The 144,179-nt window shown below is 45.0% G+C and overlaps 1 protein-coding gene across 4 annotated transcripts; it reads left to right on the forward strand.

Moving 5' to 3' along the window:
• Nucleotides 1-27,877: 27,877 nt before the first annotated feature.
• Lpgat1 (lysophosphatidylglycerol acyltransferase 1) lies at nt 27,878-92,137 on the forward strand. 4 transcript variants are annotated; one of them, XM_057769692.1, is made up of 9 exons: nt 28,083-28,213; nt 28,443-28,597; nt 29,368-29,632; nt 59,271-59,389; nt 63,136-63,231; nt 66,307-66,580; nt 70,119-70,245; nt 84,460-84,566; nt 86,571-92,137. In XM_057769692.1, exons 2-9 carry the CDS (start codon nt 28,514-28,516, stop codon nt 86,720-86,722), a joined length of 1,224 nt encoding a protein of 407 aa, XP_057625675.1. In that variant the 5' UTR covers nt 28,083-28,213; nt 28,443-28,513; the 3' UTR covers nt 86,723-92,137. The 4 variants fall into 4 exon arrangements, with proteins under 4 accessions (XP_057625679.1, XP_057625675.1, XP_057625678.1 ...); XM_057769696.1 differs by lacking the exon at nt 28,443-28,597 and having other exon boundaries at nt 27,878-28,213; XM_057769695.1 differs by lacking the exon at nt 28,443-28,597 and having other exon boundaries at nt 28,101-28,213; nt 29,372-29,632.
• Nucleotides 92,138-144,179: the final 52,042 nt, after the last annotated feature.

Below are 144,179 nucleotides of genomic sequence, written 5' to 3' on the forward strand. Positions count from 1 at the left end.
CTATTTCTCACACTCCAGTTCCTAAAATAAGACTATACTAGCTAGCAGAAATATCTAAGTATATTATTTATATCCAAATATGCAATAATTATGTTTTTATAGCCCAGAGTTTGATGCCCCCCTGCCCTATTTGTTTTTGTTCTTGCTTTACAGACAGGAACTTAATTTTTAGGTCAAGCTGACCTTGAATTTGTGGTCCCTCTGCCTCAGCCTCCTGAGTACTGGGATTATAAGTATGCACCATTATGCCCAGTTTAGTTAAGTTTTCAGAAGTTATATTTTGCTTCAAATATGCCAGAAGAGAAACCTGCTTCGCATAGTGAATCCCTTTGAAAAGAATTCTTGGTCCTAGTTTATGCCGATGCATAGAAGCGTGAGAACGTTGATGGACCTGATTTACAGCCAGGAAGAGTTTATGAGGATCAGAACCACAGACTCAAAAGTAGAGAGAAATGAAAGAGCTTCCAGATTTCAGGTCTGCTGGTCGTAGCTTTCAAGATGGCAATGTAGGGGTTCTGGGCAGAGAGTAAGTAGAAGAGTGCTTGCCTATGTGTAGGGGTTCTGGGCAGAGAGTAAGTAGAAGAGTGCTTGCCTATGTGTAGGGTTCTGGGCGGAGAGTAAGTAGAAGAGCGCTCGCCTATGTGTAGGGTTCTGGGCAGAGAGTAAGTAGAAGAGCGCTTGCCTATGTGTAGGGTTCTGGGCAGAGAGTAAGTAGAAGAGTGCTCGCCTATGTGTGGAGTCCTAGGTTTGATCTCAGGCACCATACACCACACCACACACTGTAAAATGCAGAGGGAAAAATATAGGTGACCTTGGCTTCGGTAAAGAAGTGTTAGGCACAATGTCAAAGCCATAATTTATGAAATAAATGATTGACAAGATGAGCTTTACTAAAATTAAAAATGTCTGCTTTCATATAGATGTTATAAAATGAGAAGACATTTGCAGAAAACATCTGAAAATATCTGTAAAATGACTAATGTGTTCTCTAGTTAGCTGTTCAAAGCATAGAAGACTCTTCCAATAGGAAAGTAACAGCCTGGGGAGCAACAGGGCAGAAGACTTCTGTGAATGTGAAGGGCGCAGTCCCTACTCGCGAGGAGAGTAAGGACAGTCAGCCCTGCTACAGGCACTCCGCGGCTACCATGGGAAGCACCACACCCAAGCACATACACTCTGGATTTACTGGGCATCACAACGATGTAACACTTACCTTTAGTGGGTGACAGTTAACGCCTCTCTCCAAGTTTTCTTTGAAGCTATTGATAGTAAGTACAAAAGATCATACCTTAATTTGGTTAGTTATTTATACACAGTATCATCTTGTAAAAAAGGTTATTAAATAGTAATTATTAAATAGTAATTATCAAATAAATAATTAAGCCGGGCAGTGGTGGCGCACGCCTTTAATCCCAGCACTCGGGAGGCAGAGGCAGGCGGATCTCTGGGAGTTGGAGGCCAGCCTGGTCTACAAGAGCTAGTTCCGGGACAGGCACCAAAGCTACAGAGAAACCCTGTCTCGGAAAAAAAAATTAAGTAATAAAGAGAAATAGAGCAGAAGACCTGGTGCCAACCTGATCTGACAGGGCGTACGTACAGAAAGTATGCATACACAATTTTTATTAGATAGTCAGAAACTCACACTCTGTCAATCTAGTTTCAGAACAGCCATCAACCCAAACACTGAAAACACCAAATGCACGGGGATAGGTAATGACAAGAACTTCTCAGTGGAGGGAGTGCAAAGAAATACCCCTAATAGAATATAGCATGGCCATTTCTTTCTTTTTTTCTTTTTATTATTGATTTTTATTGAGCTCTACATTTTTTTCTGCTCCCCTCCCAACCTTTCCCCTCCCCACTTCAACCCTCTCCCAAGGTCCCCATGCTTCCAATTTACTCAGGAGATCTTGTCTTTTTCTACTTTCTACTTCCCATGTAGATTAGATCTATGTAAGTCTTAGTGTCCTCATTGTTGTCTAACTTCTCTAGGATTATGATTTGTAGGATGGTTTTCTTTGCTTTATGTTTAAAAACCACCTCTGAGTGAGTACATGTGATAATTGTCTTTCTGTGTCTGGGTTACCTCACTCAAAATAATGCTTTCTAGCTCCATCCATTTTCCTGCAAAATTCAAACTGTTGTTATTTTTTTCTGCTGTGTAGTACTCCATTGTGTAAATGTACCACATTTTCCTTATCCATTCTTCAGTCAAGGGGCATTTAGGTTGTTTCCAGGTTCTGGCTATGACAAACAATGCTGCTATGAACATAGTTGAGCACATGTACTTGTGGCACAATTGAGCATCCTTTGGATATAGATCCAAAACTGGTATTACTGGGTCTTGAGGAAGGTTGTTTCCTAATTTTCTGAGAAATTGCCACACTACCATCCAAAAGGGCTGTACCAGTTTGAATTCCCACCAGCAATGCAGGAGTGTTCCCTTTCCCCACAACCTCTCCAGCATAAGTTGTCATCAGTGTTTTTGATCTTGGCCATTCTTACAGGTGTAAGATGGAATCTCAGAGTTGTTTTGATTTGCATTTCTCTGATGACTAAGGATGTTGAACATTTCCTTAAGCGTCTTTCAGCCATTTTAGCTTCCTCTGTTGAGAGTTCTTTGTTTAGGTCTGTAATCAATATTTTTTAAATTGAATTATGTGTTCTTTTGGTGACCAATTTCTTGAGTTCTTTGTATATTTTGGAGATCAAACCTCTGTCTGATGTGGGGTTAGTGAAGATCTTTTCCCATTCTGTAGGCTGTTATTTTGTCTTGTTGACGGTGTCTTTTGCTTTACAGAAGCTTTACAGTTTCAGGAGGTTTCATTTATTAATTGTTTCAGTGTCTGTGCTGCTGGGGTTATATTTAGGAAGTGTTCTCCTGTGCCAATGTGTTCAAGTGTATTTCCCACTTTCTCTTCTATAAGGTTCAGTGTGGCTGGCTTTATGTTGAGGTTTTTGATTCATGTGGACTTGAGTTTTATGCATGATGATAGATATGGGTCTATTTTCATTCTTCTACATGTTGATATCCAGTTATGCCAGCACCACTTGTTAAATATGCTTTCTTTTTTCCATTTGATTTTTTTTTTTGCTTCTTTGTCAAAAATTAGGTGTTTGAAGATGTGTAGATTGATATCTGGGTCTTCTATTCGGTTCCATTGGTCCTTCTGTCTGTTCTTATGAGCATGGCCATTTCTTATGAAACAAAACATAACCTTACCATAAAATCCAGAAAATAAGCTCCTTGGTATTAACTAAAGTAATTCAAAGTTGATGCCTCCACAAGAAACTTCCCCGTAGATATTAATAGCAGCCTTATTTATAATTGCCAAAACTTGGAATCAACCAAGGTGTTCTTCAATGGGTGAATAAATAAATTGTGGTATATTTACACAAGGAAATATCATTCATCACTGAAAAGAAATGTGCTATTGTAGAGAGGGAGTAGAATTTTAAGGTATATTACTATGTTTTAGAAAGAAAATACGTACGGGTTACACACTTTATGGGTCTTTCTGCAACATTTTGGAAAAGGCAAAACTATAAAGATAGAAAATAAGTCTGTGGACTCCAGGACTGGATGGGAAGGAAGCATGGCAGGGACAGTGCAGAGAGATTGTAGTAAAGCTACTGAATGACATTATCAAGAGGGCCACGCGTCATCACACATGAGTCTAATGTCAGCTAAGGATTTGGGTGATAATGATGTGCTGGTGTAGGATCACCATGGTAACAAACGTGTCACTCCAGCGTGCACACTGGGAGAGTCTATTATTTCTAGGCACAGGGAGCCTCTAATTCACCCTTATTTGCTGGGCCTTACAATGCTCGTGAAGAACTAGAGAGGTGGTGCAGTGGTTAGGAGCGCTTTCTGTTCTTGTGAAGTCATGGAACCCATGTTAGGTGTTCCAGGGGATCCAATGGTATCTTCTAGCCTATCTGAGCACTAGAACACATGTAAACTCACATGTGCGTGCACACACACACAAATAAATATTTTTTAACCTAATCTTAATAGTAATTAGCTTTAGGAATTGGAATAGTGGCTGTGGTGGTTCGAATAAGACTGGCCCCCTTAGGCTTGTATATTTACATACTTAGTCCCCAGTTCCCCAGTTGAAGAGCTGTCAGGGGAGGATTAGGAGGTGTGGCATTGTTGCGGGAGGTGTGGCCTTACTGGAAGCAATGTGTCATTAGCGGTAGGCTTTAAAGTTTCAAGTCTATACCAGGCCCAGTCTGTCTCTCTCTACCCCGCCCACCCACACATATATAGTGGATCAGGATGTGAGGCTCTCAGCTACTGCCCCAGCACCATGTCTTCCTGCTGCTGCCATGCTCTTCTCCATGGTGACAATGGACCAATCCTTTACTGTGAGTCCCCAAATAAATGTTTCCTTTATAAGAGCTGTCTTGATCATGGTGTCTCTTCAGAACAATAGAACAGTGACTAAGATAATGGCATGATGTGGGATTCCCTCTGTATGCAGTGAATACCATTGGTTAATAAAGGAACTGTCTTGGGGCTTGGGCAGAATAGAGGTGTGGGAGCCAGCCATGATAAGCTAAGTATGGGCAGGTCACCCAAAGGAAGTTCATTACTTCCAACCATTATCACCTGCCAGAGTAGAACTCAGCCATCAATAAATTTAATAAAAGGCCTGAGTCTCCATAGTTTACCCTGAAGCAATGCCTGGCTGCAGGAAGAACCACAAGCTGAGATGACCCAACCACCATCCAAGAACAGACCATTCAAAGGAAATGCCTAACATTCCAACCACTGTAGGTAGGATCACCTGCTAACACACACTCACCAGGACACCCTAGAAAAAGGTCAGCCAATCAGGGGTCCTAAACCTCAAAAAACTCTCACCCATACCTTTACTACTATAAAAAAACCAATTCTAACTGAGCTCGGGGCTCTCTGTTTATTCCAATACATTGAACATGCTGAGAGACCAGGTTTGCAAACTTGCTTAAAATAAAGGCTCTTTGTTTTTACATATGGGACTTGGTCTCCTTGTTAGCTTTTGCGGGAACTTTGTGGATTTGGGCATAACAGAGGAAGGCAGGAAAAACTAAACTGAATGCTGGGAGAGAGAAGGCAGAGTCAAGGAGACGTCATATAGCCACTGCCTGGAACAGACGTGTCAGAACCTTGCCAGTAAGCCACAGCCATGTGGCGATACACAAATTAATAGAATTGGGTTAAATTAAGATGTAAGAGTTAGCCAGTAAGAAGCTAGAGCGAATGGGCCAAGCAGTGATTTATTTAATACAGTACCTGTGTGGTTATTTCAGGGCTGAGCAGCTGGGAACAAACAAGCGCTCTCATACAACAATGGTGTATGCCTTTAAGGCCTGAACTTGAGAGGCAGAGGCAGGAGACTAATCTAAGCTACAAAGTGAATTCCAGGTCAGCCTAGGTTACACAGTAAGTCTGTCAAAAAACAACTGAAACCCCCAAACCAGTAAAACAATTAAGTTTAGGACTGGAGATGTAGTTGAAAGGTAGAACATTTGCCTAGCATGAGTGAGTCTCCAAGTTCAATCCATAGCATCACAAAAGCAAACCAAAGAAAGAATATAAGTTTAAGTAAAGATAACGTATATATGAGTGTATATATATAAACTAAATTTAAATATACCACCTGCTTTGAAATAGTAATAATCTCTCTTTCCTACCATACAGTTGTTAAAAGTTTAAAATGTTTAAAAAGCAATAGGGTCTAACTTCAGACCCATTATGATTATGATGAGATCCTAAGGATCAAGTCTTAGTGCAAACTCCAGGCCCCTTGACATGTTTGGTTTGAGTGAGGTTTTTTCACAATGCTTATCTCAAAAGTTGGAGGTGTTTCCCATGCAATCCTACTTTTCCTAAGAACACATCATAAACCAAATGGTTTCATTCAGGAAGCACATAGTAGAAATTTATACCACCTAATACATTACTATGTATGAAATAGTATATGGCTACCATATGCTATTTGTCATGACAAATATTCATGAAAAGGATGGATTTAGAGATGTATTTGGACATTCTACATCAGACCAAAGCTTCTTAAACATATAATGGGATCATGTAACTATAGTGGGGACCACGCAAAATACTGCAACAGTGAAAGGCTCTTGACTCTGCAATGCCCCAAACGCCTTCAAAATCAAACCCATAACGAATGTGAGGCCCTTGGTTCCATGGCATCGTGGGGCTTTATGGCAGCCTTCATTTTGAATGCAGCGTGTACACTGTGCACTGAGCACACAGTCGGCCATTTAACACCGTGGCTCCTGAATGACTTAACAGTAGTAGAGAGATTATCCTGATTCTTAGGAAACACTGAAGGTTTTAAGGCATGGAATATGATGTACAATATATTCTCAAAAGTTATCTATTTTCTATTATATAGAAAAATTACTTTGAGAGAGAAAAAGAGACTGACAAAGTAATGATTAATAGCCCTAATTTGTACTCCTTTTGCAATTTTTATCAAAATGTGAAATTATATATAAAAAACCTGAAAGCACTCACTATTAAATAAGAAATTCTATGAGAAGAACCTGGGGCAGGTAATTCAGTGGTGGAGTGCCTGTCTAGCATACACAAGGCCCTGGGTTCAATATCCAGCACAGCAAAAACCTGGAAAAAAGTCTGGGAACTTTCATTAAAAATATATCCTTGGCCAGGTGGCACATGCCATTAATCCCAGGAGGCAGAGGCAGGCAGATCTCTGTGAGTTCAAAGCCAGAGTTACAGGACAGCCAGGGCTACACAGAGTCACTGTCTCTAAAAACAAAAACAAATAAACAACAACACACACATAGATGCAGGCACACACACACACTACACACATACACACATGCACGCGTGTGCGCACGCGCACACACACACACAGTGGAATGGACTTCAAACTACGCTTCCATTTTATTTTAGTGGTTCATACGTTTTCTTAATTAAATGACAGCTTTGAAAGTCTACCATGACAAATTAAAATGTATCTTGTAGTCAATGACATTATATATTCAATTTTCACAGTAATTCATAAAATTACGTACTCTGTACAGATGAAGAGAAATGGGGACAGAAAGACTTATAAAACAGTCAGTTCCCAGTGTATAGGGAACAGAGCGAGGATGGGAATTCAAGGGCAGTGTGACTCTAGGGCCACACTCTGGGCATGACGGCACTGAACCTCTCTAGGAAACTGTATGCTGATATGATTGGCTGTGGTTATCACAAACTGCCATGCTGCTTAGCTCATAAACTCCATCTTGAGCTACAATGTTAAGGAAGGGGGTAGTGGGGCAGCTGGTCCAATGTGCATGTGATAAAGGGGTGGAGTCCCCTGCCAGTTCTCATCCTGGTGACAGAGCCCTGGCTCTGGGATGAAGATAAGGCCACTATCTTTCCCTCCTGAGCTCTACTGTGATCTTGTCTGTTTTTACATTTATTTTCATTTTATGTGATGAGTGTTTATCTTGCATGTATGTCTGTGTTCCATGTACATGCCTGGTGCCTGTAGAAACCAGAACAGGGCAATGGATCCCTGGCACTGGGGTTCTAGATGGCTGTAAGCCTCCATGTGGATGCTTGATAGAGCCCTGGATCCTCTGCAAGAGCAACCGGTGGCCCCAGCTGCAGAGCCATCTCTCCAGCCCCTCAACTATGATTTTCCCCATCACAGACCACTTGAGCCTCTTCAGCCTGCAGGACCAAGCTGGGTGACGTATCACCCAAGACAGTCCTACCCTGGGCACCAGAAGGTCGCTTCTCAGAAGTGGACTGCCAAAGTGTTAAATGAGGAAAAGAACTGTCTCTGATAAAAACAAGATTACTCAACTGCAGTTAGGGCATCGCCCTGAGGTCCAACTCAGCCAGTCCTGCTGGAAAGCCACTCTTCTGAGGCTTCTGCAGAGACAGCCAGTCCAGGCAGGCAGCCTGCAGCAGCAGCTCTGGAGTGATATTGTATTTTAATAAATAAAGCTTGTCTGAAGATCAGAGGGAGCTAAGCCACTAGAGGCCAGAGAGTGGTGGCACATACCTTTAATCCCAGGATTTGGGAGACAGAGGAAAGGGATCTCTGTTAGTTCAAAGTCAACTTGGACTACACAAGATTGAATCTGTCTAAGAGAGAAAGAGAACTCACACAAAGGGGATCCCAGCACTTGGGATCTAATCCCAGCACTAGGGGGTGGAGACAGGAGTGATAATGATTGGGCACAGGTTTGATCCCTAGCAAAACAGAAAGCACAGGCAGGTGGTTTCCTTTCAAGGAAAATCATTGCTAATTTTTTATATTACCTCTCAACCAGATACCAATGAAAAAATATTTTTACTTTTGACTTCAAGTTTGCACTCAGCCATCAGTGTAGATGCAGATTACGATTCTAACAATTCTACAGTTCTAACAGTCAGTATTGGTGCGCTTCACTCAGGAGGCAGCCACTTAAGCCAAAGATATTGACCTTGGAAACTGGAAGAAATTAGCCCAGCTCTGTCCCAGCTCACAACCTTCTATCAGGCCAGTTGCAGGGATGCCCTCTTTTAGTTTCTGCAGGCACCAGGCATGTACACGGTGCACAGACATACGTGCAAGACAAACGCTCATGCACATAAAAATAAATGTCAACATGGGTGGGTTATACAGAAAGAGAAGCTGGGGAAAGGGGGTGAAGCTCAGGGGCTGGAAAAGTTTGAAGTGGGACAGGGCACGGAGAAGAGCCAGGCTCTCTAGCAGGTGCTACAACACCCAGTGTCACGCTGATATGGTCACAGGCACCTCAGCTAGCATTTGTCCCGAGTTCCTTTGGAACCAATCAACAAATTATTGCTTTTTTTTTTCCTGAGGAATAGGCTTTCTTTCTTTCTTTCTTTCTTTCTTTCTTTCTTTCTTTCTTTCTTTCTTTCTTCTTTTCTCTCCTTCCTTCCTTCCTTCCTTCCTTCCTTCCTTCCTTCCTTCCTTCCTTCCTTCCTTCCTTCCTTCCTTTCTTCTGAGACAGGGTTTCTCTTTGAAGCTTTGGAGTCTATCCTGGAACTTGAACTCACAGAAATCCGCCTGCCTCTGCCTCCCAAGTGCTGAGATTAAAGGCATGTGCCACCACCACCAGGCTCTAGAGTAGGCTTTCTTAGATGTGGTAACAAAAGCATAAGTAACAACAGAAAAATAAATAAATAAGTTGGATATAAAAATAGTTTTGTGGTCTACTAACAAAAAATGAAAAATGGGAAACTATTTGTAATATGTGGGTGATAAAAGGGTTGCAGTTAGACTATATAAAATATTATAATTCAACCATGAAAAGAACCTAAAGTCTAAAGACAGAAAAAAAATCTGAATGGACATTTCTCCAAAGAAAGTATGAAAAATGTTAATGGGTGCACGAAAAGATACTGACCCTTAACTGTGAGAGGAATACAAATCAGAACAGGGCTCTAAGATCTCACACCCATGAGGAAGGTGGGCATCACCTTTGCATCACCGTGACAAAAGCTAACAGAAACAGCTTAAAAGGAGCAAGACTTGCCTTCTGTCTATGGAGCAAGACTTGCCTTCTGTCTATGGAGCAAGACTTGCCTTCTGTCTATGGAGCAAGACTTGCCTTCTGTCTATGGAGCAAGACTTGCCTTCTGTCTATGGCGTCAGAGCTGCCATCCATCAAGGCAGGGAGGCACAGAGGAACACCTTACACCTCAGTGAACAGAAAGGGTGACGAAAGAAGGGTCCCTGAGAAGATAAAGTCCAAGGACACTTCCCTAAGTGATCTACTTCCTGCAACTTAGCCCTGCCTCCTACTGTAACCACCTCCCTGAAATGCCAGTCTATTCTGAAATTCTCCATGGGTTAACTCATTGGTTAGTTTAGTGCCCTTGTGATATAACTGTCTTCGGAAATGCCCACCTGATGAGGTGGGCTGTACTAGTTAGTCCCTTCGGCTTGTCTTAATCCAACCAAGTTGACAATAAAAAGTCACCACCCCAGACGCCTTGGACAAGAGAAAGGACATAAAAGTGGAGAATCCAAGTCCCCACACTTTGCTGGGGGTCATGGAGTCTAGCACGCCATCTGAAAAATACTGATAATAGGTTAAACACAGAGTTACCATGTGACCCACGACTTCACACCTAGGTACACGTTTAAAAGTATTGAAGACATGGCCCACGACAAACAGGTTCACTGATGTCCAGAGGAATGTTTTCGTAACAGCTGCAAGGTAGAGATAATTCAAACACGCAGCAGTTGATGAACTGACTGGCGTAATGGCATAGCAGACAAGGGACTATTTAACAATCCAAAGTGAAAGAAGCCGGACACAAAAGGCTGTAAGCTCCAGGGATCGATTTATTTGACACATCTAGAATAGATAACTCTTTAGAGACAAAAAATAGCAACTTTCCTACAGCCATGGAATTCAAAGAAAGTAAGTGGTTACTAATGGACTCAGGTCTTGTTGGGTTGATAAAAATACTTTTAAAACTGATTGTGGTCATATTTGCATAACTCTCGAATGTACTAAGAAAAGCATGTTTTATATACTTTAAATGAGGGAGTCATGTGCTATGTGAATCACATCTCAATAATCCTGAAATATATGTTGTATACACTTCTATGTATATTTGGTTTTTATATAATATACTTAATTATATCACAATATATATTTACTGGTAGAGCTGCATGATGACATATATATATATATATTTCTCTCAGCTGATCAATAGCTATTCTTTACTACTTAGAAATTTGATAGTGTATCTATTCTTTTTCTCTCCACTCCTCCTTCTTTTTCTTCGAGACAGAGTCTTGCTTCTATTATTTGCTAGATTGGAATTCACTATGTAGCCCAAGCTAGCCTTCACCTTCGTATAAGTCTCCTGCCTCACCCCACCATCAGAGTGCTAGAATTAGACTCATGTGCTACCATACCCAGATATCGAATGGGTTTTATATAGAAACAAAAATTTTTTAATGTATCTTGAGAAACATGAACTATAACCTCTCTAGTTGATGAGAAGCATATGAAGATGGATGCACAGAGAATCTACTTGGAATGAGGAAGACTGGGTTTAAAGAACAGATGCTGATCAGGTCATACATTGAAACTATCATCTAGCCGGGCGGTGGTGGCGCACGTCTTTAATCCCAGCACTCGGGAGGCAGAGGCAGGCGGATCTCTGTGAGTTCGAGACCAGCCTGGTCTACAAGAGCTAGTTCCAGGACAGGCTCCAAAACCACAGAGAAACCCTGTCTCGAAAAAAAACGAAAAAAAAAAAAAAAAAAGAAGAAGAAACTATCATCTGAGTAAAAAGTACACAAATTACACTTTGCCTGTAGAATATTGAAGTTTCAGCGATATAATAATCTGTGGTTGGCCAGGGGTGTGCTGACTGCCCAACATCGAGAGCATCACACTGTGTTTCACTAACCTAGGGAGAACCGGACTCAGAACTGGAAGCAGTTTCCACCTACCAACACCCTCTGTCGCAGATAGGAAGTCGCTTTCCTCAGCCTTCCAGTGAAGCATCCCCGAGGTAATGGTTTTGTGCTCCAGACAGAATTCACACCTGGACACAAGCAGAGTGAGCAAGTACTGAAGAAGCATTCCAAGTGGTCAAGTCAGCCAAACCTAAGTCATCCACCAGGGAAGAGGGCAGGTCAAGTCAGACAATGGCTTGGTCTGCCTCTAGCGTCTACCTTACAAGGCTCGCTCTACCACGTCTCTTCCTGCTGTCTACCTTCAGGCAGTCTATGGTGGTCTCCTTCCTGGGGCAGGCACAGACTTTCTTAGAAAATGTCCTTACACACAATTCAGCCTGTGACAATTAGATGCATTAGATGCGATGTATAAATGTGTAATTGCCCATAAAGTTGAGAAGTTTACTAGGGGAAAGGTCAGCTGTACCTTGCAGGTGCTCTTTGGGAGAAGAGGGGGTGATGGCAGTTGTCCTGAGCCTATCCAACCTGGTTTATTTCTCCTAGAGTCTTGTCCCTCCTCTTAACTGATTATCATGGCTATATCTTCATACCCAGCCACAAACCTTTTAATTTATTTTCTTCAGCATTCCTGCCATTTTAATCCTAATATTTATTTTAGCCATAGGAACTTCTGCAACACTGTAAATGTCTAAGCGAAATCCTCCTAAGTTGGGGATGTCAAGAAGACATTAAATTTGACAGAGATGCATGGAACACAAAGCTTGACAGAGCTAGGAACGGATTCTCAAGTGAGTCAGAGAGCCGGCTGAGCCTGGAGGCCATGTGTACTGTGTAATACCTCTCTGTCACATTGTGAGACTTCCTCAGTGTGACTGATAATTCTGCTGTCGCGATACAATGTAAGAAGCAAGAAGAGGGCACTAGTGGCAGGAGGGGCGAGAGCAGCCCAGGGGAAATGAAGGTAGAAGGGAAGGAAGCAAGGGTTCAAAGCAGCAGATGCAAGGAAGTGAGGTGGGAGAGAAGGAGGCTGTGGTCAGAGGCTGGTAACAGCTGGACCTCATAATCAAAGCAGTCATGGTAGCAACCAGCTCCAAGATGACTCTGAGTCGGTTGTTGGTGTGTGGGTACTACACACCCTAAATCTGCTTCCTTGGAGCTTCTAGACATTGATGTAGTTTTAGGGTGTTTTGTTGTTTGTTTTTTATCATGTCCTGCCCAATTCCACCTCCTAAATTTCTATCAAGTCCATCTCAGCTCCACTGTCTCCATCCCAGCATGAGTTACCGTGTTCTCTGATCCTCATGACTGGACGCTCCTAGAAAACTTCAACAGTCTATGAGTCTTATGTCTTTTGGGGGGGGGGGTTCTAGACAGGCTTTCTCTGTGTAACAGTCTTAGCTATTCTGGAACTTGCTTTTGTAGATCAGGCTGGCCTCGAACTCACAGAGATCCTCCTGCCTCTGCCTCCTGAGTGCTGGGAGTAAAGGCGTGCGCCACCACGGCCCAGCAAGACAGCTTAACCTAATGTCTTATTAATTGCACCACTGCCTTCAGACTATTCGTTTCCAACACAGTTGTGGGGGAGGGGATAATAGGAACAGAGAGAAGGACATCAGAGTAAGGGACAGACCTGCAGATGCGCAACAGATGCAGTCGGAATCTCATCGCTCTGAAGGTTGAACCCACAGGGTCCTTTGCTTGAGGCTAGCACTGGTTCCACAGCAGTGTGCTGACTACCCGAGGATGTGCTCAAAGCCTGCCTGAAGTTCCCTATTATGCTTCAAATACAGCCTCCTACTGATCGCTTGGCCTTTGGGGCAGGTCTCTTGTGTACCCCTCCAGGCTGTTCTTGTTCTCACAACTCTGGTTCATCCTAGCGGAAGAAATGTACATTCTGTCTCTTTCCCTAACTTAACTCAGCTTCATCCTCTGTGAGCTGGCTTCCTTCCACCCCAGTATGTTAGATCCCTGAGAGAGCTTCTCAGAACGCACTGCCCTTTCTCTTAAGGGCGTTTCCTCAATTTGCCATTACATAATTACTCATCAATAGTTTAGCATCTAAGCCAAGTGTCTTGGTTAGGATTTCTATGGCTATGATAAAATGCCATGGCCACAAGCAGCTTGGAGAGGAAAGGGTTTATTTCATCTAGCTGATAGTTCATTATCCAGGGAGGTCAGGGCAGGAACTCAAGGCAGGAACCTGCAGTGACGGGTGCTGCTCACTCACTTGCTCTTTGGGGCACTCAGCCTGCTTCCTCACAGCATTCAGGACTAACAGTCCAGGGTGACACTGTCCACAGTCACCTGGGCCTCCCACAACTATCACCAATCAAGGAGATGTACCACAGGCCAATACGGTGCAGACATTTTCTGAGGTTTCCTCTTCTCCAAAGCTCTAACTTGTGGCACCACAGGACTTCTTTGTGTGACAACACTTGGCAACCCCTCCACCTCCTGCCAATTCGGTGTAAGAACCATGCACGCTCTTGTTTGTCACTGTGGACTTAAGTCCTAATGTGCCCGGAGTACAAGGGCTAAATAAGCATCTACACTGGCTCGACTTTAGATGAAGATTTCCCTGCTTCTGGTCTATTCACCTTCCAAACCATAACAGTCACTACTGCCATGCCAGTCTCTCAGATCTGAACATTCTCCCTGGACACAGCTGGCACCGTGTTCTCGGTTGGTCTTCTGATATGCCCCTTTGCACCATGAAGGCAGATCGCTGAGCGTGTACTGTATCCAGCTCTGTGCGGACACCGCATCTAAACAGCAGTGCTCACTCCCCCTTGTTCCGTGAGTGGACACAAGGTTTGGTGGGATTAAAAGTGCACCTGGACCGCAGGGCTTGTCGGAGACAGACCCAAGTGCTTGTTAGCTTTTGATACCGAACCCAGGCAAATCAGCGTACAGAGAGAAGTTGGTTGTGCTTTGTAGTTCTGAAGATTTAGACCCATGGTTTTGTTACTGTGGTGAAATCCTGACGGAAGCTGAAGGTGGGAAAAGCTGCGTGTTGCCTGACCAGGACAGGCCACTTTCAGGATAAGATACGAAAAGGAAAGAGCACAGCCCTGGGATTCAAGGAGCTCCTAGCAGGCTGCATCACTTCCCCCATAAAGGGGCTTTTGGGAACATGTACTATAAACTACAGCAATATCTATACATGTTTTATTAGTTTGAACTATGTTTGCCTATGCATGGCAGAAAAGCCCAAAACATAGCAATAATGGCTTAAGTAAATTATATATCCTTCATGGTCTCTCTCGCTTTAAGACCAGAAAACAGTGCCTGGAGTTAGGTACCTGGTCATTAGGGACAAGACATGTATAATTTTCTTCCTTAGTTTGTGACTTCCACCTTGAGGTCCTCACCCTGTCAACCATGGCCATGCCATCTTGTAAAGCTCCCCTGTGCCCTGTGTTGGTTAAACAATAACAATTCCTGAAACTGAAGCAGCTTGGCTCCCAGAACTGAAGCTACGTGCCCTCCCTGCCCTAGTGACCCTTGCAACAGTCGGCCACCAGAGACGTGTATCAGTTACCTGGCATTCTCACCTATCAATAACCTATCTCCCTAACTACACTTAGCAATGACCAAGCACAGCCCCCAAATGAAAATTACAGTAGCTTTCTCACATCCCCTTTCTTTATTATAACGACACCAAACCATAGGTGGATCCAGGACAGTCTGCTAAGCCTGTGAGGTCACGAACAGCTTGTCTTTCGTCTTGCCTTCTCGCTGGCCTTACAGTTCCTGCTTCATTAGGAGGAAGGAGAGGTGCAGGGTGAGCATGTCTCCAGGCTGTAAAGCCGCTGTAGAGAAGCTGCAGCTGGTCTGCCTAGCGCTCACTAGCAGGGACCCTGTCACATGATCTCACCTCCCTTCCAAAGAGGCTGGGAAATGTAGTCTGAGTATTGTTTTAAATTTTTGTTGACGATTCCTTTTTATTTCTGATGCTCATTGGTATTTCCCTTGCAAATATGTCTGTGTGAAGATGTTGGATCCCCGGAACTGGAGTTACAGACAGTTGTGAGCTGCCGTGGGTGCTGGGAACTGAGCCTGAATCCCCCAGAAGAGCAGCCAGTGCTCTTAGCCTGAGTCCTCTCCAGCCTGAAGGCTGTGTTTCTGACAGCTATGAGCACAAGGGGTATTTGTATATATTACTTATTTATTTTTGAGACAGGATTTAATAGCCCAAGGTTTTTGTTTTGTTTTCCTCTTACAAGAAAAAAAAGAATGGATGTTTTGTGAAAATAATCAGCGTTTGCTAGTCCCTCATCAAGCCTCTATCACTCTACTTTTCTGCTATGTGCAGAAACCTGACTTTCGCCGGGCAGTGGTGGCGCACGCCTTTAATCCCAGCACTCGGGAGGCAGAGGCAGGCGGATCTCTGTGAGTTCGAGACCAGCCTGGTCTACAAGAGCTAGTTCCAGGACAGGCTCCAAAACCACAGAGAAACCCTGTCTCGAAAAACCAAAAAAAAAAAAAAAAAAAAAAAAAAAAGAAAAGAAACCTGACTTTCAAAACCATCTACAGCTCAGCCACATCCTACATAATTGTCCAGCCCTGGCCGCATTAAACCTTTGTCACACTGGGACCTTTGTCACGCTGTCTCTCAGACAAATCAAGATCACCACTTCTCCTCCATAAAGGTTCCTTTGACTGTGGCAGTTGGCTTCTTCCTTGAAATCCAGCTGTAGGCCAGAGCTGGTGGAACACACCTTTAATCCAGCTGCAAACGCCGGATAGCCACAGGCACGGAGGCATTTCATTAGCCCACTATGTTGGTGTTCCTTCCCCATTGAGTGGGGGAGTGAATCGAGACACATAGCAAACACCTACTAAGCACAGACTGGTTAATGTGTAAAGAGACCTCCTCTTCCAGCGCTTGTCGGTTTGGGTCCAGGAGATCCTGTCAACACAATCTGTCCACACTGTGGGACCTCTACACTCCCTCTCCTAAGGAAACACGATCATCTAACAATATTTATCGAGTGCTTGTTACACGCTCCATGAAAGAGGCTTCCTCTAGGTTAGTCACATGCCTCTCACTTGGTTCCACCTTGTGAACTGCCAGCCTTATCCACACTGCGATCACTTAGGATTATTACAGTGCAGTCCTGGCCCAGGAGATCTGCAGTGCAGCCAGGAGTTCTACATGGCCAAGCTCCCCAGGTGACTCCACGAGGGAAGACAAAAATAGCAATGCCACACCACCCACCTCTGATCACAGGAGACACATCTAAAAACCGAAGCTCCCCAGCCTGTCCTAGGCCTTCAGAATCAGAACCTCTGGAATGAGGTTCCAGAATCAGGGCTTAAAAGGTATTCCCAGATGCCCACATAAACACAAAGTCTGAGTTTTAAAAGAACCACAGGCGATTCTAATGGTACACATGTCATTTGGTTCTCAGCACCCACAATGGGTAACTCACAACCACATGTAATTCCAGCTTCAGGGAATCCTCTGGCCTCTGAGGGTACATGCACATGAAACACACACACACAACTTGGAAAATAAGTGCCTGGTGTGGTGGTGTATTCTAGCACCCAGGAAACAGAGGCAAGTGAATCTCTATGAGTTTGAGGCCAGCCTGGTCTACATGAGGTATTTTTCAACAAACAAACAAATACATAATTTAAAAAAACCATAATTGAACTCCATACTTTTAACATCTCTTGTTAACCCTGAGTTTTAATTCTTAGCACTTAAAGTAGGAGCTAACCCAGGCCCCCAGTTCCAACTGGTGGCTTCTCAAGGTGGTTGGGCTGCCAGCAACTGACTTAAATAATTTAGATCTCTACTTTAATTGATGCTTTGAGGAGAAGGTTTAAGAAAAATAAAGTATTTGAAAGTATGTTTCCTAAACTATTTCCAGAAGACATGTCAAGAGCAGATCACTTATAAAGTGTTCTCTCTCCTTACCTTTCTTCTTCTCACCAGTACACACTGGCCGATCTGGGGAGGTGCTTTTAGTGTCCAACAAAATCACATGTGCACAAATGAGATTTGCTGTCTGCAAAACTCTGGAGAAATTAAACATGACCTTATATTTATGCTGACAGCATCTCAGCAGGCTCAGCCACTAACATGATAAACTCACCTTAAGCAGAGTTCAGGCAGAACCAGAAGGAGAAGTTCTGCCCACTGAGACCCTCAGTCACATTGCACTACAGAAGGTTTGGCGAGGAGGGAAATGTAACCCAGATAGGGACAAGTAATGGCTCCAGAGGAGAAGGGAGGAGTAGAGAGAGAGGCTGGACATCTGTGACCTGGCTAAGATACATGTGCTGGATAGTTATGTCAACTTGACACAAGCTGGGGTCATCTGAGAGGAGGGAACCTAAACTAAGAAAAGGCCTCTATAAGATCCTACTGTAAGGCATTTTCTTAATTAACAGTTGATGGGGGAGGGCCTGGGAGGGCCCAGCCCATTATGGATTGTGCATGCCTGGGCTGGTTGTCCTGGGTTCTGTAAGAAAGCAGGCTGACAGATGGGTCCAGACCACCACAAGAAAACCCACAGAATCAAGTAACCTGTGATGTGGAAGAATGGTCTGTATTCTGTCAATTATATTTCAAATAAATGCTGATTGGCCAGTAGCCAGGCAGGAAGTATAGGTGGAACAACCAGACAGGAAGTAGAGGTGGGCCAATGAGAACAGGAAAATTCTGGAAATGAAGAAACCCATTCCTCTGCAGTTCTGACCCAATCACAGAAAAAGCAAGATGTGACTGCCCCGCTGAATAAGATACTGAGCCACATGGCTAACACGGGTAAGAATAACGGGCTAATAATGGGCTATATAAGTATATGAGTTAATAAAAAGCCTGAGCTAATGGACCAGTTTATAATTGATGTAGACCTCTGTGTAATTTCTTTGGGACTTAATGATTGCAGGAACCGGGCAAGAGAGAAACCTCAGTTAACAAACCTGGGCTCATAGGGGCTCACAGAGAATGAATTGACAACCAGGGAGCCTGCATGGGACTCTGTATATATGTGACAGCTGTGTAGCTTGGTCCTCGTGTGGGACTCCTAACGGCGGGAGAAAGAACCATCTCTGACTCTTGTACTGGTTTTTGGGATCCTACTTCTCAGATTGGGCCACCTTGCCCAACCTTAATACATGATGAGGTGCTAAGTCTTACTGCAACTTAGTATACCATGTTTTGTTGACACCCGTGGGAGACCTGTTCTTTCCTGATCAGAAACAGAGATGGAGTTGGTGGGGGTGAGGGACGACAGTGTGGGGATTGGGGGGAATGGACTGGGAGAGGAGGAAGGGGAAACTGTGGCCCAGATATAAATTTCAAAACAAACAAACAAAAAGAAAGTCAAGAAAGAAATCAGTCTGAGCAAGCCATGACGGACAAGCCAATAAGCAGCAGCCCTGCCCCCCACCCCCACCACCATGACCTCTGCATCAGTTTCTGCCTCCAGGTTCCTGTCCTGAATGAATTCCTACCTCACTGTTTTTGATTATGAACTATGAGCTTTTGATATGGAACTGTGAGCAAAATAAATCTTTTGCTCCTCCAGTTGCTTTTAGTAACGGTGCTTCATCACCACAATAGTAACCCTGATCAAGACAGGTTACCATTTCCTGAACCTGAGGCTCTCAATGCTAACACTGTAAAGGGCAGAGTACAGTAGGATGTGCTGGGCACTGTAAAACCATACAGTCCAATTTTGATACATTCTGTGATGATCTAGTCCCTAACTTCTTCACATCTGATTTCCCCATTCATAAATGGAATTATATAAACCAGGTATAGTAACAGAGACTTGTCATCTTAGTAATAGAGAGACTGAGGCAGGAGGATCAAGAGACCAGGCCAGCCTGGTCTCAAAAAAAACAAACAAACAAAAAAAAAACAAACCAACAACAACAAAAAAGAGTTCCAGGTCAGCCTGGGTCATGTAGGAAGGCCCTGTACTCCCACTAAATTGAAACTACCCTGTGTGTTTCTTTTAGAATTCATTTCTAGAAATCCTGTCTCAAAAAACCAAAAGAGAGAGAGAATTCATTTCTACCATTAAACATCACCAAATCTTGACACTTAGAATAAAAGTGATCCAGGATATTTATTTATTTCTGTGATAAACTTGGAGACACAGGATAGCTGCAAACAAAGGGCTCATCTAGGCTAGGACTTTCTGCAGCGGGAGGAGATCTGAGCGTGATGTTCTCAGGTCTTATGGGGGAGGTCAAAGTAAGGAGGCATAAATTAGTTCAAATCTAGTCAAGGGACTATTTATAGAAAGAAGTCTGCTTTGGGAACTTCTGTGGCCGGAGTTCAGGGACACTGCCAAGTTGGAATTTAGGTGACTCTGAGCAAACTCAAGAGAGCCCAGAAATTTGACAAAAGCCAGCTTTCCCATGGGCTAGAGAGAGCAGGGCAAGATTTAGCTGTATGCTGGAGGATGGAGTAACGGATGGAAGAGCGGCAGATAGAGAGACAGGAGAAAGAGAGGGCAAAATAATGTGACCACGAGCCAAGACAGAAGACCATATGGAGGGGGACACACACCAGGAGAGGGAGCTAGGGACAAAGGAGAAAGGGAGAACCGAGGCAGGGGTACACCAGAAAAGAAGTAGAGCAGCACATATGTTTTAAAATACTTTAATAAAACCCAGCATTTTGTATACTGACTCAAAGTTTTTAATTAAAAAATGAATTTTCTGGCAAGACCCAAAGAGGGCAAGGGTGCTTGCCAACAAGTCTAATGATGGAGCTCCATCCTCAGACCCGTGTGGAGGAGGAGAACTGACTAGGTGTCTAGTGATGGAGTGCCATCCTCAGACCTGTGTGCAGGAGGGGAACTGACTTCTCTAGGTGTCCTCTGATCGACACATACACATGTACATACAGATAAATACATATATAATAAACGAAAAGCATTTTTAAAAGTGAATTACCTGGAGAGAGTGGGATTGAGGGAGATGAGCCCGATGTGGTGGAGCAGAAAGAGTGCAGCACACTAGAGGCAGCCTGGGCAACAGTGAGTTCTAAGTTCTTATGTAGCTGGGGAAACTGGAATCTGTTTGCAATCTGAGCGGAGAGCTGTGAAGCTGTGTCCTTGTGGACTTTTTGTCAACTGGAATAAGCTTGAGTTATCTGGGAAGAGGATCCCCCATTGAGAAATGCCTCCACCCAGATTAGAGGCAAGTCTGTGGGGGGGCATTTCTTGATTAATGACTGATGGGAGGGCAGCCTATTGTGTGTGGTGCCACCCCTAAGCATGAGGTCCTGGGTGCTGTAACAGCAGGCTGAGACAGCCAGTAAGAATCATTCCTCCACGGTCTCTCTTTCAGTTACTGCCTCTAGATTCCTGCCTTGGGTTCCTGCACTGAAATCCCTTTCTTCCCCAAGCTGTTTTTGGCCACTGTCTTAGGGTGCCTATTACTATGAAAAGACACCAGGACCACGGCAACTATCATAAAAGAAAATATTTAATTGTGACTGGCTTACAGTTTCAGAGGTTTAGTCCATTATCATAATAACAAGAAGCATGATGGCATGCAGGCAGACATGCATGGTGCTGGGGAAGGAGCTGCGAGTCTGTATCTTGATCTGCAGGCCCCCCTAGGCCTGGCTTGAGCATGAGAGACCCCAAATCCTGCCTCCACAGTGATACACTTCCTCCAAGACCACACCTCCTAAGAGGGCCATTCCCTATGGGCCAAGATTCAAGCACATGCATCTATGGGGGCCAGTCCTACTCAAACCACTACAGTAAAGATGTTTATCACAGCAAGACAGGCTTGTCGCAGCCGTAAGCTACAAGAAACATGTAGAAGATACGTGTGAAGAAGCAAAGAACCAAAGGAAAAAAATGGCACTTTGAATACAGTGGTTAATCAGGGGAAGGACCTGGGTCCTGACAAGGAGGCAGGCTTTCTCTGGTCTTTAAAGTCCAGCCAAGAAGAAAGAGGATGGCATTCCAAAGGCAGCTTTTAAAGCAGAGCTACAGGAATGTACCCATGGACAAAGTGGGCAGCTGTGGAGCAAGGAGAGCTGAACTGACACTGGTAATGTTCTCCAACCTCCAGATGTTATGGTGCTCACTGGGAATGCGAATAGCAGATTTGCAGGGACTGAAATAAACTTTTAAAGATGTGTGAGTATCATGACTGTTCCTGGTCACAGACTGAATACCCAACTATTAACGTTAGAAGGTGAAGGGGGAAAAAAAAGCCAGGTGGTTGTGGTGGCACATGCCTTTAATCCCAGCACTTGGGAGGCAGAGACAGGTGAATCTCTGTGAGTTCGAGGCTAGCCTGGTCTATAAGAGCTAGTTCCAGGACAGCTAGGACTGTTATACAGAGAAGCCTTGTCTCAAGAAAGAAAAAAAAAGTGAAAAAATAGTTCAAATAAATTAAATAAACACTGAATTTTTAAAAAATCTATTTCTTATTCCCTTACAATAGTGGTTCTCAACCTTCCTAATGCTGCTACCCTTTAATACGGTTTCTCATGTTGTGATGACCCCCAACCACAAAATTATTTTCATTGCTACTTCATAACTGTGATTCTGCTACTGTTAATAATTGTAAATATCTGATATGGGACCCCTGTGGTGGCCATGACCCCCAGGCGGAGAACCACCACCATAGAAAGTGCCTAAGTAACTGGAAAACAACAGCAAAAGACCGCAATGAAAAAGGCAGGTCTATGGAACCCTCACGGAGAAGCTGGCTTGTAAAGTACCCAGGCTTTTCCAAATGTAGTCAGCAGAGTGACCGAGGCCTAGACCCACAGGAAGGGGCAGTGAACTCCGAGTGAGGTAGGAGGTGAAGATGATGCTGGGCCTTCTTGGCTGGACCATGAGGGGTTCATTGGCCCCACAGGTAGAGGAAGGGGACTGTGAGCTTATTCCCCTCCCTCTTTTTCCACTGTGGCTAGTAGCATGAGGGTGAGCGCCAGAGGCCAGCAGGAGAAAGGAACAAAAGAGACACGTCTGGGGTTGGAGAGGTGTGCGCTGTGCAAGAGAAAGCACCCACATAAACAGCCGAGAGTGGGGGACACATTTGTAACCCCCACTTAAGAGTGGAGACAGGTGTATCCCAATGCTCATTGGCCAGCCAGTCTAGTCAAAAAGATCAACTCCAGGCTCAGTGACAGACCCTGTGACAAAAACTGAGATGGAGAGTGATGGAGATAGATACCTGGTGTCACTCTCTGCCACCCCCTACAAACACACACACGTGAAGGGTGGGGGGAGTTCATGCCAGCACTTCTCAGAGAAACACTGCAGCCCAGGAACTGAAAACTCAGTTCAGACTCCTTCACTTGCTAACTGACCTAGGGCAAATTCTTTAACCTACCCATTTGTGACCGTGGGTAGCAATAAACCTCACAGAGCTGTTGTGAGGGCTGGAGGAATGGATACAGGTGTGCTGACACACGCCTGTAATCCTGAGTGTACTCCAGAGGTCTGAAAACTGGGGATTCCAGGCCAGACTGGGCTACGCAGTGAGAAGTTACCCCAATAACAATAAGCCAAGGAAATAAATACTGAAAGGGTGAGGGCCAGTGAAAGGGTTCAGTGGATAAAGATGCTTACTGGGCCAGTCTGAGTTTAATCTCTGGAGCCTCTCAAGGCTGAAGGAAAGAACCAGCTCCACAAAGTTGTCCTCTGACCTCCACAGGTGCACTATGACCTCCAGGCCCCACCCTCATCGTGTGCATGATATTAAACTAAATGTATTGAAAGGAGGAATGCACACACAGCACTGAGAACGTGACCAGGGACGTCTGCTGAGTGTGCTCAGTCACACATTGTTCTTTGTGTCTTACCTCAGGAAAACAGTTTTAAATCTGCATTTGTCTTATCCACAGGTATATTATGTGATTTTGTGGGTTCTGGAGGAGAAAGGTCTGGCTGAATTTTTTTTCTAGAATATCTTACCCACTGGAGCCCCTAGGAAGCCACCAGGAGAAATGGGCTGTGGCTTTGGGATGGCAGGAGGGCCTTTAGGAAATGTTGATGCTGTAGGAATAGGGAACACTTTCCCAGCAGAAGCTGTGTGTTGATTTACCTCAGTGGGCAGGACACAGGGTGTGGCTGGGGCAGTGCTACACTGGGCAGAAGATCCCAGTTCAGGATGCTGTCCTGGTAGAACCATTGCCTTTCCCGGCATAGGGCCGTAGAGATAGTTTAGGCCTGAGAAGAAAAGGGAAACCAGATGGACAGGTTTATTACGTTTATGTCATAATATTGTTTAGGAACAACCCTGTTAAGATTGGGTGCTGAAATTCTGCAGTCAAGGCTTGATGGTCTGACCTCCTTGTCTAGAGGTTTTATGGAAAACGACTAGGGACATCTTTCCGTCCAGTCAGAGGATGACGTTGACAGCGTTTGGAATGCCAGATTCTCTGGGGCGGCCGACTTCTAGGTTGCCGCCGTCTCCTAGCAATCCAGGGCCTGTGCCAAGGCCCCTGCACAGACACAAAACTGCTGGTGAGCTTTCCCCTAGAGAGGAAATAGCTCACTGGAGCCTCACTGTAGAAACCAGCACAGGTAGGTAAAATGTTTTTATAATTGCCACCAGGAAAAAGAGAGGGCCCAGGGGGAGTCTTCTGCCCAAGGGGCCCCCTCTCTAGTTATAACCTAATTTGTTGTATGTATGTGGATTACGTGGGTGGAATTTAGCCTCCTGAGGTACTAGGTTAGATTGTTTTCAAATGTGTGGAGACTCCCAGAAATGAAGTTACTGCGTTTTCCCACAATGCTCTGTGGTTAATGTGAGGTTTTGAGATGAGATTGACACCTGTTGTCATAAGGCCAGGTCTGTTTCCTCTTTTCCTTATTGGGGTTGCACAGGAAGGCTCTGCAGTTCTGGAATTGAGGTTTGTGTTTTGATAAAGACAGTTCTAAGGTAGAAGACCAGGAAACTGGAAGCTAGTTGTCAAGGAAGAAGCTTCTACAGTCAGTCCCGCCTTCCTGCTGGGATCATTCTAGGAATTTACATTCATTTGCATGTGGCAGACTGTGTAAATAAACCAAAAGATAACCTCAGTGAGCTACCCAGAGTGTAAAAAGGTGGCAAGGTAAGAGCTTTCTGGCAAGAAGAAGGTATTATATACAAGATGAAAGATGAATCCAACATGTAGAGCTAAAATGAACTCTGAAACACAAGAAGTAGATATAAACACCATTTGAAAGGGTTTCCTGAAGGGGTCAGGCCAAACACTGTTTTTCATGCTTTATAGGGTTTAACTGTCTTGAGTGAATGTGACTCGTGGTCAGAAGGCTAAATATGTCCCTTCCACGCATCCTTAGTATGTTTGTACCTGCAGCACGGTCTGCTGCATGGTTTGCTGAATTTCAAGAAAAGTTTAAGGACAGTCTGGGGGTATAGCTAGAGCTGCAAAGTGCCTGCTGAGCAGGCTTGAGGTCCTGGGTTCAAACCCAGCAACTCCAAATCATCCTGAGCTTGAAGCTAATTAGCAGAAATGTCTGAGATGAGCAAGAAGATTGGGACTTCTGGGGCCTTTGCATGAGGAGCTAGTAAAACGGCTCAACAGTACCCCCCAAAAATGTGTACATTGAAACTCAACTCCTGCTTCTTCAGAATGCAAATTGACATAGGACCTTTAAAGAGACAACTGTTTTGAAATGCAGCCATTAGAGTGGGCCCCAATCCAAACAGACTGGTTATCTTACAAGAAGTTTGGCTGGGTGTGGTGGTGTTGCCTAGAATCTCAGCAGGAAGATACCTGGGTAGCGCATAGTCTGGGCCAAATGATGATCTGGAGCCTGGCCTGCTGGTTACAGCAGGAGACCCTGCCCAACAGGAACAGGAGAGATCTGGACAGAGAGCTAGAGAGAGGAAGCAGATGCACGTCCAGAGAGATGCCCCTGAACACTGGGTAAGAGGGTGATCTGCAAGGCGAGGAGGCAGTGCAGAGAAACCACAGCTTTCCACACCGTGATCTTGGGCTTTAGCCTCCAGAAGTTGGAAACTAGCCCCTGTTACTTAGGCAGCAGTCTGGCATTTTGTGCGGCTGTCGTTATGGACTAACACAGACAGAACAGATGTGATCCAATAATGACCTGAAATCTAATTTCTAGACCTGCAGGGTCTAGAAAAGGTTGTGAGCATCTCAGGCTACTCCTAAGATTCAGGTTTCTTAAAGTCTACAAACCATCAAGAAAATTTTCAAGAAAACTATCAACCTCAGAATCTCCTGTCATGGTTTTTTGTTTGTGTGTTTGGTTTTTGAGGCGGGGTCTCTCTCTCTGTCCATAGCCTTGGTTGTCTGGGACTCACGAAATAGTCCAGGCTTGCCTCTAACTCAGAGTTCCACCAGCCTCTGCCTCTGAGTACTAGGATTAAAGCTGTCTTCCATCATGCCCAACATTCCTACAGTACTTTGAAAAATGCAGGCCCCAGGACCCAGTGTTACAGTGTTCCTCTATGTATCTGGGCTCTTACTGTGGTGAAACGTCCCAAGGGATGCTTGTAAAAACAAAGCCTGAGTCCCACTGCTTGGCTAGCGAGTGCTAGTTCATTATCTCAAGGGCTGGTGTATCCTGTGTTCAGGCAGATGTCAGCGGGTACCACAGCACGTGGGAAGGCTGAGATGGGGTGGAACACATGGGATCCTTGAAAGAATTTACATTTGACTCTGGAAATACGTTCCTCACCCATCTTCCTTAAGAATATAATGTCACAATTAAACAGTCATCTTCAGCACACGCTACTACACTTCTCTGCTTAGGTTTATATCTAAAGGTCCAATAAAGGGAGAACAGGAATTGAATGAGCACATCTAACTTTTCTACTGCTAGTCAGCTCTTTATTTTTGTGCTTTTTCATCTTCTTCTTCCTCCTTTTTTGATACAGGGTTTCTGTTTGACAGTCCTGGCCATCCTGGAACTCATTCAGTAGATCAGGCTGGCCTTGAACTCACAGACATCCACCTGCCTTTGCCTCCCAAGTGCTGGGAGTAAGGTGTGCAGCACCACCACCGCCTGGTTGTTGTGCTAAAATCATTCCCTGGGCCTTGAAAATGCAAGTGAGCTACATCCCTACCACGCCCTGTACTGTAAAATATATTTGGGAAATAGATAAATGACAATAATAGCTATGAATGCTAAACACACATGGAAAGGATAAATATTCCACACAGGCCCTGTACTGAACGGGAACAAAAATATTTCCTTTCGGCATAAGGCAATTTTTCTTACTTTTCATTTCTGGGATCAAAGAGGGAGAAGAGAAGGGGCTGATGAAGCATGAACTTTTTTTGTTTTTTGTTTGTTCGTTTGTGTTTTAGGACAAGGTTGTTTTTTAGGACTATGTAGCCCTGGCTAGCCCAGGACTCCTGGTTCTCCTGCTGTAAAGCCTCTCTAGAGCTGGGATTACAGATACATTTTCAAAGCAGACAAAATAAGCGATACTCCTTTAAGTATGGCAGTTCCTTAGAGACGTGAAAACTGTCATCCTAGCTGGGTACTGTAGTACAAACCTATAATCCCAACACTGGGGAGACCGAGGCAGGCAGATTGCTTTGTGCTGTAGGCCCGCCTGAGCTATGTTATGAGTTCCAGATCAGCCAGGACACAGAAAGGCCTGGTTTTAAGAAACAAACTGCTGCCCTACTCACAAGGCTTTATTGATTTCTAGACAGGGCCTCACTCTGTAACCTAGAATGTCCCAGAACTTGTGTAGGAACTCATTCTGTAACCAAGCTGGCCTCCAGCTCGTGGCAAACCTCCTGCCTCAGCCCCTCAAGGGCTGAGATTACAGACATGAGCTACCACACCCAAGAAGAGACGCCAGGTCTTTAAGGACTCTTGGTTTTGGTGGTTTGTTTTGTTTGAAAACAGAACTTTGGGCATGTTATCTGTTTTTCTGATGGTGTTCAGCCTTTGAACCCAACTCAGCTGAACTCCCAAGTACTGACCAGGCCTGGTTAGGAGCTCCTTTGGCCATGGGATTCAGTATCAGACCCATGGCTAATTATTTTTTCTTCCTAGATTAACCCAGTTCAGTTTCTGTGTGCAGACCACTCAGTTCTCACAGGGTCCTGTCCCCACTGTGTGTGTGTGTGTGTGTGTGTGTGTGTGTGTGTGTGTGTAGCAGGACTGAAAATCTTGTCATTCAGGTTTTAGGTCCTGTCCCCATTATGTGTGTCTGTGTGTGTCTGTGTAGCGGAACTGAAAATCCTGTCATTCAGGTTCTAGGTGCTTTCCAGAAACAAGAATTCTGGCACTTAAAAGAATTGATTTAAAACGCTAGACCGTAATACCTTGGGGAGAGAGGTTCAGACGAAAAGCCCTGAGCGCAAGCGGGTTTCTTGAGGAATGAAAAGGAGAGCGCGTGCCAGCCCGGGCAGCGAAGGAGACTCAACAATGCAGCGCGGCCCGTTGGACTGAAAGGGGGGTCCAGGGGGCCGGTCCTTCCCTGACCTTCCGTGCGGGCGGCGTTCTGTCCGACTCCGGGGCTCGGCGAGCTCCGGGCCTAGGCCGGGCGGCCCGGGGAGCCCCGCACGGCCGACTAGGGGGTCGGTGGAGCGAGCGAGCGGGCCGGCGGGCGGCGCCTTCGTTAGAGGGCGCTCGGGGGCGCCGCCGCTTCCTCCTCCCGCCACCCCGCCCCGCCAGCCCGGGCGCACGCAGCCGCCGGGCCCTGGGGACCGAGTCTCCACGCCGCCCGCCCGGGCCCGGAGCGGGGAGGCCGCGCCGCCTGGGCCGCCGCCGTCTCCTTCCGCCGGCCATGCATTCTTCCGGCTCCCGCAGCCCGGGCCCGGCCCCGGTCTGCCCGAGGTAACGTGGGGCGCGGCGCGCCGGGCCCTGGCGGCTGGGGGGCGGGGAACGGTGCTGCTGGTCGCGTGGCCTGCGAAGGAGGAGGAGGCGGCGGCGGCGTCCCGAGGGCCGAGGGCGCGGTAGGCCCCGGGGAGGAGGCGGGGGCGCGCGCGGGGCATCGCCCGCCTTCCCGGGACCCGCCCCGGTGACAGGTCCGGCCTCTGAGTCCCCACCGCGCCTCTGTCCGCAGGCAGCCGCGAGGGCACTAGGGTGCCCGCGCGCCCGCTCGCGCCTCTGGCCGCCTGGGCCGCCGCCGCGTCCATGACCGCGACCCCTGGGCCGGGGACTCCTGCAGCCGCCGCCGGCCCTCGACCCTGTCGCCGCTCGCCGCCTGCGCCCGTTGAGGTGAGCTCGCTGGGAGAGACTGGGCTGAGGGGAGCCCGCCGGGGAGAGCGGGCTGGGAGACCCGGCAGAGGGGAGTCCCCTGGAAGGGAGCCCGTTGAAGGGAGCCGGCGGAGCAGACGCGGCTGAGGGGACCTGACCGAGGAGAGCCCGCTGCGGCGACCCCGAGGCCGCCCCCTTCCTCACCTGGGCAAACCGCTGCCCGAGCCTCACCTCCGCCGGGTGAGCGGGTGGCGGGCGGGCTCGGCATCCCTCGCCCCTCGGCGGCTTCACCGCCTGGGTCCCGCTCCCCTCCCCCTCCCCCTCCCGCCGGCTGCCTCTAACCTCCATCCTCCTTCCTGGGCCCCTCTCCTTTCCTTCCCCCTTGGAGACGAGGAAAAAGCGAACGGCCCGCCGCTGGGGCGGGCGAGCCCTGGGGCAGCCCCGGTCCAGGCACGGCCGGCGGTGGCGGGACCGTGTGCGGCGTCCGGCAGGTCCGGGTCACCGGCTAGCGGGACGGCTTCAGCGCTGTCTAAATATAATATATTCAGTCGCGGCCCGTGCCCCGCGGAACCGCTCTTGACCTTGTGCGGCTCCTCCCTCCTCCCCTCTGTCCCCCTCTCCCTGTCCCCCCTCTGGAATTTGACCTCGAGATCGACGCGCCGCCGCCGAGTGCTGCACCGGGAGAGCTCAGACCCTCGCGGTTTCTCCTGAGGAGATTTCTGTGCTGCTGGCCGCTTTAGAGGTGTTGCATCCATTTTCCTTTCGAAATGATTTTTTCCTTTCATCCCCAGAAAGACGGGAGCGACGCCAATGTGAGCATGGCTGTGACTGTGGAAGAAGCTCCGTGGATGGGTTGGGTCGTCGCGAAAGCCCTGATGAGATTTGCCTTCATGGTCGCCAACAACCTGGTTGCTATTCCATCCTACATCTGCTATGTGATTATACTGCAGCCCCTCCGGGTGCTGGACAGTAAGCGCTTCTGGTATATCGAGGGACTCATGTACAAATGGCTTTTAGGAATGGTGGCGTCCTGGGGATGGTATGCTGGATACACAGGTAAGGGCGACAGCACGCCTCAGCATATGAGCCAATTTGCAATGTTACGCATAAGTCAGGAGCCATGATTGAGTATATATTATGCTTTGGGTTGAGAATGCTTTGGCTATGGGGGGAAAAAGCCTTGCTGCATTTCTCATCAGAACGGCAGCCAGGAATCCTAATGTTTTCAGAAGTACAATTTTATATATAATTAAATATTGCCGATAGATTCCTTAAATAGTGTATTTCTGGTGTGATTGACATTGACTTATTAAAAAAGGTCTGCAAAAGCTATCATAGAGGAACAGGAATGCATCGTGGAGGACTTTGGGGGTTCGCAAAGTGAACACATGAGAGACTTGGTCCGTACGCATTGACATCTAGAAAATCCATAGGAGTCGGACTTCTGCTCAGTTTTCATGCATTGTGGTCCTGCACTGTGTTAATGTTTTAAACTCAGCCCCCCATTTCTGTTAAGTATGTTTCTTTTGTTTTCTAGAATTTATCTATTTATTTATTTTGGCTCATAAATCTGACATTATTAAAAATTTAAAAATTGTTATGAGACTTAATTTGCCCAGAGTGTCTTTAAATGGATTTCTATTTTTGCTTTGACACTGCATTTTGGAGAGAAGGAGTGTTAACCACAGTGCTGGAGGGGGCCTTCCGAGCACTGGGTGAGAAGTGGTGTTTACCAGTAAACTTCACATATTTTCAGAGCTTCCATTTCTGTCCAAATGCCATATCCTCCCCCCCTTGATTGTTTCTTTCATTGATTATTTCTTCCTTAAGATTGGAATAATGTGTGGAGAGGTGGGGTGTCTAGCGCCTGTGACATGCGGAAGCTTGGCCAGGTTCCTCAGCACTCTGCTGTGGATCCCGCTGACAAGAGTGGAGGGTACTGGAAGGGTCAGGAAGCAAAACAGTTCTCCATTTTTAATCCTCTCTCCCTCTTGACGACACAGCCTGCACCTGCAGATTTTATCCATACACACCAGAAAGAGACCAACAGCACTCTGGTCTGGCCTACTCCTGCTATGTGAGGAAATGCTCTCTGTTGCCCCATGAAGGCTCTCCCCTTCCCTCCTTGATAACTGTTTTCCCGTGAGACCCTGGGATAGTATACGTGTTGCTTCTCTGTGAAGAGTTGTTGAGACCCCACTGCTTTCCTGATACGGAGATGAGCACCTCCTCCTTTCTAGAGTCCGGTAGCAGCAGCAGTGGTAGAGAGATGCATGGAGCGCCTGCCTGCAAAGCTGAATCCCGTCTTAGCTGCACTGCTGCCTTAAGAATGGCTTTGCTCGGTGTAGTTGGCTTTCCCAGGTGTGCTCTGTAATAGCTGGTGGATTTATTCTTTGCACAGTAGATTGAGGTTTGCTTGTTTGAAATGAGATTATAGGCTTTCAGAAACAGCTTCTATTTTTCTACTTAAAAGCAATGAAATAATTGAAATATTTGTACTTGTATGTAATACATATTTATGTGTGTTAGCCTGATGAAAGAAATCAGTCACTGACCTTGAGATTATGAGAAACACAGGGCTGCTGCCTGGAGTTAGTCACCTGTGTCACCCCCTGTAACTCAGACTAGCACTGAACTCAGATCAGATCTCCTGCCTCAGCTTCCCAAGTGCTGGAATTTCTGTGCCTGCCTCCTGTGTGTTTTTAAACAAAGTTTCTTGGGGGTGTCGTCTTTACTGACTACAGATTTCTAAGTTTTTGGTTTGTTTTTTTTTAATCTCCATTGTAATGGTTATGGTGTGATCCCTGTATCTTAGTCTCTTTGAAACATTTGCTCCTCTTCAGGCTATCAAGTGTTCACAATTTGATCAGTTTTCATCAGATTTTAGTTTGTGTATTTACATTGAGTTTTTGTTGTTGTTGTTGTTGGTTTTTTTTTTTTTTTTTTTTTTTTTTTTTTGGATTTTTTTGAGACAGGGTTTCTCCGTAGCTTTTGGTTCCTGTCCTGGAACTAGCTCTTGTAGACCAGGCTGGTCTCGAACTCACAGAGATCCACCTGCCTCTGCCTCCCGAGTGCTGGGATTAAAGGCATGCGCCACCACCGCCCGGCTACATTGAGTTTTTTCATGAGCAGAATACTTGGTTATGGAGTCTGGCCACAGTCTAATCATAACAATGGTTAGGAAGTCAGACAAAGTAGGAATGATTGCCTACATAGGTGTTAATGAACTCGTTTCTTTGCATTTTGTAGCTTGTTTCTTACCTTTCTACCAAGAAGGCAGTAGGCATTTTGCTTTCCTTTTTCACCATTGGAAAGTTGAACAATGTCAAAGGGACTCTCAGAAGATCTGCTCAGTGACTTGGTATTGGAATATTTGCCTGACGTGCACAAATTTCTAGTACCTCCAACAAGCAAATGAGATTCCTTGTTTGTGCAAAGGAAAATTTATTGAGATCCATGAAGAGGCAAATGTCATAAAAATGAATCCTTCAAACAATGTGATTCTTGCCCCATAAGCCCAGGAACCTTTCTTTGTTTTTTGTGGAGATCTGCTCATCACCTCCCGTGCAGGTTAGCGTCTTTACGCCAGACTCCGTGTCATGGAAGTCGTCCTGTGCAGTTCGCTCCACCACATTTCCTACACTACAGGCTTATGTTTCAGGATTAAAATTGCCAAAATTTTGTTGAAAATCCACTTAGAAGGAAGTTTTAATGCCAGTTAGGGAAGTCAACACTGGTTTAGAATGACAGATTTTCCAGTTGTGGCCTTTGGTGTAAGGGAAGGTGGCTGCTCAGCTGAGGCCTGTGGTGATGATGTAGCTACCCTGCCCGAGATGGTAGCAGCTAGCTGTATATGAATGAATTAACATAGAGTTGAAGTCCAGTTTGGTTACAGCTATATTCCCGCTCCGTGTTGGTGGCTGGGGGCTGCTGAACTGACAAGAATGGATACAGCACACTCTGTCACAGAGAATCCACTGGACAGATCCAGCAAATTGTCCTTGTGGCTTTTTTCCTTTTCCTAGGAGAATTGCATTTTATTTTTTATCAGGAGAACATCTTTTTCTTAATCTAACGAATTTCTGGGCTGGGGCTATAGCTCAGTGGAAGAATACTTGCGTATATGTAAATAAGCGGTTCCTTTGGGATACACTGGAAGGTGTACGAGAGCTCTGTAGAGGGAACCAAGTGAGTCCTGCAGACACTCGTAGGGTTCTTGTACCAAGTATGACAGGGTCTCATGCTGATATGTGACCCTGGAACTCACGAGAGGTAGTCCAGGCTGGCCTTGAACTCATGGTGATCCTCCAGCTTCAACTCTCACTGCAAGCTTTTAGAAGTGTGAGCCACCATGCCTGTCTTCCCAGAATTGTGTATTTTGTTTGTCTGCTCAGAGATGAAGAACTACCTATAGACTGAAAGATAGGAAGGGATTTTCTGGTCTGACTACCTGTTTCTGACTTTGTCTTGTCAGATGAACACATTTCTTGAAGGCTCACTTGGTATTTGGGAGTGGTGAAAATTGCTACCACTAGCTCTTCAGTGGCAAATGATGTGTAGACATTTCTTACTGGGACCAGCGTTATACTGGTTTCCCTTGATACTTGGAAGGCCGTCTGGAAACGATACTGTCTTAACCGGTGGTCTACTTTGTGTAATGCATTACTTGGACTTGCAAGTCAGCCCATCTCTCTTCCAATTTAAGTGAAAACTGGCAAATTTCAGAGACAGCATATATATATATATATATATATATATATATATATATATATATATATATATATATATATACAACAAAATAGGCTCTTTTAAAGTAGTTTGTCTTTCACTCACTTATTTGGTAAAGTCATCGTTATCCAAACACATTTAACTAAAATCTCAGGACATCAACAGTTTAAAGACATTAAGGATAAAGTGGAAGCTGCAGAATTTCTGCAAAGGACTGAGAATCTTTGGGCCAGAGTCTGACTGGCAGGAGCGTGGGGGCTTGCTGCGAACTGGCTCTGCTTAGCAAAGGCTGTTTTGCTTAGTTGGGTAATTACCTGTGTTGGCTTCAGGGAGGGCTGGTGCAGTTCAGGCTGATGCTCCTGAGCCCAGGCTTCGCTGGCTCTGGGTGTTCACCTTTGTGAGTCACTTGACTATTTGGTAGTGTATGTGTGCTGAGCTGTGCCGAAGAATGTGTGGATATTTTGTTGTTGTTAATTTAATTAATTAATTAATTAATTAATTAATTTATTTATTTATTTATTTGTTTTTCGAGACAGGGTTTCTCTGTGGCTTTGGAGCCTGTCCTGGAACTAGTTCTGTAGACCAGGCTGGTCTCGAACTCACAGAGATCCGCCTGCCTCTGCCTCCCAAGTGCTGGGATTAAAGGCGTGCGCCACCATCGCCCGGCTTAATTTTATTTTTTTACTGTGAGTGCAGGTAGCACCTGAAAAGCATTATTCTGATGGGAATGCAGCTTAGAACTCTTGAGTCAGTAGTAATATTCCATCTTACCTCCCGAGTGGATATGCTTGCCTGTGTCCTGCCCACAGGGCCTTCTCTAGAATCCTAGGTCCTGACTCAGTGCCTGATGTTTGTAGGGTGCTTGGTCAGTGTGTTTGTGTGAATTCTGGGTTGGTGAGGCTGGTCATAAACTTCTGATAGTACTGTCTCTACTTCCCAATTGCCGGAATTATAGGTTTATGCCATTCCATGGGGCTGGATTTTGTTTTTTCCAGGAGATGGAAGCTAGGGCCACATACATGGGGTTTGAAGCCCTCCACCCTAGAGTTACACCCCCAGTCCAGCTTTCTCTTTCTTGAGTAATCTCTTTCCTTTTTTGTTTTTTAAAATTTCTTCATTGATTGCCTTTCTCATATCAAGGTGACAATCATATGAAATATAAACCCCAAACCATGTCATATGGAGTTATTATTTTTCATTTAATATGTTTGTTAACAGTGCCTGGCTGTATAGCTTTGTCTGGCTTGGAACTTACCTTGTAGATCGGCCTGCCTCTGCTTCCCAAATGTTTGGGATTAAAGGTGTGCACCACCAATGCTCAGCCCTCATTTAGTGTTTTTATTGAGCTCGTGCCTGTGTGTAGAAACAGGTGCCCTGGAAGTGTTTAGATGCATAAGGCGTGGTTGGTGTCTTTAAGGAACTCTCAGCAGCACTAGTAGGGAGGTAGTGGACCAGAGAGGACGGAGACAGTGGAGATGCTCTCTGCCTGCCAAAGGGCAGCAGTAGCAGGCGGTGAGAGGGAGTGCTTACAGTCCTTAGGGAAGGAGATGAGGTTTCAGTTTCCTGGTTTGGGGACTTACCATTGCCCTGTTAGGGAAACCTTGCTCTGTAGGGGTTTTCTTCTAATTCTGTCATCAGCACTTAGAATAAATTTAAAATATTTGAATAATTTGTCAGTTTGAAATTTGTTATTTTTGTGGCAGTGATAGCAGTTAACACTCATTGAAACATAGGCCTTGAGTAGTTCACACTTCCGCTTAATGTGCTTGCCATTTGGTTTCATCACTTCCCTTTTAGTCATCTCATGCTTACAGCAGTTGTCTTAGTTTGGTGCTATTATTACCCCCCTTTTGTTATTGGTGTTGAAGTAGAAATAAAGATTTTACAGTTACTTCCCTTAAGCATTAATTGAATTGATGTTTGCCACAGTTTATTTTTGTATTCAAAGAGCCAATATTGATCTTTAGATCATGTTCCTAGAGTGTTTCTGAGTTTGTTATCCTCTGTGCCCTTGGTTTCAGAGGTGTGAGCTCTGAAATGAGTCTGACATCTGAGAGCAAAGTCACAACTGGGTTTCTGTGAAAACCCAAAATACTGCTACTTTACAATGTAAGGAAATTTATAAAATCCCTCTTCCTCTATGTTTTATGTTTTCATATATATGTAACGTAGGATGTATGTATGTAATGTAGGATGAATGTCACGTAGGATGTATGTATGTAATGTAGGATGTATGTAATGTAGGATGTATGTAACGTAGGATGTATGTAATGTAGGTCTTTAACCTCATTGCCTGTTTTTAGATTTTTGTTGTTGTTCAGATATTTAAGAAGTTTTGTATTTTTTCTTATTTCTTTATATCATATTCTTAGTTCTCTTTTAATAACCCTAATGAAGAGGGTAAAATTCTTTTTAATCCTCCTTTCTTCCCCTTGCCTGTCTCCATTCCTCAATTTTAGCCATTTTTATGCACGATAGTATACACATTTGTGTTCTTATGTGTGCTTGTATTTACCACTTTGATTCGTGAGCATTAAGGCTATCCACTGGCTCTCTGCTGTTACATTCGGGTAACTCAGTTTGTTACTGGCTTTTTTTTCTTTTTCTTTTGGTTTTTTCTTTTAGAGACAGGGTTTCTCTGTGGTTTTGGAGCCTGTCCTCGAACTAGCTCGTGTAGACCAGGTTGGCCTCGCACTCACAGAGATCTGCCTGCCTCTGCCTCCCGAGTGCTGGGATTAAAGGCCTGCGCCACCACCGCCCACCTCTGTTGTTGGCTTTTATGTAGTGTTACAGCCTGTAGTTTGTTGTTTATCAGCCTTATCTTCGTCTGATTTTGCCTTTTTAAAAAGATTTGTTTATTATGTATACAGTGTTCTGCCTGCAAATGCCTGCACCAGATTTCATTATAGATGATTGTGAGTCACCACGTGGTTGCTAGGAATTAAACTCAGGACATCTGGAAGAGCAACCTGTTCTTAACCTCCAAGCCCTCTCTCCAGCCCCTCTGTTTTTGTCTTAACTTTTTGCTTAATTTATGTAATGATCATCCAGATATTTGGGTTTTTTTCCCCTCATCCTCTAGTACAGATTGAGCTTTCCAAACCTAAAAATCCAAAACTTTACACATGATGCCATAGAGAAATGTTTCTTACCTGACCTCATATGGCCAGGCTTATGCAAAAAGTTTGGCTACTAAGAACTGCTTTCTTCCCGGACTGTGGTGGTGCATACCTTTAATCCCAGCACTCGGGAAGCAGAGGCAGGTGGATCTCTGTGAGTTCGAGGTCAGCCTGATCTACAAAGTGAGTTCCAGGACAACCGGGCTACAGACAGAGAAACCCTGTCTACATGAAACAAAACAAAACAAAAACCACACTACCTTCTTATCTTCAGGCTATGTGTATAAGAAATATATGAAAAATGAATGACTTTCCTGTCTAGACGTAGGCCCCTTTCCTCTTAAATCTCATTGTATACATGTAAATATTAAAACAAACAAACAAAAGCCAGTAAACTGAACTCTAACTGCGTCTGGCTCCAGGCATTTCCAGTAGGTTATGGCCAACCTGTTGTTTCTCAGTGAGGGATCATGAGAACAAGATAAAGATATTTTCTTACATTTCAGGACTTCCTTTATGTTGCTTTACCCTTAGAGGACAGCTTTGGCCAGGCTATAAAACCCCTGGCTTAGTCTTCAGTGTGGGATCTTGTACAAACATTGTATCTTCTGCCACTAAATGGCACCGCAGAGATGTTGAACCCTAACTTGAATTTTCTCTCATTATTAGTGATTTTTTTCTTTTTGTTTTACATGCCCAATAGATTCTCCATATATCTCTGTTGTAGTGACTTTACTAGGATATGTAGCTATGGTTTGAACTCTGTTTTTCCTGATACATGTGTGATTATAGATGTTTTTTCCCCACTGAGACAGGATCTCACTATGTAGCTATGGCTGGCTTGAAACTACTGTGTAGACCAGGCAGGATTCAAGCTCACAGAGATCCACCTGCTTCTGCCTCCCAAGTTCTTGGATTAGAGGCATGTGCCACTATGCACAGCTGGATTCAAATATTTTATTTCAAATTTATATCTTTAAATGTTTATTGCATTTTATAGTTTTGGTTTTCTGCAAGCTCTCTTTGTGTGCCTTTTATTAATCATTTTCTACTTAATTATCTTTATTTTACTATATTTGTGTGTGCATATGTGTGTATACCATAGTGTATTTGTGGAGATCAGGAAACAGTTTGAAGGACTAGGTTCTCTCCTTTTACTGCATGGGTCCTGGGGATCAAACTAAGGCGGTCTGTGCTGGTAGTTAGTGCCTCATTGTGCCATCTCCCAAGTCCTTTTCCTCTAATTCTTTCTTGCTATTATTGAGACAGAATCTCAGATAGCCCAGGCTGGCTTTGAACTCTGTTTGTAGATCTGAGAGTGACACTGAGCTCCAGACTGAGATTACAGATGTGCCCCACATCATCATCGGCTTCCCCTTTGATTCTGACACTTCTTCATTTGTTTATTTCTGTCTCTAAAGTCTGTTTTCTGCAAACTCTTTTCTTTGTTTTCTTTTATATTTCTTCTTCATTTTTGTGATTTAAAATGTTTCCCATGTCTTCACTGAATTCTGCCAGCCCGTGTTCCCTTCTTCCTGTAACCTGGACGCTCTCCTTTGAGTTCTCATTTGCTGCTGTTGTTGTCGTCTTATTTATAGTTGTAGTTTCTTTCATAGATTCTTGAAATTTATTTAAGAATATTTAGTTACAAGTTTTACTTTCTCCATTATAATTATCCTAATGAATATTCTTTGATAGTTCTGTTTTGTTGCGTATTTCTATAGTATATCTCAGTTAGTGCTTTGATGGGTACTTTTTTATTCCGTATAACATAATTGCTTAGATTTTCTGGAGTTACTATTGTAGAAGGTTTGAATGAGGCCAGATAGAGTTCTTCATGTTGCAAGTACAGCACCTGGATGTGCTTGTCTGTACTACTGTAAGCCTTGTTTCTTTCTAAGTCGATTGAGTCTGGGAAGCCTTATATGGCCAGTTCTGGACTTTACACTCAGTCCCTTGCAGCTGCCGCTGGATTGACATAATCTTTACAACAGAGTCAGCCCCCTTCCTCAGGACGTGCATTGCCTCTGTCGATTTCTTTCATATATATATATATATATATATATATATATATATATATATATATAATTTATTTTTACTTTATATTCATTGGTGCTTTGTCTGTGAGGATGTCAGAAGCCCTGAACTGGAATTATAGATAGATGTGAGCTGTCATGTCGGTGCTGGGAATTGAACCCAGGTCCTCTGAAGAGGAGTCAGTTTCCTTAACCACTGAACCTCCCTCAGCTTGCTGCTGTAGCAGGAGTTGTGATCAGTTTTTCAAGCCAAGTGTTTTATCACCATTCTGTTGACTCTGTACTGCTATTTGTGCATTCGTTAGTATAACATACTACTTCTTTTTCTTTTCTTTTGTATGCATTCATGCCTGCATGTGTGTGTGTCAGATTCCCAGAAACTGGGGTTATAGATGGTTGTGAGCCATCATTTGGGTACTGTGAATCGGATCTGGGTGGTCTAGAGCAGGCGCCAGTGCTCCTAAGTACTGAGCCGTCCTGAGCCATCCCTCCATGCCCTTATTTCTTTTATAAGTCGAGTTGACTGACATCCAGAGCATTAAAACTTAGTGCTTTCTCATAGGACATGGTGGCACACACCTTTGATCCCAGCACTCAGGAGGCAGAGGCAGGGAGATCTCTGTAAGTTTGGAGCAGCCTGATCTACAGTGTGAGTTCTAGGACAACCAGGACTGTTAAATAGAGAAACCTTGTCTCCAAAAACCCAAAACAAACAAGCAAGCAAACAACAACAAAAAAAAAATTCTTCACAGTTTTTATTTTAATTTTAAATAAATAATTTATTCTTTGTTCAACTTAAAGCATATATAATATATTTTAATCCCATTAGGTTATTTACTTACGTTAATGAGGGTTGTTTGCCTGGGCACAGGTGTGGGTTTATTAACTGGAGCATTAGCAGCTTACCTGTGGCTATTCCATTGAAGTCATTAGCTGTCAGCCTTGCTAAGAGCAGGGCTTCAGAACCCCTCTGCTACACAGCGCCGGATGCTGACAGGCTTGAGTTCCTGAGTGCAGTGGCCATACCTCACACAGAGCAGCATCCACGGCACATACACAGAGCAGCATCCACGGCACATACCTCACACAGAGCAGCATCCACAGCGCATCCATGGCGCATACTGCACATAGAGCAGCGTCCATGGCACATCCACGGCACATACCGCACATAGAGCAGCATCCACGGCACATACCGCACATAGAGCAGCATCCACGGCGCATACCTCACACAGAGCAGCATCCACGGCACATACCTTACACAGAGCAGCATCCATGGCACATCCACGGCACATACCTCACACAGAGCAGCATCCACAGCACATACCTCACACAGAGCAGCATCCACGGCACATCCACGGCACATACCTCACACAGAGCAGCATCCACAGCACATACTTCACACAGAGCAGCATCCACGGCACATACCGCACATAGAGCAGCATCCACGGCGCATACCTCACACAGAGCAGCATCCACGGCGCATACCTCACACAGAGCAGCATCCACGGCACATACCTCACACAGAGCAGCATCCACGGCACATACCTCACACAGAGCAGCATCCATGGCACATCCATGGCACATACCACACATAGAACAGTATCTACAGCGGTCTTCCTCATCTCCGGCTCTGCTGTGATGTCCCTGAAAGTGAGGCTGGTGTAGATGTCCCATTAGGGCCGAGCACTCTAATGAGTTCTGAGTCTGACCAAGGTCAGAGCAGCATGGACCCATGTGTATAAACGTAACTATTTAGGAGGCAGTTTGGCAACTTTTAGCAAAATCATAATAATTTCCTCTCTAAGGCTTATGGTCTCCAGTGCCATTGGATTTGATCAGGTTTGCATACCAGGCCTGACTTTCTTCCTCTGGAACAGGCCTCAAATCTAAGCTGACAGTGGCTGTCGATCATCCTGACAGTCCTGTCACTGTCACATCTGTGTGCACAACAGGCTCCAGCCGTGGGCACGACTGCTGATGCCGCTGTGTTCATGCCCCACCCACCCCAGCCTGCATAGCACTTGCTGATATGAAAACTCGGCACCGGGAAAGCTTTCAGTTTAGTACAACTTGATCTCTCTGTTCTACAGTGTGGTCTTACCATTTCTAGTTATGGTGGACACCCCAAAAGCCATAGCAACAGCCTGTATTCTTTGGGGGAGCCTCTGGAGCCTCTCTGACATACTGGGAGGTGTGTCATGCCTGGTTCTGGGATTTTTGTTTAATAATGAGTGGTTTCTAGAAGCAGCATTATCTACCCATGCAGAACACCTCCAAACTCCTTTTTAAAAAATTCTATTTTTAAAATTAGTTTCTAAAGTAGTGTCTTTCCATACAACTTTTAAAATTACATTGTTAGTGTTTTGGGTTATTTTTTTTTTCACTTTCTCTCTTTCTGTTTGTTCTTTTTGTTCTGTTGTGGTTTTTTGTTTTGTTTTGTTTTGGTTTTGGTTTTTGAAGTAGGGTCTGCTATATCTTTGGGTAGCCTGGAACTTGTTCTTTAGACCAGCCTCACCTCAAACTCAAGAGACCCTCCTACCTCTGTCTCCCAATTTAAGTTCGAGATTCAAGGTGTGTGCCATCATGATGGACCTCCTTAGGGGTTTTTGTTTAGTTTAGTTTTGTTTTTGAGGTAGAGTCTTGCTTTATATATCCTTTGTTTGGCTTGTTACTTGCTGTGTAGCCCAGATAGCCTCAAACCTGAACCCTCTGAAACTGTGAGCAAGCCCCTAATTAAATGCTTTGTTTTGTAAGTTGCTCTGGTCATGGTGTCTCTCCACAGCAATAGAACAGTGATGGAGGCATCAGTGTGATCGCATGGTTCCTTATTGATAACACTGTCTAAACCGAACATTTCATCACTCACACAGAGAAACTCCAGGCCATCAGCTCTCACTGATCTACGCTGTATCTCCATGGGCTTTTCTGTATGGAACACTTCATAATGGAATCGGTGATATTTGATCTTTGTCATCAGCTTCTTATACTTAGCACAGTGTTCCCATTCCCACTGTATCACGTGTCAGTCCTCATGCCTTTGTACAGCTGAGGAATGTCATACAGGGACCACTTTCTTTTTATGGACTTATCAGGTGGTGAATGTGTGGCTTGCTTCCGTGGTTTGGTTACTCCGAATAATGCGCCAGTGAACATTCATGTGCAGGTTTTGTATTGACATATGATTTCAATTCTCTTGGACCTGGAAGTCAAATTTCTGGATCATTTGATAATTCTGTGTTTAACTTTTAAGGGACTGACAGACTTTTTCATTAGCTCCACTGTTGTGTATTTTCATCAGCAATGCAGAGCATAAATTTCTTTTCTCCTTGGTTATACTTATTTTCTGGAGTTTTTTGTTTGTTTTGGTTTTAATTCTCACACTTCAGGTGGATATGAAGTGGAGTCTCCCTACGGTTTAGAGTTGCATTTATTACTGGCTAAAGATATTTCCATGCACTGGTGGCCACTGCGTCTCTTCTCTGGAGAAATCTCCCTTCCTATCTCCTGTCCATTTTTTAAATTAGATTGCCTATCTTTTGAAGGTAAAGTCATGCGATAATGAGGGTTTTGCTGAGTGGTGTGGTGCAGAGTGGGAGCCAGGGGCCCCGTGGGTAAGTCTGGGCACACCCTGGGAAGAAGTTGCCATTCTCTTGGAAGGATTAATTTGATATCTAAGGCTGGATCCACCCAGTGTCTCTCACACATTCCTCTTTGCTGAGGTGAGCACTGTTGCAGTCTGCCCTGAGGCTGCACAGGAAGGGTGGAGAGGCGGCCTGCACAGTGCCCTTTGGATCTTCAGCCTCCAAAATGTTGAACATTTTCTTTATAAAGTTAGCCTGCATCTGGCATTTTGTTATATTAACGGAAAACTGACTAATACAAGTTATAAGAATTCTTGAGCCAGGTGTTGTGACCACATGTCTTTAATCCTAGCACATGGGAGGCAGAAACAGACAGATCTGTGAGCTAGCCTGATCTACATAGCAAGTTCCAGGCCAGAGCTACACAATGAGATCCTGTCTCAATAATAATAATAATTTGGATACTTTATTTTTTACATTGCTTTATTGTGTTTTTAGTATTGTGACCCAATCCAGGGTCATGAAAACTTATACTATTTTTTTTTTGTGTGTGTAAAGAATTTAGTTTTTGCCGGGCGGTGGTGGCGCACGCCTTTAATTCCAGCACTTGGGAGGCAGAGGCAGGCGGATCTCTGTGAGTTCGAGACCAGCCTGGTCTACAAGAGCTAGTTCCAGGACAGGCTCCAAAACCACAGAGAAACCCTGTCTCGAAAAACCAAAAAAAAAAAAAAAAAAAAAAGAATTTATATTTTTGGCTGTGAGCCTAGCCTTTAATGGCTGAGCATCTCTCCTCCCCAACACACACACATATACATATACATATATTTTGAATATTTTTACTTATGGAACCTATTCGATTTTCTTGCTGATCCTTCTTGGGTAGTAATTTTTTTCCATCTGTCAGTATTCAAACATTCAGGGTCCCTTGAATTTCTTGAAGATGAGTGTCTTCCTGCAGAGATAACAGAATCCCGCCTCCATCCTATATGTTTTTCTTACCACCTGTATGAATATCATCATTGTGGATGAGCCGTAATTTCTCCTTTCCAAGAGGTTTCTCCTCTTCAAACCGAACCTTTATTAATTTTGACAGTATCCACAATTTTCTTCTCCTGTGAAAACAAGAGCAAAACCTCTTCCCCAACGCAGCACATCTCCTGGCTTCCATTGTGAGGTCAGCACATTCTTGAAATAAACTGATTGATTTAATTCAGCAGATTTTTCCATTATCCAATGTCTTTCCATTATCTGTTGTCCCTTTCTCATTAGCATTAAGAAAATTCAGGGTTAATAAAGCATTATGTAATCTATTTCTGGGGGCATTTTCCACCCCTATCTGTTTGTTTAACATATCCTTTATAGTTCGATTTGATCTTTCTATAACTGCTTGACCTGTAGGATTGTGTGGTATACCTGTAATATGCTTAATATTATAATAAGCAAAAACATTTCATTTTTCTAGAGATATAAGCTGGACCATTATCTTGTCTTTATTTGTGCAGGTATACCCATAATGGCCATAACTTCTAATAAATGTGTGATTACTGAATCAGCTTTTTCTGAGCTTAAAGCAGTTGCCACTGAAAGCCTGAATAAGTGTCAATGGTGTGATGTACATATTTTAATTTTCAAAATTCTGCAAAGTGGAACACATCCATCTGCCAGATTTCATACCTTTGAGTACCCTTTGGGTTACTCCCTGCAGGTAGCGGTGTTTGGTTATAGAAAGAACAATAGGAGATCTCTTTATAATGTCCTTAGCTTGTTATGTAATAGAAAACTCTTTCTTTAACCCTTTGCTATTGACGTGATGTTTTTAATGAAATTCTGAGGCCTGCAACACACTTCCAATCAATAATTGATCAGTTTCTGCATTACCTTGTGCTCGAGGATCTGGCAAACCCATATGGGATCGGATGTGTGTTATGTACATAGGACAACCTGATTATGTCTTTTACCTGGATAAACAATGAAGTCAATTCTGTACCATCTGGTATAAATTCAGCAGTTTCAATATGCAAGATAACTCTTTCTGCATATTGTGAATCAGTAACTATATTAAGAGGTTCTTTAAATTCCCTTAGCACCATAAGAATAGCATATAATTCTGCCTTCTGGACAGAATTATAAGGGCTTGTTCCACCTTACTCAATTCGTCTAATTTTTTGTAACCTGCCTTCCCTGATTTATTTGCACCAGTATAAAATGTACAGGCTCCAGTTATTGGAGCATCACATACAATTCGAGGAAGAATCCAAGAAGTTCTCTTTATGAGGTTAAATATATTGCTTTTGGGACAGTTGCTATTAATTTCTCCAAAAAAAATTAGCACAAGCTCTTTGCCATGGTTCATTGTCTTCCCATAACTTTTTATTTCATCAGTAGTGAAAGGCACTATAATTTCTGCTGGGTCTATACCTGTTAGTTGATGGAGTCTCAATTTACCTTTATAATTAATTCAGGGGCTTTTTCCACACAAGTTTTTAATTTTTACTTGGTTTATGTGGTAAAAAGATCCATTCCAAAATAATATCTTCCCTCAGCATTAAAATTCTTATAGGAGAAATTCTGGAAGGCAATATGACTTGAATACAGCTAAGATTTGAATTCACCCTATCTACATGTACCCTGAGTTTACTTACACATTAGTGTGGGAGTGATCAACAGTTAAAATAACTAGTTAGTCACAGCTGTGAAAAGTGCTCTAAAGAAAAGTAGAGGATCTGTGAGTGTCTCATAGAGTGCATAACCTGAGACTTCATGGTGTCAAGAGGAATGACTTCCTTGAGACAGTGACATTGAGTCTCTTGGCTGGACTATTGTTACAGACTGTATTGGTGAGATAGAATGTAGTGATATTTTGTTTGTGTTTTAACAAACAAAGATTGAAAATCAGAGTGCAGAGCTAAGCCATTAGAGGCCAGGCAGTGGTAGTACACACCTTTAATCCCAGGACTAGGGAGACAGAGGCAGAAGGATCCCTGTTAGTTCAAGGTCACTGGGCTATACAGATTAGAAACAGCTCACACACAGGGGTTCCCAGCACTTGGGATCCCACACCTTTAATCTTAGCACTAGGGAGGTGGAGACAGGAGCGATTATGATTGGACAGAGAGGAATAAAATGCGGGAGGAGACAGAAGCTCAGAGCAGTCTGAGGACAGGATCACCCCTCCGGTCTGAGCATAGCTAGAAGTAAAAGGTGTCTCTAGCGGCTGGCCCCGCTTCTCTGATCCTTCAGGTTTTATCTATTAAGACCAATTAGAATTTATGCTACAATAGAATTTGTGTGGAATAAGAAAGAGTAAGTAGATGCTGGCCCATGGCAGCCAGGAGGAAGGGTGTGCACAGGTGGAAAGGTTTGTGTTGGCCTTCAAGGGAGGCCAGACTGGCTGCACTGTGGAGGAGCCGTGTGTGAGGGCAGCAGAGAGAAGCTGAGGAAGTTTGGAGATTTTCAGGGAGTGGTGAATTCCCTTGTGATATTGTACTCTGCTCTGTGAGGATTGGAGAAAGAGAGGAGTGAAGTATGCAGTAGATCCTTACTGCATCCAGATGACAGTGGTAGCTGATGGAGGTGGCAGTGGAGTTGGAAACTAGTGAACTAACTGGGGAGTTTTCTAGGAAGGGAGTTGTCCATGCAGGATGAGGGGGAGCGATGGGTAGCAGGGATGCCTGTGGGGTTTCTAGTGGGAGCAGCTGTGTGGATGGGAAGCCCAGAGAAGGAGAAGTTGGGAGGAAGATGTTTTTAAAAAACTTGGTCAGAATATGGATAAACACATGCAGTGGAGCAGCGCACAGATGTGGGAGTGCACTTGGAGCTCCAGAGGAGATCGGGGACTTGTCAATGGAGCTGGGTCAGAGCATCTAGGGCAGTGGTTCTCAACCCTTCTAATGCTGTGACACTTAGCACAGGTCCTCATGTTATGGTGACCCCCAATCTTAAACGTTTTTTCCTAGCTACTTCGTAACTGTAATTTTGCTACTGTTATGTATGGTAATGTAAATATTTGGTAAGCAGGATATCAGATATGTGACCCTGTAAAAGGGGTTGTGACCCCCACAGGTTGAGAACCACTGACCTAGGGACATTTAAGTACTAAGGGAAGACCATGTCTCAGGATGTGCGCGCCTAGAGCAGCAGTAGAAGGAATGAGAGTACAGGGCCGCAGTAGCAGTGTCTGTAAGATGAGCAGTTTCATTGAGGTGGTAGAACTAGAACATGGATGGGAGTGGATTGGAGATGAGCGAGGAGCAGGAAGGGATGGAGTGGCTGTGAAGGAAGAGGTGGGATTTGAATCATACCTGATAGAACAACGGGCATTTACTTATACTAGGACGCTGTCCTTGAAGAAAGAAGGCTCACTTAGATAGTACCTGCCAGTGCTCAGTGCATAGAGAACAGGTAAGTGTTGGACCTTGGTGGCAGAGACAGAGCTGTCTGGAGCTTTGTCATGTGGTCCTGTTCCAAACTGCAAGGTGATAAAGCTCCTCTCCCAGCACCCTCCCCTCCTCAGACCCCACTGCCTAGTGTGTTCTGTTTCTTTGAAAGTCTCTGACCACACCTCACTCTGTCCCCTTTCCAGTCCCCACCATCCACATGGCAATTCATAACTGTAACTCAGTCCTAGGAATCTAACCTCCTCCTCTAGGGCCACAGACACACATCTGGTACATAGACATACAGTGGAAACACCCACACACATAAAGAAATAAAATTTTAAATTTTTTTCTTTTTCTTTTTCTGTTGATGGAGCTGCGGGCCTCATTCCTGCCGCCCGGCTCCCGGCCGCCTGGCTAGTTTATGCCCTGAAATAACAACATATAAATTGTATTCATTTAAACACTGCCTGGCCCATTATATTTAGCCCCTTCTTGGCTAACTCTCATACCTTGCTTAACCCATTTCTAATAATCTGTGTAGCACCACGAGATGGTGTCTTACTGGGAAGATTCTAACCTACGTCCATCTTGGGTCGGAGCTTCATCGCATCTGTCTCAGAGAGGAGAGGCATAGCATCTGGCTTACTTCCCTTCTTCCCAGCATTCTGTTCTGTCTACTCCACCCACTATGTTCTAACCTATCAGGCCAAGCAGTTTCTTTATTAATTAACCAATGAAATCAACAGATTGATATATGACACTCCCACATCATTTTCCTTTTTTGGTTTTTCAAGACAGGGTTTCTTTGTGTGGTCCTCACTGTTCTCAAACTCACTCTGTAGACCAGGCTGTCCTTGAACTCATCATCTGCCTGTGCCTCCTAAGTGCTGTGCAGATTTAAAGGAACGCAACACCACCACCCAGCTTAAAAGATTGTTTAAAAGCATTGTAGACTGAAGCTGGAGTATGTGTATGTGTGTGTCTATGTTTCTTTTCTGCACTGGGAATCTAACCCAGGGCATTCAGGGTACCACTCTCCCACCAAGCTGTGTCCCTAGCCCTTGTTATGTGTATTTTCATTTAGTGAGAGAAGTGTGTGTGTGTGTGTGTGTGTGTATGTGTGCATTTCTGTGCATGTGGCCATATATTTTCATATGTGTGCAGGTATAAGTGTGTGAATATGGAGGCCAGAGGCCAGCACTGGGTATTTTCCTTGATTCCTCTTCACCTTATTTTTGACACAGGGTCTCCTACTGAATTTGGAGTTTTATCAGTTCAGCTAGACTGTCCAGCCAGTGAGCCCACAGATTTGCCTGCCTCTGCTCCCCTAAAACAGAAGTTATATTTATAGGCCTTGTTTTTAATGGGTGCTGGAAAGCTATCTCAGGTCCTAATGCTTCTGCAGGAAGGTGTTTACCAACTGCCATCTCACCAGACCTGCATTATTTTTGGCATTAGAAAGAATGTTCTTGCTTGTTAAGGGTGGGAGTAACTCCTCTGTACTATCTCCGTGCTCTAACTTACTGCTCACCTGCCACTTATAGTGTTCCTGTCTCTTTAAAACTTGTCAGTTGTGGGGGCTGGAGAGATTGGCTCAGTGGTTAAGAGCCTTGCCTGCTCTTCCAAAGGTCCTGAGTTCAATTCCCAGCAACCACATGGTGGCTCACAACCATCTGTAATGACGTCTGGTGCCCTCTTCTGACCTGCAGGCATACAGACAGAATATTGTATACATAATAAGTAAATAAATATTACAAAAAAAAAAAACTTGTCAGTTGTTTCAGGGCAGAGATCTGTGGCTCTTTCTTCTACCAGAGAGCCAAGGTTGGAAGACTGTGGCCCTCACTCTAAATTCAGCTCACTGTTTTGTAAGTCCCCTCTGGCAAAGAAATATTACAGCTGAACATCTGTAATCAATCTAATAATTGAAAAACACTTTAAAGTATAATTAATTAAATACGGTGTCCTTGCCCAAGAAGGAATTGCATTCTTCTCATTAGTGGAAGTACATTACAGAGTCTGGTTGGGTCTAGTTATGTTTATATTTTGAGTTTCTGCAGAAATATTTGAGGTAAGTACCTGTGCAGTGTCCTCAGGCTTCCAGCTCAGCTTTGTTAGTCTTAGTTCCTCTTTGACTGCTGTGACCAAGGCACCATAAGAGAGAGATCAGCTATGGGCGTGTGGTTCAGAGGGTCAGAGTTCGTGATGCAGAGGAAAGGCATGGCAGCAGAACAGCTCATGCCTTGTTCCACTGACCTGTCAGCTTCCTGAGATTGCTCTGATACATTGTAGCAGAATCATGAAACAGCAGACGTTTATCTCTCATTGTTGTGGAGGCCAGAAGTTCAGATAAAGGTTCAGCATGGCCAAACACTGCAGATGCTCCTCCCTGCTGCCCCAGATCTTGTCTCTTCCAGCTGTGTTCCTGGGCTCTAGCTCTGTGCCCACACTCTTCCTCTTACCTTGTCATCTCCTCTTGTATTTCTTTCTTTTTTATTTAAATGCATATGTGTGTAAGTTCCATGTGTTGTGGGACATGTGTGTGTTTATGTGTGTGGTTCCTTAGACACTGCTCCCCATCCTGCTTCAGGGTCTCTTATTGGCCAAGAACTCATCATTTAGGATAGACAGGCTGGCCAGCAAGGCCCAGGAATCCTTTTTTCGGCCTCCCCAGCATGGGGTTTACAGGCATGCATCAGACTACCTGGTATTTTTGTGTGGCTTTCAGGGATCAAATTCAGGTTCATGCCCAAGAGACAAGCACTTTATTTACTAAGGCCCTTCCTCCTCACCTACCTACCTTCTTTCTTTCCTTCCTTCCTTCCTTCCTTCCTTCCTTCCTTCCTTCCTTCCTTCCTTCTTTCCTTCCTTTCTCCTTTTTTAAAGGATTTTGTTTTGTTTTTTTGTTTTGTTTTTTGAGGCACAGTCTCTACATAGACCTGGCTGGCCTGGAACTCATTAGAGATCTACCTGCTTCTGGCTCCTAAGTGCTGGGATTTAAAGGTGTATGCCAACACACCCTGCTTCCTTATTTTTTAAAAGAACAAGTATAACTGGATTTAAGGTCTACCTGGATAATCAGGATAAACCCATTTTTTAAAAAAAATTAATTAACATTTTAAAATTTAGTTTACATATTGACCACAGTTTCCCCTCCCTCCTCTTCTCTTCCTCTCCCCTCCCCATCCACGCCTTCTCTGTCTCCATTCAGAAAGGGGCCGGTCTCCCATGGGCTTGAGCTGAGCACATCAAGTTGAGGTAGTACAGAACTCCTCTCCCTGCAGAAAGCCTGGGCAGAATAATCCAGCATGGTCAACAGGTTCCCAGAAGCAAGCTAAGCACCAGGGACAGGTCCCTGTCGCCCTGCTAGGAGCCTCACAGACCAAGCTACACAACTGTCACACACATGCAGAGGGCCTAGATCAGTCCCACGCATGCTCCCTAACTGTTGGTCCAGAGTCCATGTGCTCCCATGAGCTCAGGCCTGCTGTCTCTGTGGGTTCCTCAATCATAACCTTGACATCCCCACCCCCATATAATTCCTCCTCTCTTCAGGAGGACTCCTGGAGCTTGGCCCAGTGCTTGACTGGATTTCTGTATCTTCTTCCATCAGTTACTAGATAAAGGCTCTCTGATGACAGTTATGGCAGTCACCAGCCTGATTACAGTAGAAGGCCAGTTCAGGCACCCTCTCCACTACGACTAGGAGTCTTAGCTGGGGTCGTTCTTACAGATTCCTGGGAGTTTCCCTGGCACAGGGCTTCTCCCTAACCCCAAAATGACTCTTTTTTGAGTCTGTTTTGTTAACTCTCACCCTCTGTCCCGCCCCCAATCCGCCTCCCACACCCAACCTGCTCCACCCACTCCCTCAACTTTCCCGCCCTCAGTTTACCTAGAAGATCTCTTCTATTCCCCTTCTCAGGGAAATCTGTGTGTTCCTCTTTGGTCCCTCTTTGTTTTCTAGCCTCTTTGGGCTGTGCTCTGTGGACTGGTTCAGGATAAACCCGTCTCTAAGACCCTTGACTTAGTCACATGTTAAGGCATAGAAGGTAGCATCCGCAGACTCCAGGGATTAACCTAGAGAGGAGCAAGAAGGGTAACTTCCTGCAGAACCTGTTCATTATACTCACTGTTTACAGTTTCCAGAGCCACACGTCTTTGAGGTCCTTGTGCATGTCCCATGAACTCTGGATTTGTTCAGTGGTGTGCCTGTGGTGTGCTAGAGTTATGTGAGCTCCTCATTCTCACTTGGCTCTGTCATGCACATATATTCTTCATCCTCTTAGAATTAGTCTTGAAATGACATATTTTTTTCTTGACCATGGAGTCTTCAGTTCATAGTTTGATCTTTGCATTGGTTTCTCTGGCACTGTTAGAAACTGTTAGTCTGTGTTAAGACATTTCTTTCATCGTTCAGTTAGGAGGGTAACTTAAGGGCAAATGACTGGTTCCAGCAAGAGAAGAAACTCACTGTGATGAGTGCTTAGTGTGCCCAGCCATTAGCGAGTGTTTACCCTGGCTTCTTACTCACTGTTGAGAACAGTGCTGAGAACAGGCCACATCAACTTGGTTGTATACTGAGCAGTGGGGAAGTGAAATGAATACTCAGTGGTGGTAGAGTTGAAAGGGTTGGAGCTGGTCTTGGATGAAGCCATTATCCCATAAGTACACAGCACACTTCAGCTTTAGTAAAGCGGCTAGTAGTCTAATTACACGAGCAATCTTTGCCTTGGTTTGAGGGGGTCAGTAGATCTGAGTTTTGGTCAAATTTGTGATGCTTATTTATGCTATTAACTGTAGGAGTATTTTTTCTGACCCTTAGGTGTAAATAAAATTAACATGTGACTTGCATGTCTTTTCAGGCTGCTTTAGACATTGAGAGACTATGGATGGAAAAGTTTGCTAATATGTATTAGAACACAGTTTTCCATGTAGTCCTGGCCTGGAGCTTAATGAGCTGCTTAGGGTGGTCTTGAATTCATGGAGCTCCGTCTCCTCAGCCCCCCTCCTCCCCGTGCTGGGTTTAAAGGCCTGCACCATGCTTTGTTCTATATTTGGTCATGTTCTTACTATGTTCTTTTCCTTTCCTATATTTCAAATTTTAGGAATGTGGCCAAAGCCTCAAACCAGAAACTGCATTAACCTCAGCTCTGAATCTTATTTCTTAGGCCCTCTTGGGTGTTTAGCTGGTGTGACTGCTCACACTTGCTCTAATTTGTCTGATTCAGACATCCCTTCTCCCACCACCTTCATCTCTTCTCTCCTAGTGTGTCTTCTAGCTGTTGGCTTACATTGAGAGTGTTCTCGCCTGCTCCTAAGCCCTCTCCTTGGGTAACTTTGCTCTTCTTCACTTTGTGCTGCTATAGGGCAGAACATCTCTTCCGTCAGAGCCAGTTTCTGTGTCTGGACTCCATTCCTTCCTGTCTGCTCAGGAGCCTTCCTTTGTCATTAATCTCTTTTCTTTAATTTTTATAAAAAGACTTAAATTTCTAATGATAATTATGGGTCGCTTATTGATGGAAAAGTTGAGATTCTTAAAAATTTTTTGACATTCATGTGTTATTTATTGAGCTTTAAAAATATTTTTATGTGCTTTGATATTTTGCCTGTGTGTAACAGGGTGTTGGATCCCCAGGAATTGTAGTTAGAGACAGCTGTGAGCTGCCATATGTGTGCTGGGAATTGATCCCCGGTCCTCTGAAAGAGCAGTCAGTGTTCTTAACTGAGTCATGTCTCCAGCCCTTGAGTTGTTTGTGTGTTTTTTTTTTTTTTGTCCTTCTATGTACATAGAGTATACTTACTCACACCTGTGTCACCTAAGCTAGTGGTTCTCAACCTTCCTAATGCTATGACACTTTAAAGCAGTTCCTCCATGCTGTGGTGACCCCCAACCATAAAATTATTTTTGTTGCTACTTCATAAATGTAATTTTGCTACTGCCGTGAGTCGTAATGTAAATATTTTTGGAGACAGAAGTTGCCCAAAGTGGTTGCGACCCACAGGTTGAGAACCACTGACCTAAGCTATCTACAGCTTCTGTCATATATATGACACATGATTGACTGAAACCTCATTCTACAAAACAAAACAGAACTGTACTCTTTTTTAAAGCTTTGTGCATGTTCATGCCTGCTTACCTGGATATGCACACGTATGTACAGGTGCCCGTGGAAGCCAGGAGAGGATTCCAGATCCCCAAAACTGGAGACAAAGATGGCTGTGACTCCCTGGCATGGGACCTGGGAATTAGACTTAGGTCCTTTGCAAGAGCCTGCTCTCTAGCCCCATCGTAGAGTACATCACTAGTGTACTCGTAAAGAATTGGAGGCAGAGCCCCTGCACTGCACTGCAGTCGAGATAGCACACGGGCATTTCCAGTCCTGTGCCCTGGGTCCTCACGACCAGGAATACCATTGTGGACATCACTGGGAACTAGAAAAATACTTAAAATGGAGCCATACCCGGACCTCAAAACTAGAAAAGTCCTGGCTGCCAGAGTCGACCTGAAGGAGGATCTAGTTGAGAGCCCCTGTGACCACTGCTGCAGGCACAAATCTGGCCTCTCCCAGCAGTGAGCACACTCGCTGACTCTGGCCACCCAGTCGGTTCTCCCACAGTGCCACTTCAGCCTCTCGTCCCCTTGCCTTCCCCCAATTCAACACCAAGGCATTAGATAGAAAGGACATGGCTGAGAGTTTCAGAGGCTAGCCTGGGACTCTGTAAACCCCACAGGGTCACACCCCACGGGGCCCAACTCACTGATTTCTGCCTCTTGTTTAAGCAGATCCTTCTGTCAAATGGAGATAGGAATTATAATTCTTGAGAGGTTATCTGTACCCCAGGCTACCCATTTACTCAGTTTGTAGCAGAGGATGATCCTGATCCATGGGCTTGACTGCAGGTTTATACCACAACAACGATTTTCTCTTATACAGGTGCTCACTATGTAACCCAGGTTACATTGGAACTTGGAGAGTCCCTTCTGCTGCAGCCTTCCTGGTGCTGACTGGAATTACTTGGCTTGTACTGCTAGCTTTGTGACATTCTTTATTATGCATTTTGTGCCTGGAGGTATTTTGTTTTGTATTGCTTGCTTTGATTTGAGTTTTTTGTTTTTCTGTCTGCTTGTGCTTTTCAGATTGTTTCTTAGGGACCTGTATGGTGTTTTAAATCTTAGAGTAGCAGATTTATCATACAATTAAATTATTTATTATATACTAGAAAGATGGGGAAAATGAGGCTATGGTAGTCTGGGTCTGCATTTCCAAGAGCCAGATGTCAGCACAAGACTGGCACTGAATAGTAGGTGCCCTCCTTGGTGGAGCCTTGGTGGTTTGAAGGGGAATGGCCCCATAGGCTCGTGTATTTGCATGCTCGGTCCCCAGTTTGTGGAACTGTTTGGGAAGGATTAGAAAGTGTGGCCCTGTTGGAGGAGATGTGTCACTTAAGGTGGGCTTTGAGATTTCAAAAGCACACATCAGGTCTAGTCTCCCTTTTACTGCCTGGAACTTATGGTGTACCTATTTTATGGCAATTTGGTACAGTAATTACCATTCAGGAAGCCTAGGCTCAGTAAACACACACTGTGTGTGTGTGTGTGTGTGTGTATGTGTGTGTGTATGGCACACGCTTGTAATCCTAGCACTGGAGAGGTGGGAGCAGGAGGATAAAAATTTCAAGGTCATCTTTGAGTACGTAGAAAATTAAAGGCAAACCCGGGATATGGGGTAGATGTGATGGAGGTGGGTCTTGTCTGTTGCTTTCATTGGTTAATTAATAAAGAAAACTGCTTGGCTCTGATAGGACAGAAAATTAAGTAGGCGGAGTAGACAGAACAGAATAATGGGAGAAAGAAGCCAAGTCAGTCAGTCCCCATGATTCTGCCACTCCAGACAGACACAGGTTAAGATCTTTCCTGGTAAGCCAGCTCGTGGTGCTACATAGAATATTAGAAATGGGTTAGAGCAATATGTAAGAGCTAGCCATTAAGAGGCTAGAACTAATGGGCTAAGCAGTATTTAAAAGAATACAGTTTCCGTGTAATTATTTCGGGTGTAAAGCTAGCTGGGTAGCAGGACGCAGCCCGCTGCCGCTCCTCACTACAGAGTGGCGCCCAACGTGGGGCGCCAAGTGTATCGGTGTAAAATGAAGGCAGACAGAAATTGTAATAATATATACAGCTTTAATTAGGGAAAAACTCACAGAACGCGTGGTTCCAGCGGAGAACAGGAAAGCAGAAGGGGCGGCGGGGAGCACGCCCGCAATCTTTATAAGTAAAAAATATCCTCGGGGACCCCGCCCTACAAGTAAGGTGATTGGCTGAGTCTCCCCTACATAGATGTTTACTTGGAGAGGTTATGGGGCTGGTCTTTGTCCCAGTGTGGTTAGAGAAGGCTATAGGCTGTACACTAGTGAGAATTCATTTCTTGTTACAAGTGGGACTGTGTTAAACTGACTAAAACACGTATAGGAAAACCTACAAGACAAAATTTAAAAAACAAACTGTTTTTGGTCCAGTTGAAAGGTTTTAGATGTAAAGAAATTAGAGAGTGATAGACTGTAGAAGAATGTGTGGAGTAGCAGTGCAGAAGTGAACCGCATCAGTGACACGAAAAGCAGAAAAATCCATAAAAAGAGTGACTTTTAGCAAAGGTAAACACAATTCAAAAAACTAACTTCAAATAAAGCTAATGAAGAAGAAATATAAGTCACCAGTGTCAGGAACAAAGGGAAACTCACAACTGACACCAAGGACTTACCAGTTAAAAACAGAAACAAAATACAAAAGATTTGACAAATCTGACAGGTTAGGTTAAATAGGCCAACCCTTTTAAAATTACAGCAAAATCTAAAATGAAACAACAGTTTGTTTCTATTAAATAAATCTATTTTTATGCAAAAGAACTTTATTTTTTTAAAAAAAAAAAAACAATTGAATGGTTCAGATGATCTTACCTAAACAATCCTGCCAAACGTTGTTTTGTGCAGGGTAAGAGATAGGGTCTGGCCTCACCCTCCCACGTGTGGCTGGCTCTCCACTTTAAGCAATCCTGGTTTTCCAAGGTGCTGTTTTCTTAGCAGTGTGTATGGTTGGCCTCTTTGTCAGAAACTGGGTGTCTGCAGGAGTAGGTGTTTGTTCTCAGTCCTAGCCCATTGATCAGTATGCCTATTTTTATTTCAGTACTGTGGTGTTGGAGTATCATTTGTATCTTGAGTGGTGATAATTCCAGCAGTTCTTTTGTGATTGAGGATTATTCTGTAGATCCTGGGTCTTTTGTTTCCAGATGACATAGTCTTTTAGTCTGCTTTCTACTGCTGTGATAAAGACCATGACTAAAAGCAACCTGGGGAGGAGTTTATTTCACTTTACAGTTGTAGTCTATCATGAAGGGAAGTCAGGACAGGATTAAGATTTATTTTAATTTTAATTATGTGTCTGTGTGTCTGTGCAGGTGCCTGTGGCAGACGGAGGTATTAAATCCCACTGAAGTTAGAATTACATGTTTTTGTGAGTCGTCCCCTCCCTCCACCCCAAACATGGACTTGGGGAACCAAACTTGGGTCCTCTACAAGAGCAGCAAGCATTTGTAACCATCTCTCCAACCCCTTAAATCAGTGCTTCTCATTCTTCTTAATGCTGTAACCTTTTAATACAATTCTTCATGTTGTGGTGACCCCCAACCATAAAAGTATTTTTGTTGTTACTTCATAACTGCAATTTTGCTACTGTTACAGTTCGTAATGTAAATATCTGTTTTTTTGTTTTGTTTTTCGAGACAGGGTTTCTCTGTGACTTTGGAGCCTGTCCTGGAACTAGCTCTTATAGACCAGGTTGGTCTCGAACTCACAGAGATCCGCCTGCCTCTGCCTCCCGAGTGCTGGGATTAAAGGCGTGCGCCACCATCGCCCGGCTCTAATGTAAATATCTGATATGCAGGATATCTGATGTCACCCTTGTGAAAAGATCCTTCATCCTCCAAAGGGGTTGCAGCCCACAGGTTGAGAACCACTGCCTTAAATGCTGTTTTGAAAGTAGATTTTCTACTTTGTATTTTAATTTCATTGAAATTATAGTGATATTTTGTTTGTAATCTAACACATAAAGAGTGCCTGAAGATCAGAGTGCAGAGCTAAGCCACGAGTTAGCCATAGAAGCCAGGCAGTGGTGGCACATACCTTTAATTCTAGCTCTCAGGAGATAGGGGCAGGTGGATCTCTGTGAGTTCAAGGTCACCTTTGACTACCTGAGATTGAATCTGTCTAAAAGAGAAACTGAGCTCAAACAAAGGTAATTTCCAACACTTGGCTTCACACGTCTTTAATTCCCAGAACAAGGGAGGTAGAGACAGGAGTGATATGGCTGGGTGAAGAGAGGAATCCATGTAAAAAGCCAGACAGATGTGATTGCTACCTGTAATCCCAGAACTCAGCAATCAAAGAAAGAGTCCGTGGAACAAGATAACTTCTTAGACTAGCTGGAATTCAAGAGCTCCAGATTCAGGAGAAACCCTACCTCAATAATTAAAGTAGGAAATGATCAAGGAAGACACCCAATAAATGTGACCGTGCACATAAGTGTACATATCCATGCAAATAACATGTACCCAAGCCTGTTTCCCCCCAGCAGTGTGTCAGCGATTGAATATGTATCAGTAAAATGAGCGTGTCACCCGGGCCGAGCTGGGGACTAGTGCTACTGCAGTTTGCAAGGCTGGACTCTGGGGTTCCGCCTCTCCTAAGGAACAATGGCATCATCGAATGTAGCTTTTGTAGTCCATTAATTAAAAAATTTTAAAGAAAAACATTTAATCATAGACACTAAGCTGTTTTTATATGTGTGATAGCATCTGGTGGAATAACTGTAACATCTTAATTCAGTGAGTGTCGTAATTTGGTGTATTTTCACCCTGTTGGAAATCTCTTCAGTGTGCATTTAAGATTTGAGATTGCTAATATAAAAGGAAAGATGCCTTGCTCGACTGGTTTCAATAGGAGGAAAAACTCAGTAGCACCCTTTCTCAAGTGAGCTCATGTGAAGTCCTCTGCATAAGAAGCTCTAGAATGCTGGGTAACGGTGAGAAAAAGGGAGGGAATGCCTCAGGCCTCCTCATCCTTGTGCCCAGAGACTGCCCCACTGCAGGGCTGAGGTCCTGAGCCAGTGGTGAGGAGCCGAGACACTTCTCTGTACAGTCCTAATGCTTGAAAACTGGCACTCAGCTGCCTTTCTTCTGTGACCTACTCTCCTGAGAATGTACAAGGAGTTTTTGATGCAATGCTTTTCCACCCAGATGTTTTAAACTGATTTGTTTTCTTCCTTAAAAAATGAAAATTGCAGTTTTTGAAATATTGAGATAGTTTCTGGTACAATCTAGGAGTCATGTAATGATAACTGGTGTTACTAAGTCTGAAATTCAGTGTGATATGTAACACGCAGTTGTATTTCTCAAGGAGCTGGGTATGTAACTCAGTGATAATGCCTCCCTAACATACAGAAAGCCTGGGGCCATTTCCAGAGCTGTAAAAGCATCTCTGGCTTTATTTTCCCTACTATACTCTTTTTAACATTAATCACTTTTAATGCCTGATGGGTGGGATTTTTCCTTTGATACTCTAAGCAAGATAGCAGTTCTGCATTGGAAGCCAGCTGGGAGTCCCCTAATTCAAGTTCCAATGCTCTTTCTTTACTTGGAGATAGAATCAGATCAGCTAATCCCCAAGATAGCCTGTCCCCACAGGTCCCAGTCACAGTTGTTTGTAGCCTGTGTTTCTGCCTGGTTGCTCTAAATCAGGGACCCACAACTGTCTTCTCGGGGTCAGTTAATTTGCTTACGTGGCTCACAGAACTCAGGAAAACACATTTACTAGTTTATTATAGAGGGTCTTACAAAGGATACAGATGAAAAGATTTGCAGGGCAAGGTCTGGAGGAAAGAGCATAAAGCCCTCTCAGAACTTCCCCGTACCCAGCTCTCAATGCTGAATCCTTTTGCATCTCTAAAGAGACTTCGTTGCCTACCAGATGTTAACAAGATGGTTAGTAAAACCTAGAGAGGTTTGTCTGTGCACATTCCTTCCTCTAGATGTGTGCCAAAACTTCTGAAGTGCCTTATTGTCTACCAGACAAGGAAGGCCAGAGAAAGGTGGGGAAGATTAGTGTTTCCATGACCAACCATAAGAATGGCATGTTTTAGTTTCTGTCACCTGCCCTAGAGAGGCAGGTTCTGAGTGAGAGACCTTACAAAATAGCTAAAATGGATACAGCATATCATTTTTGTAGCATCACAGTGATGATGTAGTTTGGGGGGGGGGTTCTAAGTAGAAATACTCCGAATTTCTTCCATGAATATTTATCTTACAATAATTTTCTTTTTTTCTATTTCCTTTCTTTTCTTTTTTTTTTTTCTTTTCGTTTTTTTCCCCCTTTCTGGTTTTTTGAGATAGGATTTCTCTGTGAAGCTTTGGCTGTTCTGGACAGAAGCAGGGTGGTCTCAAACTCACAGAGATCTTCCTGTCTCTGCCTCTCAAGTGCTGAGATTAAAGATGTGCGCCACCAGCGTGGGTTTATCATCACCTCTTGTCTGTTTTCCTAAATTGTTATAAACACCTTATATACCTATAATTTTAGCTATTTGGATAATGTAGGATAAATAAAAAATACTACCACTTTACATTTTAATGGAACTCATATTTTGGGACTCTAAAATGTTGTCAACATTGTGACTTTCATAGAAAATAAACCTAGTTCCAAACTTTTAAAAGACGTCATTAATGTGTACCATTTTTTTAAAAATAAAAGGTCTCTAGTTATATGACAATCTTTAAAATGACAATTTGAAATGTTTATTCTTACAGTGATGGAATGGGGGGAAGATATTAAAGCAATTTCTAATGATGAAGCGGTGATGTTGGTGAACCACCAGGCAACTGGAGATGTGTGTACATTGATGATGTGCCTACAAGACAAAGGACCGGTAAGCAGTTTTGGTGCCTCAGACAGATAGCCTTCAGGGATGGACTTTAGAAGCATTGATTCAAGTATCTCGTTGTTTAAAACAGATGTAGATTTAATATGAAAAATATAGTTTTCAGTCACTCCAGGAAGGAAATGTAAAGACTTTAAAAGATAAATAATTAGGATAGTGTCTAGTGTTGATTGATAAACCAGTGTTTGAACTGTTGATTTCACATTACTTATACTGATGATTAAAAATAATCAACAAATTGAGTACATTTAAAATCTGTTTGGCCTCTGTCATTCAAAGAATTATTACCTGAGAAGTTAAAGAAATTATGTTTCTAGAAAACCATATATATATATATACAATATAGATAGATATATAATATATAGACTATAGGTGTTCGTATTTGACCCTAAACTAAGTAAACCAAATAATAGATGTTCACTGCTTGCTTAATGGTCCTGATGAATGACTGTAAGAAGTAAATGCTCATTGACAGTGGTGGCCATGCCTTTAGTTCAGCTCTTGGAGGCAAAGGCAGGCGGATCTCTGTGAGCTTGAGGCCAGATTGGTCTACGGAGTGAATTCCAGGGCAGCCAGGTCTGTGTAGACAGACCCTGTCTCAAAAACAAACAAGAAGTAAAGACTCAATCTTCTTTCCAGGAGCCAGCAACCCATTACCAGGTGGGAGATGAGGTTATAACAGTATGTAACTGCAATTGGAAAGCGTGTATTTGAGAGTGAGCTCGCCATGTACCTGGAGATCACAGGCCACTCTGAAGAGGAGCGAGCACAAATTCTTGGCTTTCAGCGTTAGGTAGAATTTAGTTAGGCCGCCTCTAGTGAAATGGTTTTGGCAATGCCTGAGGTAAGGTGAGAATCAGCATAAGGTTTAAGGAGTTTTGAATCACCAGATAAAGTCAGAAAATGAGGTGAAATTAAAAAAAAAATATGTTTAGTTATTGCATAATCTTTTTTTCTTATCTGAAAAGCAGGGGTGTAATCTTGCTGGAATGTGAAATAAATTTAATCCTTATAATCAAGAGTCTCAGATTGTTAAAGAGAACCTGCTGCTGTGTGGATGCCTTTGTTCTTATAATAAATACATTGTTTTTTAAATTCATAACGTAAAACTGTGTGTTTGGGGCGGTGGAAAGGCAAATATCTAATTAGCCAACATTTTTTAGTCTCACTGATAATGGTAATTACATATAGCAATTATTTTGAAAGCATGCAATGTGCATAAGTGGCCTTAATTCTCAAAGAATGACTCAAATGATCAGTATAAAATGTGCCCGTGTTCCAGTTCCCATTAGTTGAAGACGATAACTGAATATTAACTTAATGTTAGGTAGTCATGTGAACCAAAGGAAGCTTGTTTTGTTTGCTTTTGTAAGATTTGATTTAATTTAAGTTTAATTGCCTGTCCTGAGTAACTTTTTACATTTATTTTATTTGTACATTTATGTGTTTGTGTGGATGTATGTCACATGTGTATGGGTGCTGGTGGATGCCAGAAGAGGGTTTCTGATCCCCAGAAGCTAGTTCCTGAGGAGGGCACTGAGAATCCAAGAGGGTCCCCTGCCAGACAGCAGTACTGCTAACCACTGAGCCATCTCTCCAGCCTCCCCTAGTAATTTTATAATTCTCTGATATTGTCAGATAACTTGAAATCTAGACACATTTTAAAATTAGTTTCATAGGAGATCATTTTCAACTCTTACAGTTTTTATTTCCTCTTGCTTTATAAGCATGAGTCAATATTAGTTTATATTGACAAGTAGAAATATTTATTTGAGGGCTGGAGAGATGGCTCAGAGATTAAGAGAAATATTTATTTGATTGATTACTTATCCCATAGTCTCTCAAAGATAGAATTGTAGCCGGGCGGTGGTGGCGCACGCCTTTAATCCCAGCACTCGGGAGGCAGAGGCAGGCGGATCTCTGTGAGTTCGAGACCAGCCTGGTCTACAAGAGCTAGTTCCAGGACAGGCTCCAAAACCACAGAGAAACCTTGTCTCGAAAAAACAAAAAAAAAAAAAAAAAAAAAAAAAAAAGATAGAATTGTAGATCAGTTTAAAAATACCTCTTTGGAACTGATGAGATAGTTCAGTGGATAAAGACATTTGCTGCCAAACCTGGTGCTTTTGTCAGGGTTTCTACTGCTGTGAAGACGCCATGACCACGACAGCTCTTATAAAGGAAGACATTTAACTGGGGCTGCTCACAGTTCAGCAAGGTTCATCCATTATTGTCATGGCAGAGGTGCTGGAGAGGGAGCTGAGAGTAGGAAGTGGTCTCACACTGGGTGTGACTTGAGCATATAAGAGACCTCAAAGCCCACTTCCAGTAGTGACATGTCCTCCAACAAGGCCACACCCACTCCAACAAAGCCACACCTCCTAATAGTGCCACTTCCTACAGGGGCCATTTTCTTTCAAACCACCATAGGTGATGACCTGAGCCCTATCCCCAGGACCCACGTGATAAAGGAAAGAACTGACACCTAAAAATTGTCCTCTGACCTCCACACGTGTGTGCTTACGTGCGTGTGCACACACAGAGAAAGGTAGAGAAGAGGTTGAAGTGAACTGTCTTCTTCATTTACCTCCACTTTACTCTTCGAGACAGGGTCTCTCCCTTCCCCAGCACTGGGGTCATGAGTACTCTCCACACGTGGCTTTGACGTGAGTGCTGAGACCCAACTGAGCCATCTCCTCAGCCCCTATTCTCTTACACATGTGGGGCTTCTGATGTTTGTGAGCTGTCCAGTCTAGGAAAGGTGGTGGTCGTCTCACTGAAAATTAAGGCAGCACCTATAATGTTTCCTTTGGACCTTTGTATTGCCTTGACAGGGTTTCTCTGTGTAGCCCTTACTGTCCTGGAACTCACTTTGTAGACAGGCTGACCTCAAATTCACAGAGCTCTGCCTGCCTCTGCCTCCTGAGTGCTGGGATTAAAGGTGTGTACCACCACCAGGCCAGTTTTAGTTTGATTTATTTATTTGTTTATTTATTTATTTATTTATTTTTGGTTTTTCGAGACAGGGTTTCTCTGTAGTTTTGGTGCCTGTCCTGGAACTAGCTCTTGTAGATCCAGGCTGGCCTCGAACTCCCAGAGATCCACCTGCCTCTGCCTCCTGAGTGCTGAGATTAAAGGCGTGCGCCACCACTGCCCGGCAGTTTGATTTATTTTTAAAGATTATTTATTATGTATACAGTGTTCTGTCTGTATGTGCTGTAAGCCAGACGAGGGTACCAGATCTCATTATAGATGGTTGCGACCCACCATGTGGTTGCTGGGAACTGAACTCAGGACCTCTGGAAGAGCAGTCAGTGCTCTTAGCCTCTGAGCCATCTCTCCAGCCCTAGTTTTTTTTTTTTTTTATGTGTGCATATGACTTAGTGTTCTAACACTAGGAATCAAGACCTGTAATTTTTCATATAAACTCTGTTAGTAACTACTGAGTTTGTAGAAATAGCATTAAATTTAAAATATTTACAACACTAAATGGACTCGGCAGGCTGTGTATATATGTAATAGTAATAATAAAAGAAGAGGTCATGAACTTGAGAGGGAGTAGGGAGGAGTTTGAGGAGTAGAAATTACATAAATGCTTAAGAAATTGTCAAAAGAATAAAAAATAGTTACTAATTAAAATGGGTGATTATATTGAAAATATGGAGACTTGGCTACATAGTAGCAAGTTTCTCATCTCCAACACTGAATTAACCATGTCTTGTATTTCAATATTTCAGGTTGTCGCCCAGATGATGTGGCTGATGGATCATATTTTCAAGTACACAAACTTTGGAGTTGTTTCTCTGATTCATGGGGACTTCTTTATAAGGCAGGTGGGTGGCGCACATTGCTCTCTGTGTTGAGACGGTGGACCTGAGTGTCACCTGTGAAAGAAGACTCAGTTCTCAGGTCTGGGGTGCTTCCTTCGAATCTCACTTTGGATGTGTATGATCAGCACCTGCCGCATCTCTGCTTCTCACATGGAAACAAGGACAGTCTCCCTCAGCAGTTGTGGGATTAAGTGAAGTTAACCATGTGCAGCATCCAAAGCAGTGCCTGTTGCTACCCTCATGATCATTTTATTATGAATGCGCTGACATTATCTAACTTCTACTATTACTGTTGTTTGCAATGTCCTGTCGTGTGGTACCGGAGATACCTCAGTTATCAGGGGAGATTTTGTTTTTTCTTTTTTGGGTTTTTAAGACAAAGAGTTTCTCTGTGTATCACTGACTGTCCTGGAACTCACTCTGTAGACCAGGCTGGCCTCGAACTCAGTTATTCACGTGCTGCCTCCTGAGTGCTGGCATTAAATGCGTGGGCCACCACCACCTGACTGGAGATTTTTAATCAGTAAATAAATATAATAATAATAATATGAAATGTTGAGGGAATTCATAGTAAGACAAGTGAGTGCATCAGATTTTTGTAAATTCAGAAAATGTTTGGAGGAGAACATAATTTTTGGCATATGTGTCAGATGAATGGAGGTGACGTGGGAAGGGGTGTGTGTAAGCTCCAGGAATGGTCATGCAGGGCGACAGTCACAGCCTCCTCCCCAGTCAGCAGGCCTTGCCGTGCAGCAGTCTTCTCGTCCACGCTAGCATCACACACAAATTCCTTCCAAAGCAGGGAAGCATCATATGTAAACACGTCTGTGGATAGCAAGGCCATGGTTCCTCCGTGTTCATGTACTTAACAACTCTACTCTGTTATATGATCCTGTGCACGTGGTACTTAATACCGTAAGTAAAATAAATCCTGTCCTGAGGAACCACAAATTCAGATGTAAGCCAGAAGTAAAGTAGAAAGCACAGAAGCAAGTAGCAGAAATCTCAGCAGCCTGTGGAGGGTCCAGAGTCCAGCCAGCCAGTCCCTTCCCGGTGACGTCTAGAAATGACGCGTGTAGAGCAGTGGAGCCCTGGTGTCAGTGGCGAGCCTCAAGCACCAGGTCTAGTTCCCAGTTTGCCCTGGGGAGTAAAAATGAACAGTGTGTCCTCCAAAATCTTTTCCACTTAACGGCAGTCAAAGTTTTGAATCCATAAGGTCTATTTCAGAGTAACTGAAAATTAATTTCTAAAAAAGCAACGCTTTCCCCTCAGAGATTAGCAGTAAAATTCTGTAACATGGGAATGAGTGGTAGAAAAGGTGTTAGTTTAGTGAGATGTGTTGTGCACGCCTGTAATCCCAGCACTTAGATGCCGAGGGGGAGGGGGAGGGACTTCAAGGTCGTTCTACCTAGCAGTGGGACCCTCCTCAAAAGAAAGAAAAAAGTTAATTTTTTTTTTTAAATTCTGCTTGGGACTTTGCTACCAGGCTACTTTTAACAAAATCTTCTAAGAATAGTAAAAGTATATATCTATATATATGTGTGTGTGTGTATGTGCATATATATGTATTATATCTATATAAGTTTTATATTTATATACAGTACTAGAAAATTTTAAAGCTATCTTAGTCATAATCTTAATTCAATAAGCTAGTTTTAAGAATCTTTGTTTTTTAATTTGTGATATGTTTAATCTGAAGGCAGAAAGCTCATTCATTATTGTAGGAACTTTGTAACTATGCCAACTGAACCACACCAAGAGGGAAGAGACTTCTGATACTGATTGGAAGTTGGGACCTTCCAGTAGATTTGTCTGGCTGTCCATTTTGAGCCTCCAGGCCATCCTGTCTCTTCTCTCAACAAATAAGATCCAGTTCATCCTATCGTCCTGCTGTCTGCTTCCAGGGATTTCCCGCTTCTATCTTTTTTTTTTCTCCAAGGATACACTCTATCTAGCCTAACGTGGTCAGCTCCCTAGCTCACCTCCAGTAGCCTTTCTTTTATCACAAAGCCAGCAGAACTTGGCTGCTGCACAGAGTTGGGCTAACCCATAAGAAAGACACTGCCTCCCTTCCTCAGACTCTCCAGCGATTCTGCATTTAAAGCAGGCTTATCGCTGTGGTGGCTGGAGAGGAAGCTGAGCAGGTAGGAGACCTCACTGCGCTTGCAGAGGACCAGGATCCATCCCAGAACTCATGTCAGACTGCTCACAACCGCCTGTGACTCCAGTCGCTGGAGATCCGACACTCTGGCCTCCCTGAGCATTTGTAGACAAATGGTGTACATAAGCTTGCTCTCTGTCTCTGTCTCTGTCTCTGTCTCTGTCTCTGTCTCTCTCTCTCTCTCTCTCTCTCTCTCTCTCTCTCTCACACACACACACACACACACACACACTTATAAAACAAACCAAAAAGCAGTAAAACCTACCCCCGTGCCTGAGGCCCTTTCTTTCTGGTCTCACTACACAGTCCTGGTCTGAGACTCATTAGGTAGACTAGGATAGTCTTGATCTTAGAGGGAGCCACCTGCCTGCCTACCGGTGCGGGGATTAAAGGTGCGTGCCCAACACCAGGCCCCAACATATCAGGCATGTTCCCACCTTGGACCTGTATCTTTTTTGGCTCTTGTCACTTTGAGCATCTTGCCTTCCTCCTTTGTGTGGCTCATTCCCTCATGTTATCTGTTAGTTATTTGCTAACATCAGCTCACCTCGCTCCTCCTGACCTCCTTCTTCTTCTTTCCTTCCTAAAACATATCCCCAGTGGGGTTTGTACTCCACACTCGTAGTTTCCTAGTAGCAAACTCCACACTCCAAGTGTCTCCTGTGTACTCCCGTTTCTGGTGTTGGGATTGTACTTGGCAAATAGTAGACACTTACTGTGTGGCCACCAACCTGCTGAACTGCTCTTTCTCCAGGAAGAAGTTCCTTGGTGTAAGTCCGAGTAGTCAAAAAGAGAAATAATTGGGGGAAACCACTGTTCTGTCCTGTGGTTGAATTTCGGTTTTGAAGCAGTTGTTCCTTCTTAATCTCGGTATTTTAACTGCAACTGTGCCTGTCCTTACTGTGTGTATCTTCTAGGGAAGATCCTATCGTGACCAACAGCTGCTGGTTCTCAAGAAGCACCTAGAACATAATTACAGGAGCAGGGATCGAAAATGGATTGTTTTGTTTCCTGAAGGGGGCTTCCTCCGGAAGAGGAGAGAAACAAGCCAGGCATTTGCCAAGAAGAATAACTTGCCATTTCTTACACATGTCACTTTGCCAAGGTTTGGGGCAACAAGCATTATCCTGAATGCACTTGTAGCACGGCAGGAAAATGGAAGCCCAGCAGGAGGAGATGCTAAAGGCCTAGGTAAGAGCCTTAGAATCTCTTGTCTTGTTTTAATGAAGTGCTTTCTAGAGTTCCGATGCTTTTTTGTTTTTTGTTTTAGGTTTTTGTTTGCTTGTTTGGGTTGGGGTTTTTGAGACAGGTCCTCTTTATGTAGTCTTGAGCTGTCCTGAAACTATGTAGTACACCAGGCTGGTCTCAAATACAGAGATCCACCTGCCTCTACCTTTTGAGTGCTAGGATTAAAGCCCTGTGCCACTACGTCTGACCTGATTCTTAGTTTAAATAACTTTTGACAATTAGAATTAAGTCGGGAGAGGATGAGGTTATTATCTCTTTATTTGTCTCTTTAATCAGTGCTCACTAAAATAACTACAACTGCATAGTCAGAGATGCCTGCCTGTCTGTGCTGTTACTACTCAGGGTGGCACTGCATAGTCAGAGATGTCTGCCTGTCTGTGCTGTTACTACTCAGGGTGGCACTGCATAGTCAGAGATGTCTGTCTGTCTGTGCTATTACTACTCAGGGTAGCACTGCATAGTCAGAGATGTTTGCCTGTCTGTGCTGTTATTACTCAAGGTGGCACTGCATAGTCAGAGATGCCTGCCTGTCTGTGCTGTTACTACTCAGGGTGGCACTGCATAGTCAGAGATGTTTGCCTGTCTGTGCTGTTACTACTCAGGGTGGCACTGCATAGTCAGAGATGTTTGCCTGTCTGTGCTGTTACTCAGGGCGACTTCTACCCCTAATGATGCAAGTTACTTTTTATTTACTAAATCTGGAAGGTTTTGTTTGTTTTAATAGGCAACAAAGTTAGTGTAACTTGTCAGTATTTAAGACCCTTAAGGTATTAATAAACAACTCAGTCATCCTACTACATAATTATCAAAAGGAAACAACCTCAGTAACTCCAGCACTGGTGAATTTGAGGAGGAGGAGGATTGCGTTGAGTTCAAGGACAACCTAGGCTACAGTAAAATCTAGGTCAGCCTAGGCTACAAAATGAGGCTTTGTGTCAAAAAGCAATAATCATAATCCAAATATAAGTAATGCAAATTTGTCACAGGCTTATATATAATAAACCAGCCAAAGGGAGAATGGGTAAACAAATTCCCACAGGTCTGTGTAACACAGCCATGCAGCTGCTGCATATGGAGAGTTTGGGTGCCTGGCAAAGTACTTATGCTGTGCAGGGTGTGTGGGAGGGATGCATACAAGTCTTGTGAAAATACTGTATCAGACAGCAGGAAATGCGGGACAGGACAGACACCAGCATGTTAGCAGAGATTGTCCCATGAGCTGTACAGCGTGGCTCGTTTTCCAGAATTCTAAGGTCATGAACATACACTGTTTTAATAGCCAAGAAAGAGTAAGCAACGCTCAGTGATGCAGCTCCCTGGGCACGCAAGCTCTGAAGTCTCACAGAGCTGTGCTTGCAATAGCAAGAGCATCTTCAAAAGTGTTTGATAAGCAGCTCAGAGAGACTCACAAGGCCAGTTTCTTTAATAGCATTTTTAAATTCTTTTGGTATTATTTAAATAAATGTTGAAATGAGTGGCTCTCAGAAATGTCTCAGATTCTGTACAGAGCAGATGTAGAATTAATGCCCAGGACATTGCACTGCATTTTCCCTTTCGTTGGCTTTTTCCAAGCAGCTGCTTGGCAGTCAGCTTTCTTAATCTTTCATCATCTATTAAAAAGGCAAATTGAAAGAGTCTCTTAATAGAAAGGAAAGTTTAGAGTAGCTTCCCTGCCGGAGAGACATTGTGGCAGTGTCTTGCAGGCCAGAGCTGGAAGCAAAGGTCTTCCAAACATAATTAGTCCCATTAAAAAGACTGCTGTTTGCACAGTCCACCCAGGCAGTGCCCAGGGTAGTTCAGCTTTCAAAGAAAGGACAATGTGTTAATAGTTGCCTAGGAATGAGAAAAGAGACTTTTCTTTCAGATAGCCATGATTCCTATTATAAGAAAGGAATTTATTATTTATCCATAGTTAATATATTTAAATTTTAAGTCATCAGAATACCTGAAAAGTATTTTACTGTTTTTTTTTTTTTTTTTGGATTTTCGAGACAGGGTTTCTCCATAGCTCTTTGGTTCCTGTCCTGGAACTAGCTCTTGTAGACCAGGCTGGCCTCGAACTCACAGAGATCCGCCTGCCTCTACTGGGATTAAAGGCGTGCGCCACCACCGCCCAGCTGGTTTTTATTTTTTTATATTTGACATTTTCCACTGTTTTCTGTGGTGTTCACATTCATTAGTATTTTATCCTTTATGAACGTAAACCCTACCTTTGTGTTTAGTGTGTGCACCAGGTACATGTCAGAATTCTTTTCTGCCTGATGGCCTTTAAAAGTATCAGGATCTTCTGCTTGTTTATTGATGAGTTGTATAATAACTCACCCTGAACTGAACTCTCCTGAGCTGTTTACACTTCCTTTCATCATGAAAATTTCTAAACATAAAGTTCAGAGAATTTGTAATGACTGTGGATGAGCTGCCAACTGTGCTCTGTTTCACCATGTTTGACGTCTGTCCCCTCTGCCCTTCTCTCTGCCCATTCGTTCATTTGTTTTAATTATTTTATGCTTTGAATTGGTTTGATTTGGTTTGATTTTCGAGGCAAAGTTATGTAACCCCAGCTGACCTTGGACCTGTGCTGCCACAGTCTCCCAAGTGCTGGGATTACAGACATGTGCCACCATGCTCAGAGAAAAATTGTTCCTCCTTACAAATGATCCCCATTCAGAATGTTGCTCTAAAATCTTTTAAGGTATTTAAAGCTGGTTTTAATTCCTAAGAAGGAAAATTAATATATTATTGACTCCTAATACAATTTAGCTTTAGGCTGGAAGGTGGTCTAGAGCCTTCACCCATAGAACAGATAACTATACTTTAAAACACTGAAAGCCAGTGTTCTCTGGGAGGGAGTCCTTCCACTCTCGCTCACTCTTATATTCATGGATGAGAACAAAATAGTGTGTGAAGGGCCGATCTAAACAGTACTTTCCTGTCTCCTCCCCAACTGTGGCTACTCCTCGTTCCTGCTGAAGTGCTTTGTTTTTATGTAATGCCTGCTAAAACAAGAAGAGTAGCCAATAATAATGTGTGTAGAAACACGTTTAATTTTATTTCCATTTCCTGTATTTGTTAATGTCCCCTAAGTATTACCGTTATAAATCATGACTTTTGTATATATTTATTGATTTGGTTTTGAAATCTGCTTTTCATTTTTATGATGTATGCTTTACCTTCTGACCTTCCGTGGGCTGATTTGTGGAGGAGTGATAATATATAATGAAACCTGGCCAGTGCATAATTTACCTAAGATTTGAATGAGGCATGTTTAATAAATAATAGTACTCTATTATTTGTTTTGAAGTAATCTGCTTTATAGTAAGAGTGCCTTAATTGTATGCTAAGTGCACTGTGGAACAGCAGGAGCAAAGTCTGCCTCTTACCTCAAACCACGTGCGTCAGGAAGCTCCAGCTGCTCAGTGAATTCTGTTCTGCAGGTACAGGAAAGCTTGCCCAACTCAAGTCACTTTTTCTTTATCTTCAGAATGCAAATCAAGAGGCCTCCAGTGGATAATAGATGCAACCATAGCTTATCCCAATGCCGAGCCAATAGATATTCAGACCTGGATCCTTGGATACAGGAAGCCAACAGTCACTCATGTTCATTACAGGTCAGTACTGTGACTCAGTATGTCTAACAGAGCTACCTCAGGGCACTTGGGGTGTTTTATATTAACCAGATAGTAGAAATAGTGACATTTATATTTATTATAAGGAATAAAATTATTTATATAAAAATTATAAGAAATAAAATTATAGGCAGAGGCAGGCGGATCTTTGTGAGTTCAAGACCAGCCAGGTCTACAGAGCTAGTTCCAGGACAGGCTCCAAAGCCACAGAGAAACCCTGTTTCGAAAAACCAAAAAAAAAAAAAAAAATTATAAGAAATAAAAAATCATTCTTGTGCCGAATCATTCATATAAAAATTCATTTAAAGTAGTTATTTTCACTGATGATAAATATTTGTAAAACCCGTGTCCCGTGACACTGTGTTTATTGAGTTGCCTGACACTCTTGAGTGACAGTACTGTAAAGAGTTAGCATCAAGGATAAATGGACTCATGGGGTTAAATAGACATATATTAATAGAAACGAAAATTTTCCAAAATCACTAACCTTCACTGTATTCCTGAATGTTCATGATAATTCAGGTATATTGCATCTATAAATTTTTTAAATTTGTGTGTGTGTGTGCATGTGTGTGTGTGTGTGTGCGCACATGAGTACAGGCACTGCAGAAGGTCAGAGGTGTATCTGTCAGTGGCTGTGAGCTGCCCAGTATGGGTGCTGAGAATGAATCCCAGATCCCTGCAAGCGTAGCAAGTCTTCTAACCCCTGAGCCATCTCTCCAGCCGCTACATTTAAAATTTTTAATCTGATTATGCTGATGTCTATTGCATAAATAACAGCAAAAACATTTAATGGATATTTTGTGCTAACTTCTTTTATATCAAACTTTTGGGGGAGTTTTGTGTAAATATATGAAGGCGTTTGCCTGGCATTAATGGTCTGTGTGTGGATTTGGCCACTTTATAAGCCATTTAACTTTACTCTGCTTGCTTGAGGCCACAACACACATCGACAGACTTGAGGAGCACAGCTACCACAAAGGCCCTTAGAACAAGAGGAAACTGCTCAAATTCTATAATATTAGCAGTGGGAGTGTCTGCGTGTGTATGTGCTTTAGATGATGTCATCAGCAGCGGACGTGTCTGCGTGTGTATGTGCTTTAGATGATGTCAGCAGCAGCGGACGTGTCTGCCTGTGTATGTGCTTTAGATTATTGCCTCAGCGTTCTTTAAATACAGATGGGAAAATTTTAAAACTTAAGTTTTGCAACTAAAATGTTACAACTTTTAGTTTTTTTATGGGTGAGGGGGTAATTGAAATTTAGGTGATTGTAGTGTATTTATATTAACAAATTAGGAAGTTCATATATAAGGTAAAAGGTTAAATGTTCATTATTTTTATTCCATTTTATAAGTGTTTTTGTTTGTTTTGTTCTTTTGGGTATTTTTTGAGACAGGGTCTCTCTACATAGCTCCTGGAACATGCTGTGCAGACCAGGCTGGCCTTGAACTCAGATCTACCGCCTTTGGCTTCTAGTGCTGGGACTTGAAGCATGTACCACCATGCCCAGCAAAGGTTTTATGTTTCATAAAGTAGTAAACATTTACTCTATACACAGGAAGAGGCTCTGTCAGCCACAGCTGTAATGATACGTGGCGTGAGGAGGGATTGCAGATCCCATGGTGGGGAGACAAACATGCTATCAGACGGAAAGGGAGGGTACAGAGAGAAAGGAAGAGAAAGAAAGACACAGAGACCTACCTCAGAAAACAGCAGAAAGAAGAGAGCAGGAGTGGGCGGAGCTAGTCTCTTTAAGGGACCTTTGCACCTGCCTGCAGACTGCATATGACACAGCAGCCAAGGGACCCCGGACTGGCCAGGGGCCAGCATAACTTCTCCTTCATTATAAGGCAGTAAGATACCATTTGAGGATAAAGAACAGATGTTTTAGTTTGATTTTTTTTCACATATTTGTTATGTTTTTCTAATTTAAACAAGGGTGAGATATTTCTGATTATAATCAAAGTTTCAAAATGCAGCATTCTCGTGTGTGTGTGTATGATATAAACTGATGGAGTGAGGCCCCTTTCTCTCTTGTTTTTTTTTAATTTTTTTTATTGATTTTATTGAGCTATACATTTTTCTCTGCCTCCATCCCTTCCTCTCCCCTCCCCTTTTACCCTCTCCCAAGGTCCCCGTGCTCCCAATTTACTCAGGAGATCTTGTCTTTTTCTACTTCCCATGTAGATTACACCCATGCATGTCTCCTAGTAGTAGTAAGTCTAGCAAAGCAGCACTACCAACATTAGTAATTTCTTTTATAGCACATGTTAAAGAGACAGCTCAGCCATATTGCTAGGTTAGAAAATTACCATTCCAGCCTTTTTATTGATAATAAATGAATGATAAGGGGTGATGCAATCATCTCATTACTTCCTGCTGACATTAGGGTGTTCTAGTTAGGGACTCAAAAAGCTGCAATGACGGCCAAATCCAGGAGCATCTGAGGCTAGGACCAGGATGTAGATTCCGAGAAAACAGCTAGAGCTAGTGCTGGATCTGCTGGAAGTGTCTGTAATTTATGTGAAACCTGTTGGAACAGGGACAAAGGTGAAGTTAAGTAGTTTTTAACAATTTTATGGTGGGTTCATGGTCCTGGTAGCTGAGAAAGGGGAGTTTCAGTATTCAGAGAGGAAGAGAAAGAGGTGTCCCTTTAAGGAAATAGGCTGTTGGGGAAACAACCGCAGCTTGGTGGCACTTAAATGTGTTAAAGAATTCAAGCTGAGGGCTGGAGAGATGGCTCAGAGGTTAAGAGCATTGCCTGCTCTACCAAAGGTCCTGAGTTCAATTCCCAGCAACCACATGATGGCTCACAACCATCTATAATGAGGTCTGGTGCCCTCTTCTGGCCTTCAGGCATACATGTAGACAGAATATTGTATACATAATAAATAAATATTTAAAAAAAAGAATTCAAGCTGATCTTCTGAAGCCTTTAAGAACCTTCTTAAAAGCCAGGCGATGGTGGCGCACGCCTTTAATCCCAGCACTCAGGAGGCAGAGGCAGGCGGATCTCTGTGAGTTCGAGACCAGCCTGGTCTACAGAGCTAGTTCCAGGACAGGTTCCAAAGCCACAGAGAAACCCTGTTTCAAAAAACCAAAAAAAAAAAAAAAAAAAAAAAAGAACCTCCTTAAAGAAACAAAGTTACATAACATTATTATTATTTGTGGCTATTATAATAGTGGTGCCAGATTAGTAGTCTTTGGAGTCTCAATGTAACAGCAGAATAGAAAGAAATCTGAAATGTTTCTTTCTTTTATGTGCCTCCAGTCACTTTCTTTGATCATTACTTAGCCTTCTCATCCCCAGACATTTATGACTTGCCTCACCTATCCCAATAACTTGCATTCCACATACCCTGTTTCTTTCTTTCTTCCCAAGCCTTCATGTATCCCCATATCTTACACCTACACATCTTAGATCTCGTAAAAACTTCACATACTCAAACCTTCATGACTCACTTAAACTTTCATCCTTATATCTCAAACCTTCATATTATTACAAAACTTTACATACTAAAATATCTTCTTTTTTAATTCATCAGGAGATGTAGGTGACTGATTACTGAGAGCCACTAATGTAGAGTGAGTTCCTTTAAACAGAGGAATAGTGAAAGGTTACTTTGAAATCTGTTTGGTGAACTATCCTCTACTTGAAATATGATTGCAAGGCAAATTATTTTTAGACCTGTCAATTGAAAATATAATCCAAATGGCCCAAAAATCTAATTTGAATGAATCCATGCCAGCAAAGAGAAGTCATGGCACAGTTTTGTCTGCAGTGGAAAACTGAAACATTTTAATGCCAGGGGCAAAGTAAGGAATTGCTTACATTACTCAGTTTACTTCATCAGCCTGCATTCCTAATGGTCCTCAATAGTTCACATCCTAAGTAAACTTATTCTTAACAGTTTATGAGTTAGTTGTCTCTGTAAGTTTAGGACCTTGTGTCTGCATGTACATCCACATCTGCATCTTTCCCTTCCGGTTATCAGGGGCAGCACCTACCCTTCCAGTTTTCAGATAAGAAATCTCAGAGATGCTGGAAAAATGGCTCAGTAGTTAAGGTAATTGCCATTCAAGCATTAGGGCTAGAGATTCCCAGCACATGGGAAAAGCCAATCATGGCAGCTCACATATAATCCAAACACATATAATACAAGGAGAGGGAGCTGGGATCCCTAGTGCAGGCTGGCTAGCCTGGTTTGTGCTATCATTGCACTCTTGGTTATGGTGGAAGACCCTGCCTCAGTGAACAAGCTGGAGAGTGATTGAGGAAGACCTATGACATCACCCTCAGGCCTCCCCATGAACACACATGCACACTTACACATATGTGTCCACATACACGCTTACACACATACACATGAGAGGAAACAAAAGAAATCTTGGAGTCATCCTTGGCTCCTCTCTTCCACATCTCATATCCATTTAGTCAGAATCTTTTGGTTCTAAATGCAGAGATGAGTCTTGGATCTGGCTCTTTCTATTCACGCTGACAGTGTCTTCTTGATAACTATTCTAGTCACCGTCACCTAGCCGTCTTCTAGATAACTATTCTCAGTGGCTCACCTGGTTTTCACCTTTGTCCCTGTGGTGGTTTGGATGAACAATAGGTTCATATATTTGCACGCTTGGTTCCCAGGTGGTGAACTGCTTGGAAGGCTTAGGAGGTGCGGCTTTGGTGGAGGAGGTGTGCCACTGGAGGTTCTCTAGACCCACTGTGATTCAGCTCCAGAGCCATGTCTGTCTGCTCTCCTCTATGATAAGTGGAATAACACTCAAACTATAATCAAGCCCCCAATTTAATGCTTTCTTTTTTAAGAGTTCCTTGGTCATGGTGTATAATAGTGATTAAGATGTCCCTCTAGCATGCATTTCCATCTAATACCCAGAGTGGTCTTTTTTGAAATCTAGATGATATCAATGTGTAGCTGAGACCATACGAAGTCGCACAGTGTCTGCCCTGCTTCTTCTACCTGACTCATCACCGATGCTTCTCCCTCTTCTGGACTGTTTGAGCTTCTTGCTGTTAACTGTACACGCCAGACATGTTCAAACCTCAGGCCTTTATACAGGCAGCTTCTTCTTACAGAGTCTCCCAGAAATCTGCATGATGAATTTCTTTTCTTCCTTCATGTCTTTCCTAAATTTAAAATTGTAGCTGCCCTGCAACCAATATGCATAACAGTAGATTTGGAATAATTCTCTAATTGTACTTATATTTGAGAATTATAAATATTAAAATTAAATTCTAAAAACCATATAAGTGAAAAATTATATACCACATTTTATAAATTATGATGCATATTTTTTCATATTAACACTCTAAAACTGAAAACCAATGAAATAAAACAGTGTTTATAGTTTGATTGACAGGCAGCCCAAGAAGTTCCACACAGATATCACTTAGCAGAGTTCTTACTTCTCATTAAATTACTAAGGTTCTCTTTACAATATGCACATATCCTTCAGTTTAAAACAACTAATTGAAAAAAAGAAACCACCCACAAAAATTAGGAATTTTGGTTTAATGATTACTTGGGAATTGCAGCAAAAGTTATTTTATCTGATTATTATAAAAATTAGTTCATTTTTAGATGCATATCATTTAGTAAATACTAAATAGACCTTTTTGAACCAAGATTATTGACATCCGCAAGTTATATAGTGTGTATTTTCATGTTCTGGTGTTTTCTTCTGTAATTTAAAAGTGAGCTTTCAGCCGGGCAGTGGTGGCACACGCCTTTAATCCCAGCACTCGGGAGGCAGAGGCAGGCGGATCTCTGTGAGTTCGAGACCAGCCTGGTCTACAGAGCTAGTTCCAGGACAGGCTCCAAAACCACAGAGAAACCCTGTCTCGAAAAACCAAAAAGAAAAAAAAAAAGAAAAAAGTGAGCTTTCAATTTTTATAACAACACTCAGTAAATGTTAGAGTAGAATTAGCATGGTAAATGTCAGCTATTTTAGTTGGGTGTGGTGCATGCCTTTACTTTAATCCCAGCACCTGAGAGGCAGAAGGCAGATAGATCTCTTGAGCTCTAGGCCAGCCTAGTCTACAGAGTGAGTTCCAGGACAGGCTCCAAAGGCACAGAGAAACCCTGTCTCAGAGAAAAAAAAAAAAACATGAGTGAAATATTATGTTACTGTAGTGTATAAGAGTTCTCTAGAGAGACAGAACTAATAGAACCAATAGAATACATAAAAATACATAAAGAAATTGGCTCAGTTTATTATGGATGCTAAATAGATCCAGAGTCTTATGGGCTGGAGGCTGGGGACCCAGAAAAGCCTGTGAGGTAGTTCCAACCCAAGTCCAAATCAGACTATAGGAGCCTGAAAGCCTCACACCATGGCACAGATGTGTGAGCAAGCCCCGGTGCCAGTATGGAGACATGAGAACCAGTTGTGTAGTCCTGATGTGAGTCTAAAGCTTGAGGAAAGTCAGAAATTAACCACACATAGTAAAGAACCAAAGTTAGAGCCAGCAGAGCTAATCTCTGCAGCACCGGTACGCATGTACCCCAGATAGCACATGTTTAGTGACTGGGTGTCAGCAGTGAGATGAGCTGTGTCCTCTACTTCACTCTCTCTGGGGTGTCCAGCTGTCCTAGTTAGGATTTCTATGCTATGAAACCAACTCTTACAATGAAAACATATAGCTGGGGTGGCTCTCTTACAATTTCAGACGTCCAATCCTTCATCATCATGGTGGGGAAGTTGATGGCAAGCAGGCAGACATGATGCTAGCTACACCTTGCAGGCAATAGGAAGTTGACTGAGACACTGGGTGGTATCCTGAGCATAGGAAGCCTCACAGCCCACCCCCACAGTGACACACTCCAGCAAAGCCACACCTCCTAATGCTGCCACTCCCTCTGAGTTTATGGGAGCCAAACACATCAGGTATTTTCCCTATGGGGGAGGGTTGAGAGTCTCACTGTGTGGCCCTGACTGGACTAGAACTTGCTTTGTAGACCTGGCTGGCCATAACCTCAGATAACCAACTGTCTCTGCCCCTTGAATGCTGGGATTAAAGGCATGCACCACCATGCTAGGCTGTTCCACTTTTAAATCTCTCTAAAAGTCTAACAAATAAGAAAGTGTTATTGCTACTCAATTTTTTTCTTTGTTCTTTGAAGCAGGGTCCCTGGCTAGACTAGAACTCGCTTGGTAGACCAGGCTAGCTTCTAACTCACAGAGACCCACCTGCCTTTGGCTCCCAAAATTAAATTAAAGGTGTACATCAGCATACCTGGCAGTATTCAGTATTTTTGTTGTTAGCACATATTAATTATGATACTAATGTTTCATTGTGACATTTACATGCACATGTTTATCTTTTTGTCATATCCCTTTCTGATACCCTCTCTTGTTCTCTCACTTCCACTGATCCTCCTTCCTCTTTCCAGCTTTTGCCTCTTCTGCTTTCATGTCTTTATTTTTATTTTTGTTTCGTTCTTTGTGTGTTTGAGTACCCTAATGAGTTACAGGACATAGGTAGGGTAAAGGTTCGCTTGTAGGAGCATGGCCACCTTACCAGTTGCTACAGTACTGAGGAGAATGTCTCTGCCTCCCTCTTGATGGTTCCCGGCTGCTCAGCCCCGAAATAATCACAGAGAAACTGTATTATTTAAATCACTGCTTGGCCCATTAGCTCTAGCTTATTATTGGCTAACTCTTACATTTTAATTTAATCCATCTCCATTAATCTGTGCATCACCATGAGGTTGTGACCTACCATCTAAAGTTCCAGAGTCTGTCTCCATCGGGGCTACATGGCTTCTCTCTCTCTCTCTCTCCTCGCTTCTTTCTCCCAGCATTCAGTTTAGTTTTACCCACCTGCCTAAGTTCTGCCTTGCTATAGGTCCAAAGCAGTTTCTTTATTCATTAATGGTAATCACAGCATACAGAGGGGACTCCCACATCAGCCTCCCCTTCAACCCTTGACTGTGTATAAATCTTTAAGGACAGGAGGACCTTATGAGCTTAATTTAGTATTATTGAAGAGATCATGCCTGAAATATAAAAAGCCTTAACGCATATATTTAGTTGATTATTGGTTGAGCATAGCTCTCATTGAAGATTATTGTTTAATCTGAGCCAGCATGAACACAGGGCCTATAATTTCAGCACTTGGGAGATAGAGGCAGAAGGACCAGGAATTCAAGACTAGTCTGAGCTACATAGTCAGTTCTAGGCCAGCCTTTGCTAACGAGTGAAAACTTCTCTATAAAAAACAAGCAAACAACAGTTATGAGATACTGTCTTCAAAACATGAAGATGTGTTTATGCATCTGAGTGTTTTGACTGCATGTGTGTGCCTGGAGCGTATGGAAGTCAGAAAAGGTGTTCTAGAGCTGGAGTTATGGATGATTGTGAGCCACCATGTGCTACCCAGGACTTTGGTCTAAATTTTTATTTTAACTTACCCTCAGCAATTGAGGAAAAACTAAGCTGTATATCAGAAAAGATAGCTGTCTATATATAGCACTCATCAAGTTTTTCACTGACGTATTATTGTCAGTTCAACTTAGCACTGCACACTATATTCTATGTTACAACACAGTTGGAGAAAGACACATACAATAGATAGACTGTAAACCAGTAAGTGTGATCATAGACTGTATAAAGGAGAAGAGGAACTGGAATTAGATGGCCAGGTCGTTATTCTCAAGGGAAGCAGAGTAATCTGGAAATGACAGTTTTCACAGACTTATAAATAATATCCAAGTGACTGTGAAAGAAACGGTTGGATAGATTATATCCAAAAGCAAGGGTCTGGGGAGGGAAGGGATGGGAATTTTTTGTCATTGTCTGCCTGAATAATTGCTTTAACTTTTGAAAACTAAGCTTATGTTACTTAGGCAAAACATTTTTTTTCGAGAAAGGGTTTCTCAATGTAACAGCCCTGGCTGTCCTGGAACTCGCTCTGTAGACCAGGCTGGCCTCGAACTCACAGAGATCCACCTACCTCTGCCTCCCAAGTACTGGGATTAAAGGCGTGCACCACCACTGCTGACAAAACATTTTTTAAAGTTCTGAATCTTATTCTTGTAGACAGTACTTAGGCTGTAGCCTTTCCATGTTCTTTTCCATGTGCAAATGCCAATTCCCTCATTCAAACTCAGCCACCGCTCTTCAAAGTGAAATGCTTGTACATTTGCTGGCTTGTTTTCCTCTTCCCTCTGCTAAATAATTAGCTTCATAAAGTGAGGAGGGGCTGTTTAATCTCCAGACTTCTCTCCAAGGTTAGTTTCTTCCATGTACTTTACATAACTGAACAAGGAGCAAATTGTATGATTTGTTGGCTCATGTTTTACATTCTTCATGGCTTAAAAATTCTTATGTACTAACTCGGATGTAGAGAGTGCCATCTGCTAAGCCAAGCATTGTGTTTTTAAAGTATAATTTCTAAGTGCTCTAAGAGAGGATTTCATGGGTTAGGGGGAAATACATTTTACTTAGAAATATTCTAGGTTACTGATAATAAGAATTTTTATTGCTTTAGAATGAGGCTCTTGTTTCTCATTTGGGTAGCTATTGGAGCTTATGTCCCGTAGGTCTGAGAGCTCCCAAGCACTCCTCCTGTTTGTCTCGGGAGAACTGGTACTCAGTGCATTTGATCCCTTGCCGTATTAGAGGATTACTCATTTTAATATTTTAATCCCATGGTAACCTAACAACCAGAGTAAAGAAGTAGACTGCTCTTGAGAGTGGGGATTTGGTCTGCCTTCTGGCTGTAGCTGTATTGTAGTCAAGAGAATGTCCAGGCAGCTCTGGGCAGATGGTGGGATAAAGTCTCAGACCTATACTGCCCTCCGTGCTGCTCCACATTTAAAGTGACAGAGAAAACCCAGGAGACACACTACTCTTTCAAGAATTCATTTGTTAAACCCAAATCTTGCTGTTTAATCCAGTCTTATATTTAATGTTGACTTTCTTCACATACAGATACAAAACCACTTAAGATCTTCTTTGACCTTATGGCTCCTGCTAAATCATCCTTAAGTTAATTAGACCTGGTTTAAATTAACAAAAATTAAATTGATCTTATATAGTATATACCACAGTGTTAGCTGGTGTGAGTCAACATTTTTTTAATCTCTTTTCCAAGGAATACTTATTTTGTGATAATCACTGGACGTGTGGCCATCTTAGAACAGAAGACATTTTGTAATTAATTTGTGCTGGGTCTTAAGGACAGTGGGTGGAGTTTAGATAGGACGAGTAGGAGTGGGCATGGTAGAGTTTAGATAGGAAGAGTAGGGTGGGCATGGTAGAGTTTAGATAGGAAGAGTAGGAAGAGTAGGGGTGGGCATGGTAGAGTTTAGATAGGAAGAGTAGGGGTGGGCATGGTAGTGTTTAGATAGGAAGAGTAGGGTGGGCACGGTAGAGATTAGATAGGAAGAGTAGGAAGAGTAGGGGTGGGCATGGTAGAGTTTAGATAGGAAGAGTAGGGGTGGGCACGGTAGAGTTTAGATAGGAAGAGTAGGGGTGGGCACGGTAGAGTTTAGATAGGAAGAGTAGGGGTGGCATGGTAGAGTTTAGATAGGAAGAGTAGGGGTGGCATGGTAGAGTTTAGATAGGAAGAGTAGGGGTGGCATGGTAGAGTTTAGATAGGAGAGGTGATGAAGAGTAGGGGGTGGGCATGCTGAGTAATAGTGACTGTGAGAGCAGCAGGAGTGTGAGATAGCGCACACGTAGCCCACATTAAATAACCCTTAACAGAACTCGAAGGGAAGTTGTAGGAAATGGAATTGGAAAGTTGAAATAAGATATTGGTGTACCCAGAGCTGCCTGGATATTCTCATGGCTAGAACACAGCAAGAGGGCAGACCAGATGCCAGCTCTCAAGAACAGTCTGCTTCTTTACTCTGGTTGTTAGGTTTCCATGATATTAAAATTACTAATTTCCCTTCTGTTGCTGTGATAAAGCATTTGAAGAGGTCATATTCCATTCTTGAGGGGAGTCAGGGCAGGACCCATGGCAGGAATCTGTCCCATGCAGCATTGCCTCCAACCAAGGGATAAACTCTTAGCCCAGGCAGCTGTTTGCTATCTGGCTAGCTCTCTGAGTCACGCTCTACTGGCTTTCTTAGACATTCCAGGTCTCGCTGCCTGAGGGATGCTGCTGCCCACCATGTGTATCCTTCTCCCCACAGCATCCATCATCAGTTGAGACAGTCCTTCACAGACATGCCTACAGGCTAGGCTGATCTAGGTAGTTCCTCAGTTGAGGCTTCCTCTTCCCAGGTGACTATGTTGTGTCAGGTCGACAATGAATACTAATAACACCTGTACCTAAAAGTCAGGCCAAATATATCTCTTAAGTAAAGCCAGGTTCAAACAGAATTATCTTCAAATAATGGTGGAGTTGGCTCACAAAACTCACATCCAAATAGAGCAATTTTGCAATGTGGTTGACCACACAGCTCAGGTTTCCTGTATCAGTCCTGCTCTTATTCACATATTGGTCTCATCCTTACCAGCTGGCCCAGAAATCCAAGCTCTTGTACTTCTGTGACAGAGCAGGTTGCCAAGACGCTCTTTGGCCATACGATGACTCCCATTTGTAGGCAGAGGCTGTGTTTCATTTCCTGGCCACTGACCCAAATAATCACACAGAAACTATATTAATTACAACACTGTCTGGCCTATCAGCTCAGGCTTCTTATTAACTAACTCTTACATCTTAAATTAACAGATTTCTATTATTCTGTGTATCAGCATGAGGCTGTGGCTTACTGGTGAGGGTCCAACATCTGTCTCCTTCAGCAACTACATGGCATCTCTTTGACTCCACCTACTCTCTCTATATATATTTTTATTCAGATTCTCCACCTGGCTTTATTCTGCCCTGCCATAGGCCAAAGCAACTTCTTTATTAACCAATAAAAGCAACACATATACAGAAGGACATCCCACATCATCTCCCCTTTTCTGTCTAAGTAAAAAAGATGATTTTTAACTTTAACATAGTAAAATTACATATAACAAAACATATCAAGCGAGAATTACATTTACACTATTTAATCTATTTGTATTTGGAAAGTTTTATATCTAATTTATCCTTTATCATAACTAAGGAAAACCATAATTATAACTATCTGTCTTTAACCCTTTAAAGATTCCAGAAGGATATAACATTACCTAAATAAACAGGAAGTTCATTGTAAGCAACTTTTAAAATTCTAGAATTGACAGAGACATCTTGCTGCCTGGACAGTCATTCGAAGTTTTTTTGTAACATTGGGGCATCCATCTTCAGCCTAAAGGCTCATAGTATCTGGAAGGCTTTTCCGTGAAGCAAGGAATGTAAAGATCTTTTGCTTTATAATGGCAAAGTTCATCAGTTGCTTTCTTTTGTGTCCTGCAGAATGTCTGGCGGGTTTGTTTTTGTCTTTTGTGACGCACGAACCCTAAAGGATTGTCACACCTTCTTTAGGCAAGTCTGTGGGTCCTGCATGTCTAGTTTATACAGCATACCATCAAGCAGTCCAGGCAAGAGCAGTTTTTTGCTCAAATGGCTAACAAAGTCCATAAGGAGCCTCTTCGATGCCTATCATCATCTTGAAGTAGATTGGTGCTGCCAGGAGATATGTCTTATTGTCATGAAAAGCCTGAGTTTTTAAAAAATTTTAAAGGTCTTTGAAGTGTTGTAGATTATCTATCTAGGGGAAATATATTTCTTTATCTCTAGAAACCTTAACTAACATGACTACAAGTTTGACTATAATAGGTAACTATCTAAATCTTTAATTTTTAACTTTACATTTTAAAATGAACTATATGAACATAATACCTTAAATAAGAGCAGAAATACATATCCACAGTTTAACAAATTGAACTTAAATTTGTATCACTAGACCAAGGTCCCCCATCACCCCTTACCCATACCTGAAGGAACAGTGTGAAGGCAGGCATCTGCTGACTATGTTTGTTCAGAACTGACCTCTGTGAACCACTCTGCCATTATAAAAAGGGAAGCTTACAACTAAATCTTGGACTTTAAGTATACTTTTATCTGATGTATGCTCTATTCTCCTGACTTTTACTTTTGCGGTAGTAAAATGGCATCACATTGATTGTAATGTGGACACCAGAATTATATAATATTACTCAGTTATGATTGTCATTATTCTGAATATTTTTGTTAAGATAAATGCTAAAATGAAAGCACAAGATTGCTAAATACTAAGAGGACTCATGGATGGATCCCAAGAACGAATGTGGCTAGTTGGGAAGCACTGCTGACCATGTCCACGCTAAGTGCTAGTCTGCTGGTTATGGTTATAAAGAGTTTTACCCTGCACTATTCTGTTGTCTTACCCAGGCTGCCTCAGTTTCTGGAGTGCTGGGATTATAGGCAAGAGCCTCCCTGCTTAGATAACTAAGAGTCTTCTGGGCTGCTTGTTTTTTTTATTTAAAAATCTCTTTGAAAAAAAAAAAAATCTCTTTGGTCAGTCAGTCAGGCTTTTAATTCCAGCACTTGGGAGGCAGAGGCAGGTGGATCTCTGTGAGTTCAAGGCCAGCCTGGTCTACAAAACTAGTTCTGAAACGGCCAGGGCTATACAGAGAAGTCTGAACAAACATACAAAGAAACAAAAATCCCTTTGTTCAGGGCTGAGGATATGGCGGAGCAGTAGAGGGATGACCTAGCATATTCAAGGCCTTGGCTTTCATCCTCAGTATTAAAAAACGAGGAGGCTGGAGAGTTGTTCATCAGTTAAGAACACTTGTTCTTGCAGAGGACCCAGGTTTGATACCCAGCACTCACATGGTAGCTTATACCTGTCATAATTCCAGTTCTAGGGGACCCAGTGCCCTCTTTTGACCTCTCTAGGGACCAGGCATTCACATGGTACACAGACCTGTGAACACTCATACACATAAAGCAAACAAACAAACAAATAAATAAATTTTTTAAAAAATTTCCCTGTTCAGAAAGCCAGTATTCTGCTATGCTTAGTGAAAATTGATCAATTTGGGCAGATTTTTTCTGGTTCTCACTTTCTCATAAAGCAGCATTGCTAAGGTACTTTCTTTGGTTAGTGTTTAAATCTTTGTGTGTGCGTGAGTGCATTTGTGCCTGTGTGTGTTTGTGATTCATTAATAAAGGTAAGTTTAGGGTTCTTGAGTAGTTTTCAGTTCTGAATTAAAGTAGTTCTTTTTATTTTTCTAAATCTTAATAGGATTTTCCCAATTAAAGATGTGCCCTTGGAGACGGATGACCTCGCCAGTTGGCTCTATCAGCGGTTTATTGAGAAGGAGGGCCTCTTGTCACATTTCTACAGAACAGGTGCACATTTCTGAAGTTACCAGAGATGCTAGACATGTGCTTTAGAGGAGATAAACATTTCTCAGTTACTTCTTTTTATCTTTAAAATATTTAATTTTATTATTTTAATTATGTGTGTGTGTGTGTGTGTGTGTGCGCGCGCGCGCGCGCGCGCGCGCATGCACATAAGGTCAGGTGCCAGAGGAAGCCAGAGGCTTCAGAACCCCTGGAGCTGGAGCTAGAGCTACAGATAGGTGAGCCACGTGATGTGGGTGCTGGGAATAGAACTTAGGTCCTCTGAGGAGCAACAGATGCTCTTATCCTCTGAGCTGTCTCTCCAGCCCCCTTTCAGTTGTTTAGGTTAGACATAAAAGTCATTCTGTATGTAAGAATTTCAGCTTAGAATCTATGGAAAGAAAGCTTTGTGTTGATGTATGTAGTTTCTTCCTATATCGGCCCATGTAGAGTGATGAGCCTGCCACACAGCCATGTGACTCAAACACTGAGGAGCACAGACAGCTGCAGGACATGTGCTGACCTTGTGCTTGAGGTCACTGGAATCTATTTTTGCATGCTTTTCCTTCCCTTTGAAGGAGACTTTTATTCTGTTGTGTGGTTTTAGTTCACAGTCAGTCAGTCAGAGCAGAAAGTGGCTCAGCAGATGGTCCTCTCACAGGAAGCAGAAGCGTTAGGGGTACAGCTTTTCTTACAAGAAAGGGTGTAGTTTATTGTTTTCAAGGGAACAAAGTCAGTTATTTGCCCTTGGGAGGGAAAAGAATCTATTCTTATCTCTTCTATATTCTCAATACTCTATAGATTCTATAAGAACTACAGTGAATCTGGTCCTGTAGCACTGGCCTGGGGGATTGAGGCAGGAGTAGCCTGAGTTCAAAGCCTTCTTTGGTAACTTCCTGAGACCCTGTCTCTGAATAAAAACTAAAACTCGGACTGGAAGTGTGACTCAGTGATAGGGTACTTGCCCAGTACGTGTGCGGATCTAGATTGAGTCCCCAGCACCAAAACACACAACAAAAAGTATAAGGAAAAGACAGGAAAGAAGGAAGAAGAAAGGAAGTTGGAAAGAAGAAAATTAGTGTTGGTTAGCATAGTAGCCAGCATGCTTTCACAGCTGCTGTGTTGTAGGCTGATTCTCTAGTGCCCAAAAACAAGAGATGGTGTACAGTGCAGGGCAGGGTTAATTCAAGGCTGAGCAGGTAATTCAGGTGACCAGCGAAGAGGCCTTACCTTCCCACCCTTAGTCTCTTGCCTCCTGATATTGCCTAAGTTGTAGGAACAATGATGAGCCTCTTTAAAAAAGCCACTTGCAACCCAGCCCTTGAGACTGGAACATGCCTTTGTGAATTGCTTGTGAGCAGCAAATCCCTTTATGAGCCGGCTTGCCCTGAGGATTAGCAGCAAGGACGAAGACTGGGGAGCAAGAGTGGCAGAGGATCTCGGTGACTATATCAAAGCCATCCAGCTTTCCTTTCCAGAAAGACAAATTAGATACGTTTTCTTTGTATTTTCTTTCTAATATTATTACAAAAACATATTTTGTAAACCTTACTGTATTTTGAGAATATAAGTGTTACATAACTACTTTTGTGGCAAAAAGAAAAGAGTGCTGTTTCAGAAACTATTAGATATCAATTTTAAAGATCCTGTGTCTGACCACTGAAGAAATGTAGCTGTTCAATAAGGAGCAGGGCAACCTGAGTGCCAGTTCTCACAGACTGGACTGCAGGGGAGGTGGACAGTAGGCAAGCCTACAGAAGGAAAGCAGGCAGACACTGGAGAGTGGACGGCAGGGAGCCAAGGCCGGAGGATGCTGCTGACTGCATCATTCACCCAGTGAGTGGAAGAGTGCTGGGCGAAGCCTAGGTTGCCGGACAGGCTAGGTAGCTTAAAATTGTGTCTCAGAGGAAAACTCTCTGCAAAGTAAGCCTAAGTGTGGGTGAATACTCAGCTTTCATTCAGGAGATCTGTACTGCCGGGAATCACGTGACATTCTGTCTTGTCTTCTAGGAGCCTTTCCTCCTCCCCAGGGCCAGAAGGAAGCTGTTTCCAGGGAGATGACCCTCAGCAACACGTGGATATTCCTCATTCAGTGCTTCGCATTTTTGTCAGGCTATCTGTGGTACCACATCATTCATTATTTTTACCATTGCCTATTTTAGGAAATGATTTGGACTTGCCACATAGGAGGAGTTCAGACTTCATACATGTGCTTTATTTTACATGTGCAAATCTAAATATACAAATCAAAATATATAAAAAGCAAAGGAAATTCAAATGGATGGATTAATGTTTATCCCCCTTTGGGATATTTTAAAACTCTACTACAATGAGGATCAGTAATACAATGAAGTGCTAATGTATTTTAAGAACTTTTCATGTTTTAAGGAGATACACTCTACCATATGTTTATGCAAGCATCACATTGGGAGAAGAAGAAATCATAAAATCATCCTAGAAGACTTCGAAAGAAACTGTTGCCACCAGATGCCCTTGGTCATGCCCCTGTTCAGAAGCTGTGCTCCTCTCTCTTAGGGCAGAGCTTCACAGTGTTAATGTGTCCACCCGTCATGCTGAGGACTAGTCGCCTTCTCTAACAAGCTGCAGTCCTCAATCCTGGCTGAGGAGCAATGTCCACTGTCCACGGAAGGCTAGCTCACGCAGCACCATGCTGACATGTGTTAGTGTTCTCCCTGTCAGGGAAGGGGAGCACCACTTTCTCTTCGGTATAGAAGGCACATCATCGAGTGATAATTGTAGTTTACAAAATGCACTTTTATCAGATACAAAGGATAGTAACGTAGCCAGAAACAAAAGGAAGCCTCGTCGTGAGCAGGCTCTCAGGAGGCTCTCCTGTCTGCGTGCTTGCCCATGATGCACCTCCCCGACCCCATTCCCCTCCCCCAACTTTAACATAGTAGCACCAAATGTATTTGAGGGCAGTTAAAGCAAATTAATGCAAACATTTAAATGACCAGTTTAAGGGAAGTAGACGAGCATATTAGGAAATAAAACATAGAACCAGACATTGGCTTGCAGTATTGACAGGGCCTCCGGGTGCCCCCCGAATCTGTGCAGACATCAGTGTGTTCTGTCATGTCAAGCGGCTGCTCTTCTCAGGGTAGCAGGACCAGGAGACAGCAGCTCAGGACACTTCCCAGTCTCTTCCAGTTGTTTTTGAAGAGGGCAGAGTCAAACAAGTTTCTGTCATTGTGTTACTGTGATTTACCTCACAGGAGAACCAGACTTTGCAAAAATTACAGACACTGCATCGGTATTGAGACAGAGGGTTTGGTTTAGGATAATAAAATTTTTAAACCTGAATTAGGCAGCTGGAGTTTCCCGTGGCAAGAACACTGTAGATTCCCCTATTGTGGCTAACAGCACAAATAACAGTTCTGAGAAATAGGCTGTAAAACAAAAGTAAAGACTAATGTTTTCTGTTTTTCAAATAAACCAAAAAATAAAAAATAAAACGAGGAAAAGATGCAAATTTCCCCACTTGTACGGGAAAGGCTGAACAACACCAAATAAAAGCCCATAGCACTTCATCTTCAGCAAACCCAGAGCACATGTGGAAGGGAATGACATGTTAGCTGGCGTACCTCACCAGCACCACACCACTGCTGTTACACTGCAGGAGACCTCTGCTGTTTGCTCTGGTTTACAGTGACAGTGAATAGATAGAGGGAAGCTGCTCAGTGCTTCTATTTGAGGCCCAGGAAAGGCTGGGTGAATCGAATGGAGGCATCAGCTGGCCATTTGGGGGAGAAGTTGTTCACTAGCTAGCAGCCTATTTCCTCAGTGCAAAGTAAGCCACAGACTGCAGTGGCCAGCTCCTAAATGAGTCTGTATATCCATTCATATGTGCAGACAGAATTGTGGCTCTGACCCCCTGCTACCACTACTGTGCTCCAAAGGACATGATCTTTGAATATACTGTACATGGTAAACTCGCTCCCCTAAGAGGCATCACTTTCAGATGCAGTTTGATTTTCACAGTCTCTAGAGTGACAAATAATGATAGATTTGTGTAACTTTTGATAATACACATGAGCTACAAATAGATATGTATTTGATCTGTCCTACACATCTTCAGTTCATTCAACGTGTCTTCTGTTTGCAAAGCCTGTTTGAGAGTATTGATAGTAGTTCTTTATCAGGAACTGGAATCTACCTGCTTGAGCTAATTAGGAAATGTGAAGAACAGGTATTCTTCCTAACAGTCTGGGGAAACTGCAATATGCCACTGTAGAGAACAGAATAAATTTCCCATTTGTACTGTGTGTGAAGAAAAAAGTTAATGTCTCAAGATAGGGGGGAAAGTGAGTAAAGCCACACCAGTTTGTAAAGGCATCCTTTAGGGTTGCGGCTCTTTGTCCTCAGCTGCAGACAGGCTGGGCAACTCGCTGCTAGAGTCCTTGGACCACAGACAAAACCAAGCAACAGCCCACCTCGCCCTGTTTCAGAAATACATGTGTGACTGAGCAGCCCATAAGCAGTGGAAGCAAAAAAAAAAGCCAGAATGGGATGAAGCTTGAATAGATGAACTAGTCAGATGAGAATTTAGTAAAGAGTGAAGCGCTAGCTGTGGATTCAGATCTGTCATTTATTAGTGTTTGGTATAACAGCTCTTAAATTCCTGTAGCAAAGAACTTGGGATTGCTGAATAAGTAGTCAATTACAGGGTAGTTAATTCAGTATTAAGTCATAGGAAGCCAAAAAATAATTTTTTGTAGGAATTTCAGACAACCAGTAGGAAGAGAAAGCACCAACGCCAGCATAACCCATGGGCTGGACAGGCATCTCTGAACAAGACAGAGTTGGTGCAGCTGAAATTGTCCCACCCATTGCGGCCTCTGATGTGGTTGTCTGGATCAGTGTTGGAAATGCCACTTCATTCATGGCCATGTGTGTGTGTGGCTCCCTTCTTATTAATTTGTCTTAGTGATGTGTTTTGACATTCAGTAAACACTGAGGACTCTTACCACCTTGGTTCCGGTTGTGGTCACAGAAAGTAGTCTTTGATCACAGGAGCCTTCTGTGTCCCGTTCTTGTTTGTTTGCATTACTGAACAGGAGGAGTTAACTAATGTTTTGTGGTTTTTATCCTTTTCTTTGAAGTCACTGCACAACAGTGAACAGAGAATTTTCCTCCAGAGTTACCATTATAGAAAGTGTATTCAGCTCTGTCCCACAAAGGGTGGAAGATAATGGTGTCTTCTATGGGATTTTTGCCCTGCGAGTGCTGTGAGCCTTCCAGCTGCAGGCAGGAGAGTCAAAGGAGCTCTGAGTTACAGGCGTGCTAGTTCATGTAATGATGGGTAGACACTGTTTGGGACCAAAACCACCTAAGTTGGAAATTTCTGGATCACAAAGGAGCCTGGCATACTCTGAAGCAGTCAGTGGTTGGTGCTGTGTGGCGGTCATTTCGTACCAGCCCCAAGTAATTACCAAGTGGGCTCTGAGAAGAAGCTGCAGGTTCCCAACTGTTGGGGAAGAATGGCATAGTCACATAAGGTGCAGTCTTGGGCTATCTGCAGAAATGCCATCTGAGGAATTTTTACATTTAATATTTTTTTAAAACAGTCTAAAGAGCAAAAAAAATGTATGTATATTATAGTTGCAAAGTATGCAGATGCTTTGAATGACTTTATTTTTATTGTGTAAAACTGTTGAACATGACTGTGGTGCACAAATTCTTTACATGTAAGGAGTCTATGCATTTTACAGTAACATCTTTTGATTGGGTAATGAGACAGTTATATATTCAACTGCCATTGTTTTTATTAAGTGCTTTCACTTTCTTTGCAATTATTACAAAGTTGTATTTATTTTCTACAGATGCATTTTTGTTTTCATAATACTGTAATGTTTACTTCAGCTTGTTCAACTTTCTTCGTGATCCGCATGTCACAGTGTGTTTTAAGAATGTCTGTAAAGGCTGTGGCAACTGCAGTTTACTTCTGTAAAGGGCTGGTCACATGTGGATCTGGTTTCTGAATGCATTAGGGATGATTTTACCAGATTACCTTTTCAGAAACTTAGATATTGTGAATACCAAAAGAAGCATTTTCTCAGCAAAAATTAATAGCTGGTTCTATTTTTTTTTAATATAGAGAAAATAAAGTTGATTCTTTTTTTTTCCAAAACAATGCTTTTAATTCTTAATAGTGGGGATGGGTATCTGTGCTGTCCTGGAGCTTCACAGTGTGAACCGCTGGCACTCGTGCCTGGAGCTCAGCATTCAGTGGCTGGTGAGAAAACCATCTGCTTCCTTCCAGGACTTAAAAGATTTGTCACTCCTCAAGTCTTCTCATTTGTTGCGTGATGGTAAATGTTTAGCAGTCCTCTCTCTTGGAGAAAATTATGTATGTAAGTGCACATACATATGTAATAAATTTTGTTTATAACAGATATTTAATGCAATTAGCAAATAATAAAATATAATTGGTTTTTACATTATAATTGTCATTGTTGAACCCTCAGAGCCAACCTATGACTGAATATCAACCATGATTTGATTGATAGCATTATGTCCTGGTATCCTAACCATCTCCACATAGACTGTTAATCAATCTAGTGTTTGACTTATTACTAGACTCTTACCCTTGTACAGAGCCTCCTTTTAGCTTCAGCATTAATTAGTTTAGATAATTCATTTTTAATTATATTAAAACCCTAAAATTAAATGATAAGAAGTCAGGCAATGGTGCACACCTTTAATGCCGGCACTCAGAAAGCAGAGCAGGCAGCTCTGAGTTTGAGGCCAGCCTGGTCTACAGCTTGAGTTAGTTCCAGGACAGCCAGGGATACACAGAGAAACCTTGTCTCAAAAAACCAAAACCAGTAAACAGTTGATCACCTCTTGGAGGCAAGTCAGAAAGTCAGAGCTACCTTCACCACACTGCTGTCGTCTTTCTGTGTTTTGATTTGACTTCATTATTAGCATTGGATACAATTCTCAGAATTGATTTACTCATTGCTCCTTGCAGGTTTTGAAGTGTGGGAAAAGCACGGATATGGCCGTGGGGAGTCTGATGGCAGATAGCCTTTCAGGGCACACGGTGGCCAGCACGCTTTGCCTCTCGGAGCTGAGTAAATGCAGGACAAAACATTGATGGTTTAATTACTTGTTTGTAAAATATGTTTGAACCCGTTGAGAGCTTTTAATGTATTAAAATATCTCGCACAATCCTACCAAATAAGTTAAGTAGTTAGCGTTCAGTCTACCTCTTCTTTTCCTGGCTGGATTTAGGCTTCTGGTTGGGGGAGGCTGCGGTTTTATTTCCCCTCTGAAGTACTTTATGTGGAGAACAGCAGATTCGGGGCTCTCTGAGATCTGTTGCTGACCAGCCCTACACCCCACAAGGTGGGGGAAAGCCATTGTTTTTAATTCCCACTTAATATGAAAATGTTTGTTTTAGAAAAATGTTTCTTGCTGGTGAAAAATGTATTTTTAAAAGGAAAAACCAAATCCTCTTTTGGTCCGAGGAGTCAGCTGTATGAGCAGGTGTGACCGTGTCATAACATGCTGATGTCATAGAAATCAATAAATTTTTACCTCTCAGGAGTCGGTGACCTTGTTCTTCACTCTTAAAGGCTGGAGAAACAGACTAGAGAGGCTCACAGTTGAGGATGCACAGAGACAAACACACAGATGCAGCATGGGGTGGGGGCTGGCTGACCACCAGAGAAAGTGGGCCTCCTTCACAGTCAGGAAAACACTCTGCAGTGGGTATGAAAGCCTGCGCACAAGGGAGAAAACGAAGCACTTCTTTTCTGTTGGTAACCAAGGAGCACCATGGTGCCCACACCCTGGAGGCACCCTGGGGATGGAGACAGGCGCTTGTTTGGCTGCAGCAGGAAAATTAACCGCATGTGTGACTGTGTGCCGTCTTCATGCTTGGTGGCCCCTGAGGCCACAGGAGGCATCTGGTCCCCTGGGACTGGAGTTACAGACAATTGTAAGTTGTTCTCTGGAAGAGAAGCAAGAACTCTTAACTACTGAGCCATCTTTCCAGCCCCGCTTGGTGTTAGTGAGAAAATGTGGAGCTGAGTAAGAGGCCCTAAAGATTCCAGTTACGGTTTGTGTTCCTCTATTTCACTTTGGGTCCCAAGACTACCAAGTCTTACCTGCAGTTTTCTGTCAGTTGATACTGTATCGGGACCAGCTGGTGGCCAGTTGTGAAGAAAATAGGTACCCAAAAGTGGAAGGATCAGAACTGGAGTGCTGAGAAGAGGAACCCAAAATATTGGGTGATAAAGGGCAGGTCAGATGCTGCTGTCCATAGCAGATGTGCATACTCCAGATAACAGACTCTACCATGAAGGTTAGTGATAGAAGAAAGTCAACTTCCGTATCTCCTCTGTCCTAAAGACTGCCTGTCATTCATGTATACCTCCCATTCAGGTGACTGTCCCCTGAACAGAAGAAAGACATACCTAAGTCATTAGGAATCTCCATCAGGAGGCCCAACTAAGGGACACTTGGCAATGCTGATGACTCAAGCCCTTCGTTTAACCATGGCCCCTAAATCCACAGTAAAGCGTTTTGCTTACCCTGGTGTGTATATGTTCCAGTAGGGACAAAGGGTGGCACCAGTATTTGGGCCGGTCTTGGATACCTTGACTTCTGATGTGGGACAATGGGCAGTGGCAACTCAGGGCTTCCAAAAGCACAAGTAGAAGCCAACAAGACCTTGTAGAATACAACCCAGGAACTGTGTCACTTATTTATTTACCTTTTAATTCATTTTACATTCTAACCAAGGTTCTCCCTCCCACCTGCCCTCGCCCCCCTAACTCAGCCCACCCCCCATCCACTCCTCCCACCAGGTCAGGGCTCCCATTGGGAGTCAACACAACTTGGCACACTAATTTGGGGCAGGACCAAGCCCCTCCCTTTTGCATTAAGTCTTAGTATGCCATCCCCTCAGAGGTAGATCCTGGTCCTACTGCCAGGGGCCCCTCGGGTAGCCCAAGCTTCACAACTGACTCCCACATACAGAGGGGCCTAGTTCAGACGCCTGGAGCTCTCAGCTGTCTGCCCGGAGTTCGTGAGTTTTCATGAGATTGGTTCAACTGTCTCTGTAGAATTCTCCATCATGATCTTCATCTCCCCTGCTCACACATTCCCTCCCCCGTCTCTCTCTGACTAGACTGGTGCTTAGTGTAGATCTTTACATCTGATTCCCTCAATTACTGGAGCTGTGGATTGTAGTCTGGTTCTCCTTTGCTTTGTTCTATATCTTCTATCCACTTATGAGTGAGTATATACCAGTTTTCTCTTTCTGAGTCTAGGTTACCTCACTCAGAATGGTTTTTTCTAATTCTATCCATTTGCCCACAAATTTCATGATGTCATTGTTTTTTACAGCTGAGTAGTACTCCATTGCATGAATGTACCGCATTTCCTTATCCATTCTTCAGTTGAGGAACGTCTAGGTTGTTTCCAGGTTCTGGCTATCACAAATAATGCTGCTGTGAATATTGTGGAGTAAGTGTCCTTTGGGTATGTGCCCAAGAGTGATATTGCTGGGACGGGAGGTAGATTGGTTCCCAATTTTCTGAGAAACCGCCATACTGATTTTCAGAATGGCTGTACAAGTTTGCTCTCCCACCAGCAATGGAGAAGTGTTCCCCTGACTCCACATCCTTTCCAGCATAAACTGTTATCAGTGTTTTTGATCTTGGCCATTCTTACAGGTATAAGATGGTATCTCAGAGTTGTTTTGATTTGCGTTTCCCTGATGATTAAGGATGTTGAGCAATTCCTTAAATATTATTCTGTCATTTGAGTTTCTTCTAAAATTGAGAAATCTCTGTTTAGCTCTCCGCTCCATTTTTAAATTGGGTTATTTGGTATTTTGTTGTCTGTTTTCTTAAGCTCTGTATTTGAAGATCAGCCCTCTGTCAGAAGTGGGGTCGGTGAATATCTTTTCCCATTCTGTAGACTGTCGTTTTTGTCTTGTTTACCATGCCCTTTGCCTTACAGAAGTTTCTGATTCAGGAGGTCCCATTTATTGATTGTGCCTCTCAGTGTCTGTGCTACTAGTGTTCTATTTAGGAAGTGGTCTCCTGTGCCAGTGCATTCAAGGCTACTTCCCACTTTCTCTTCTGTCAGGTTCAATGAAACTGGCTTTGTTGAGCTCCTTGATCCACTTGGACCTGAGTTTTGTGTGGGGTAATAGATACGGATCTATCTATTCGCAGTCTTCTACATGCTGGCATCCAGCTATGCATCACCATATGTTAGAGGTGTTTTCCTTTTTCAATTGTACCTTTTTGGTTTCTTTGTCATATGTGTGTGGATTAATGTCAGGTCTTCAATTCGATTCCATTGATTCACTTACCTGTTTGTTTTTATTTGTTTGTTTTTTTTTTTTTTTTTCAAGACAGGATTTCTCTGTAGCTTTGGAGCCTGTCCTGGAACTAGCTCTTGTAGACTAAGCTGGCCTTGAACTCACAGATACCTGCCTGCCTCTGCCTTCTGAGTGCTGGGTTTATACGTGTGTGCCACCACCGCCCGGCCACTTGTTTGTTTTTATTGTTATAGCTCCATGTAGCAGAGCTTGAGGTCAGGGATGGTGATGCCTCTGGAAGTTCCTTTATGGTTCGGGATTGTTTTTGCTATTCTGTTGTTTGTTTGTTTGTTTTTCCATATGAAGTTGATTATTGTTCTTTCACAGTCTGTGAAGAATCGTGTTGGGATTTTGATGAGGATTGCATTGAATCTGTAGATTACATTTGGTAAATTACCATTTTTGTTATGTTGATCCTACCTATCCAAGAGCATGGGAGATCTTTCCATTTTCTGATGTCTTCTTCAATTTCTTTCTTCATACAGATCTTTTACTTGTTTGGTTGGAGTTACCCCAAAATATTTTATGTTTGTGGCTATTGTAAAGGTTGATGTTTCTCAGATTTCTTTCTTGGCTCATTAATCATTTGTGTATAGGAGGGCTACTGATTTTTTTTTTTTTTTTTTTTTTTTTTTAGTTAATCTTACTGAAGGGTTTATCAGTTGTAGTTCCCAGGTAGAGTTTTTTGGGGTCACTTATGTACACTATCATATCATCTGCGAAAAGTGATATTTGACTTCTTCCTTTCCAATTTGTATTCCCTTGATCTCCTTTTGTTGTCTTACTGCTCTAGCTAGAACTTTGAGTAATATATTGAATAGATACAAAGAAGAGTGGACAGCCTTGTCTTGTTCCTGATTTTAGTGGAGTAGCTTTGAGTTTCTCTCCATTTAATGTGATGTTGACTGTCGGCTTGCTGTAAATTGCTTTTTATTATGTTTAGATCTGTCCCTTGTATCCCTGATCTCTCCAAGACCCTTACTATGAAGGGGTGGTAGATTTTGTTGAAGGCTTTTTCAGCATCTAATGAGATTAATCTTTTTTTTTTCTTTCAGTTTATTTATGTGGTGGATTACATTGACAGATTTCCATAGGTTGAACCAACCCTGCATCTCTGGATTGAAGCCTACTTGGTCATGGTGGATGATTTTTTTTTATGTGTTCTTGGATTTGGTTTGCTAGTATTTTATTGAGTATTTTTGCATCAGTGTTCTTGAGGGGGATTGGTCTGTGGTTCTCTTTGTTGCAGCTTTGTTTGGGTATCAGGATAACTGTAGTCTTGTAAAAGGAGTTTGGTAAAATTCCTTCTGTTATTTTATTTGTAAAATACTTTGAGGAGTATTGATATTAGCTCTTCTTTGAAGTTCTGATAGAATTCTGTGCTGAAGCCATCTGGTCCTGGACTTTTTTTTGGTTGGGATACTTTTAATGGCTGCTTCTATTTTCTTAGGGGTTATAGGTCTATTTAAATTGTTTATCTGCTCTTGATTTAATTTTGGTATGTGGTACCTACCCAGAAAATTGTTTGTTTCTTTTAGATTTTCCAATTTTATGGAATACAGGTTTTTGAAATATGACCTGATAATTCTCAGTATTTCCTCAATGTCTGCTGTTATGCCCCCCTTTTCATTTCTGAATTTGTTAATTTGGATATTCTCTATCTGCTTTTTGTTAGTTTAGATAAAGGTTTGTCTGTCTTGTTGATTTTCTCAAAGAACCAACTCTTTGTTTTGTTTTGAATTGTTCTCTTTGTTTCTATTTTATTGATTTCAGCCCTCAATTTGATTATTTCCTGGTATCTACTCCTCCTGGGTAAGTTTGCTTCTTTTTGTCTTAGCGGTTTCAGGTGTGCTGTTAATTTGTTACTGTAGGATTTCTCCAATTTCTTTATGTAAGCATTTAGTGCTGTGAACTTTTCCTCTTGACTGATTTCATACTGTCCCATAAGTTTGAGTATGTTGTGCATTCATTTTCATTGACTTCTAGGAAGCCTTTAATTTCTATTTCTTTCTTGACCCAGGGGTGATTCAGTTGAGCAATATTCAGTTTCTATGAGTTTGTAGGCTTTCTGGAATTTGTGTTGTTTTATTCTAACTTTAAACCATAGTGATACGATAAGATACAGGGGATTATTCAAATTTTTTTTATATCTGTTGAGGCTTGCTTTGTTGCCAAGAATATGGTCAATTTTAGAGAAGGTTTCGTGAGGTACTGAGAAGATGGTATATTCTTTTGTGTTTGGGTAGAATGTTCTATAGTTGTCTGTTAAGTCCATTTGAGTCATGACATCTGTTAGTTCTCTTATTTCTCTGTTAAGTTTCTGTCTGGCAGACCTGTCCAGTGGTAAGAGTGGGGTGTTGAAGTCTCCTACTATTAGTGTGTGGGGTTTGATGTGTGATTTAAGCTTTAGTAGTTTTTTTTTTTTTTAAACAGATGTTGGTGCTCTTATATTTCAGGCATAGATGTTCAGTATTGAGACTTCATCTTGATGGATTTTCCCTGCTACGAATATGAAATGGCCTTCTTTGTCTCTTTTGACTGATCTTAGTTTGAAGTCTATTTTGTTAGATATTAGGATAGCTACACTGGCTTGTTTCATTGGTCCATTTACTCTGAGGTAATGTCTGTCTTGGAGGTTGAGGTGTGTTTCGTGTATGTGGCAGAAGGATGGATTCTGTTTTCATACCCAATCTGTTTGCCTGTGTCTTTTTATAGGCAAATTGAATCCATTGATATTATTGACCCATGATTGCTACTTCCTGATATTTTTGTTTTTGTTGTTGGTGGTGGTATTATGTGTATGTTTTTCTTCTTTGGGATTTGCTGGTGTGGAATTTTCTATTCCCTGTGTTTTTGTGAGTGTAACTAACTTCCTGGAGTTGGAGTTTTCCTTCTAGTACTTTCTGTAGGGCTGGATTTGTGGATAGGTATTGTTTAAATCTGGTTTGTCTTGGAATACCTTATCTCCATCTATGCTGATTGAAAGCTTTGCTGGGTATAATAGTCAGGGCTGGCATCCATGGTCTCTTGGTGTCTGCATAACACCTGTCTAGGACCTTCTGGCTTTTATTGTTTCCATTGAGAAGTCGGGTGTAATTCTAATAGGTCTGCCTTTATATGTTACTTGGCCTTTTTCTTTTGTAGCTCTTAATATTCTTTCTTATTTTGTATGTTTAGTGTTTTTATTATTATGTGGTGAGGGGCCTTTTTTTGGTTTAGTCTATTTGGTGTTCTGTAAGCTTCTTGTACATTCATGAACATAATCTTTAGGTTGAGAAAGTTTTCTTCTATGATTTTGTTGAATATATTTTCTTGCCTTTGATCTAGATTTCTTTACCTTCTATCTATATTATTCTTAGCTTAGGTCTTTCCATGGTGTCCCAGCTTTGCTGGAGATTTTATGTTAAGAATTTGTTGGATTTAACATTTTCTTTGACTGGTAAATCCACTTCCTCTATTGTATTTTCAATGCCTGAGATCCTCCCATCTCTTGCATTCTGCTGTTTATGCTTACTCTGTAGTTCCTGATGTTAATTCAGCTTTACCATTTCCAGAATTACCTCAGTTTGTGTTTTCTTTATTGCCTCTATTTCAGTTTTTAAGTCTTTTTTAAATTGATTTTTATTGAGCTCTACATTTTTCTCTGCTCCCCTCCCTGCCTCTCCCTTCCCCTTCAACACTCTCCCAAGGTCCCCATGCTTCCAATTTACTCAGGAGATCATGTCTTTTTCTACTTCCCATGTAGATTAGATCTATGTATGTCTCTCTTAGGGTCCTCATTGTTGTTTAGGTTCTCTGGGATTGTGATTTGTGAGCTGGTTTCTTTGCTTTATGTTTTAAAACCACTTATGAGTGAGTACATGTGATAATTTTCTTTCTAGGTCTGGGTTACCTCACTCAAAATGATGATTTCTTGCTCCATCCATTTGCCTGCAAATTTCAAGATGCCGTTATAATTTTCTGCTGTGTAGTACTCCATTGTATAAATGTACCACATTTTCCTTATTCATTCTTCAGTCGAGGGGCATTTAGTTTGTTTCCAGGCTGCAGTGGCCACTGCATTTCCTACCACTTCCCGGCAGGGGCTTGGAGCCACACTGTGTTCCCTTTCTCTCTGACACTTCCCGGCAGCAGCGTCCCTTTCACTCCTTCACTCTTTGGTTAAATTATACCCAGGATGGGAGAGTCTAAAACTCTACCTTCTCATACCGAACCTGTACCGGGAAGAGGAATCTGAAGCCATCTTTGAAGATCAGCTATAGACTACAACATTTCCCCAGCTATTTGAATAAAGAACATTAGGTCTAGAAGAGTTCTCACACTTGGCAAAGTTGCCAGCAATATCATCTGGAAATGCTTTGAGTTGCCAAATACTTAAAGAAGGGTTGACTGTCATGCTGCTGGTCACTTGTATGTCATGCTGGTTAAATGAATGAACACATAGCAAAAAGGGTTTGGTGTGTGCCTAGCATGCACAAGGTCCTAGGTTTGATCCTCAGAACCACAGAAACAAAAAGATTATTTTTGCCAAACATTATAGGGCACACTGTAATCCTAGCAACTCGGGGTGACTGAAGCTAGGTGGAAGGTTCAAGGCTGGACTGGGTGTGTGCGGACTTGGAGACCAATATAGGCTAACGTGAGTCTCTAAAGAGATTTTGTTGGCGAGCTATCTGAATGGTTTGTGGAACTGATGTGCACACAGGTCATTGGCCTTTGAGGTTTTAGAGTTAGTGGGAACTTTGACATTTCCTTCTTTGGGGACAGTGGGTTTCCTTGTGCAATTCAACCCGTTGCCAGTGGAGTCGGGTAGCCGCTTAGAGAACTGAGAGACCAATAATCTCTGAGTCTCCAAATCAGAAGATGACTTCTGTGGGTGTCTAAAAAATGTCGGAACTGGAGAGGGGTTCAATAGGTAAGAAAGAGGACCCCAGTTCAATTCCCAGCACCCGCGTTTTGCAGCTCACGACTACTTGTATCTCAGGACAGGGGTTTAGATACACTCTTCTGAACCCAGCAGCACACCCATGCCAACATGATTTTAAATAGTCTCTTTTATACAGAATGCTGAGGATTAAGTATACGTGTTGAAAGGATTTCAAAGCTCTACAGTTTCATGTTCCTCAGTGCTGAAGTAAACATGATAGCCCCGAGCTATCAATCCTTCAGATTGATCTCTTAGAATGTCCCCCTGAGGTTTGGCAGAGACACCATTAACCACTAAAAAAAGTTAGAAATCTGTGGCTTTATCTTTTTCCATGTGGAGGTGGCGTGTTTTGCTCTGTTTGGTGGGAGAGGGAGAGAATGCCTTCATGTCACGCTGAAGGGAAGAGACTCCAATCCCATAATACTTCTGTCGTGAATTCTAGGTCTGAAACCTGAAGAGAGCAGCTAGCAGCACCTGGTGTCATGTGTTCGTCCATCACAGTCAGGGCCCACAGAGAGAGAGAGAAGGACCAGATTCTGAGGCCCTACCCTGGAGTTGAACCCCAACTCTGGCCATTGACAAATATTTTTTTGTAGTAAGGAGGGGGCCGCTTGTTGGTTCCCGGCTGCTTAGCCCTGAAATAATCACACAGAAACTATATTAATTAAATTACTGCTTGGCCCATTAGCTCTAGCTTCTTATTGGCTAACTCTTACATATTAATTTAACCCATTTCTAGTGGTTTACCAGCTAAAGTTCCCAGCAGCTATCTCCTATGTATCCATGGGTTCTCTCTGACTCTGCCCTTTTTCCTCCCAGCATTCAGCTTAGTTTTCCCTGCCTACCTAACTTCTGCCCTGCTATAGGTGGACCAGTATATCAGCTTCTTTATCCATTAATGGTAATCACAGCATACAGAGGGAAATCCCACATCAATTTTTTTTGAATTTCACTCCTTGTGTGTCAAATAGGAAACTCAAGGAACAATTTTCACATATTAAATGAGACATTGTACATGCAGCATAGAAGATGGGTGTGCTTTGTACTGAAGAAGTGCTCTGCCCCAGTTAGGCCCAGCGGAGGATGTGAAGACTTTCTGGCCTAGCTATACCTTCACTCCAGATGTCCCATCTTGTTCACAAAGGCTAACAGTTATCGATGCCCACCAGCATAAACAGACTTAATGAACGTAGCTGTACTGCTGGCCCCACACAGACTATCCAGTGCCCTCAGACAGCAGCATGAAAGAGCTTTGAGGTTGGAGAAGCAATTAGGAAGGGCGGGGAGACTGGGGCTTAAGGAGGAAACCACATCTGCCAGACAGAAGACATTATACACTCTTCATAGAGACCCATTTCTGCTTCTGAGACATAATGTCACCTGTGATGTGGACCTTGAACTAATCGGAAGGGAGAGAGATATAATTTCTGGTATTTGAAAGTTGTCCTCTGGCTCTTAGGATAGTAAGCACGGCATCAAAGGCCCCTGAAGCTTCAGGCAGGAAAGCACAGTCCTGCCCTAATCTGTCCAGTTCCACCAGTCCCTGAGCTTGCCTTGAAATCTGACACTTTGCACTACTAAGTGCTGTTCTGGGTGCTCAATTCTGAAGAATTGGGTACCACAGTAGGCAGAAGTTTCTGTGTTTGTTTCCTTGGGCAATTGTGGAGGGAGCCTCTGGGACCCTGCTTGGCTCTTCCATCTTTAAGCGATGTCTACACGTGAGGAACCCATTTTGGCTCCTACCGTCTCAGGACATCTGAGAAAAAGGCATTCCACTCCCCAGCGAAGGTTCCTAGATGAGGTGAAAACCCAGGGTGGCTACGGAGAGAAGAAGGCTGCTCCGGCAGGTTCGCTGGTTCTCTTTGAGAATGTCCACCACACTGCAGAGAGGAGGGGACACAGGACCAGCACTCGAGTGGAGTCCATGGGAACAGGCACTCTCTTGTCACACAGAGGCGGGGCACTTTGGTGCCAGGGTGAGCATGGGTGGGAAACTCCAGCTGGGGAGGGTGGGCAGAACTGGTCCTGTTCCCTGTCCCTCTCCTCCCCCTCCCGAGTGCCCTTGTCACAGGGAGCCGGATCAAAGCCTCCACTGTGCTGGCTTTTCTGTTGTTCTCAGGGGAGGAAGGAGCAGTGAGTTCAGCCAAGTCCTTGCTCTCCAGCTTTCCCCACCAGGAGCAGCCGTCATTGGTGTGACCCAGCATGATGTAAAATTGCTGATTCAAAGCATTAAGAATTACGACAACGTTCAGAACATCAGAGCAAAGGGAGGTCACACTCTCAAAATGTCAGCCCTTGGAGTACCAGCATTGAGAGGTGACAGGACCCAGGGTCCCACCCCTAACCCAGAAGCAATTTACAACTGATATCTTCTAGTAAAGGGGAAATCAGCTTTCTCCAATGGAGCGTCGGGGTATTCCAACCACACTCCAGGGCAGATCCCATGCTCCCAAGCAGCTGGCCAACACAAAACAAACTCAGCTTTGTTAGGGTTTTTGGGGGACTTTTGTTTTATTTTGTCATTTTTTGTCTTGTTGGGGGTTTTGTTTTCATTTTCATTATTTAATTTTATTTATTTGAGAAAGCGAGTACATGAAGCCGGGTAGTAGGGGATGGAGAGGATCTGGGGCGAGTTGGGGGAGAAGAAAACATAATCGAAATATATTGTATAAAAATTTAATTAAAATAATACAAATATATAGATCTAAGTCCTGCCATAAGGACCACCAAGGAGGAAATCTGGTCCCTGGGTGAGAAGTCAGACCTCTAACGTAGGGAGCCCAGCCTCCAAGGAGGCAAGAGGAGGGCGTGGTGATCACTTGAGGAGACCTCAGTGTTTGCTCTCTGATGTTCCTCCCCTGCAATGAATAAGTAGAGGCAAGAAAAAAAATGCTCAACTCTAAAGGCTCCTGAATGGCCCCACGACATAGGGCCCCCAGCAGCTTCTATCTGTCCCCCAAGTGGGTGCAAAAGGTTCCCCTGGCATGGCAGAAGCTTCAAGGTTCAAAGCACATATGTCTGAGGTGGGACGCCGTCCAAAGTGAGTCTCTTGGGACTTCACCTGTTGTCAAAGTGGAGCGTCAAGGGAATATGGCAGCGCTAAGAGGAATAGTATATATACCTCTTATATAAACTATATATATATATATGTATATATAGTGTATATATATGTGTGTATGTACTTATATATATATGGCATAGCCAGGGCCTCTGGGTATCCTGGGTATAGCCTCCCAACAGAATATGGGCAGAGGTCCCAAGATCTATGGTTCCTCTCTCCACCCCTGTGTTACAAGGACCAACACAGAAGCTGAAGAGTTGAGCAGTGGGGTGGGACCAGTAGGCTGTTGTCTCCCTAGTATGTTTACTGAAAAGAGACAGAAAACACACAGGCTGTGTCACCATTACAACTGCTGAGGGCAGAACAGATAGCATTGTTTCGGGGTTTTGATAGGGTTCGGTTTTTTTTGTCAATTTAAAGAATTAAAAGGCAGGAAAAACCTCATACATAGCGGGTAACAAGTAACAAACTGTCGCAGGTGCACACACAGCAAAGCACACACACAGTGAAACACACGCACACACACAGAGTACAAAGTGTACAGAAACACTCCCCAAAGCAGAGGGGATGAGGTCTATTTCCCCCTGAAAGGCTGGAGTGTTTTGGGTGGCTTGGACCATCCCCTAATTTTGGCCAGTCAACTTAAGCAAAGGAAGAGAAGCTGACGTGTCCACGGCTCCTTGTGACGCTATTTAGGACCAGCCCTGAACATACTGACTAGCCTGGATCAGTCGGCTGGAATGGGGGAGGGGCTGCTGGTGGGAGAGAAAGCTGGCCAGGCATTTGCCTCAGGCCAGGAAGAAGAGGAAGCCAGAAATATGCCGTCTTTTCTGCCTGTTTTGTTTTTCGAGATAGGGTTTCTCCGTGTAGCCCTGGCTGTCCTGGAACTCACTCTGTATTCCAGGCTGGCCTCAAAATCAGAGACCCCTTGCCTCTTCCACCCAAGTGCTTGAATTAAAGGCATGCACCATCACAGCCCAGAACCATCTTTTTTATCTATCTGTCTGCCTGTCAGGAATTTGTCTAGCTCCTAATCGAGTCCTCACTGAGATGAAGGACTGAGGGAGGGGTCACCCTCAGGGGCTTCCCAAAGAGGAGGATGAGCTTTAGGTTGGCAGAAGATCAACTCTTGTAACCCATTCTTCCCCTTCGGCTGCTCTTGGTGCCTGGCTTGCTCTCAGCAGCCTGCTTACAAGCCTGCCAAGCTCTTTCCCGCCTCAAGGCTCTCTCCTTTGGCCACATTTCTTAGAAAACACTTCCTACATGCTGGCTGCTTCTGACATTGTTCTGAGGAACTGGTTGGCAGGTTGCCCGGCCCAGAGCAGAGGAGCAAGCCTGCGAGCATCATTATCTGTGAAACAAGAGCTAAGGAAACCAGCACTCTAGGGTACGCCGAGACAGCCAGCTTCCCATCTGCAGGTTCACCCCATGGCAAGCCCGTGAGAGGAGCAGCCACAACTAAATGACCCCCACTTTTCTGCTTTCGCTGCATCCCCAGGCTCTCCTCCCGGCCCGCCCACACTTTGTTTCTTGGAGCTTGTTAGATCGACAAACTGTCCGGAATCTCAACTGCCGGAAGAAGCTGATTGTGAGTTGGGGGGAAAACTTGATCCCGAGTCACAGCCAGGTTCACATTGTAGGAGCTCCAAGTCCTAGGGAAGATGCTTGGGTTTTTCTGAACTTATGACTTCTCTGGCAAATGGGGTTATTATGTCTGCCGTCTGCCTGCTGGGTTCTCAGAGGGTCATCCAGGCAGGATTGTGTCAACACAAGGGTGAGCCCACTGATCACCAGGAACATGAGCTACCCTTTAGAAAAATAAGCTTTTGCGCTGGGTTTGGCACCATCTATCCATCCACCAGGCCTAGTGAGATCCTGAGATGTTTTCTAGGACATGTGACAGGGTAGGGAAGTCTCCCCATCCCCCGAGTCTGCACATTGGAAAATCCATCCAGACTGATAATGTAGAGAGGGGGGCCTGCGAAGGGGTCAGGAGAGCGCTGCCCTTGAATGGGGTTGATGCTGGTCACAGGGCTTAATCACTGTGGGAGTGGGTTAAAGGTTCCTGAAATAGTCGCGCCCCTTTCCTCTTGCTCTTGTGTATGTTTGCTACAACAGTGCCTTGCTGTAGCAGAGGCTAGCCTAGAATTCCCTATGGAGCCTAGGCTGGCCTTGAGCTGTGGAGAACCCTTCACCCCCAGCCCTGTTCTCAGAATCTCGTGGGAATCCAGCTTCTCCCGGGTAGTCTGCCACTTCCAAGACGGGACTTGACATTAATCACCCAAGCTCCATGCTGCCTGCTTCGTGTTCCATCTCTAATATAAGATTTTTGCAGCCGGGCGGTGGTGGCACACGCCTTTAATCCCAGCACTTGGGAGGCAGAGGCAGGCGGATCTCTATGAGTTTGAGACCAGCCTGGTCTACAAGAGCTAGTTCCAGGACAGGCTCCAAAACCACAGAGAAACCCTGTCTCAAAAAAAGAAGAAAAAAAAAAGATTTTTGCTACCAAGGATGTACATCTATCTAGTGAAAGAGACCAAAGCCATGACGGTCCAAGGACCTGGACTAGAGATGGTGGGATTTCAGAGCCTGTTGTGATCCTTAGACAGGACCACGGGCAGTCGGGTGGCATCCCATGGTGCTGGCAGTAGCCATGCTCCAGAAGTCAGGACAGGGTGGTTAGTACACGGACTGTGACCGCTTGGTTTTTGACTCAAGCTAAGCAACAAACTCACCGCTGTGGCTGCTATGAATGTGTCGAAGAGGAGCCAGCGCACAGAACACTCCACTCCCGGCATGCTTGGAACAATGGCCAGCCTGGAGGCACGTGCCCGATACACAGTAGCTAAGCGGGTACGGAGTTCTCGCTAATATCCAGCATTTGTTCACTGAGGACGTCGGCGCTTCTGAGCACTGGTCCACCCAGAGCAGGTGGCTGCTGGTTGGACGCTCACACTGCGATTTTGCTATGTAAAATGCCTCCCGGGTGATAGGTTCCAGAACGGGATGGATAGATGCTGGCACAGGTTAGGTCCATGTAAGTGCCGTGCTGCTTATAATGACATCCATGGCTGGGTATTTTTTTAATCTCATCTTACCTAATATATTCATCTCCTGGGGCTGCCATAATCAATTGATCCAAACAGGGCTGCTTCAAATAGCAGAAAGGTATTAACAGGAATTTGGATGCTAGACGTCCTACATCATGGTGTTAAACGAGGCTGCTGCTCTCCCCTTGCTTCCGGGGACTCACCAAGGTCCTGATGTTTTACCTTTAGTCACCTTTCTTCCCGAGTCTGTCTGAACCCTCTCTTTTCAGGACACTAGTCACTGGATTAAGAGTCCTGAGCACAGGATGGCTTTGTCTGAATCCCAGGAGAGCTTTGTCTTCTGAGGGAACAAACCAACCACGGTGGCAAAAGCCTGCAAGCCCAGCCCTTGGGAGATGGAGGCGGGAGGACCAGGTCATAGTTATCTTCAGCTACATAATGAGTTCAAGGCCAGCCTTGGCTATATTGAGGAATTGTCTCAAAAAAAAAATGTATTCTAGTTAGTTAGCCTTAGCTGTCAACTTGACAAAACCTAGCATTACCTGGAAAGAGAATTTCAGTCAAGGAATTCCCTCTCAGAATGTGAGCGTATCTGAGGGCAGGGACTGTCCTGTTTGTCAGCTGAGGTAGACGGGCCCAGCCTGCTGTGGGTGGCACATTCCCCAGGCAGGTGACCTAAACTGTCTGGGAAAGGCAGCTGAGCATATGCCTGACTGCCAGCCAGCAGCTCCTCAATGGTTCCTCTTGTCCCTTCGTCTGCAAAGGGAGTTCCGTTGGTGAGAGGCAATGGCTGTGTGGAACAGCAAGTGGGTCCTTCTCTATGTTCCTTATTGAACGCCCTCCATGAGGGACGGTAACTGGATGTGTAACCCAGATAAACCCTCTCCTTCCCAAAGTTGCTCGACCAAGGAGCAGAAATGACACGAGAAGAGAGGAGCCCCATTACCCCAAACCCCAGCTGCTATTTCCTCCTCCTATACACCCTCTAAGCCCAGCTCCAGCCCACTGCCTGCAGAAAACCTTCCCTCTCCAGCACTTCCTCCTTCCCTGGTTGATGTTTTCCTTGGTTCCCCATGAACCTGGACACATCTCTGTTGTGCCAGAAACTATCGGTCTGTGTCCCTTTGATCCAGAGGGGAGCTCCTGTTCCCTTCTTCCCCTCGCTGGACTATGGCACTCTTGGCTGAGGGAAGGTGTGGGGCCCCCAGTTTGCCTTTCATGGGGTGTTTGGGTCTGCATATCACCAGTTGAGGCCGTGGAGATTGGGAGATGAGGAAGTAAGCTGTGCACCTGGTCCAGTAGTGACTGGCGGGGCGGGGGGCGGGGGGTAACTTACCTTAAGAATTCAAAGCTTGAGTGTGCTTTGAGAAAAAAAGAAGGGGTGAAAAGGAAAGAGAACCCAGATTGTGGGGCAGGGCAGCAGGAACCCATAGAAGAAAAGGCAACAGGAACTGTCAACAATGGCCCCTGTGTAGACAGGACCAGAGACACAGGGGAAGGGGCACCCGAGTTTCACTCATCCAGCATCCCCCGAGCTAGTGGGTGGGCTACACAGGCCACTGTATCCACAACTCCCAGCCTCTGGTTTCTTTTGCTTGTTTGTCCTCCACCTCTCCCCAGTGGAACTCATCGCTAGCTTATTTCTGGCCTTCCAGGTCACTGGCCTTCAGCTAGGTCGGCTCTCCCAGGGTGCTGGCCAGAGTCCAAGATAACCTTGAGATCATTTTGAGTGTTTCTGGTAAATGACCCGGGAGATAGGGTTACCTCGGGATAATGTTCACTCCTATTGTTCACTGCCATGTGAGCTGCAGAAGGAGGGGAACGGTATGAATTATTGAGGAAATCTCAGGTTCTCACCAGTTCCCTAGTGATTCTGATACTCCCCGAAACCCGAGAGGACTTGACCCTTGGTGCTACCGCTGGGATTGAGCAGGACTCAGAGCTTGCCACAGATTGAGACCCAGAGTCTAGAAGGTTCATCGCAGCCCAATGTGGAAAGCCCTGTTTAGGAGAGGAAGGAATGACCCGTATATAGAGAGCCAGTTGAGAAATCACTAGCTGTATCTCTAGAAAGATATCCAGTCTGCTGTGAGAGACCTGATCCTGCCCTCAGGGAACTCCTGGCCAGACGGAACACACACACACACACACACACACACACACACACGGGGGGGGGGGGGGGGCATCCACACACGGTGATCCCAGCACTGTAATTGACAATGATGATAACAAGGTACAAGCAAGGCCATGAGCAGGAGGCTGCTGTAGAGACCTCGCCCAAGGCTAGTACCCAGGTCGCCTCATTCCCCTGAGGCCTCCCTAGTCTCCAGTGCGGAACTTTGCATTCTGAGAATTGACTTAAGGCCTGCTAGGTGTCTCACCACACCCTGGGGTTGCTGTGAAAGGCAGTGGCTGCAGGGTCTTGCTTGCCTGTCCCCTTAAGTCCTGGGCTACTATGGGGGCGGGGCGGAGGAGAGATGAGTGGCAGCTCAGGGTCAGTGTCCCTGGTTCCTTCGACTTTGCTTCTCTGAGGCAGCTCACAGGTTTGTTCAGGCTTCCAGCCACTGCCCTTTGACTCACAGTATTACAGACAGCTGTATTGCAAAAGTGAGTGTATGTGTGTGCTCTGTGTGTGTGTGTATATCTTTTCAGGTATGCCTACCAGGTCTGAGGTACAGTTGTACAAGCCTGCTGCTTGCACATTTGTACATCTGCAGGGGGCATGGCCACCTGTGATAACTCCTGTGTGTGCCCAGGTGGTCCCTGAACATATGACTTGGTGTTGTGTTCATGCTCTGGACTCCAGCAAACACGTCGGAAGTTTGCTCTCCAGGTTTAAAGTTCAGAGCTCATAGCTGCTCACTGGACAGAGTGTAACCACCTCCCCGACTTTGTCCAGAGCTGATGTATGCACCTGCTGTCCAAATTCCCCTTTCCTTATTAGTAGGCCACATATCACTGAAAAATTCTGTGTGTGTGTGTGAGTGTGTGTGTGTGAGTGTGTGTGTGAGTGTGTGTGTGTGAGTGTGTGTGAGAGAGAGAGAGAGAGAGAGAGAGAGAGAGAGAGAGCCTTCCAATGTAGGAGTACATGTTCATACATGTAGAAGTCAGGGGCCGGCCAAGAAATACCATCTACCGTTTGTTGCTGTTAAGATACGGTCTCTCATTGGCCTGGAGTTTGTCAAATAGGTTAGGCTGGATGGCCAGAGGGAGCCACTGTCTCCACCTCCCTCACGCTGGAGTTAAATAAGTGTGCAACACACCTCATTCGCCCCTTCGCAGCTTTCCGTGATGTGCCAGGCCTTTCCAGCAGGACTGACCTTCCCCTCTGTGCGCTCATCCTCAGGCTGGTCATATGACTTCAAGTCATGCCGGGTTGAGAAGCAGACGAGTAAGACACGGTTCTGTCTTCATGAAACGCACGCCTGTCACGGAGCAAGGCCTCAGTAGGCTCTGCTCAGCTGCTCAAAGGCGGACTCTGATCAACCATAGGGGCGCCATGAAAGATGGCGGCATTCCCACCAGGAACACGGGCAGCCCTCACACTTCCGGCTCTGAAACTAGCAGAGAAAGGAGGCCTGTTTCTTAGGCTACCAAGCTTGTGGAAATCTGTCACCGTGGCGACAGAGATGAATGTGACAAGGTACAACCCAGTGTTCACAAGGGTTCAAGTTCAAGTCAGCACAAAAGGCTACGGACAGAGGGAGCGGCAGTGGACACACAGGCAGATAAACACACGCTCTTCCACAGCATCTGATGGAAACAAAACAAACTCAAGATGGGCCAGAACCTAAACATAACGGGAGACGTGGCACAGCCCCGGAACCCTGACACTCGGGAGTCAGAAACTGGAAAATCATAAATTCAAGGTCAACTGTGGGCTACACAGCTAGCCCCTGTCTCACACAAATAAACTAACACCCAAAAACAAAACAAAGGGAAGACAGTGAATGCAAAGCCAAAGTTGGGGCTGGGCCTGGAGGTGCACACCAGTAACTAGGCGCAAGGAGGTTAAGGCAGGATTTCAGAGAGTTCAAGGCCAGCATGGGCTACGAAGTGAATACCACGTCAGTCATGGTGCAAACAAACATGAAAAAAGCAAAAAAAATATTAAGGATGAAAAAAAAACCATGAGCCAGGCAGTGGTGCTGCACACTTTTAATCCCAAAACTCAGGAGGCAGAGGCAGGCAGATCTCTGTGAGTTTGAGGCCAGCCTGGTCTACCAACTGAGTTCTGGGCCAGCGGAGGCTACACAGAAAAACCCGGTCTTAAAAACACAACAACAACAACAAAAGCCATAAAATAACCTGCCAGAACTGCTGGCGGCATGTCAGAGGAGCGCAGGTGGCAGTTGTCTTCAGCGGATCGGTCCTGCAGCCGCAGCCGCCGCAGCCGCCGCAGCCGCCGCAGCCACCGCAGAAGCGGTGAATCTCAGACAGGCAAGGCTCTGAGTGTCCGCCCCAGAATTGTCTCTGGCTACTGCTGTGTCTTTACATGGCCTCTGAAACAGAAAACCTGGCTTCCTCCTGTTAAGTCAGGATTTCTTAGTTCTGATGCCAAAGCATGAGCCATGCAATTTAAAACCTTAACAACCTGACTTCTTAAAATAAAAAGTCTCTGTTTGGGGGAGAAAGGATTGCAGGAGTCAGAGGGGTCAAGGACACCACAAGAAAGGCGCTCACAGAATCAACTGAGCAGGGCTTGTAGGCGCTCACTGAGACTGAACCGACAACCAGAGAAATCGCATGGGGCTGACCCAGGCTCTCGTCTACATGTGTGTGACAGCTGTGTCTACAGTTAGGTCTACATGCGGAACTCCTAACCATGGGGGCAGGGCTGTCTGTCTCTGACTTGTTTACTGGTTTTTGGGAATCTACTCCTCATACTGGGTCACCTTGCCCAGTCTTAATACATGGGGAGGTGCTTAGTCTTACTGCAATTTGATATGCCATGTTTTGTTGATATTCATGGGAGACCTGCCCTTTTCTGGACAGAAGCTGAGGGGGAGTGGCTGGGGGATGGTAGGCAATGGAAAGGTGTGGGGCGGGGGTGACGAGAGGAGGGAGGAGAAGCTACAGTTAGGATGGGAAATAAATACATTTAATAATTTTTTTAAAAGTCTCTTTTTTTCTGAGTCACTGCTAAGAGAATGAAAATACAATTCACAGATGAAGAGGTGGAATGAAAAGTTATATTTTGATTATATTAAAAAAACTCTCCAGTGCAATAATAATTAAAATTAATAATAAGTAATTAAAATCCCTTTAAAATCAGCAAAAATATTTTAGTTTATTTTTAAATTTGGCTATTATTTATGAATTTATTTACTTGAGACAGGGGCTCACTGTGTAGCCATAGCTGAGATCTCAAGCTCACAGAGATCTCCTGTCTCTGCCTCCCAAGTGATGAGATTACAGGCGGGTACCACCTTGCCTAGTTTTTTTTTTTTTTTTTTTTGGTCTCTAAACCATTTATTTCTCCCGGTCGGAGGGTGGGCATTGCTACGTGTGGACGAAAACAGAACGCTGAGTGCAGCAAGGCTCCAAGAACAGCGGTGCTGGTAAGTTATTAGGCCAGCACTCAGGCGAAGGTGGAACCGTTCCAGCCCACGTTCTTGCCTAGTTTTTTTAAATAACAGATTAAAACATATAACATATATGTGTATGACTGTAAGTGCACACATGAGTATGGCATCCAAGGAGGCCAGAAAAAGGTGTCAGGTCCCTGAGGGCTGGAGTTAACGGGATTGTGAGCTGCTAGATATGGGTGCTGAGGACCAAGCTTGGGTCCTCTGCAAGAGCTTTTAACAGCTGAGTCACCGCTTTAGCCCCAGGCAAAGAGATTATCGTAACCTCTTCACTAAATAAGACAAGCCACAGAAATCAGAAGCTCAAGTTGTCAGGGAAATGCAAATCAAAACCACAGGGCGCTAACAGGCTGATTAGACCGCCCGCGTGTAAGCCAGTGAGGCTGAGGCTGGCAAGGGCACAGAGCACCCAGTCACCCTTGACCTCGTTTCCCACCCCTCTCTCCCATCCCACCCATGAAAGCAATTTTTCACACACAGCATATGGGAAAAGCAACTCCACTCAAGAAAAATCTCCTCTGGTGGTGCACGGGAAAGTTGCTTAAGAGACGTTTAAACAGAGGAAGTTTAAGACCTCAGTCAGCTGCCCTGTGGGTTCCGCAGCCCAATACACTCGTGGGTGACATCATTGGGCAATGTCAGGAGGAACAAGACAAATAAGGAAGCAGTGCCAAGGCCTATGAGGGCAGAAAAACTCCAAGGAAGGTCCTAGTGAAGCCAGTCTGCTGCAGCCGTCGCGGGCCTCCCTGTGGCTCATCTGGCTTGTCAGTTAGTTTGATTTACGTCTGGAGTCAACTAACCCCAAGCTGCTGGGCACACCTGCTGGGCACGCCTGTGAGGGACTGTCTCAATTAGATTATTTGAAACAGGAAGACCCACACCTTCTGGCACAGCCCAGATAAAAAGACATGGAAGGAGGCTTTGCTGGGTGCCGGCTTGCCTTCTCTCTCACTGGCAGGGTCATCTATCCTGGGCTGTGGCCAGTGATATAAACCCAATTTCTTCAGGATTCCAGTGCAAACCAGTAGCTCTTCAGGGATCTTTGAGGGTTCCAGCACAAGACTCATAGCCTTTCTGTTATGCCACAGCCATTGTTGGGCTATCCCATATACATATAAAATCTGTGGGTGCTCTCCGAGCTAATAATCCCATCCCCAAGAAGGGAAGGAAGGGTTACATCTTCCTTGAGGCAGACAGGGACAAGGGTAGAAAGTTCGGCTGGACTGTCTTCAATATTTAGGGACCAAAACAATCACACCCACAGGATGGCCCAGCTCTTGCACACCGAGAGGGGTTTATCCCAGAGAAGTGAGCCCATGGCCATTCAAAGACTCAGACACAAACACTCAGAGAGGCTTTATCCAGAATGGCACCAGACACAAACAGCCTGCATGTCCACCTTCATTGATGGACCAGCCATGACCTGCTAACACAGTGGGATAATAAATATGCAGACAAACATTGCTTGGATGAATCTCAGAAGAATCATGCCAGCCAAAAAAAAGTTTGCCTTGTTTCACTGCTTAGGCACAGTGTTCTATAGAATGAGTCTCCAGCGGGGAAAGGCAGATCAGTGGCCTGAGGTTCTGAGTTAGGGAGGAGGCAAGGAGGAGCTCAGATTCAACCTAGTACCAGCTTCAAGGGTTCAGAGGTCAAGACTTCTCAGAGTGTGCATTTTAAACACGTGTATCAGCCACACCTCTCAAGAAAGTCACGGAGAAGAAGTTAAAATGAAGGCTGATGCCTTCAATGTACCCAGCATTGGCGGGGTGGTCGTGCACACTGGTAGAGGTGGGTGGACCTGGAACCAATATGCTTCTGGTCCTCTATCCCAGGCAGCCCTAGAGCCCCCATCTGCACCCACCCTGAAGCCTAGATGGACCCTCAGACTCCATCCTGTCCCCCAACCTGTGGCTCTGTTTCTTCCTCAGGATTGTTGGCAGCATTGACCCACAAGGGTGGAGGGAGCAGAAGCAGGGAGCAGGGTTCAGATGACCGTGGATTGACAGAGACAGCCTTCCAGAAGATGACTTCGGTGACCAACCCTAATTTGCATTAAGTGGCATGATCCTATCATAAGGCTTTGTATATTGCAGCAGGGTCCTACAGCAAAGCTCCTAATACAAATCTTATTTATCATATGTGTGCAGCATGGAGGCTTCTAGCAGCGGACTGTGCCAAGGGTCACCCTAGAGATAAATTCAGGTTTAGAGACACCTTTCAGATAAGGTCAGCCTTTAGGACCCAGGGACACTCTCCAGACAAGGGCAACAGAGAGCAGGAAGTTTTGCTGGTGGGGAGGAAGTCCCAGGCCGTCAAGCTTTGGTAAAAGCTATCAAGCCATGGCAGGCTGCAACCTCTGACCAGGCCTCCCAACACCACCTTCTCTCCTTGGTACTCTTTGATGTGTCAGCTCTTCACCCTCTAGAGGAAGCTCTGGGCGAAGCTCTGGGCTTCTTCCCGGCATCTGTGAAGGTGTTGTTGAGGGGCATGGCTGCAGAGTCTCCTGAGAAAAACCCCAGGTTTCCAATGCAGAGAACATAAGGCCCAGGGGATCTGGGATCCCTCGAAACAGTCTCCTCACCTTGTGTCTTAGGGTTTCTATTGCTGTGATAAAACACCATTGCTGTGGATTGCTCTGGACACTGTAAAGATCTGTCACTCATATTGGTTTAACAAAATGCTGATTGGCCAGTAGCCAGGCAGGAAGAATAGGCGGGGCAACCAGACTAGGAGAATTCTGGGAAGAGGGAAGGCAGACAGTTGGTCATCATCCAGAAGCCGAGGAAACAAGATGAAAATGCCTCACTGAGAAAATGGTACCAAGCCACATGGCCAAACATAGATAAGAATTATGGGTCAATTTAAGTTGTAAGAGGTAGGTAATAATAAGCCTAAATAATAGGCCAAACAGTTTATAGTAATGTAAGCCTCTGTGTGTTTATTTGGGACTGAACACCATGCGACCTTGTGGGACAGAAACTTCTGTCTACACCATGATTAATTTGCAGAGGATACGGCTTACTTCTGCTCATGACTTCCAAGCCATGAGCCATCACCGGGGGACATCAGGACAGGACCTAGATGTGAGGACTGAGGCAGAGCCGTGGGGAAGGGCTGCTTGCTGTCTTCCTCTTGTGACTTGTTCAGTTTGCTTTTTGTGCAGGACCATCTGCCAGGGTTAGCACTTCTCACAGTGATCTGGGCCCTCCCCCATCAGTCCTCAATCAAGGCAGAGACCCCAGCCTTGCCTACGGGCCAGTCTCACAGAGACATCTCTCAATAGTTCCTCTTCCTTGACGTCTAGATGTCAAGTTGACAAAAACAAACCAACCCACTTGACACCTTTCACTGACACACAAACACATATTTACTAAGCCATAACCCTTCCTTGTTCATCCCCAAGATAGCGTATCAATATTGATATCACAATAAAAAAACATTCCAACTTTTTCAAGTCTCATAGTCTTTAAAAAATCCAAACACTTGAAAAGTTCAGTATCTTTAAAACATCTAAAGTCTCTCTAAGATTCCAAAGTCTCTACATTTGGGTTCCTCATGATCAAAAATAAGTTACATACTTTCTGACTCCAAGAGGGAAGAGCCAGGACCCAGTTACTTCCAAACCAGAGCAAACCAAAGCCCAACACTATAAACCTACGCATCAGCCTCTGTCTTTCAGATCCCCAAGAGCTTGCCATGATGTTCCCAGAATGCCCGTAGGCCCAGGCCAACCCCACTCCACAGCTGTGGCGTCCTTGACAGTCACGGTATTTCCAAAGCGCTACGGTCTGCACTGTAATTGGGCTGTATTTTACCACCAGCCACTCGTGGACTCTCTTCAGGGACTCTAACACTCCTCCATGGCGCCAAGCCTCAGCTGCTCTCCTTGACCCTTCAGGCCTTCAAAACCAGCATCACCTGGAGACTCTTACACACCCACAAATCCCAAAAGCGCTTCGCGGTTGCACCCCTTTCCGAGCTCAACGTGAGACAGATAAACGGAGCGTTCTTGTGCAGCATTGGGCCCAGCAAACCCTCACCGTGTGCTCATGGGGGGACTTAGTGATCTGTTTTACAGATGAGGAATAAAAAGAGTGAGAGTGGGGTTCCTGGTCTCACATCTCACACACACCAGGCAAGAACTCCACCACGGAGCTACAGTCAGTAACAAGTGTGTCCACTCTGTTGTGGGTCCAATAAGCAACTCTTTTCCATCTTCCAGTACAGAAGCTCTACCCACAGTGGTCTCCATCTCTCAAGTCTCTGCTCTGGCAATCACTCTTCTAGTCTATTTCCAAGAATTTGACAAATCTAGATACCTCCTATGAGTGACATCGTATGTTTATCTGTCTGTCATTTCTTTTTATTAACCCAGGGTCTTACATATCCCAGGCTGGCCTTAAACTTACTGTATAGCCATGGATGACCTTGGGATTACAGGTTAGCACCACCACCTTTGGTTTTGCCGTGCTAGGAATTAAACCTTGGTGATGTGGACCTCCCCTCTGTATGCTATGTTTTGTTATCATTGGTTAACAAAGAATCTACTTTGGGCCTATTGCAACACAGAATAGAGCAAGGCAGGAATTCCAAGCAGAGATAGAGGAAAAAAGTGGGTGGAGTCAAGGAGACACCAGGTAGCTGCCAAAGGAGACAGTTGCCAGAGAACCTTACTGTGGCAATAGATGGAATAATAGAAATGGGTTAATTCAAGATGTAAGAGGTAGCTAGAAATATGCATGAGCTAATTGCCCAAGCAGTGTTGTAATTAATACAGTTTCTGTGTGATTATTTCAGGTCCGGGCGGCCTCCGCCTACACCCCGGTACTGTGCATCCCAGTCAAACACTCTGGAAGGTTGGCCACGTCCCTCAGTTTCCCTTTTGTGTCTGGCTTATTTTACATAATTCCTTAAGGTTCATTCCTTATATGGATGTGTGTCAGCATTTCCCAGGTTTCCCTTTTTTTGTAAGACACCTATAGACAGGTGGCTCATACAGCATCGTGAATGTTCTTTGTGCCTCTAAAATGCACACCTGTAATCCCTGTTCTCAAAAGGGCTGAGGCATGTGGATTGTGAGTTCAAGGCCAGTCTGGGCGACTACGTAGTTGTAACCCTTTCTCAAAAAACTCCCTACAAGATCTCCTAGAGCCAACCAAACATAAAAGAGATTTTTCCCCCCTGAGCACCTAGACTAAGGGAGAGCACACTCAAGCCCACACAGTGGGCACCTGTGCTGACTCAGCATGGTCATGGAATATTAGTTTAAGAAGTGCTGCTTTCGTTCATGCTGGGGAATTTCATCCAATGGTATAAAGACGTCTTGCCTTGTTTTGTGTTGCATTTGTTTAAGTCAGTAAACTGTGTTACTTTGCCTGCCTAAAACACCTGATTGGTCTAATAAAGAGCTGAACGGCCAGTAGCAAGGCAGGAGAAAGGACAGGCAGGGCTGCCAGGGAGAGAGAATACATAGGAAGAATGAGAAGGAGGAGTGAGAAGAAGGAGAGGACACCAGGGTCTATCCAGCCAGTCACATAGTCAGCCACAGAGTAAGAAGGAAAGAAAGGCATAGAGATTAAAGAAAGATAAAAAGGGCAGAGACAAAACATAATTAAAGAGAAACAGAATAATTTAAATTAGAAAAGCTAGCTAAGGTTGATAAGGTTGGGCATCCAAAGAAAGAATAAATCTCTCTGTGTATTTATTTGGGAGCTGGGTGGAGGGCCCCCAAAAAGTAAAAAAGCAAAAACAAAAACAAAAAATCAACTGTATAGCATTAGTGCTGCTCTGATGTGAGAGGCCCTCCATACCTAAAGATTCAGCCAGCCCTACACAGAAACTCTCTTTTACGTGTTATACGTTGATTTGTAGTATGTTTATACCTGGGCCAGCTTCTTATGACTGCTCCCTGTACCATTAACAGAGATTTACCCTGCACAGGCTTCCTAAGAAGTCAGAGAAGATTGGCATATGCAGGAAGTGCGTAGGGAATGTGCAGTGTATGTGAGGGACGCAGGGCTTGATGCGGCAGTCCTGGAGCCATGCAGGGCTTGGTGCGGCAGTCCTGGAGCCATGCAGGGCTTGGTGCGGCAGTCCTGGAGCCATGCAGGGCTTGGTGCGGCAGTCCTGGAGCCATGCAGGGCTTGGTGCGGCAGTCCTGGAGCCATGCAGGGCTTGGTGCGGCAGTCCTGGAGCCATGCAGGGCTTGGTGCGGCAGTCCTGGAGCCATGCAGGGCTTGGTGCGGCAGTCCTGGAGCCATGCAGGGCTTGGTGCGGCAGTCGTGGAGCCATGCAGGGCTTGGTGCGGCAGTCCTGGAGCCATGCAGGGCTTGGTGCGGCAGTCCTGGAGCCATGCAGGGCTTGGTGCGGCAGTCCTGGAGCCATGCAGGGCTTGGTGCGGCAGTCCTGGAGCCATGCAGGGCTTGGTGCGGCAGTCCTGGAGCCATGCAGGGCTTGGTGTGGCAGTCCTGGAAGGAGTCCCCTGAGGATAATAAGGGATTTGCTCCATGGCGAGGCTGAGCAGAAGTTATGTCACTATTGAGGCCACTGGTCCTTCATGACATCCCACAGGGGGGTCAGCATGGCTGCAATCATATTTGCAGCCCCCACACGCTCTGGCTTTCTGTGGGAGACAGGGACACATGCTGGGGGATGTTTGTAGGAAGGGAGAGGAAGCCATCAGGGAGGGGAGGCTGGGACCTGCAGAAGGTGTTGAAGCTGTGTAAGGTGGAGCAACAAGGGGCCGTGACCAGAGGTACTAGGCTGCCAGGGTGAGAGCACACACATCTCCCTTGGTGGCGCAGGGAGAAAGAGCTGTCCCCAGGTGACATCTGACCCTCTTCCAAACAGGTACAGCAGGTGTTTCTGGAGCTGCCCCTACAGGCTGACACACCACCTAACTTCCCGTGAGTCTGCTATGACTGGGCCCTGGCACGGGGGGGGGGGGGATTTCCTCCACACAGTCACAGGTCACACCCCACCTCTTTACAATACAGGCCAGACTCTCATTCAAGAAGTCTACCTGTTTCATAAGAGCTCTAGGCGGCTCAGGAATCCCGAGAGTGAAGAAGAACAAGCAGAGAAACTGCGGAACATGTGTGGCTAAAGGAAAGTTCTGCGAGAATGGAAGCTTTCCTTCCCCTCCGCTCGGCACACCACTTCTTGGGATGCCCCGGGGATGCTAGCTTTCTCCATCGTGGGGAGATCAGTGGTAGAGGAAGGGCCCGGAGCCCACTACACAGGGGAGCCAGTCTAAACCTAACTAGGAAGGTGTTCTGGGGGACCCCAGGAGGCCACTCCATCCCTCCCTGGCCAGGTCCTAGTCCTAGAATGCAGGGTTCAGCATGGCCTGTGTCTCTCCCTGTGAGAAAACTCGCCTCTGATGCATGGACCCGTGAGTCAGCCACCTCTGCCTGGGGGATTTCTTGGAAGGCGGTGAGCAAACCTTGCTCCTGCACCCTCTGTGAGGGTTGTACCTGGCCCTGTGTAGGAGGAGATTGCAGACTGACTGACTGATGGCTGATGCAGACTGCCCTCCCTTCCCCCTCCCCCTCCCCCACTCCCAGAAGTCTTAAAGACAGGGGAGGTTCTCTCCAATATTGCCCCCTGAAAGTTACTGGCAGAGGAGTTGGTCAGGGCACACAAGTTCTGGAAATGAGCTCACTGGGTCTACAAATCTCCCTTGGCCTGTCTGACCTGCTGGGGCAGTTGTTTCCAGCAGTGGCAGAGCTTATTCAAGCTGAGAGGCTTCCTTACAGTGTAAGGCAATCTTTTATTTGGACAGACATGTTGGGATGCCTAAAGGGACCTTCAGCGAGACAACAGGAGGCATTCAGATTGGTTGGCGCGCTATTCCTGCTTCTCCTTAACAGGCACCTGCTTATCACTTGCCCTTAGGGTTCCTCTCCTCCTCCTCCTCCTCCTCCTCCTCCTCCTCCTCCTCCTCCTCCTCCTCCTCCTCCTCCGCCCTTCCGTGTTCAGAGCAGGCAGGAACAATGATGTTCCTGGTGTCCGGTGGCCGATTGCATGTGTAACTTAACTCACAGGCTGCTGCTCCTGGACCAAGCTGAAGTCCAGATTCCTGACAACCTTTGTCCCACAAACCCTCGCGTCCAGAAGGCTGGGAGCCAAGGAGCGTTTGGCCTCCCAAGTTCTGTTCCATGAACATAGCACCATTTACCCAGAAGCCTTACGCTCTGGGGTGTCCAGCACTGTAGATAGGGAAGGCCATTCACTTAAAAAACAAAATGAAAACTGTAACTAGCTCCTGTTTGTGGCTCTTGCTCCAGGGCCGCAGTACATTACACGCATTACCGAACGCCATCTTCACAAATTTTAGAAGTTATTACTGAGATTTGGGGCTATTTTTACTCCTTTATTAAAGAGAACTAAGCCTCAGTAAGCCAGAGGCTAATTCACAAGCACATCTGCTTGTCCCCAACCAGTGCTTCTGATTGCTGGTGTCCCCAGCCTCCAGAGCCGTCTTCTTTCCCCAGGGGGAGGGTACAGAAGCAGAACACTGGGCCACCCCCCAGAACCCCCGATTTGGTCAGTCTGGATGTGGTCAGAGCCTGCAACTCTTACAAGCTCCCTCGCACGGCTGCTACTGCAGGGCTCAGCCCCTGAGTGCACTGTCCTGCACAGTGCATAGGGTCCCAGAGCTTGTAAGGCCGCTGCCCCAGGGCCTTGAGTACACTGTTCCGAGCAGTACACAGAGCCTAATCCTCCAGCAGACTGCCCAGGCCTCTCCCTCCTCGGCTATGGTCATTTCTTGGTCTTAATCCAGGACATCAAGCCAGCGCAGCCAGGGAGCCCTCCAGAGGAGGAAGACATTGATACCACAGTCAGTCGATAAAGCACTTCTAGGACAACACGCACTTAACAGCTTGTAAAGTCGTTCCAGGCTTAACTTGAGCCAAGCTGGCCTCATTGGGCACAGCTTTCAAGCACACGGGGGTCAGAGCTCAGCAGGAAATAAGACGGATGGTCTTGTGCCTTTACCATGGCAGCTCTTGTCACCACATGGTTTTTATGGTTTCTGCTATGTTGATGACTGATGCCTTCTGTTTCCACCTGAGCCAGACTCTTTCTTGTCTGATTCAGTCCCCTGCTGTGGGGCCTAACACCTAGAATAGTGGCCAGCATGTGTGGTGGGGACAGGAAAACGAATGGACAGAGTGAGGGATGAATGAAGAGATGAACAGCTGGGTGAGGTGGCACACGCCTTTAATCCCTGCACTTGAGAGGCAGAGGCAGACAGATCTTTGTAAGTTCAAGGCCAGCCTGGGCTACATGAAACAGAGCCAGGATGTGAGGCTCACACCTTTAATCCCAGCACTTGGGAGGCAGAGGCAGGCAGATTTCTCTAAGTTTGAGGTCAGCCTGGTCTACATCTACAGAGTGAGTTCCAGGACAGTCAGAGTTACACATAGAAACCCTGTCTCAAGAAGAAGAGGAAGAGGAAGAGGAAGAAGAAGAAGAGGAAGAGGAAGAGGAAGAGGAAGAGGAAGAGGAAGAAGAAGAAGAAGAAGAGGGGAGGAATGAGAGGAGGGGGAGGAGGAGAAAGAGGAGGAGGTGACTGGGAAGACTAGAACTGGAGTGACTTGTCCGTGGCTCCTGGGAAACCCTGCCTCCTTCCCTTGCATTAAAAATCAGCCCCTCCGAGCTTGTGAAAGGTGTGGCCTGTGGGTCCCAACCTCAAATCCATCTTGACGGAGTGGCATTCAGCTATTTGCTAGGGTTACTCTCACAGCCCTGCAGAGGTCGGTGTGGTGGGGCGGTTTCCGTGATAGAAGTGTGGCTTCAAAGTCAGAGTGACAAGGACAGTGAATGGGAATCCCAGACTCCGTGGGCTGTCTCTGGTGTGGTGGCAAATATTGGCTGTCCACGTGGCAGAATAGTGGTCATCCAGGAGACAAACCCCCAGGTATGTCTGAGAGAGCGTTTCTAGACTGGGTTAATGGAGGTGGGAAAACTCAGCCTGAATGTGGGCGAAAGTCCCGGATGCTGAGCACCAGCATCCATATCTCTTTGGTTCCTGACCACAGATGCAAAGCGACAGCGGCCTCACTCTCCTGCTGCCACGTGTCCCCCACCATGACAGACTTAATTCTCAAACCGCGAGCCAGATAAACCCTTCCAACCTAAAGACAATTTTGTCAGTTTTTTTTTTCAGCACTGAAATAACTTATACACCTGGCCTGTGGCTCCATCATCCCCACCTCGTCTTCCTCCTGTGTGTTCCTTCTCTGTGTGGCTGTTTCTGAAAGTCAGCAGTCATTCGGAGTCCATCTGACTAAATATACCTGCACTCATCCTGTTCTGAGTCAGGTCACATGCTGAGGTCCTGGGATCAGGACACCAAGAAATCTTTTCCTCTTGACAAGACTTTTACATCTAGGAGGAAGATGTGTTGGAAGCTAGCGACGGGAGGACCTAGGGAGCTAGCTCTCCAGAGACTGTAGTCCTTAAGACTGGGGTGTACCAGCCGGGCGGTGGTGGCGCACGCCTTTAATCCCAGCACTTGGGAGGCAGAGGTAGGTGGATCTCTGTGAGTTCGAGACCAGCCTGGTCTACAAGAGCTAGTTCCAGGACAGGCTCCAAAGCCACAGAGAAACCCTGTCTCGAAAAACCAAAAAAAAAAAAAAAAAAAAAAAGACTGGGGTGTACTGGACAGTGAGCTTCCACACCCTGGGATCCCTGAGGCTGGGAGAGAAAAGCTGAGGGCCAATGGGACTAGGGTGAAGCCCCCAGGCAGGTGCCACAGGTGGGAGGCCCAGTTCTCTAGGGGGGCAGGGAGAGAGATGGGGGCAGGCTGTATCAATGATCCCCAAATGCTGCACCCCTGGCAAGGGCAAAAGCAGCCAGGGGAAAAAGTCTCAAATTTCAGACTTCCCTTTCTGGAACTTTCCATCGTGGGTAAGATTACAACACTCTTGCCATGTCCTTCCTGAGGCACAGGGAGAAAAGAAGGTCTTTCTGGGGAAGGTCTCCCTAGGTTGGGCCAGGCAGTTGCCATCACTCCAGCACCAGGTAAGTCCCTTTCCTTCATTTCCTTTTGTCTATTTCTTTCCATTTAACAAAAAGATTTATTTATTTACTTATTTATTTATTCCGTATGTATGAGCATCCTACCTGAAGATAGGTATGTGTACCATGTGCCTGCAATGCCCACGGAGGACAGAAGAGGGTGGTAGAGCCACTGAAATGGAAGTTACAGGTGGTCCTGAGCCTGCTTCTGTGTCTGGGAATTGAGCCTGAGTCCTCTCGAGGAGCAGCCAGTGCTATTGACTGCTGAGCCATCTCTCCAGCACTTTTAAAGAACGCTTGTGGGTTTCTCTTTGTTTCTGCTTTGAGACAAGGTCTATGCACCATATGATCGTAATAGTTGCTCCTCCACCTCCACCTCCCGAGTGCTGGAATTTCAGGTCTGTGCCACCATGCCTGGTTTTTGTGATGCCAGAGATGAAATCCAGGGTTTTGTGCATGCTGGACAAGCACTCTGCCTGCCAACTGAGCCAGGAACTTTTGTTTGGAGTTCTTTCTTCCCAGGTCATCTCTGGAGGTGGGTTACCTCCAAACTCCATCTAGACCTTCCAGTGCCACACAGTGATCTCCAGGAAGGGATCAGAAAGATGTCTGTAAACGGGAGGAAACATTTGAACCTGACACCTGCCTGCCTGACCCCTCAGCCTGCTTCACAATGGGGTCTGAGCACAGAAACAGGGTGAAGTGTCCAGAGGGGACAAGGTCGTTCTGGTCCCCTCCCCGCTGCCCCTCCCCCCCGCCTCACTTCCATCTGCCTCTCTATGATTGCTCCCTTGATAGTGAGCCAGAGAGCCTGGGAAATCCCCCAAGATCTGTGAACTGCCCTAGCTGCCCGTGGAGGGGTCATATGAGCAAGGGGAGCTAAGACCATGATTGGAAAAACCACAGGGACAGCTGACCCGAGCTAGTGGGAGCTCATGGACTCTGGACCGACTTGGGGAACCTGTTTGAGACTGAACTAGGCCCTCTGAATTTGGGTGACAGTGATGTGGCTTGATCTATTGGAGGGGCGCTGGAAGTGGGACCAGGATTTATCCCCAGCGCATGAACTGGCTGTTTGGAGCCTATCCCGGTGATGGGATACCTTGCTCAGCCTTGATGCAGTGGGGAGGGGCCTGGTCCTGCCTCAACTTTCTATGCCGTTGACTCTCCAAACGGTGGCCTTACCCACTCTGAGGAGAGGATGGAGGGCAGGAGAGGGAGAAGGAGGGATAATTTGTGTTAGTATATAAAATGAAAAAAATAAATAAACAGAAGAAATCTGCCACCCGTGGGTTTTGAAAAGTTTCCAATCCCTACCACAGTCCCTGAACCGAGGTCCCAAAACAGGCAACTGATTCATCTCCCACCTGCATGTTATCAAAACAAAACAGCAATTTTCACAGTCTGAGGAAGCCAGGCCCTCCCCATCCCCCACTCTCCAATACTAAAGCTCGTTCTCAGACCGGGTGATCTCCTTCTCCCAGGCCCTCAGACACCGAGCCACAGGGTTTGGGGAGTGAGCCTCTCAGAACAGCCAACCCTTGCCCTCACCATTCTGAGATCAAACTGGGTCTATTCCTTCATTTTCTTCCCCTGGCTTATTTCTTACAACGCCTACTTTGACCTTCCCTAGGGCTGGGCCCGTTGCTTTTCAGGGAGATTGGTACCTGACTCCTCCATCATGGCAGAAAGCAAAGGGGCCTTTCCCAACGCTGGCCTGGTTCTCTATCAGGGCACATGGTGTGCGGTGACCTCAGACACACACCCCTCAGAAAACGATGGCTTTGAGAGGCTGGGAAGCATGGCAGAGGCCAGCTGTGCCAACTCACAGCATAGGGAAAGAACTGGGGTCAGAGAAGGGAGGGCAAGGATCCCGGAATGCCTGGGTTAGGAGGAGGGTCTCATGACTTTACCCCACTCTCTTAGCCTGTGACCTCCCTGAGCTGTCTGCCTTCTTTAGGAGCACCTCCTCTGTCTAAAGCAGTGTGGGGTCACTGCCAGCCCCTCTCTAAGCTCTGGTAAAGCCCCTAAGGGCACATTGAAGAACCCTCTATTTGCAGTATGTCTGGGGGGCCTTCAAGCATGAGAGTCCCGAGGCCCTGGGCTTCAGCTTCACCTTTATGGACACATCTCAAAGTCATGGTGGGTGAGGGGAAGAAAAAAGACAGGCACTTGGTACACACCCTCCCAGTTTATCCAACCTGCAGGTCCCAAAGCCCCTTCTGCGACATCTCTGTCCACGAACAGCAGCGTTCGCCAACTGTTCCAGAAATGCGGTCAGCCTTTCTATATTCAGACCCTGGGCAGCCTCTGAGCCTCCTGAGGGCTTTTCCCTCTGCAGGCTTCCATAATCCGTAATCTCCTTCCATCTCCTTCCTCACATCCCTGTACCAGCATGCTCTCTCTCTCTCTCTCTCTCTCTCTCTCTCTCTCTCTCTCTCACACACACACACACACACACACACACACACACACACACACAGACTCTGTCAGCTCACTAAAGATTTCTGAACCATTTCTAGTCTCCTTCAGTGCCTGGAAGATGCAGCCACCCCCATGTGAGTACACAGAAAACTAGTTGGGCTGATCAGGGTCACAAGGTCCTCTCCTCTATTGGTGGTCTTGTTCCTGGATATTCATCAGACCCATCTAAGGGGGTCACCCCAAATTACAGAATCCCAGACATCACCATTGGCCCCAAATGAGGAGGTGGCTGACATAGGCCAGGCGTTCCCCACCTAATCTAAGCATCAGGGTATCACCCGAGTGGAGGTGAGCTGTTGAAAATAACTGCTTTGGTGGGGAGGTGGGGCTCATGGGTCTCTTTGTGTATTGTCCTGGAACTCACTCTGTAGACCAGGCTGGCCTTGAGCTCAGAGATCCACCTGCCCCTGCCTCCTGAGTGCTGGGGTTAAAGGCGTGCGCCACCGCTGCCTGGCAAAAATAATTTCTTGACAATAATGCTGCAGCTGCCGACACCTGCTCACCCTTTGTCTCTTTAGCATGCAGCTCTGAGCGGGTTTAAGGTGTGTCTAATGCTCTTAACTAAGACGCTTTCCTGGTACTCTCAGCGAGGAAGGGCTGTGTGGCCACACTGTCTGGTGCTCTACAAACCCACTGCCCCCAGAGCCTTCCCTACAACTGAGGCTGGCGTCTGCTCACAGCTGGGACAACTTCCAGTTGGCCTTTCCCAAACGCCAAGTGTTAAAGAGGGGCGAGCTTTAAAGAAAGGAGGTTTGTTTTGGCTCACAGTTTTGGGCCAAGCTGAAGGAGCTGTCTCTGGTGGCAGCCTTCTCGCTGGCAGAGTCCCAAGGCAGGCAGGGCATTACAAGGCCACGCTGAAGGAGAAACTAACTCCCTTAGAAGCGTGTCTCAAGAGAAGATGGTGTCCACATTGGGTAGCTTGGCAGGAAGCCACCCCACCAGAGTGACAGACTGGCAGGGGGTTCCCGGGGACCACGCTGAGGGCCAGACTTTGGTGGAGGACGGCCAGGGCAGGCCTGAGCTGCATTTCTGACAGGGGCCCGGGAATACTGGCACTGTGGAAAGAGGGAAGTACCATCTGGCCTCAGATATGGCAGCTCTCGATGTTGGCCATCTCAGCCTGGTCTGTTCTTTCTGCGTGTAAGGCTCCATGGCTATCCATGCGGGAAGCTCACTGCTGGAGCTGCAGCCAGCAAGCAGTACCGGAGCCTCACACCCAATCATGCCCTCTACTCTGCTCCCAGGACCCCTGCGGGAAGTGCTGGCCCTAGCTTGGACTCTGTTGTCCTGTTCCTTCTCCTTTGTGGTTGGGATTTATTTTTATTTCTGTGTATGTCTGCGCATGAGTGCCTGTCACATGTGTGAGCACCTGTGGAGGCCTGAGAAGGACGCCAGACCCCTTGAAACTGGAGTTATAGGAAGTTGTGAACTTCCTGCTGTTAATGCTGGAAAGAGAACTCACGTCCTCCGGAAGGGCATGGTACGCTCTTACACACCGAGCCATTTCTCCAGTCCTTCATATGGCTTCCTAACACAGTTTGCCGTCTGTGGTGGGACCAGTAAAGGCCTTCTGTCTGACTGTTTTTCTGGTCTTCACTCATTTTTAAGGATCTCCATGCATTTAAAAAATGTATATTTTATTTTGTGTCTATAAATGTTTTGATTGCATCCAAACTGGAGTTATGGTAGCTGTAAGTCACCACGCAGGTGCTGAGAACCAAATCCAGGTTCTCTGCAGGAACAGCGAGTGTCCCTGACTGCTCAGCTGTCATCGTTCTAGTGCCCCCCGTCCTTTCCCCCCATTCCCCCCCCCCCCCGCACATGGATTGTTACACGTATTTCTCCTGCTGATCTGCTTTTTGGGTCCTTGGTCCAGCTCAAGATCCTAAGAACAACCCGGCGGCTGTGGTGTGTGTTCCTGATGTCCCAGCTTCCCCTGGTTGAGATGGGAGGACCCTGACTTCAAGGCCAGCCTGGACAATGTGTAGCAAGACTCTATCTGGAAACCGAGAGCCAAATGGAGCCGGGGTGAGTCTTAAAAGGAAAGGGTTGTTTGGGCTCACAGTTCTGATAGGTTAAAGATCATCAGCTGGTGATTGATTGCTGCCTTGCTTCCAGAGTTCTGAGGCAGGACAGGGAATCGTCTGGGAAAAAAAGAGGTGTGTGTGTGTGTATGTATGTGTGTGTGCACGTGGCTCATATGCAAGCCTGTGCATGAACACATGACCTCTGGTCAGTCTGTCCACCTTGATTGCCTCACTAATCTTGGTCATCACCCAAACCGTCACTGCCCCCAGCAAACACTGGATTAAATTTCTACCCACTAATGACACTTCGTATCTAGAGTTCAGTCAACTCCCCAGGGGGAGCAAAGCATACTCAAGCCCCAGAAAGGGCAGAGGTGGGTTTGTGTGATTGTCAACCTTCTCTGCCTGCTCACAAGTCCCTGACCAGCACCACTCCCCTAGGACAGGGTTGGGAGCCTGCAAGACAGAGCCTCTCTTTGCCTGGGCCTCAGGGGTTTCCTGGAATGCAGATTTCTAGTGTGGCAATCCCAGAGAATGCAGGATGCTTGGTCACTGTGTGTAGCTGTGTGTGTGTGTGTCCCAGTGAGGGGAAGTCTTGAAACAGACGCCTGGGAAAGCTTCAAGGGTGCTTATGGGGGACAAGTGTTCAAACTCTTCTACTCTGAAGAAAGTGCTCTTAAAGCACCCGGGACAGCTAGGCTAAGCCCACAGACATGTGCTCTCAAACCAATGAGGGCAGTCGGAGTAAGCTCCTGGGGATGTACTTTCAAAGCACCAAGGGCCCTGTGGACTAATTCCTGTGACTAAAGTAGGGTTTTAGTTGGAGAGTTGTGATCTGAACGGGAAGAAAGGGGGCCAGAGTGTCAGGAGCCGTGTCCCCCCAAAATTTACAGGAAGCACCGCCACGAGGAGTTTTTGCAGAGGGCTTCACTTCTCAATTGTATTGAGAATAGTCTTATTGACCAAGCCTATCCCACACCCAAATTAACTGTTAATAGAGAGTTATCTCTTAGCAGAACCTGCCTCACATTCCAAACTATCTAGGCAACTAGGTGTGTCACCTTGTGACTGCCCGACCAAGGAATCGTGACCCGACCCATCGTAACCTCTCAGACCCTGTGGACCACGTGGCAAGATCCCGTGCCCCAGCCCCCCAAGCTATTCAGGGGCTATATAAGCTGTAACCATGACCCTAATAAACTGAGGCTTTGACAAAATAAGCTTAGCCTCCTGCCTCTCATCAGCCCTTGCCTTTCAGGTGGTGCCTCTCCGTGACCCTGGAATAACTGGCCAGCCAGGCGGGTTACAAACCCTAGACAGAGTAACCCGTCGAGGCGGCTACAGTGGCGCCCGAACCAGTGACTCGGAGCACGGTTAACTTCCCGGACGACTACGCGCAGTCCCGGGATGACAAGAAATATAAGATTCTGCAGCTGTACAACTCGGACAGATCTGCAGGATAAGGTAGGCGCAGGTTCGCTGTCGTCCCATAAGACATGGGCCATTCGCTTTCAAAGGAAGAGAAATTCATAAAGGAATTTAAACAATCACTCAGGGTGAGAGGAGTAAGAGTAAAAAAAAGAGATTTAGTTGCATTTTTTTGTTTTATAGATGAAATATGCCCCTGGTTAGTTTTAACCGGCCCAGAAATATGCCCCGACATTTGGGATAAAGTAGGTAAAAATCTCAGTAAAATGATTAAAGCAGGTGATTCTGTGCCGGAAGTTGTTCTTGCTTACTGGTCCTTAATTAGGGACATTGTAAATAGCCCAGAAAATGGAGGGGACGGTTCTCGTCTCCTGACAATAGTTACTGAATTCCTAGAGGCATCCCGCCCGCCATCTCGTACAGACGAGAAGCGGTGTTCTTCCCCGTGTCCTTCAGTTATTATTAGTATCCCTGAGGACCCCTCCTCAGGACCTATTAAATCTACAGCAGCCTCCCAAGAGGAGACTGTGTCTCCTGGAGATAAGAGTCAAAATTCACCTAAGGGCATTTATCCATCGCTGGCCACTTTTAAAAATGAAACCAAACCCAGCCAGCAGGACTCGGATCAGTGGATCCGACATATAGAGAAACCCCTGGATTCGGAATCCGAAAATGAGTCAGCAGCGGCTAGAGATAAGGAAGGAAAATATGGTGGCGGAGGTAGGGTTCCCCGCGTCTTTCTTAGCCAGCCAAAAAGGACTCCGCAGCCGCCGCCTTATGCTCTGACCGCTTCCGATAGCATGTTTTTACCCCCTCCTTTGGTTCAGGAGCTGTTTAACACAAAAGCGACATTAAAAGCACAAATAGGAGGTCTTAAGCAAGTCCTTGCACTGCAACAGGAACTCTCAGACCTTTCCTCTCAGATTCAGGACTTACAATTCACTATGGGAAAAGGCAAGATTTTAGATAAACGAGCAAATTCTAGATTTAATCATAAAATGGTCTATCCAGTCATGACTCGGTCGCGAGCTAGACAAGCGGAAGCTGCCGAGTTTCACCCTGATACCACGGAAGACCAGGAAAATTGTGATCAAGAGCAGGTAGCCTCTGATACTGAGGAGGATCCCGAACAAAATGAAGGCGACACCTCTCAGCCCATATATAAAAAATTAAAAATTAAACATATTAAAGACCTTCATTCAGCTGTTAAAAACTATGGAATACACGCACCTTTTACTCTTTCTATATTGGAGGGACTATCAGGGGACGGATTTATGTTGCCCATAGAATGGGGCAAGGTGGTTCAGTCAGTACTAACTAGAGGGCAATATCTGACCTGGAAGACTGAGTTTCTCGACAGGGCTGAGGCCTTTGCTAACAACAATAGAAAGAACCCACTGAGTCAAACTGCCTCCTGGACAGCTGACAAAATTGCTGGCAGGGGTAAATTTGTAGATGAAGAGAGCCAAAAGGGATTGTCACTGGGAATACTTTCCCAGACGGCGCAGGCAGCCCTGGCAGCCTGGAGGGCAGTTCCCTCCACTAGCGGCACTACCACCCCGCTCACTAAGATCATCCAGGGGCCTCAGGAGCCATATGCCCAGTTCATGGGTCGGCTCCAAGAAACAGCAGAGAGAATCTTGGGGCCGGAGGAAATAGAAGGGACTTTGGTCAAACAACTAGCCTTTAAAAACGCAAACGCTGCATGCAAAGCTGCATTAAGGGGAAAAATGAGGGACATTGATGTTTCTGGTATGATTAAAGTATGTAATGAGGTAGATGATTTTGGCCATCAGCTATCAAAGTCAATCAGCCTGGCCATTGGCGCAGTATTTCAGGGACAAAGGGGACACCTTCGCCCCCAATGGAAGACATGTTTCCTCTGTGGTCAATTGGGACATTTTGCTAAGGAGTGCCCCTCTCGACAAATGGTTGGGAATAATCAAAACGGTCCTGGGAATAGAAGGGGTGATCCCCCGGGACCCTGTCCCCGATGCAAACGGGGCATGCACTGGGCACGTGATTGCAGATCCAGGGCTGATATATTGGGCAACCCCACAACCCCTGCCTCTGCTACTGCGGTCCAGGGAAACGGGAAGGGGGCCCCGATAGGGGGCCCCTACTCCCCAACTTTGTACCAGCCAGCTCGAACCCCAAAACCCGATATGAGAGGGATGACCCAACGTCAAGATTCCTTTTCAGGGCCACCCCAGGGAGCGCCGGATTGGACTTGTGTCCCTCCTCCACCCGGATTATAACCCCAGAGGATGGGACCTCGATTATAGAGACCAGTCTATATGGCCCTCCTCCTCCTGGCATGTTTTATCTCATTATAGGCCGAGCTTCATGCTCTCTAAAGGGGCTTTCTGTTATTCCCTCGGTAGTCGATGCTAACTATGAAGGAAAAATTAAATTACTTGCCACTGCTTCCGAGGGCCCCTTAACTCTCAGAGCTGGACATCGCATAGCACAAGCCCTGCCTTTGCCTATAATAGGACAATTCCCCTGCCAAGGAAACGAGCGTGGTGCCTCGAGCCCCGGCTCTTCTGATATATATTGGGTGCAACAGCTTTCTGATACTCGACCTATGATGACATTATGGTTAGATAATAAACAATTTCAGGGCCTTTTAGACACAGGCGCGGATGCCACTGTTCTATCATCTAAATATTGGCCTAAGGCATGGCCTGTAGACTCCACTGCCACCCACTTACAGGGCATAGGACAAACCCAGAGTACTTTGCAGAGCTCCAAGTTGTTAACCTGGAAGGATAAAGAGGGCAATTCAGGCACCATTCAGCCTTTTATAGTCCCAGGCCTCCCGGTTAACCTCTGGGGAAGGGACATCTTAAAACAGATGGGAGTTATTATGCTTAGCCCTAATGAAGTTGTCACCAAGCAGATGCTTAATATGGGATTCCTCCCAGGCAAAGGATTAGGAAAGGAAAAACAGGGACCTACAGACCCTATTACTGTTAATCAGCACCCGGGTCGCTTAGGCTTAGGTGCGAACCTTTTTTCATAAAGACCACTGATCCTCCTGCACTCCAGGCTGATAGGATATCTTGGAGGACTAATGAGCCAGTCTGGATCGATCAGTGGTCCATGCCTCAGGACAAGGTTCAGGCTGCCCTGCAGTTGGTGCAGGAACAACTAGAGCAGGGACATCTTGAGCCCTCCACATCCCCATGGAACACCCCCATTTTCGTTATTAGAAAAAAAAATGGGGACTGGAGACTGTTACAGGACTTAAGAGAGGTTAATAAGACCATGGTGCCCATGGGGTCTTTACAACTTGGCTTGCCGTCACCGGTTGCCATCCCCAAAGGATTTCATAAAATTGTTATTGATATAAAAAACTGCTTTTTTTCTATCCCTTTGCATCCCGCTGATTGTAAACGATTTGCGTTCTCTATTCCAATTATTAACCATGCTGGCCCAAATCCACGATTTCAATGGCGAGTCCTGCCCCAGGGCATGGCTAACTCACCCACCCTGTGTCAGCGTTTTGTGGCTCAATCTGTGAACCCCATAAGATTGCTATATCCCACTGCTTATATTCTTCATTATACGGATGATGTATTGATAGCTGCTGATAAGATTGAAGTAGTAAATCAAATAGCTCAGGATTTAGTTTTAGCCTTACAAGATAGAGGTTTTGTTATACCTCCAGAGAAAATTCAAACTTGTTATCCCTTTTTATTTTTGGGATTTCAATTAGACCCAACCTTGATTCATACACAAAAGATTCATATTAAACAAACCAAATTAAGTTGTTTAAATGATTTTCAAAAACTCCTAGGCGATATTAATTGGCTACGCCCTTATCTCCGGCTTACAACAGGAGATTTAAAACCATTGTTTAACATATTACAAGGGGACCCCGATCCCACCTCTCCCAGAAGTCTCACACCAGAGGCAGAGGCTTCACTTGTAAAAGTAGAGGAAGCTATATCTCAGCAAGGCATAGGATACTTTGATCCCACAAAAATTCTTTATTTGTTGGTATTCACCACTGACTATATGCCTTCCGGACTTCTGTGGCAAGAGGAGCAACCTCTTTTATGGGTTCATGCACCTGCTACCTCATCCAAAGTCTTGCCCCCCTATCCCTTCTTGGTAAACCAAATCCTGTTTTCAGGAATTAAGACTGCAGTTCGTTATTTTGGCCGCGACCCTGACATTATTGTCACCCCCTATTCGGGACAACAAATTGCCTGGCTACAGCAGAGACATGATGAATGGGCTGTGTTACTTGCTGGATTCCACGGAAAGCTTGATACTCATATGCCAGGGAATAAGCTTATCCAATTTCTTAATCTCACACCTTTTACATTTTTAAAGAACACATGCCTGCGGCCTATCCCAAATGCCTTGCTTGTTTTTATAGATGGTTCAAAGAATGGAAAGGCCTCATATGTTATTAATGATGAGGTCTACTCTATTGATACCCCATATACATCCGCCCAGATGGTAGAATTGTATGCAGCATTCACCATATTCCAACTGATCCGCCACCAGGAATTTAATCTGTTCTCTCACAGCCAATATGTTGTAAGGGCCCTTCAGGTCCTAGAAATGGTTCCTACCATTCAGCCTTCAACACCCACATTTCAATTGTTTTCTAAGCTCCAAAGGTTAATTAGAGACCGCTCATATTTATTTTTTGTGGGCCATATTCGAGCACATTCAGGTTTGCCTGGACCGTTGACACAAGGAAATGAGTTGGCAGACAAGGGCACCCGTTTAGTAGCCTCGGTCTCTGTACAGGATCCCGTGCAGGAGGCGCAGGCTGCTCACTTGCTTCATCATCTTAATGCCTCGACCTTGCGTGTTAGATTTGGTGTAACTAGAGAGCAAGCCAGACAAATTGTTAAAAACTGCAAGAATTGTGTAACCCTTTTGCCTGAACCTCACTGGGGAGTCAATCCTCGGGGTCTGATCCCAGGGGAACTTTGGCAGATGGATGTTACTCATATCCCTTCCTTTGGTAAACTTAAATATGTTCATGTCACTATTGATACTTACAGTGGCTTCCTGTATGCATCCGCTCAGACGGGGGAAGCCACTAAACAGGTTATTGCCCATTTATTTCTTGCATTTTCTGCAATGGGACAACCCAAAATACTTAAGACTGACAATGGACCTGGATATACTAGCCAGAAATTTAAACAATTCTGTGCCCAGTTGAATATAAAGCATTGTACCGGTATTCCCTACAATCCACAAGGCCAAGGCATTGTTGAACGTGCCAATCAGACACTTAAGCATACCATCTCTAAATTAATAGCACAAGAGATCCTTTACCCCATAAAAGGTAATGCCAAGATAATCTTGGCCCATGCTCTCTTTGTGCTCAATTTTCTAACATTGGATAATCAGGGGAGGTCCGCTGCAGACAGATTGTGGTACCCCTCTACTCAATCTACCTATGCGCAAGCCCTTTGGAAGGACCCCTTGTGGGTACCTGGGCTGGCCCCGACCCTGTGCTTATTTGGGGAAAAGGCCATGCATGTATTTATGATACCAAAGCTCAAAATGCCAGATGGCTCCCTGAGCGTCTGATAAAATTGTATAATCCAACCAGGGAAAATAAGCCCTGAGAAATTCTCCCCTTCTTGTGCTTTCTTTCAGATGCTGACAAAACTTTTGATGCTACCTTGGCTATGGGTCCTGCTAATTTGGACTCACCATATCGGAGAAGCAGCACCCCCGTATCAATTTTTCAACTTTACCTGGCAAATCATAAATGAAGCGGGTGACATCGCTAACTCCTCCTCCACTATAGCCGCAACTCCTGATTGGGGCCCTTTAGAAGTAGATCTCTGCAAATTGGTGCTGGGAGGCCATTCAGATTGGGGAGTGCATGATAAGTTTCTCCCTTTAACACAGGCTCCAGAAGTTCCATACGATTTCAGGAAACAGCCTAGCTGTACCACTAGATTTAGCAGGCGCTTCCTCGCTCTCACACCCATATATGTTTGCCCCGGAGCCTCTCACAGAGATCGCTCCCTGGCCTCCAAATGTGGATTTAGTCCTGATTATTTTTGTGCCTCATGGGGCTGTGAAACTACTGGAGATACATATTGGAATCCCTCCTCTTCCTGGGATTATATTCAAGTTAGGAGAAAAGGCCCAAAGCAAAGCTTAGCTGCTCGATGTGTACCTCATAGCTGGTGTAACCCCTTAGTAATCTCCTTTACAGAAGCAGGAAAAAGGTTTGATTGGGTCAGTTCTAGAGGAATGGAATGGGGGCTCCGTCTCTATAAGAGCGGAAGAGACTTTGGGGTGACCTTCAAAATAAAGTTACTAAAAACAGTCCCCCAATACACCGTTACCGCGGTGGGCCCCAACAAGGCATTACATTCTCTGACCAACGAGCAACTTAATCGTCCTGCAATTCACAAACAAACTCAGACCAAGAGCTCCTCTGTGACGGCCCCTCCCTTTCAACCCACCTTGCCCCAGGGACTTCCCTCTTCTGTTGATCTTATTTTATCTATGGTCAATGCTTCTATAGTTGCGTTACATGCTATTAATAATTCTCTATATGAGAAATGCTGGGTTTGCTTTTCACCAAAGCCCCCCTTTTATGAAGGAGTGGCTGCTTTTGGCTCCCCCACCTTAACCAATGACACACAGTATTTAAGGTGGCATCCTGTTGATGGTGAAGGTCTTACTATAAGTCAGGTCTCTGGCGTGGGACTATGCCTTAGGGGACCAGCCTTGTACTTCCCTCAACCATTGCAGTATACTTGCAATCAGACATTTATTGTTAATAATTCTTTTTCTTATGTTTCTGCACCTGAAGGATTCTATTTTGCCTGTTCCTTGGGTCTCACCACTTATATAGTTACCAATAATTTTTTGTTCTATGACGATTACTGTGTGCTAGTGCGGTTGGTACCTCGTCTGACGATACATGAGTCAGAGAATCTCCTCCACTTTTGGGAACAGGGCGCCATTACTCCCCGATACAAGAGGGAACCTATTTCAGCCATTACCTTGGCTGTTATTTTGGGATTAGGAGCCACAGGTGCAGGAACGGGGATTGCCTCTCTTATCACCTCCCAACAGCAATATGCCCAACTTAGCCTGGCGGTAGACAGAGACATCCAGGAATTACAAAAGGGTCTGGAAAACCTGAAGGACTCATTAGTGTCTCTGTCAGAGGTGGTTCTGCAGAATAGACGAGGCCTTGACCTAGTTTTTCTTAAAGAAGGGGGACTTTGTGTTGCCCTTAAAGAAGAATGTTGTTTTTATTCAGACAAAACAGGCCTAGTACAGGATAGCATACAAGAGGTAAAAAACAGTTTAGAAGAAAGAAAAAGAAACAGAGAAAAGCAGGAGTCTTGGTACCAAAACTGGTTCTCCACCTTCCCTTGGTTGTCCACACTTTTGCCTAGTTTACTGGGCCCTCTTGTGGGACTATTACTACTATTATCCTTTGGCCCTTGGGCTTTTAAAAAACTAACCCGCTTTATTAAGACCCAGATTGACGAAATAACAAGGGACTCCATTGCTGTTCATTACCATCGCCTGAACACGCGAGGCTCCACGGAGGACCTGAGAACTCCAGAGGCAGAGCAACCTGCAGCCGCTCTCCAATTTTCTACCCTCGCTACACACCCCAAACCCCTTAGGTCTTGGAATCCCTGGAAAAGAATGTTTGGCAGGCAGCACTCGTAATCTTATTGTGGAGTAGGCATCTAGGAAGGAGGATACCTTAGGCCGGACTAAACGGTGAATACTGGGTTTGGAAAACGCCCTTTCTTCTGGTCTGGAGGATGGAGCTATTGGTGCCAAAAATTATATCATTATATCTTTTATTTGAGGAGCTCCTCGTAGACTTTTCATTAATGACAAATGCAGGGGCCCAATGACGGGAGTTAGTGTGGACCCTCGCCTGAACAGCACACCATACAGAGGTTGTAGAAACCGGCTCAACAAGGCATGGTGCCAGGCACGAGGATTGCCCTCCACATGGCCTAAGACAGGGTGCCCTGTGGTCAAAGATCTGCTTACTTTAGGTCTTGCTAGATACCCTTTATTTCAGGAGCTCCAGGGACGGGCAACTTATGGCAGGACATCCCCCAACCTAAGACAGGGTCCTGGGAACCCGAGGACGGGTAAGGGGGAAAAAAGGACCTGGTCCCCACTCGACGTAAGACTCATAAGGCACCCCTCTGTTCCCAGGAGAGGTAAATCCGGGAGGAGGGTCCCTCCTTGTCCCAGTCCCTTCTCATTTAGATCTGACACCGGGGTTAGACTCTGACCTGGTGCCCTCCACTTGATAGATGCCTGCTTTTATAAAAGGAAGGGGGATATGTCAGGAGCCGTGTCCCCCCAAAATTTACAGGAAGCACCGCCGCGAGGAGTTTTTGCAGAGGGCTTCACTTCTCAATTGTATTGAGAATAGTCTTATTGACCAAGCCTATCCCACACCCAAATTAACTGTTAATAGAGAGTTATCTCTTAGCAGAACCTGCCTCACATTCCAAACTATCTAGGCAACTAGGTGTGTCACCTTGTGACTGCCCGACCAAGGAATCGTGACCCGACCCATCGTAACCTCTCAGACCCTGTGGACCACGTGGCAAGATCCCGTGCCCCAGCCCCCCAAGCTATTCAGGGGCTATATAAGCTGTAACCATGACCCTAATAAACTGAGGCTTTGACAAAATAAGCTTAGCCTCCTGCCTCTCATCAGCCCTTGCCTTTCAGGTGGTGCCTCTCCGTGACCCTGGAATAACTGGCCAGCCAGGCGGGTTACAAACCCTAGACAGAGTAACCCGTCGAGGCGGCTACACCAGAGAATGAAGACAGGGCATGGGGAAGCAGGCTTTGGCTGTCATGCGTGTGTCCAGTCTGCTCGAGTCTTTATACTGCTCACTCCATCTATTTGGTGTAGGCTCTGTCTCCTTTCTGTCCCCTTCACTTTCTTCCTTCCCTGCTGATCATGGAAGCCGGGACCTCACTCACAGAGCCACCTCCCCAGTGCTGTTGTGTCCCATTTCCTTAACAGTTGTTCTAGGTCGGCACGTAATTTGCCCTCGCCTTCCTGCCCAGGTGACCCGTAGAGAACGTTACATGTGCGGTGGTCTAAGGGCCTCTCCCAGATGGGTTTGACCTGTCTCCACCCTGCTCGTGCCGTGGGTACAAGTCCAACAGGCTGGGCCAGCTTTCCAGCTGCCCTGTACGGGCACATCACGACAAAAAGGACACACGCTCTTTGGAGTGCAGCCACACTCTGGCGCACTCTGGTCTGAGTCTGAAAACTTGGGAGTCATGGGTTTCTCAAGTAGGTAGGATCCTAAGATGTTGTAATTAACTGTATCCCTGGGGGTGGAGCCCGGGGAATATTCTGACCTATAAACCAGACGGAAATGTGTGACTTCATTTTCTTGGCAGAGATTCGAGCTTTATGTTCTGGGCAAGCTGAGTGCGGTCCATCTCTTCCATTTCCTGGCAATCCGATCTTGCCTGTTAGGTATCCTTGTTGCAGATGCTCAACCTGTGGTCACATCAGCGTTTCTTTCTAGTCCAACCTGCGGAAGAAGGTGGCCTTCCTGGATGGGAACTAGTTCTAACTCATTGCCAGCCCTGGAGGCTCCCAGGAGAACTGCCACTTGAAGAGATGTGTCAGAGAGCTACCCGATCTTCAGCTCAGAGTTTACATGGAGATAGTGGGTGGATTCTCTCTCTCTCTCTCTCTCTCTCTCTCTCTCTCTCTCTCTCTCTATCTCTATCTCTATCTCTGTCTCTCTCTGATTTTGTATTAGGGTGAGTGGCCGCCACAATGCCAGTGTGGAGGTTAGAGGATATTCTGTGAAGTTCAGTTCTCTGCCTCCACTTTACACGGGTTCTGGGGGGCAAACTCAGGCCTCCAGGCTTGAGAGGCAAGGCTTCACCCACAGAGCCATCTGGCAAGCATCCCGCAAGCTTTGTTTCTGGGGAGTTTTATATTTACAGAGAAGTTGTGAAGAGAACATAGAGAGTTTCTGTTTCTCCAGGTGAGTCCTGCCTGGCTTCCTGCTGGGCAGAGCTGGCCATGGTCCATCAATTTGGTTTTCGGTCTGGCTTCCCTTTTTCAGTGGTGAACAGTCAAGCCAAGAGTAGGGTATGAGGTTACAGCTTTTGTAAAATGTCAAAAGCTGCGGCTTGGTCCTCACCTGCATACCCACCTCCCATGCCCACTCACAGAGCTGTCTGCAGCCTCTATGAGGAGTGCACCCATGGAGCAGGGCTTCCTCAGAGCCCACAGAGCCAAACCTCAGGAACACGTGGCATTTGTGACATGTGTGCTTTCCCTGTTTTACTTGAGAGGTAACATAGCCGGAAGCATCAGGGTAAACCACTTCAAGCCTTGTTTTCTTTCCTGGCAAATGGGAACAAGCAATAGCTCAACCATGCCCCTGATAAGAGCTGGCACCATGTGGGTGCCCTTGCTGTCCAGCTCTGCAGGCCACACCCATGTCACAAGTGCCTGCGGACTCAGCCCTCTGGGCTCCTCAGGCCTCTGGCTGCCCCAGGCTGTGAGAAGAAACCCTTGGTGCCACAGCCTAGAGCGGCCTGATGGCCCCCTCCTCCAATTTCTGTATACATTAAAATACCTCACAAAATAAAGGTGTGATAAATTTATTTTTACATTTTTATTACTTCTTAAAATTTACTTTCATGTTCATTTGTGTGCATCTGTGTGTGTGGCTGTGTGTAAATGCCATGTGCACACAGGGGCCTCGGAATTCGGAAGAAGTTAACAGATCCCTCGGAGCTGGAATTACAGGGGATTGAGAGCTTCTTCCTGTACAGGTTCTTCATCTTTTTTGTTTTGTTTTGTTTTTCGAGACAGGGTTTCTCTGTAGCTTTGGAGCCTGTCCTGGCACTTGCTCTTGTAGACCAGGCTGGCCTCGAACTCACAGAGATCTGCCTGCCTCTGCCTCCCAAGGGCTGGGATTAAAGGTGTGCGCCACCACTGCCCGGCTCAAACTACCTTTTTTCCATACTGTGCAGCAAATGAAGGTTTTGTTTTTTGCGGGGGTGGGGCAGGATCCAAATTCACTGGAGGCTTTGAGGCAGATCTCCTCCAAGGAGTTTCTAGATCTCTCCTGGAAAAGAGAGGAAAGAGGAAATTCCGTTAGCTTGAGGGCACCAATGAACCCTGAGCACAGTGAAGGAAAGAGCTGGGTCTTCTGGCTCGGGAGCAGGGAAGGTCTCCGGTCAGTACTGTGCTTACGTCCATTAGAGCCGCCATGCCTGAGGAACACCTGGTGGCTGGCTTCCGTCTCGTCCAGCTGTGGAGCAGAGGTGAGCGGCAGCCTGAGGAAGAAGAGCTCAGAATCCTGGGTCCCCATCCAGGCCAACAAGGATGGTGAGGTCTCTCAGAGAGCACATGCCTGGCCTCTTGGCACCAACTGTCAGAACACGGAGATTGGTTTATTGCTGGATTTTGTTCGGATTTCCTTCACCCAAAAGTCCACGAGCTACATAAACCAGCTTTCTTCCTCCTGGCCCTAGGCCGGCATAGTTTTGTATTGCCACTCAACACCCTGTGCCATTGTTAGCACCTTTTGTGACAAGGAGGGACACCACCCAGTACCTCAGCATTGGGGAACCAGCCTGGGACTTAGAGCCACAGGCTGCGGCTTCAGGCTTTTTCTCCTGCCTTGGCCCTGGAAAGCTCTGTCTAAAGGCAGCTGAGATTGCACTGTGAGGCTCCATCAAAAACATCAGCCTCCCCAGGCCCAGCTAAGAGATGGCTTGCAGGTTAGGAGTACTTACAGAGGACCCGGGTTCGGGGAACACACCCACATGGTAGCTCACACACTCCTGTAAACACATCAGTTGTAACTACAATCTGGCTGCTAAAGCAAATTGTTTTGAATTAGTGATTCATTAGTAACAGGAATGTATTCCTCGCTGTTACAGAACTGAGAAATCCGTGACCAAGGTGAGGACCTGCCCTCCTTGGTGACAAGGAGTGCAAGGCCAAAGTCTTCATTCTCTTTTATAAGGGCACTAACCCAACCATAAGGTTAGGGCCCTTGAGACCCAGTTCCCCAGGGCTCAGGCTCTTGGCACCTTCACCTTGGTGCCAGGTTTTAGCACATGTGAACCTGGGGTGGAGAGACTCGACACTCAGACCACAGCAGCCCTAACTCTCTGTGACTAGCTTTAATGTTCTTTTTTTTTTTTTTTTGGTTTTTCGAGACAGGGTTTCTCTGTGGCTTTGGAGCCTGTCCTGGAACTAGCTCTGTAGACCAGGCTGGTCTCGAACTCACAGAGATCCGCCTGCCTCTGCCTCCCGAGTGCTGGGATTAAAGGCGTGCGCCACCATCGCCCGGCTAGCTTTAATGTTCTTATCCAACTGATAATGATTTAAAAAATATTTTAAAAGTTATATTAAATAACAAAACATGTATGATTTATGAAAGGCTAAGTTTATCTCTGTGTTAAATTCCTTGATTTGTATTCTCGTGTGCAAGTCTGGAACTCTGTTAAACACTGGGAGGCTCTGCACATGTGTGGTTCCCACCTGGTCCTCCTCACTCTTCCATAGCTGCCTGGCATTCCTCCCTGGTCTGACTCCTGTCCTGTCCACAGCACCCACAGTCATTGACATGATTGACTTTGCTCCCAGAGCTCCTTTCCTCAGGTTATTATGTTTTATGGCCTTAATTTGTTTGGTTTTGTTTAAGACAGGGCTCCTCAGTAAAGCGTGGCTGTCCTGGAACTCACTCTGTGTATCAGGCTGACCTCTAACTCAGAAAGCTGCCTGCTTCTGCCTCCTAAGTGCTGGGACTAAAGGTGTGTGCCACCACTACCTGACTCTGTTTTCATTTTTAAAAATATGCTTTGAATTGAAATAGAATGATACACCACTTTCTCCCTCTCCTGAAACCCCTCCCATGCTCCCCAATCTCAAGTTGATAACCCCCTTTCCTTTGACTATGGTTACATACATGTATATGTATGTGCATGCACAAATACATATAAATATAATCTCCTGAGTCTGTTTCTGTTGTTTGTGTGTATATGGTTCTAAGGATGATCACTCTACACTGGATAACCATTAAGGGGTCTCATTCCTAGGAGAGGCTAATCCTCCTCCCGGCAGTCATCAATTGCCTGTAGTTCTTTGTCTGGACGTGGTACCCAGAGAAATTTTCCGTCTTCATTGTGAACATGTCCATTGATACTGGCATTAGGCTTTTCTTCCTCAGGCAGCCACTTCTGGGAGAGACGGACTCACCGAAGCCTTGGTGTTATTCTGGCTCCGACAGTCTTTCCCCTCCCTCTCCATCACTGTGCCCTGGACCGCGGGTGACAGCGATGCACGCACTGGCCTCCCCGTGATCCCCTCATCTCTGCTTTTAGGTCTGGGTGTGGTTTCCCATGATGGTCTCCATTTGCTGTGGAGAGGCCTCTGTGAAAGGCGGGCTGGGCACCTACGTGGCATTTTCGAGACAGTGTATCGTGATGTCGTCCAGGCTGGCCTTGAACTTGAGTCCTCAACCTCCAGCACCACTCTAGGCTCAACCATTTTTTTTTTCTTTTATCGTCTGAAACAAAGAAACTCTCCCCTTGTTTTAAGTTGTAGAGATCTTTACTGATAACGTTAAAGCATTTCTATCATCCTAGATTTCGAGCTGTCCCACTTAATCCCCAAAACGAGACTCACTCGCAAAATGTCTGACCTCACATCCTCCCGCGCCAACCGTGGAGTCTGCAGGTGGCTCCGTGCGGCTCCTTATCAAGTGGTGGCGTACTGCTCTCTGCTGCCCTCTGCTGGCCCCCTGTGTCAGTGCACTGAGGCTCCCGGAGGAGAGCCTGCTGGGTCTCAGGTTCTGCGAATCCTTCAGAAAACAGAGCTTACAGATGCTGTCTTTAGTTGAGACGAGGAAGACAGAGCAGAAAAATCAGGAGCCTGACTGTGGATATGACACAGAGGAGCAGCCCAGAGCCGTCCAGGAAGAGCGCTGTGCGCCCAAGGCACGGCGGACGAGGTCCCTCACTTGAGACAGCACCAGCTGTTAATGGACACTGACAGCAGCAGCAGATTGGGCAAGAAACGTGTGAGCCCAAGCACCACAGGAGCCGGAGGGCTTCCCAGAGCAGGGCCAGGCTCGTCTCCCTGTGGTAGGACTTTCTTTGGACCACCAGCTCCTGAATAAAGACACTGAGACTTCTTAGTAAGTACGAAAGCTTGGCCTTAGCTTAGACTTGTTTCCAGCTGGCTCTTAAAACTGAAATCGACCCCTTTATAGGAACTTACATTCTGCCACACAGCTAGCAACTTCTCCCCAGTACTTCATAACCGACTCTGGCTGATTCCTCCTAAGTTCCTCTTTCTCCGCCTATCCCCTCCGTCTAGCTACTGGCCATTCAGCTCTGTCTGAAACCAAGCGGAAGGCGCCTTAGGAAGGTGAGGTAAAACAGAGACTTCTTCACAGTGTGATCAAATATCCCACAATAGCTGTTCTCTGTTGATCTGCCCCTCCCCTCCTCAATGCTGGGGACTGAACTCAGGACTTGAACTCAAATTGGGTTCGCTAGGTAAACCTCTACCTCTGAGAGGAATCCCTAACCCAACAGCTTCCCACAGTGCTGAGGTGACACAGCCATTACTGTGGTCATGGTGGCTAAACACGTTTGCCCAGGGCCTCTCTCCATACCCTCAGGATGGCTCCCCCAAGATATGCAGGCTCAGAGCTGGGAGTGTTTGGTGTTTGAATATTCCAGGGATCAGTATAAATCTTCACAGAAGTCCTGATCAGAAGCTTCCTGGGTCTCCGTTAGGTGTTTTTGTTCTTTTTGTTTTTTGTTTTTGTTTTGCCTTGTCAATTCTAGGACTTGTACTGGCCACGGGTGGTTCGGGGTTCAGCTGGGAAACAACCACAAATATCAAGTTAGAGTAGATTTACATACACAGTGGTCTCCAAACCTCTTGGATGAGGCCCCTCAGAGCAGAGGTGACAAAGTTGGAATTCCATCTTGTAGTTGTGTCCTCTGAATAAACATAACGGAGGGCATCCTGTTTCTCTAATCCAATGCTCGGACAAAAGCAGCTAAGGGAAAGATGGGTTTATTCAGCTCACAGTTCAAGTTCATCAGGATGGGAAAGCAGGAACTTGAGGCAGTTGGTCACATTGCATGTCAGTCAAGAAACAGAAAGAGATAAATGCATGTGTGTGTTTAGCCAGCTTTCTCTACCTATGTAGTGTGGGACTGTGGTGGTTTGAATGATAACGGCCCCCATAGGCTCACAGATTTGAATGCTTGGTCCCCACTTGGTAGGAACTGTTTGGGGAAGGATTAGGAGGTGCAGCCTTGTTGGGGAAGGCATGTCACTGAGGGTGGACTTTGGGGTCTCCCTCTCTCCCTACCCTTTCTCTGCCCAGTGGTTATCAACTCAACATGTGAGCTCTCAGCTACTGCTCCAGGGTGAACCCTGCCTGCCTGCCACCATGCTCCCTGCTGTGATGATAGGGGATTCTCCCACTGAAACTGTAAGCAAGCCCCCAATTTAAATGCTTTCTTTTGTAAGTTGTTTTGTGATGTAGGAGTGCCTTCTGTTTTGTGTTGATTTCATTGGTTAAATAAACTACCTTGGCTTTTTGATAGGGCAGAATTTAGATAGGCGGAGTAGACTGAACAGAA

Source organism: Chionomys nivalis, chromosome 5 (assembly GCF_950005125.1).
Source record: "Chionomys nivalis chromosome 5, mChiNiv1.1, whole genome shotgun sequence".
Classification (NCBI taxonomy): Eukaryota; Metazoa; Chordata; class Mammalia; order Rodentia; family Cricetidae; genus Chionomys; species Chionomys nivalis.

Coding starts and splice junctions, on each gene's coding strand:
- Lpgat1 (XM_057769692.1), top strand. CDS start 28,514: ATGACCGCGACCCCTGGGCCGGGGACTCCTGCAGCCGCCGCCGGCCCT. Junction 28,598..29,367: donor CGCCGCCTGCGCCCGTTGAG/GTGAGCTCGCTG, acceptor TTTCATCCCCAG/AAAGACGGGAGCGACGCCAA. Junction 59,390..63,135: donor GCCTACAAGACAAAGGACCG/GTAAGCAGTTTT, acceptor TCAATATTTCAG/GTTGTCGCCCAGATGATGTG.